This window comes from Amblyomma mixtum, chromosome 1 (assembly GCF_055824585.1).
Source record: "Amblyomma mixtum isolate Tamu chromosome 1, ASM5582458v1, whole genome shotgun sequence".
Taxonomy (NCBI): Eukaryota; Metazoa; Arthropoda; class Arachnida; order Ixodida; family Ixodidae; genus Amblyomma; species Amblyomma mixtum.
In genome coordinates, this window is record NC_143012.1 from 255,371,104 (window position 1) to 255,512,950 (window position 141,847).

Consider the following 141,847-nt stretch of genomic DNA (forward strand, 5'->3'; position numbering starts at 1 on the left):
GACTTTTTCCGGGTATACTAAACCTGCGGCTAAGCACACATAGCTTAGAGCGAGTATCAGCCCAACACTCGCTTGTGCTCGGGCCCGTACGTTGTGTGGCAACATGCCCCACTTCTATGGATGGCCCAACACGGTTGGTCCAACACTGACTAAATTTTAACTTAAATTTTAAGTTAAAGATCCCCATGTGGTCGAAATTATCCGGAGGCCTCCATACGGCACCTCTTCCCCCATTTCTTTTTTTACTCCCAGCTTCTTCCCTCATGGCGCGGTTGAGGTGTCCACCGAGAAGTGAGACAGCTACCGCGCCTTCACTTGCCCCAAACCCCTTTTCTTTTCCAATTTTTGTTATCGTTGCTACATGGTGCGAAAACGAGCTGTTCTCCACCCAGGAAGGAAAGGCCAAAAGACAAGGCACAATTTCAGCAGCAGTATCTACAGGGCAGTCCACTAAAACACATTTATAGTGCGCCTGGGAAGGCTGCGTCAGCTCGCGTAAAACCATGGAATGTTTGAGGAAAACCTTGCAGTGTTTGCATTTGGTTCCCGGTTGTGCTACAACAATTGGATCGCGCCGACAACAGACTGCTTTCATCTTCTGGTTGTACTTGAGCTCGGCTACCACACAAGGCAGTGCAAAGTGAATCTTTCTTAAAAAGGTTGGGTTCTGCTGCTTGAGCGTGCAGGATATAACACTAGACAGAGGGAGTGTGGAGCATGCCAGCTTAACTCTCAGTATCGAAGCGCAGTTTTAGCTGGCCACACCTGATGCCAGTCGTCACCTAGCTATAATGACGCGAAGTGACGCACGCCGCCGAATTTACAGAAAGCCGAAATGGGTAGGAAACTGGTGCGGACAAAGCCTCATCACATGCACTGTTTGGATGTCATATAGGCGTTTTACCTGAGTTCGCAGAATCCGGGCGTGTGCTGGCTCTGAACGTTCCTCTTCTTTTTCCACCAGCGGCTCGTGTACACATACGGCATGCCCTGGCGCTTACTGGCCAACGGGGCTTGGCGAAGATACGTGGATTCAGTAACGTCGGTAGTGACTGCTTGAAAGCGCAGCTGTAGACCTGTACCAACTGACTAAAAAAAATTGGTAGGGGTTTAACGTGCGAAATGTGCGAAAGCAGGTGTTCATTCTTCAGTTGCAGGGGGCACTTAAGCTTTTAAGGGTATGATGCGATAGCTAGCTGTAGTGGGTTAATGTCCATAAATGCAGAATTGCTCATTCTCTACTTAACATTCATAGATGCGGCCAGTCCTCATACCACTACCAGCGCAGTGGCGCAGCAGTTAAATGATGCACCACTGCACTGGCCGGTGGCTGTTTCTATCACAGCCAACGGTAGAGAATGTGCCACCCATGTTGGCCAATTCGTTCTTGAAAGCAGTGGGGTCCACGGGCCACGGACCACGCGACGAGCGGTTAGACCTGGTGTAGTATTGCTTTCGCAATAAAAGAGTAAGGTCGTAAATTGCCGACGTCATCAGTTCACCACCGTCCGCGGTGGCTAGGGTTTAGGGTGCTCGGCTACTGAGCCGGAGATTCCTGGGTTCGAACTAGACCGCGGCGGCCGCGTTGCGCTGGGGGCGAAACGCCAAAGGCACCCGCGTGCTGTGCGATGTAGTTCACGGTAAGATCCCGAGGTGGTAGAAATTATTCCGGAGCCCTCCACTACGGAGCCACTTTCTTCCTTTCTTCTTTCACACCCTCCTTCCTCCCTTCCCTGACTTCGTGGCTGAGGTGTCCACCGAGATATGTGAGACAGAAACTGCGCTATTTCCGTCTCCCCCCCACCCCCAGAAAACAAAATTCAATTTTCGTGCACGACTGCAGAGACGCCCGCGTGGTGTACAGGGTGGGACATAATGTTTCTTACTACTACCGTAATAGTAAGCAACTCTATGCTGTGGAACTGCTGCAGCGCGTTGAATTCACCGATATCGAGGCTACCTCGTGCATGGCTCAAGTTTTGTGACAGGGGGCGAAACTGAAGCGTACAAATCTATGAAAGCGTGCAATATTTTGACGAGCGGCTGGGTATACAAGCCGTGCGTGGGGTACATGCCAACGGCCTCCCCTCCGTTTTCGGAGAGGTGAGCAATTTAACCTGTTCGCTTAAGGGGCTTAAACTGTTCTATGTAGTGACGTGCTACGACTGAATCGTGTGAAATCGCTGCGCATCTCTGTTGCGCCGGACCTTGATTCATGGCCGTGCACATTAGAAGCAACGAACGTTGCAGTGGTTAAAACCGCAAAACGTTCTCGCTATAGGTCTGCCGTTCGTGTTTCCAGCGCATGACAACATTTTCTCGTCCGTTCTGTCGAACAAATAAAGCAGCTAATTAACACTCCCTGCTGTTCTGCTTGAACAGCATCAGTAAAGCTTCAGCAGTTAATCGATTACAACAGCTGAAAATGTACGTTTATGCGGTGCTAGTTTTGGATGGGGCTGTTTCGCCATGTTGTGTCCTACGTGAGCAGTAGACAGTTCTCGATAGAAATTAAGAGGGTGCGAGTTGTGTTCTTTCGTGCAAACTATCCAGCTAATTTTTCTTTTAAGCTGCGCCGCAAGGATGGCCACCTGTATAACCGCGACACTGGAGCACGGTTATGTCATGGCACAAAACAGCACTGCAGCAAACTTCATGAGTACAGAGTGCTGCATAAATTTAAATGGACGTGGAGATATTTAGCAACATTCAAAAAGGTCGTGGGTCGCTTCCACGTGAATACCTTGGGACCAAAATAACACTATGTTAGCCTGCGTGAAGAAATGGGCAATATGGTGAGCTTTCCACGAAACACTTCCATACCTCTCGAGGAAGTACAAAACGAATGAAACAGAGATAAGAAAGAGCCTTGTATTTTATTTGAGTTTCACTTAGAGCATGTACTTTTTTACCCTGTGCACATTCGACGTCGGGACACCGTATGTCGTAAGAAATGGAATCCCGCGTCACTGCAACACAGGAGCATCACAGCCCTGATGGAACGCTTGTAGAAGCACAGCAGCGCGCTTTCCATTTTTTTCTCCGAAATAAATGTTTAATCACGCCATCTGCTTATTTCACAGCTTGTGACAGTGAGATTCAGCATATATACAGGCGCAGCATATTTCAAACGTTCCTTTAGCAGAACCGCGCTTTCTTTTCGATTTGAAATTTGCGCGTTGGCTCGTCATTCAGCCAACTACCGAAAGTGGCTATTAAACTTTATTACTCAAACTTCTCATACTTTAGGTTATGTTTTGATAGTGTATTATATTTATTACTTATTTTACAGTTTATTTGAATTTTTTTTCTCATATGGGACGATTGCGGGGCGCGGCAGCAAAAGCTAGCAGAAAATAGCAGGCATGTTGGCGACTTCGGGATTAGTTTTGTTTTTGATGTTTACAAGCAGCGCATATTTCGAACATTTCCGAGCCACTTTCCAGCGTTTTCAGCAATGTCAACACGTACTGAAGAAAGAGTGCGGTTCTCTTTGTTTGGTAAGTGCTTCTAGGGGGTCAGAACAATGACCTCAACTACCGTTTTCTCAGTAGAGGCTTATACTACGGCGAAAGTGAGTGGCCAGTCCTGCAGAGAACAGTTGTTTGTCGCGTTATTAACTACTATAGTGACATTCAACCTCATTAAACCAAAGCATATATTTACCAAAGGAAGAAATTTCTTCCGTTTACTGTAACTAACTGCTTTGTTGCGAGCGAGGAGAAATTTGTTGCAGAAGTGCGTCCGACCGTTCGTCCGTTACCACCCTGCAGTGTCACTGAAGTTTGGTCCTCATTGCGACGTCCTTTTTGAAGTATTGCGAACCGCAGAGGTATTTCTTGCCACATTCAAGTGAACAGAAACATAAAATAATCATACCCAGCAAGAAAATAAGTAAGCATAATTTGTTTCAGTTGCATTACCAAAACTTCGACGAGTCATTCCTTTAACTAATGTTAAGCTACAAACTGTGTGGACTTTGTGGGCAACGCTTGTTGGCCTTCCACCGCTTCTTGTGTGAAGCTATTGTATTGCATATGGCTATTTTATATGGCTTATTGTCAACTTAAGAGATGTAAAAAGTATTCGCGTTCTCAGCTGTCTTGCTAATCTGACAAAACGCACAGCCCCTTACACAAGTCGAGCTTCCGAGACTTGGTGTGTTCCTCCCCTACGCACTAAGTATGCTCTGCAAATGTTATGCTACCGGCTGCGCTGCTTGCTGGATGATATTTCCAGATGTAATATCAACGTGCTCACTTGTTCCGCAAGGAGTCTGTATGAAGTGTTTTCGCGCTCATGACTGTGCACGGTTGTTGTTGTACTTTTTTCCTTTCCTTTTTGTAGTTTTTTTTATGCATTTCTGCATATTTTAAAATTGTTATATAAATTCGCCTTTGGTCTTTCGTTCTTCTTTTTCGTTTTTGTTTAACAAGTTCCCCTCCTGCCTTGCTGCTGCCATTGTTAACTGAACTTGGAGCGAGTCAAGCTGCCTTCTTTGCAGCTTTTTCCCTTTGTTTTTCAGTACAACCTTGTACCTCCTTGTTTGTGGAAATAAATCAAATCAAATCAAAACGTCACCGTTCCTCATAATAAAAACCTCATAAATAAATACCTCAGCCTTCTTCTCAGGGACGAAAAGGTGGTTGAGGTGTATCAAAAAATGAAGTGAAGCAGTGGGTAAAAATTGAGTTTGTTGAGGAAACATGCTTCCCTTAAAAAGCTAAACTAAACACAAAAGGAATGTCAACAACTGCATCCTCACCTAAGAGTAACACAGGGTGTTAAGGAATGTGTTCATTATAAAACTGAACAAAATACTTTGTCCGTAATTTTTCGACTTTCGTGCATGAAAATAAATTTTGATTTACTGTTAATTCATCTCCACGTTTTTCACAAAGAGGTTTCTCTTATTTTGTCAGTGTAAAGTTATGAGTGAGGTGTGTGTGTCCTATACGAAGACTGCGGAGAATTACTTCCACGGAATGTTCCTGGTGTGTGCAAGACTTCGATTCACCTAAAACTGACTTTATCAAGTGTAATTTGTTATTTACTTCGTTGTTCCAAGCTGACTGCCATTTTTTTCTTAATTTACGACGTATGAAGCTCATGCAATCGTTCCGTAAGATGTGATTGTTTCATCGAACTGTTTATGGGCACGTCCACATCCAATTACCTCATAGTACCAGTGTACCCTTTTTTTCTGTTTTAGATTGTTTAGTGGACCAATTAGTTGTTTGCACTTGTTTTAAAGAGACGCTGTTCACTATTTGTCACACAGGCACACATTGCATGTGTCTGCGTGTGCCGGCATTATACATGCTCTTGTTACATTGCGGTGAAAAATATTTTCGCACTGCAGTGTTACTGTTGCTACTGTGCTTTAGAAAGCAGGGAGATTATTCGCTACTCGGGGCGTCTTGATCATCAAGCAATGAGTGCATTTTACTTCTGTGCAAGACTGTAAAGAAATTCCTGTTGTTGTGAACTTTACTTGGTACGAGTTTCATTTGTGGGCCAACTTAAATACAACTGCTCCAGCGTACTGACATTTGAGGTAACAGCTAAATATGCAGCCTGAAGAAAAAAATTTTTGCTACCCTCGTCTGTCACAAATAATCCTAATGATAAATTTGGTTGCTGATGCGAAACATGGAAAAACTGACAAAAGTAGTGGGGAACGCAGTGAGGGCATATCACGTGTGCCTGTTATGCATTTTACTTTTTCTCGCATTCCAGAGTACCTTCTGATCTGATAGGCAAATGCTGACAGTTTGTTAAAACAACAGTGACACGTGATGCAAGAAGCAAAATGTTTGAGGTTTTATTAACTTGACTGCAGAGAATGTGCGGGAGGAGGATGCAGAATCTGTCAAGGGTGAGATTAAAGTGCTGCGGAGGCGGGCTTTAAGGACTGGTCTCTCGGAGCGCCGCCTGCTACGGCTGAGCCAGATTGTCACTGCCAGTGTCACATGTGAGTCATATTCTTGGGACATTTCTTGTGAAGTGTGCATATTCTTGAGTGTCCCAATTTTGTTGCCACTGTTTTTATTGCCTGCAACTGCGTGGGAGGGTTGTTGAAACATGACAGTGTCTCCCTGGCCATTGTGCACTGCAGGCAAGGTGCACTGAGCAGCTCAACACGGAAGAATGTCTGCCCCAGACAAATTTATTTCCTTAGCTCATACGAGCACATCTGCAGAACTGAGAAGAAAATGGCAATTTTGAATGCAGTGGGCAGTTAAGCTTTTTCGGTTGCAAGTGTGAAGTGGACTAGCTTGTAATTAAAGGGACACTAAGGTGAATTGAAGTTGGCCCTCATTGCCATTTTCATGGATTACCATTCTCATGGATTACCATTTTCATGAATTACCATTTTCATGGATTACCATTTTCATGGATTACTCATTACCATGGATTACCATTTTCAAGAGGGTGCAGAACAAATGAAAGGTATCAGCTGCACCGTCTGTTTCCGCAAGTACACTGCGATGACATTGAGCTTTTTGCTGAATTTAAACACAAACGGCTATGTGGCTGAGAATTAAAGCAACTTTTGCATCACTGCTGCCAGTGCTGCAAATTAAGCAAACCCCCTGCTCTCAACATCACCAATGTCACAAAATTTAATCCACTGTTTGCTCTTGTGTTTAATTGAAGTGGTGGGAAAAACTATTCCAACGATAGCTTTAAATTTCTGAGCCATGAAAGCTCTGCCAAAAAAACACCAACCGAGTAATGACAAGCTCAGCTATAGTATTTTACTTAGCATAAAACCCTGATGAAGTTGAGCTCAGTGTTCCTTTAAAGGGCCACTCGGAGGTATTTTGAAAATTTTGCATTGTTAATCACATCACATTGCCTGGAGTCCCCTCACTCTGGCACAAAAACTGGTTTTATTGCAAAAGCAATACTGCTAACACTTTTCTGCCGTCGGTGGAGGTCGTTCCTTCGCTCCGGCGCAGCTGTGGCGCACGACCACGTGACAGCATGACGTCACGACCAGAGGAGAGCAGGGGCCCCAACTCGTCTCTTCGGCCGTAGTTGTTCCTTCGCTCGGCGCGGCGGCTACCACGTGACTGCCTCCTCGGCCCGCCGCGTGAGGGCGCTCGCTAGGAGATGATTAATTAATTCGATTAATTAACTAAACTAATTAATTAAATTTACTGATCGAATTAATTTTACTTAATGCTAAAGAAGAATCTATGAGTAGTGCGGAACGATATAATTGCAAGAGAAGAAAATGCCGTGCGGAAGAAACGCCGGAACAGAAAGAAGAGCGGCTTACTAAAAGAAGATTGCAGTATACAGCCAAGAAGAAAGAGCAGAGCATTGTGGTGATTCGAGACGGTGACATCGTGGCTCAGCGACGTGAAGAACAAGAGATAAGAGTTGGCGAGTTCGAGTCTGCTACGCGTGAATTCGAGAAACGAAACTACCAGCAGAACCAAGCGCTGCCAGGTGTTATTGCTTTCGCAATCAGCCAGGCTGAACCAAGCTAAGCTTTCAGCCAATTTTTGATACTCTGAGAAGAAGCGTTTTAGAACAGCTAAAGCCTGGAAACGGAAATCGAAACCAGGTTTTGACTAAAGTACATCATGATAGACAAAGCTATTATGTCAAGGTTGCTGTTACAAAACCTATCGTGTGTGTGGGACTGTCTAAACTTGTGAGTTTAGATGAGAGCCTGGATCATTAACCAAAAGCAAGCCCGAAATTTTGTCCTTCAGGAAATGCAGAACGAATATCTACCAGTGTCTGGCTTATGACATCACACGCGCAAGGTTGCCCATATAAGTTTCCCCTGTTAAAGCCACAAAATGAGAAAAATCGAGATTAATTTCTCCGAAGCAAATTATGACCTGGCTACGAAATCTGGCGCCAGAGACCAGAAGACTGTGGGAAATGTACCATGAAAGTTTCAGTAGAATCCATGGAGGCCGAAAAAAACTCCGAAGTTGCCCTTTCATGAGGAAAGTCACGTGGGGGAAGTTTTTTAAGGATGTTTAGTACAGCAAATGCGGTGACTGTTTTTTGTTGTATTTTTTTTATTAGCTAGAGCATGTATTGCAATGATACTCGTTAGAGTAAAACAGCTCGGTGAAAGAACATCTATACGTAAATTTTAATGAGGACAAGGAAAGTCAGGGCTTGTTAAAATATATTTACAAAGGAAGCCAAACGTCTTTGAAACCAAGGAAAGCCCACGGGAATATTACTAATATCTTTATTGCGTACCTGATAAGAGGAGAAAATTGAGTGACCATTTTAGGTTGAAAGCAATTTTACAGGAAGCAGAAGAAAAGACAACCTTGTGCTGGTGAGTGCGGCATCCATGGTCTCAGCGTGAACACTGTTTGTGACATGCAAAGTTCATGAGTTCGGATCCCATCAGTGGCATATTCTTGTTGTTTATTCAACTTTCTTCCTAATTGCCTGATACGAAAAAATGATTACTCACTTAATTTCCCTCTGTAATCAATATTACCATGGAAACATAGCATGCTCCTTTGCTTTCTATTTTTTCAAAGACTGCAAACTTTATATGTCATTTTCACCAAATTACCTCCACCAGGGAGTCACCCAAAAATGGCTTCCTTTTTTAACCCTTTAATGCTGAGTGCTGCTACGGTGGCTCAGTGGTTATGGCACTCGGCTGCTGACCTGAAAGTCTCAAGTTCGATCCCAGCCTGCGGCGGTCGAATTTCGATGGAGGCGAAATTCTAGAGGCCCGTGTACTGTGCGATGTCAGCTCAAGTTAAGGAACGCCAGGTGGTCGAAATTTCCTGAGCTTTTCACTACGGCATCCCTCATAACCTGTGTCGCTTTGGGATGTAAAACCTACATAAGCCATAAACCAGACCTTCCATGTTTTAGTTATGAAGGAATCAAAGAAAACAATCACAGCTTCCATATTATGCTAGCTAATGTACCCACATTCTAAAGCCGATATCATTTCTCTCATTTGCTCTATGCATTTCTTGGACTTTATATGCGTAAAATAAGTGGTTCAAACAAATACATGGTTTTCGCGCATCAGATTTCTTGCTGAGGAAGTCACCCTTCCTTTAAGTTTGCCACTGCGTTGCTTGTGTTGTGGACTTGTGTCTCGCCAAAACATTCATTATTACAATTATTCAATACCATACTAGTTTAGATCGGGATGTGTACACTTAATTGGAAGAGGGGTGCGACGACTGGTAAAAAATTTGCTTTTCATTGGTTCTTCTCATTTCCTTCCACTCTGATGTTGCAGTGCTTGGATAACCTCTGTATCCAAGGTAGACCTGCCATGGTGACTTAGTTACTTCGGTGTTTGGCTGCTGAGCCCAGGGTCGTGGAGGCTATCCTGGCCGAGGTGGCCGCATCTCGACAGAGGCAAAATGTGAAAACTCCTGTGTGTTGTGCAATGTCAGTGCACACTAAAGAACCCCAGCTGGTTGAATTTTACCCTGATACAGCCGCTATGGTACCTCTTATGAAACATGAGCTACTTTGGGATGTGAAGCCCCACATACCATACCACGCTGTTACCAAACAAGTGAGTTGAGGAGCAAATGTGTACACCGGCATCGTACATTAATGTCTTGTGAAAGCTTGAGGAGTTGCTGTGTAGCGGTGTGCTTGATTTGAGTCAGTGGGTGGTGGTTCTCAAACCGGTTCCATGGTGTCGAAAAAGTAGTCTCTGTTAAGCACATTGGATGTCGCAGCACCCACCATGGCCAGCTCCATACTTTGGTGCATGGTGCCAGCAGAACAAGTCCCCAAGGATGTTGTCAGTGCCCTGAGCGGTGCCCTGTGTAGCCGGGAGCTGTCTCCTGGAGTAAAGGTATGTGCCTTGCACCTCGGTTTGCATTTGGGCCTTTGCATTGCATGGTCAGAAGCTGCGACTTTGTGCCTAAAGGCACACTGAAAACCATGCCTTGCAATTTTCGTTCTCACTAAAAATGGATTGTTTAGATCTTTCTGGCTATGCGGATGTTTTTATTGCAGTAAAAGTTGCATAGTTGCATAATTGCTCAGAAATTTGAGTTTGACAATGGATATTATTCTTCCTGCCACATGACTCAAAATTGCAGTGCTATGACTGAAAAGGACTCCGGGGATTTAAAAGCAAATGACGGTGTTGTCTAGGCTCAGAGGTCTGCGTTAAATATCGATGTTGACGTCGTCACAGTAATTTGTTATGAAAATGGCTAGTGGGGGGGGGGGGGGAGGGGGGTACATGTATTCCATTATTTGGCCTTTTCTAGCTTATGAAAACTTCATTTTCAGTTAAAGGAGCCTCCTTGTCATAAGTGTGGTAATCTGTTGACTCTGGCCAACTTCAACTTTCCTCAGTGTCTCTTTAAATGGAAGCACTCTTGTTCTTGGCATGCATTCTTTTAAATTCCTTACTGTCTCCTCTTGCTTTTGTTGCATCACCAAAAATTAAATGCTGCCATTGGTTGGATTTCTGGTAAAAGAGTTCAGGAGAGCACATTCATGAGTGTTTTGTTGAAAAACATGATCATCCTTAGGCTGCTTGATGGTACAAGAGTTCAGGAGAGCACATTCATGAGTGTTTTGTTGAAATACATGATCATCCTTAGGCTGCTTGATGGTACAAGAGTTCAGGAGAGCACATTCATGAGTGTTTTGTTGAAAAAGATGATCATCCTTAGGCTGCTTGATGGTGTCTGTATGAGAATGCAACACGCTAAACTTGGTGAAAGCAATGCGCCTCTGCATCCGCACTTCTAATTGGTAAAACTACAAGTCTCCTCACTGAAGCCGGAAGAAGTCAGAACAGGCGAATGGAGGTTTGCGGGGCACAGTGGATGCCACCACCCACATGACCATCACCGGTCTCATGACTGTGCACGATGACGTCACCACAAGCATGCAGCCACCATTGACGTAGCCTAGCTGGCAAAGTGGATATGGGGCTATACCAGACTTTCACAATAAAGTGGTGCAAAGTGACTATGGGGCTGTGGAAATGCAGGACGGCATGAGGTGCTGCTTCAGTGGAGCTCCTAACCGCAGCTTTCGCTGAAAAAAAAAAAAAATTGTTGAAAGGAAACAAAGCTTAAACAGCAGCTCAGGTATGATGCAACGGAGACAATATAAATTATAATCTTAATGATACGAATTTCACGGGGTCGCAAAAATATTCATGAAATCTATACAAACCAAATCCGCATGCAGAAGCACTGCAAATGCATTTGAGCAGACCTGTTTATGACCAACAGGATTTGTTTATGATCTCACGCCACTGCTTACTGCTAGCAGTGTGTTCCGTATGACAGGCGATTGTGATATATCGACAGAGCTTACTGCTTGAGGGTGCGGTCAAGACTCGCGTGTTCGTATAATCCTTAGGTGCGTGGGAGATTATAACTCTTCATGTTGTACATAATGCACTTCGGCCAAGGAATTTTGCAAATTCATATCAACCATGATTTTAGCATTGAGATTCTGGTGTACAATGCTTATGTTACTAAGAGCAAGAGAAAACTTATAGAAAGGGACTCATAAAGTTACAAAAAGAAAGTTACAAAGAAATTTAGTGTGTAACCTTTTCAAAGAAACAGGAAGGTGCACTTCAAAAAGATGGGAATAAAGAGGAAAGAATAACGTCATCAAAGGCCTTGGATGCTGTGGGACGACTGCAACAATAATTTTCTGTGCTAGAAACGAAAGAAATACACTCGACATAAAGCAATTGGTGCCGTCAGTAGAGGACGTGCTTTCATTTTGGGTGGGATTATTGGCAAAGCAGTATAGAAGGCTTTTCTGCGGGTTGCAGTTTTGATGAAGAATGACAGGCAGGTCGCACATTTAGTATGATGTACGGTGGCTGCAGTTTTAATGAACATTAATTGGAGAGACATGGGAGAGGCCTTTGCCCTGCAGTGGACATAGTCAGGCTGATGATGATGATGACCATTAGTGTTTTCGTAAGCTGAAGTTAACGCTTATTGTTGCGTGCAGCACTAGTGAAGGCTGTTAAAATTTTCTCGTAGACTTGCTGCACCTTGTAGCAGCCCACTGTGTATGCATCATATTAGCCCTAGCATGTATATACAGCCCGATATACAGTGATAAGTATGATTAAGGTTGTTTGTTTTCAAAGCGAAGAAATGGAATGCTGTCCATTCAGCTTTGGCATAACAGGCGGCACTGTCCTCTGTTCCTTCTTTTCTTTCGTGTGGGCTTGTTCCATTGGGCTGTTAGAAACAAAAATGAGCTTTCTGTTCAGTGGTGTAAGAAAGTTTCACTGTGTTCGGAAACAGATTTTTTTTTCAAAGGAATTTGCCTATAGCTGCGATGTGGTTCGAAATAAAAAGGTATACTGCAAATGGTCCACCACCAGTGTCAGTGGTTCCTGTGTAAAACCACCTGTGAAGCAAAGGCATCCTACCATAACCATTGTCTGGGGCTATTGCACGAAGCTTGTGTGTGCTTCTTGGTGTTTGGCTACTACGTGGTACTGATAAGCATGGGTTTGCAGTGACCTCTAGTCTTGTTTACAGAGAGACATCCTGAGGTGGTTGGGAGCAGTGTTTCACACCCTGGACACCAGTTGCAACCGAGTGGTTCTCACCAGGGTGCTTCTCGGCTTTCTTGACACACCTCTGGTATGCCACCAGCCTTGCGCTTTTTTTATTCTTTGTTAAACACAAAATGCTTTCAACCTCTCATTATCACCATGTGGAGATTGTCCATTACCATTGGACTTGATCCACTCCAGTGATGGGTCCAACCAACGTCTAGTCCAATCCAATCACGAACAGTGCCACCTGTGGCAACTAGAGAGCCGTCATGCTACAGAGCACACGACTCGACCATGGCATTGTTTCCGCTGTTTGATTCTTGGAAGCCGCCAAAAGGACCATGCGGTACATTTCATATGATTTAATAGCTGCAATGGTCACAAAAAGCCATTATGGGGAATTGAGAGGAATTGCTCAGGCTACAAAAACCAGAAACAGTCACTGACATTAGCATAGGTCAGTGATGGCTTTCAAAGAAAGTGTCCTCTTTAAAGGAGGTGATTTTTGAGAAGTTATGCTTGTTATGTTTTTATTTAGCACTTATCCATTTCAAAACGTCAGTTTGCACAGTTTAGGGCAGTTGTCGAAACCTTGTCATAAACTGAACTGTTTTGTTTTTTGTGGCGTGGTTTTCTCCACCTAAGAATCTGATGTCAGCTTGAAATGAATGGTCAAAAAATATAAATTTAATATATATAAAATATATAAGCTGCCACACACTCTGTACTGAGTTACCACTGGTGGCTGACATAAATAATAAATGAAAAATGCCATAATAAAACAGATGTGTCGTTATTTGCAAAAAGAATCTAATCTACTGCCAGCTCTGCAGTAAATACCCCAGCTGTGATTTCCGACTATGCTTGAGCAGTCGCTGTTGTTATTGAGAATGCACAAGTTTGTTTACTTTTCCAGCCATCTGTGCCTGTGCTAAGATGTGTTTTATCTTTCTTACGAGGATGTGTGCAAAGTTTAACTCTTTCTGGGCCCTTCTGCAGTGTCCAGATGCAGTCAGCTTGCTCGTGTTGATGGCCTCAAAAAAGACTGCAACATCTTTCACAATGTCCTGCATTTCCAAGGCCTCTCAAAGAAAGGTGATGTGGATTGACGCATTTTGAAACCTCAGCGAATTAGTAGCTTGGAAATAATTTGATTTTGCATTTAGTGATATTTTTGTGCATGATCGGAGTATCTATTGAAATCTGCAAGATTTTGTTGTTGCATGCATTCTGCAGTTATGCCAAGGAAGGAATTGTGTGGATGTTGTGACCCGATTTTGCAGCTATCTAGCCTTTAAATCCAATGTTGCCTTATCCAGTACCTAATCTTTCATTGAACAATTAGAGAAGCTTAAGGTGGGGCCTTTCTGCAGCAATGCTTCGTGTAGTTTTTCACCAAATAAATTTACCGTGATGCAAGCAGTTCCTGACTGTTTATTTATGGTCGTTCGTGAGTCAAACTTTCGGATAATTCGAATGTATTTCCTGTTCCTCGTAGTTCAAATTAGCAAGCTTTTCATGCACCTCTATTTCTTTTTTCTGTCTTTGTTTTTTTTTTTTTTACAGCTTATGCAAGCTCATTTTTCAGTGATGGTAGCCTCTCTACCATTATAGTGCGCAAATATATAGAAGCAGATGAACTGCAGTTTGTGCTCAGTGTCTGCTATGTGTAATGTGTCCAGCCCTTCTATCATGCATTGATGGCTGTGTTGCCAGAAACTTACTTTATTCATATGTTAAAGGTTGCCAGGTTGGCAAACCTTAAGGTACAGCACTTCAACAGCACTTCAGAGTGCCTACAGAATTCAGAGTACTGTTGGCTTCAAGGTATTTACTAAGGTAATCGCTAATAGTCGGGTCAGCCTAGATTTCAATCAACCAAATGATCAGGCAGGCATTTGTAAAGGCTACTCGACAATGGACCATATTCATGCTGTTAGTCATGTAGTAGAGGAATGTACAGAATAAAATGAACCCCTATAGCCTTCATAGATTACGAGAAAGCGTTATACTCGGTTGAAACCTCGGCAGTCATGCAGGCATTACGGAATCAAGGTGTCCATGAGCCTTTTGCAAAAATACTGGAAGATATCTGTAACAGCTGCACAGCTGCCATAGCTCTTCATAAAGTCAGCAATAAAATTCCAATAAGCTAAGGTGTCAAGCAGGGAGACACGATTTTGCCAATGCCATTCATCACCTGCCTACAGGAAGTATTCAGAGGCCTAGATTGGAAACAGTTGAAAATGCGAGATAATAAAGAATACCTTAGTAAAGTAACAAGGAGAGAAGTTTGTATCCCTGTTTCTCAGGTGATACTAAACTTCTATGACAGGCAGGATGATAATGTTACCCTTATTGCATAGCTTGATATCAAGAAAAGCCAATGGCATGCAATCTAGCAAGGTCCCTGGAGCAAAGTTTATTTGAAGCCCTCGGCAAAAAGTTACGTAACATAATGCATAAATGCACAAGGACTAGTTGTGCATAAAACTAAATGAATATTTAAAATCAGCATGAAAAATACATATATACCCTGAAAATTTAATAACTGTGACTTCATTCATAAAGTTTTTTTTCTCAGATAGATTTCTTCCCCTCTTAAGCTCCAAAATCCCAATCTCATCCATTTGTGCACTGCTGGAAGTGTTACATTATTTTGATGCTTTGAAATCCTTTGTACTCTCAGCGAGAAGGGGGACAGATTAAAATGAAAGAGTTTGGCTTGCTGATTGGGTACATCTATGTTGCAGTACTTTTCAACAGGTTGCACCACAACACTTTACCACCCCTTATGTTAGATGGTTCCCTCAAGACATACATGATCTGTTCTGAAAGTAGTAGGACTGATTTTTTCAAACAAAATTTATTCAAGAGAATAGTACAAATGATTACAATTTTTCAAGGTAGCATCCTTCCGCACCTACACGCTGCTGCCTATGAGTTTTACATTTTTTGTACGCCTCCAGGAACGCCTGGACCGGAATGCTGTTTAGCTCCCTCGTCACGGCCTCTTGAACCACCTCTACCAATCCGTGATGTTTCCCCTCGAGCGTCGATTTTGTTCTCGGGAATAGAAAAAACTCTGGCGGGGCCAAGTCGAGGCTGTAGGGGGGCTGAGGCAGCGTTGCCGCCTTGTGCTGGGCAAAAAATCGGGGTCCTCATTCACATGATGAAGAAGATCCTACCGGTTGGCCTTTTCCTCCTCTGACAACACTCCCGGCACCAACTTCGCGCACGCTTTCCTCATGGATAAGTTTTCTGTCACGATCTCAAAAACTTGGGTTTGAGGAATGCTGAAGTCATCAGCAATTCTCTGATACTCATTTTACAATCACTGTTAAGTAAATGTTTCACTCGCTACACATTTTCGTTGGTCTTGCTGGTTGAAGGGCGTCCGGAGCGGTCGACGTCTTCCACTCTTTCCTGACCTTCTCGGAACAGCTTGTGCCACTCAAAAAACACCTGATCTACCCATGGAAGCGTCACCGTAGGCCTCCTTAATCATGTTGTGAGTCTCTTTGCCCGTTTTACTAAGATTTACTCAAAATTTGATCGCGTATCGTTGATCGAGCAAACGCTCGACTATTCTGCGTGACAAGACGTTTCGACAGGGGTTCACAGTACCAGCGACCTCCTCTCTTCAGCGGCCGAGAGCCTACTGCCGATTTTCCCCAGCATTCCCAATATCCCCCTTCAACGATCCTGCAGGCGCAGACCAGCTCTCGTCCGCCCGTTCGCCCAGGAAAAAACCAGTCCTACTACTTTCAGAACAGATCCTGTATACCAGCGTCACCGTTTTTGGCCGGAGTGTGAATGGCCTTGAGAGCTTGTGCTTTCAAAGCTTCTGTGCGGAAGAGCTTCATGCAGTATGACTAGGTGGCATGCGAAGAAAGCAACACTTTGCATTCCCAACAGCACTCGATGCGCTCCTTTGTTCTTATTTTGGATGCCTTTGTTGTTGAAATAGTGTTGCACGTGAAAGGGACAAACCAGCGGTGGCTGCCAGAGAATTGCCCCGACTGGGGGCTACTGCTTGGATTCTTGAAAGGCACTGCTACATGACTTTCGTTCTTGTATTTTTTTTGGCCTGTCCAGGTTCCGTTCTCAGTAAAGATATGCCTTCAGTCTTGGGTCAGGGGTCTCGCTAATCAAGTGGGACTTTGGCTTTGCGTTTTGGGCCCCTTTAATTTCACAGCTGAGGGACAAATGCTAGGGATGCCTAATTTAGGTGGAAAATAAGTTTAGTTGCAGCTCTTGTCTTCAGGTTCATTTTTCTGGAGCATGTTTTTATCTCATGCGGTGACATAGGAGTTGGTACAAACTTCAAGTGCAGGGTGTGGTGCTAGAGGAGCACATTTCTCTCATGATGAGTTCTGACTGCTGTTTTTTACGACTCTTGCAGCCTTCTGATGAGCTTTTCTACCTGGCCAATGTGTTCGAGAGGTGCCGATCTGGTTCTGCAGCGTGTAACGCTGCCGAAGAAGAGGTGTGTGCATATGCATGCTTGTGTGTATGTCTAGTCACGTGTATTTTTTTTTACTTCGTTTATTTGTTGTTGATCAGGTACTTCTAGAATAATTGTTTTGTCCTGGAGCAGACACAGGCAGTACAGGAATTCAAGAAGAAAGTAAGTTATGGAAGAGAAGTACCGCATTGGGGGCAAGCAATGCAGTGCATGCAAGACTCGAAATGTGCGCCTCACAAAGCAGACAAGGCGGAATACAAAGCTCCGAAAACGTTGCTGCAAGTGCAAAACGCGAGAATGCCTCGAAAGAAATGGGGGGGGGGGGGGGCAAGCATTTTCTGCAAAGGTAGGGAGAAATAACATGGACCAAGTGCAGCATGAAAAGAAATATTTGAAATATGATGTTGGCAGTTAGTTGTCGGCTGGCGGAACTGTGAATCAAATTTCGATTTGTATACATGCAGGCTTCGGAAGCATCGCACATATTGTGCATTTGAAAGTGATTTACACTCTGGTCGATGCAAAGCGGTCATGTCCATGTATCCGTCTTATGCGTGCTGTCAGTACCAAGGGACCTTTTGACTCTGTTTTAACAATATCTCTGCAATGTTATTTTAAGTGATTCATCAATAAAGCAACTTCATTGTCTGAAGTTAGTGTGCTCAGTTTTAAACAGTACGAAGTGCTGCTGTTGTTCCTGGTCGGAGTGCAACCTGTTGTGCACCTCTCCATTCGCAGAAGCTGGAAGTCCTCGGCTTGGCTTGGCAGACACACATGAGCCAGCTGCAGCGCGATTTCTTTGGCGACATCGTGTACGAGCATCGTCCAGAGGTAGTGGCTAACCTCACGCACAATTCACCTAGGCACATGTATGTCAGTGACGTTTCATTCGGGGAATTTTCCTTTTTTCAAGGAATTCGAGAAGTAAGACATGGCAAAAAGAGAATTTTTAGTTTCACGGAGTTACAAGAACCAGATTGTCTCACTCTTTTCAGAGTGCCAGATTTCTGGGTTCAACTGAATTAATTTCTGGCTACAGTGTGAAAAATCACCCACATGTATGTAACTTTAATTAAAAATAAGGATAATGAAAGCATCGGAGTGAAGAAGAAGACATTATTAATAAAGTAAAGTCATTGTGAGATACTCTGTATTAAGGGGAGATACAGATCTTGAAATGATAAAAATTTTAGGTTTTCAAAAATGTCATATTCGGATTCAGTATACTCTAAAGTACCTACTTACAAAGGTTCATGGTCTCGTTCGACCTCCAACTACTAAAAAATCAATATAATTTGATGCCTCCGAATTGCTGAAGTGGTGAGTTCAGAGCAACATGCAGCAGCCCTTCGTGCCCTTTGCTTCCTGCAACCACGTCCCCGATGGCCGCCACCTTGGTGTTGTCCGCGCCCTTTCCTACACACCGGTTCTACTCACTATTGTGAAATTCTCCTCAAACATTTGCATTTCACCATTTTCTGAGGCCTCTTCAGCAACCTCCTAATGGCTGACACGCGCACTTCAAATTCCTTTTTCTCAGCTTAACATTTTTTGCCAATATGACTAGCCTTACAGGAGCTTTCGTTATGTTTTTGTGGTGCAATCTGAATTATATTTATTTCTTTTAATTCAGAAAGAATCAATCTATGGAGCTATGCTACTTTTTTATGGCTGAGTTGAACGTATCATATTTTCTGAAAAATGATGTCTCCTAATTACGTTAAAAAAAGTATACAACAGCTGTATCTTACAGGTACTCACCTATGGGGCAGAAACGTGGAGGCTAACAAAGAGGTTTCAGCTTAAGTTAAGGACAACGCAGTGAGCTATGGAAAGTAAAATGATAGGTGTAATGTTAAGAGATTGGCAACGGGCGGAGTGGGTGAGGGAACAAACACGGGTTAATGACATCCTAGTTGAAATCACGAGGAAGAAATAGGCTTGGGCAGGGCATGGAATGCGAAGGCAAGATAACCGCCGGTCCTTAAGGGTAACGGAGTGGATTCCAAGAGAAGGCAAACGTAGCAGGGGGCGGTAGAAAGTTAGGTGGGCGGATGAGATTAAGAAGTTTGTGGGGAAGCGGTGGCCGCAACTGGCAAAGGACAGCGTTAATTGTAGAGACATGGGAGAGGCCTTTGCCCTGCAGTGGGCGTAGTCAGGCAGATGATGATGGTAAATTACATTTGGCAATTATGGAGATTCGACATAACTGAGCATTTTTATCTGATGACATATCTCAGTAACAATATAAATAGCGCAGCTCTGCATGGCAGGCATTTTGGCTACAGCTTCATTTCAATCGGAACGAAAAATATTGAGGGAAAGTGTCTTAATGTCCCGTAAGTTATCACCTAATTGAGCTTCAGTTGCTTTCCTATAATATGAGGACTTGTCGAGATGTACCAAAACTTATTTTGTTTTTGAAAACAAGAGGAAAAGTTACATATACACGCCTAAATTCATCAAGATATCATTTTAAGACCGATGTCTTCTCTTAAAAGGGTCTTTTTTCTCTAGGTTGTAATATTGTATTGCAGCAGATAATGGGAAGGGTAAGGTGCTGTGGAAGTTGCCGTGATCCTTGTTATAGCTTATTGTGAGCTGTGGTAAAACATTGTGATCTTCTTGAGAATTCACTTTTCTGAATTGAAGAAATTTAGCCAAATGTGCTGTATGTACTCTGTGGTGGGGTATTATGTGGTATTTATTGATTTCGATTGCATGTCTTCCAGTTTTCTCTGCCCTAGGAATGTGGCTGTGGCAATTTTTAATGTTTAAAATTGGCAGAGCAGCCCCTTAAGGCTAATGGTGTTACTGCCATGAGCTGTGACACGCTCAGTGCAAAATACAGAGCTAGAAAAAACCATTATGCAATTGCCCGTTCTTGCAATTGTTGTCTGACCTGAGGAACACTCATGCATGGCATGCTAGACTGTGTTGAGTGCGAGGCTGAAGGTTTTGGTGTAGGGGCAGGATTAATTTGCACTACACCTTATCAAGATCGTTGCAGTGAATGTATGCAGTTGGAATGTTTTGCTATTCTTTCTTTTCATTGTGAACTTTGACGTAATTCTGGCAGTTAGAAGTTTTTATCCACATGAATGACTTGCCCCTGTGGTGGCTCAGTGGTTATGGCGCTCGGCTGCTGACCCGAAAGACGCGAGTTCGATCCCAGCCTTGGTGGTCGAATTTCGATAGAAGCGAAATTCTAGACGCCCGTGTACTGTGCAATGTCAGTGCAGGTTAAAGAACCCCAGGTGGTCGAAACTTCCGAAACCCTTCACTATGGCGTCCCTCATAGCCTGCGTCGTTTGGGACACTAAACCCCATAAACCATAACCACCACATGACTGTGTTGCTGCAATATTTGTAACAGTCTGAAGCTGTGGATGGTCATACCTGCTGTGGTTTAGAAATGCAAAAGAAGATGGGTGTATAAGGGATTCCTTTTTTTTTCTATGCAGAGCTTGGGTCTGTGGTGCATTGACTCAAGTACTGGCGGCGAGCAGGTTGCAGAAGCCATGCAGGTGCGTTGATCGTGTCTCGCATTTTCTGGATGTGTGATTATAACGCTGTTTTGAATTTTGTTTTAAGTCTCTTTAATGTCCTTTGCCATTGACGTTTCTTGGTGGTCCAGGGACTGCTTTTCATGCTATTGTAACAAATGTTTATGTGTCCTGGTTTTTCAAGAGGGGTACGCTCACCTTGAAGACATTCCTCCGGAATCCCGAAATACAACGAGTCCTTGCCAACAAGTCCAGTGGTCGTCAGCTGCAAGCCCACTTCGACTGCAGGTTGTTTGCGGCTCTCATGGACAGTAAGTGAGCTCTAACAACTGTTGCCGCTTACAGTCTAAGCTGGGTCCCAGTAGCGTGCAAACATTGCATTGCTGTTGTGTGTAGACTGATCATTTGCTTACCACTGTTAATTGCACTGAGCTAGAGAATTTTTCAAAATTTTTTTTATTAATGCAATCGATCCTTGATGTGTCAAGTCATACCTATGCCACATGGTCAAATTTAGTGCCACAAAGTGCTTACTGCCCCAAGTTTTATGGCATTGGACTTGGATTTATCAGAATACTCGATGTATCAAATTACAAGCCGCACCCCTGTAAGTGATGATTTTATCTGATGGCACTCCTGTGAGCACTTTTCGCACGTGGTGGCAGGTACTAGTCCCCACAGCCTTGGACACCCGGTGTGATATTCTGCGGGTGTCACCTTTTAAACATGTCTGGTTTGGTCCGGGCTGATTGCAGCCCCAGAAGCCACAAGCTCGTGCAGTTGGAGAGGACCAAAGTAGCTGGACGTGTCTTAAGAGGTGACACCAGCAGAATACCATCCCTGGTGGCAGCACTCACACTATGAAAGTGCTTAGAGGGGTAAACGTGGGATGCACCTATGAGTAGCATTTGGTCCCTAATACTATTTTTTCACGCGACATCATTGTGAAGCAGAAAGGGAAACATTCAGTGCACAGCTTGTTATGAATCCAAACACAACCCTTGCCCAAGGTGCCTTACTGCTGAAGGCAAAGCGGACACCCGATGTTCTGTAATTTTAACATTACTCCCTTCATAGTGTAGTGGTAACAGAATTGGACCTCTTATGATAGGCAATGTTTACATCATGCCAAAATACATGCGCTTTCGAGAAGCTCGAAAGAAAAGCAACCTCTCCCATGCACGTAACTAGTTGAAATAGCCAAAATTTGTTGGGCCGCAGCGCCTAGGGTAAACCGCATTTTACGCAGTTCTAGAAACTGATGCTGTTATTAATTACGGTGGGCTACACGCCTCTCAATAATTAAGGAGTCTTAACAGTAATAGTTCAAAAGTTAACTAATCAGTATTAGTTAACCAGCCTGCTGTTAGCATGTCTTAGCTGTATTCTGATCTGATGTAGCACACTGCTCAAAGTGCTATGTCAAAAAACACTCTTCTAACTCAAAAAGCCTATTTTTAAAACTTGTTTAAAGACTTAGGTGAAGCACCCTGTATAGTTAATACTACTAGACTAGATTTGCTTTATTTCAGGGCCTGAATACAATAACTCAAGGGTTCATGGCAGTATAAGCAACATGATGCTGCCAATAATTGGGCAAACTTACGATAAGCACTGAAAAACTTAAAGCAGATTCAAATCTTTGGTCTATTCTTGCTGGCATTACAACCTAGATTACACACAGTAATCTCCTGTTACCAAAAGGTCTACTGTTGGCTTAAAGGTGCACTGAAGAGGATTCTGAACATGTCTTTTTGCTGCGGGAACTGTATCCACATGTTCCTAGCATTCTTAGAAACAGTGACTTATTGTCCTGTGTGGCCGATTTCCCCAATTAAAACGAATTAACGTCCGACTCCCGCCCTTTTTTTTTTTAATTCTGCCTTGTACGGTGGGCGGAGTCAACCAACACGTGGAGCGCCTTTCACCCAGTCCCGTGGAGGCTTTGCTTTCGCTTTATTTTGTTTTTTAGGTTTCCATGAATAAATAGTTTCATTCGCAGATAATATAGCCGCAAAATAAGCCCGAAGAAATAAAAATACGCGCGGACTATTTGCTACTACGGACTACTACGTATTACTCCACCGATGGCAGAGCGGCAAGCTGCCGCGGGACTGGATGAAAGGCGCTCCACGCGTTGGTCGACTCCGCCCATCTTATGAGGCAGAATTAAAAAAAAAAAGGCGGGAGCCGGATGTTAATTCGATTTAATTGGGGAAATCGGCCACACAGGGCAGTAAATCGCAGTTTCTAAGAAAGCTCGGAACGTGTAGATCGAGTTCCCGCGGCAAAAAGACAAGTTCAGATTCCTCTTCAGTGCACCTTTAATGCTGAGAGAGCAAAACGATCTGGTGGCATGAGGCCACATCTTAGTTTACCAGAACAGGGTATTTCCATCAGTGGATTTTCCTGAAGATTGTTTAACACAGATTAACAAGCCTTATGCGGCCTATACTTCATGTGGACTAATAGTAGTGTCAGTGTAAGCAATCTTGTCTGAAGTTTCAGTTGTGACAGCAGCCTAGCAAGCAGACCAAGCAGCGTTGAAGAGTGCGCAGTGCGAGTTTTTTTTGTCGTGGAGCTTCAGGCATGAGAGTCTGTGCCCAGCTGAAGCCGCATGTGTCACACATCTTTCTGAATGGGCCAGGATGCATCATACATGGAACACTATAAATTAGGCACGCATCTCTCTTAGAGTTGTAGAATGCTGGCTCGCTTTTATTTTCTCACCCAAGGGGCTCTGGGTGACAACTCTGAGGGAAATGATTGAGTGACCGAGGAAGCAGTGGTGATCATGATGATTGTCATGCCAACTGGGCATTCCAGACTTCCTGTGTGCGGGCTGATGTTAAATGCATCATAGCGATTGGCTGTTACCTAATCTGTATGAAGAGTAATCAGGGGTGATAATCAAATATGACTAGCGGCCTGGCAATTTTGGTTTGGTTTTTCACATTTGTAGCATTTGGGCTTGCATTATTTGGGCTTTTAAGGGCTGTATTCGTTAAAAAATAAGAATAGACATTTGTTTTATTTCATTCAGGCAAGCTGCAGGTATCAATTGGGTTATGCTGTAATCATAGCCCTACTGTTTTTTAAAGGTGCACTGAAGAGGAATTTGAACTTGTCTTTTTGCCGCGGGAACTCGATCTACACGTTCCGAGCTTTCTTAGGAACTTTGATTTATTGCCCTCTGTGGCCGATTTCCCTAATTAAATCGAATTAACGTCCGGCTCCCGCCTTTTTTCTTTAATTCTCCCTCGTACGGTGGGCGGAGTCGACCAACGCGTGGAGCGCCTTTCACCCAGTCCCGTGGCGGCTTGCCGCTGTGCCATCGGCGGAGTAATACGTAGTAGTCCGTCGTAGCAAATAGTTCGCGCGTATTTTTATTTCTTCGGGCTTATTTTGCGGCTATATTATCTGCAAATTAAACTATTTATTCATGGAAACCTAAAAAACAAAATAAAGCGAAAGCAAAGCCTCCACGAGACTGGGTGAAAGGCGCTCCACGCGTTGGTCGACTCCACCCACCGTACGAGGGAGAATTAAAAAAAAAAGGCGGGAGCCGGACGTTAATTCGATTTAATTGGGGAAATCGGCCACACAGGGCAATAAGTCACTGTTTCTAAGAATGCTAGGAACGTGTAGATCGAGTTCCCACGGCAAAAAGACAAGTTCAGAATCCTCTTCAGTGCACCTTTAAGCTTTTAACATGGATATACTGAAAAAAATTAGCAGGAATTCTTTTGAGGGCGGCATGAACTTTTTTAACACTTTCTCAACTGCGCCCATGGGCTAATGATGGTTTGCGAATGCCAGCTTTAATTCCGTCTGTGCCATTCTTGAACATGATGTCCCATTCGCCTTGAAGCTAGTTGCCTACAGTTTATTTTTCCCTTTAATCTGTCTTTTTTTTATGTGGCAGTGATTTTTGAACTGCTCGTAAAAACAGTGCAGCACAGAGGTTGAGAATGGCCGCCTCCACCAGTGTGGCACGTGCCCTGAAATGCGGCAAATCTTGCGATTCAGCTGTGTCCATGGTTGATTTTGTCAGCGATCTACGCAGCAGTGACTCTGACGATGCTTCCTCATCATCTGAATTTAGTTCAGAGAGCAAAGAAGACCTGAACAACCTGCCGAGAACATTGGTGGCCATGCCTCTGTTAGTTTCTTGTTTGTGCTAGCCTTGCTCGATTGAGCAGCCATTTTGAAAAGGGCATTGGCATTACCGATGTTATTTGTCTCGTCTGTAGGTTTTTAACATTTGATAGCACTTACTCTGCGAGGGGTTCGCTCAACTTTTTTGCCCAATGGCATGCCCAACTACATAGGGCCTAAAGTGATTGTTTTGTAGTGGAAAAACTGGATGTGCTAGAACTTCGATGTTTTGAAATATTTGCTGTTGAATAGGCAGACAATTTGAATATTCCAAAGTTTCTTTAAATTTTTTTCTTTTTGGGTACAAGCATATCTTTGCAGGTTTTGTCCAAATTTGACCTGAGAACCTTGATTTTGCTAATAAAATTTGATGAGACTTGAAACACTTTAAGAAGGTCATATTATTAAAAAGTGTTTAATTGGCTTCATATTGGTATATTGCTCTAAAATTTAAACCCTGTAATTCTTAGGCTAATGTACTGAAAACTCATGAAATGTGGCCATTTTTCCCACATTTAGGGGAAGAGATAAGTAATCTTACTCTAAATGTCACATATTTTTGTGTGTAATACTTATTGTCTGGTCAATGCATCTTTTGTTACCTTTGATCCTTTACTTTGAGATAAGCTTGGATTGAAAGTTTTCATCATTTGCACATGTGTCATTAGCTATGCCTGTTTCAGTTTCCCTGTGAAAATATTTTGGAATTATTTTGCTTGTTTTTGAAAACACTCTAACGGCACGATTTTGCAGCATAAAATGTGGTTAAACAGAATAGCCATTACAGGTTTTGTGATTCCCCCTGTAGCTGGATAGCTGATGTCAAGACCGAACTAACCATTAATTTACTTTCATAGTATTAGCCCTTCAGTGTAATTTTTCTCAGCTTCCTGCTTTGCTTAGCTCAATTCAATTCAATTCATTTATTTTTCAACTCGAGATTGAAGGCCATGCCTAGCTCTAGCTTTCAAGTTCTCAGGTGCGGATATAGCATGTATTTCAAGTACTCTTGTCTTTCGTACGAAATGTCACAATGAAAAGAAGAAAGGACGAATATGTTTATTTCATAGAAAAATTGAGTAGAAGAGAAGGGGTGAATAATGCGTCTGGGTTCTGAGCCCGTGCACTAGCTATGAATCCATTCTATTAATATATTGCTTAATGCGGTCTACTGTATGATTAATCTACATTAATCTACTGTATGTCTAATCTACATAGTATTTTATTTATATACAAACAGGGTGTAGCATACAGATTAAACAGCAGGTATTTTTTAAATAAAGAATGGAAAGTTTAACATTAATTGCCTCAGGTACTACTTCATTCCATATTTTTGTTTCTTTAGATGATATTTTTACAGCTTGTCTTATTTCACACTGCACTGGCTCTGACAGCATTTCTGGAATGTTTATGATTATTATTGTTTGTTTGTTTTTCCATTTCATGTGACTTCCTTACATTTACTCACTAGACTTGAACATTTGTGACGGGGTTGCTTACTGCTCTCTTGTCTGCATTGCAATCGTCCAGTGTTCTGGAACCGAGAGACTGATGACGGCAATGACTTCCTCAAGATGCTAATCAGCGCAGTTAACACATGGCAGGTGAGAGTTGTCTTGGTATCTTTGGAGGTGGTTCTGGACCCACGTTAGTGGCTTTGCAAGTGCCTTATGCGGTGTGAGGAGCCATGCCTTGGTCCGTGTATTAACCAACCATCAAAAAAATGTTGCCTCTTCAGTGGCCAGCGGGAACAGAACTGTAGAATGTCTGGTATCTCAGTTTCAAAAGTCCAGAAATCTGTAGGGTAGACAGTGCATTCCCTGACAATGTGCTGTGCAATTAGCATGCCAGGCAGACTGGAAGTGGCACAGATTTGAGACCTCTCAATCAGCTTGTATGCTCTCTGCACACAGGAAGTCACAGCTTTTTGCATCAAAATAAGAGGTGAGGGTAGGCAGAGAGAGGAAAAGATTTCTTCTTTTTGTGTAAAAAATGCATCAAATTAATTGCATATGCACACACGGTATTGTTCTGCAGGCCTGCTTGTAAAAATGGTCATTTGATAATGGAAATTGCTCCTACTTTAGCTTGTTTTTTGTCTGTGTGTAGTGTGTGGAGTTCTCCTCCACTGTAGTTGAATACTGCCATGATTATGGCTCCTCTTTTTTCTAGTTTCAGCATAAAAGGGACAATGAGGGCAACTTTGTTCAGTTTCTGTTCTCAGTAAAAATCGGTTCTGTGGCTCTTGCTGGACATTCATTGCCAAGAAAATTGCATTTAAAAGTTGGTCCCACCTCTCGATTCAAGCATGTGGCGTGACTACAGTTTTCAGTTTTTACTCAATGTCTATTTGAACTCCTGTGTGTTGTTTGTGGCTCATATGCTACAATATGCAGCACAATATCTTGTTTGTAGTATACTCTTGATATGTACCACGGAAGAACCACCTTTTCATCATGTGCAGTGTCTTGTTTAGGCTTGCCATTAAGCATGGCATAGGTTTCTCATGAGAAGTTTTGCCTGCAGGTTATTAAGAGTGGATTTAATGAAATGGGTTCTGTGTTTGCACTGGAAATCAGAAGGTCTGTCCACACCTCCCCCGACTATGACAGTTGGGCTGAAGGGGTGGCGTTTTAGTAAGTGGTCGTCGAAAGGAAAGGGTAATTCATTAGCATGTTTGTGTCAAATATAATAGGAGGAACAGCATCACATATATAACGCAGCGGATTGTTTGTCCGCCGTACTAAATAGTGCCAAAGTAACCCCGGACACATTACTTCATGCTGATGCCTTCTGTTAGCAACAAGACAGAGTGGCACATTTCTTCAGTGCTGCTTAATTCTAGCTCACTGTTCTCAGCCAGTTTGGGGGGGGGGGGGCAATCTGTCTGGCAATGGAGCTTTGCACTTGATGCAGGATATGCTCCTGACACCCTGATTGTAAACTACGTCACTGATTTTCCCCCAAAAGCTGAGATAGCCTTATTTTGGGTACAGAGCGTGGTTGAAATATCTTTTCTTGCATTTCGAGAATTTGCCTGTGTGTTGGACAATGTCCACCATGCAGAGAATTGTGACATTTCTGGCACACATGGGAAAATTAGAGCCCTCATCTTCTCTGACATGTCTGTGTGTTGGTAGCACTGTTGCTACCGTTAAGAGATGCTTAAAAGTGCTTTGTAGCATACTTTGAAATGCATGTGAATCTGCTCACTTTTTTTCATACTGCCATTGTAAAACATGCTTACACTTCTCTCTCTTTGGTGTTCATAATAGCCTGAGTAACTTTGGGACGTTAAGCCGCGTAAACCATCCTCCCTCTTTGAAAGCTCAAGAGGCATGAAACAATGCGACTTCAACCACAGTTCCTTGGTGACAGCACTGGTTCTAAAACTAGCTGAGAAACAACTTTCTGTAGGACCAGCCCTCTTTCTGCATCACCTGCGATTTTGTTGTGCAATATATTTTTAGAGTTCTCTATTTATGGACTCAAGATGATATCATGGCCATCCGCATGGTCTGGCTCGCTTTTTGCTGGGCTCTGCCAGAGCTTGATGCTCATGCTTTGTCCAGGAAATCCCACCGGTCGTGGAGCAGTGGCTCATGGAGGTGGTGGGCTTGTGGGACGGTGACCACTACTGGGAGCCGATCCTGGCACTCATCTCTTCTTTCTCGCTCTCATCACCCGGCGACTTCTTTATGTGCATCATGGAGCCATTGCTCGGGTTGCTGTTCTTCCTGGAACTGGAGAAGCAGGTGAGGGGGAGAGAGAAAAAAGCACATCTTTATTCAACAACCGCAAGTCCAGCGTGTCATTGAAAAGATGGTGAGGACAAATTGAAAAGGGCTTGTATTGACGGATTGCCGCATCGCTAGTAAAACCAGGGGAGCTTTCACTGAAAACCAAGCTTTTCTAAGCCATAAAAGGCCAAGAAATGAAACCTCTGCTGTTTTTGCAAGCAAATTTCAGTGACATCAAAGCAGAAATTTGTAGTGCACATACCAGAGTGTAGGCCACACCGGCATTCGCTTCTAAATGGGGATCATGAACCTATTTTCATCACTGACGTCTACAAGTTTGATTTACCGTATTTACTCGCGTAATAGGCGCACTCGCATAATAGGCGCACCCCTAGTTAGGGCGCGAAAAATCAGATTTTTTTATTTCCGCGCATAATAGGCGCACCCCGAACTTGGCACTGTGATCAATACTGTATTTACACGATTGCAAGACGACGCCTCGCACCCCCCGCTTCCTAATCTTTATTTTAACAAAGTTTTTGCTGAACTGACTACTAGTCCCTACTAGTGCCGCTGCCATCGCAGCTGCTGCGGACCCACAGCACGTACAACAACATCGCGTAGAACAGCCGCACACAGTTTTCAGGGATGCTCACTTTAAACGTCTGTTTGGAAAGCTTCATCTCCAGCCGGAAACGTTCCCGACTTAGGCCCACGAAAACTTCGGCGCTTGGAGTCGCGTACGAAAATTTAGGGACGCCACAGTCGCACCTGCCGCACTTCTCGGCCACGTCGTATTTTCTGACCTGCCGCACGCTTGCCGTCTTCGAGAGCAAACTCCCAGTCGTGTAGCTGTTAAGGTGCTTGCCCGTGGAGCTAAAACAGCAACACTCCGCGGCAAAGCCATAAACCACGGTGAACTATTGCGCTATCGCTAATCCCGGCACTTGACAGCAACAACAACAAAAAAAAACGAGCTGGAGATAGCGAAAGCTCGCGGCGGAGGAAAACGATGATGATAGATGATGAGCATGGCCTTGGGCGCCCTCCGTGGGCGGCGTCTGGAAGCTCCTGTGCGCATGTGTGGCCACCGCGATCAAGTGCCCGTTGCGCGCAGCTGGAGCCGATCGCGGAGGCCTCGGCGCGTGCATTCCGAAGGCTATTCCCGCGTGTGTCGTGGAAAGTTTCGGTGCGGCCCTTACACGGATCTTTTTTTTTTACATTTTCTTCGCGAGAACGGGGTGCGGCCCGTACACGAGTGGGTTTACGCGGTGTGTTCAATTTTGCGAGTCGAAAAATTTCCGGAAATTTTACCCCGCGTAATAGGCGCACCCTGAACTTTGAGCCGGATTTTCTGGAAAAAAAGTGCGCCTATTATGCGAGTAAATACGGTAAATGACTGGAAAAGAGTGCTGCGATTTAATTCAATCTTCTCACCTATAATAAATACATCTCTTGTTGCCAAACAAACGTCAACATACCCAGAAAAAAATCATAATCGATTTTTACTCAAAGAAAAAATTGAATTAAGTTATCCTCAGTGTCCTGTTAAGTACTAAAGGCAAAATTTGCGAGTAACAGGGGCGTCCTGGAGCCTTCATCTTTTTGAGATGATTAGCTTGATGAAGCGCACTGCAGGCAGCTTTGCATTGAAGGCCCCCACACTCCCCATAAAAAACTGCAGGCCCAACACCTTCAAGATCCTCTGTACTCTCGGTGAACGTTCTCTCATATCACAAGGGTGATTCATAGTCATGTAACAGTGATCTCACTGGGAGAGCAGGTCTTCAAAAGGCCTGCGAGCAACTTGTATCAGGAAAACCTGCTTCCATGGAGCTAGGAGCAAACCCAAAGGTGGTGCAGGTCATGAGAGCAATCTGCACTTGTTGCAGCGAACATTGCATTTGGAAAAATGCCATGCTGTTGTTGCCTGTGAATATGGCTAAAAAATAGGGACGTGTGAGTATTCTGTGGGAGACATGGGAGAGGCCTTTGCCCTGAAGTGGATGTAGTCAGGCTGATTATGATGATGATGATGAATATTCGAAATTTCGAATACGAAGCGAATATGTTCAGTGATCAGTTAATATCCGTATTCATGAAATTGATTTAAAGAATTTTCGAATATTCTAAAATTCCTGAATGTCTGCCAGCAATCGTATACCACGCAGACTTTCATAAATTCAACTGTGGCAAAAGCACAGTGTCTGGGCAGATATGATTTGATGATAGAGTTTAAAATGCCAGGAGAACAATACTGAAGGTCCGCTTTCTTCTCCATCGTTTCTTTTGGAGACCAGTCACATTCGGACGCTGCATGGCTCGACCTCGTGCTAAATCCCACAAGTGGGCTTTTCCACATGTGACACATGATGAGAGCAAGATGGCCGACCACCCGCTTGGAACAGTCACAGTGGGAAAGTGCACTGCTTTTTTTTTATTTCTCCTTAGCATCCATACCTTTTGCATTCGTCCAGTCACTTTCATAACTATCCTAGCAGGACGTAAGCCTTCTCGTTTTGATTAATTGAGGTCAAAGCCCACTTGCAGAATTTTGCATGAGGCTCCTTAAGGGTCAAGTAGAGATGCCACGACAGGGCAAGCGATTGTGTAAAAATCCCTCCTATTGCATGTTGCGTTGTAAGTCACACACCTCTCAAGTGTGTGTAACTGCAGCCGTGACGATGGTTGGAGGGCCTTTGTTGCTAGGCCAAAAAATAGCCTGGCCGCATAGTTTCGGCTTCTGAGGTTCAGCGCTCGCCTGCTGTGATGTGGCAGCTGTCAGCCCCGTGCATTCGCTGGTCATCTGAAACCAGCTCCGCACGTCGCATTGCTGCTCGTCTCTTTTTTATTTTTAGAAGCAATCTCTCTCTTCTGTTACGGGCTTTTCCGTGCTTGTGCAGTGGAGTTTCCTCATAAGGCTTCACTGCATTTTAGGCAGTTTTCTTTTTCTTTCTTTTTTCCGCGGAATGCAGGGTATTTTATAAATCGACCTTTGGATAATCCAAGCATTTGTTCTCATCCCTTGAATCCCGAATTAATGAGGCTTTACTGGCCATTATGTTATTTTTATTTATGGATTTCATTTTGCGGGACCACATCGCAGGTTAGATACTGTTATGGTGTCTAATCAAGTAGTATACTTTTCTGCAGACATCATGCTTTTTATATGGTGCTGGGTCAGTCTAATTTTATTTGTTTCAGCTGCAAAGATGATAGACTATATTAAAAAAGAAACGGCAACAGCTTTTGCATGTTTATAATTTTCTGAAATAGTTTTTCATACTGAACAGATATTCAACATTCGAGGCAATATTCGAACCATTTTTTCTTCATATTCGTATTCAATTCATATTTTCGGCCCCACCACGGTGGCTCAGTGGTTACGGCGCTCAGCTGCTGACCATAAAGGCGCAGGGTTCGATCCCGGCCGCGGTGGCGGAATTTCAATGGAGGTGAAATTCTAGAGGCCCGTGTACTGTGCGATGTCAGTGCACGTTAAAGAACCCCAGGTGGTCCAAAATTTCCGGAGCCCTTCACTACGGCGTCCCTCATAGCCTGGTTCTCTTTAGGGCATTAAACCCCAATAAACCAAACCAATTCATATTCAAAAATTTGAACAATCACACACCCCTACAGAGCAATAAAGCCTCCTTTGTGTTCAGTGACTGTTTCGTTTCGTTTTGATTGCTGAAAGGATCGGACGCAATTTTTGCATAATGAGCACTTGTTGAATAGAGGAACTTGGGGCTCAGTTCAAGGTGGAAAGGCACTTTTAGCAACACTTTTCGTTAGGCTAGTTGGTAATCCATGATCTGAGAAGAACCAGTGCAAAAGGACAACAGTCCCCCTTCAATCTTGTCCGCTGTCCTTTTGCGCTGGTTCTCTTACTTGGAAGCTATAGAAGGCATCTTTTCATCTCTGTGTGCCTCTGTGAAGCAGAGTTCTTAAGAGTAAGCCAGTGTCAAGCTGCTTTTCTGCTAGATTACAGACTTGCTCTCTGGCATAATACATCTCATGAGCCGACTTGCAGTCCTCTTATGTGCATTTTGCATTGTCTTTTGCAGATAAAGATATTCCGGTGCCTCTGCAACCTGTGTCGCTTCTGGGGGCTGGTGGAAGTTCCTCGTGCAAGGGGACAAAGGTCTGTACTTTTCTGCGTTCCCAAGTGCAACATGGGGTGGCTGATTGAATAAATTAGTGGCTGCTCTCATTTAGGAACTCAGATATGAGGACTTTAAAAAATAAGCTTGCATGGTTTGCAAATGCTGTGGTGTCCATGTTTAACAAGAGATGTCATGCTGGGAGTGCACAGCGTGCAGGTATTGCACGAATATTTTCGCACGAAAGTGTCAGTTCTCCTGCATCTCGTAATACCATAGTGCCTAGTCTCATGCAGATGCATATTGAATCTCCCAAGAAATCTGTGAAGTTTGAGTTCCAGAGTGCAGCCACATTGATGTGGCTGACCCGGTAGTAAAACACTGTGAGCAACTTGCAAAACGTGTCAGTTTTGTCTTGCCAGGTAGCACTCTGCTTGTCCTTTAGTTTTTTTGTTTCTTCATGACGTGCCTTAAAGGTTATAATTTGATTGTCCTTCAGTTTTTTTGTTTCTTCATGACGTGCCTTAAAAGTTATAATTTGATAGTCCCTCAGTTTTTTTGTTTCATCATTTTTTGTTTCATCATTTGTTTCATCAGTTTTTGCAAATGCTAATTCTGTTGTGCATATTTTGGTTGCAGTCTCTCTTGGCATTCTACCTGACATGCTTAGCAAGCCCTGCACTTTGCACTTTACCTGTTGCTCTGAGCCCCTCTTGTAAAATCTTTGGATATCTCCTGTGAGCCGTCGTTCTCTGGTCACCAGATGGCATCTCCTCTAAAAAGAGTTGTAGACCCTCAAATGTCTGCACGGCTGCTTAAAATCAGCCAGGAAGCAGCCATGGCCGCTCTTTGGGAAAGAGAACAGGGCTCTGTCCTCCAGGATCATGTTGTGTGCCAGAGTGCAGGGTGTGTCCCCCGCATTGCAGGGAGCCGTCCCTCTTTGGCAGGATGCCTGGAGGGGAACCCATGGGTGCCGTGCAGCAGTTGAGCCGCCAGGTGGGCCGCATTAGTGTGGCCCTGCTGCAACTCCATCCCAGCCACGTTGTGGAAGTCATGGATGCCATCTTCGACTACCACCACATGGTGAGCGACCATTGAGTTGGGCATGATAGAATGTATGGCCAAAAAATTGAGAAAACAAGGGACAAAATACAGAATGGTTGGCTGTGTGTTTGGTTTGAACTCTTCAGAATGCTATGCGAATGCTGTGAACATTTGTGAAGGCTTACACAGGTTTGTCTGTGACATTACAGCAGTTTGACATGCAGCGAGTGAAAATGTAGTGAGGTCATTGTCCTGAAGTTGGCTTTGTGAGCCTCTTGTCATGTGTTCGATCTCCGTGGTGGCAATCAGTTTGCAGAAAATATTGAATGACATGTTATGATGCCTGAAATCGTCTACTGTCACCTGTTGTGGTACTACACCTCCTCATTCTGTTATTTTAATTGTCTTTGGAGCATGCATTGTGATCCATTGGATTTTTGTCGCCACTGTCATCCTGCTTCATCATCAGCCCTGTGGTGGTGGAGGCATGACTGATTCTAATACTTGTAACATTGCAGCATCGTCCCCTATTCAGTGGTACTCGCTTTTATTTGGGTAACAGGGGCTTTCTTCTCTCTTTCCTGTTCCATTGAGATACAGCCAATGCCCTCGTCACCACATTTAGGCACTCTTCGGCTATCTGCTGCATATGCCGACACGGACATCACCTTGTCTTAGCCCCATAGCAGCAGTGAAGAGAATGGCGCTTTGGGTCGTCAAGGAAAGCACTGACAGAAAAGCAGCAGGATTCCAAACTTGCACATTCCTAGTGCACTTATTGATTTGTGCCGTATTTCAATTCTCTTTCACTCTGCATGAATTCTTAATTCATGTAGTATCAGCAGGATCCGTTGAGTGCACTTTATGTACGAGCACGCCCCCTCCTGTGCTTTCCTTGAAAGTGGAATTCCGAGGGACACCAATCAGCAAGTCTCAAGAAGCAAGAAATACTTTGGAACTGGAGTGATCTTCCCTGTGATCACTGCGGCTGTCCAAGCAACAGTAAACTAGCACTTAGGTTAAAGGAATGGATACCAAAACTTGGATGCGTATTTTTTTTCTGTAGAGTGATGCTCTGGACAGTGGTATACATGAAACATGACATGGAATTCACGTACGGCAGCTGAATGATTTATAATTGAATTTTCGTCTCATGTTGTTTTGGTTTCAAAAGCTGAACGACGGCTGTGACGTACAAGGCGTGTTCAAGAGGCATGCAGAGAACTGTAATATAATCGTTCCTTGTTCTTTTTTTGTCTTTCAGCTCTTGAGCAGGCTTGCATATGAGTTGATGCGAATTAAAATGAAGAAAGTAGCGACCATACCGGAGTTTTTGTATGTCATCACATGACCTGATTGTGCCTTGTACGTGAAAGCCATCGTTTGGCTGTGGAAGCTGAAATAGCTTGAGAGAAAAAAAATTCAATTATAAATTATCTACTGCTTGCTGACACAATCGACATGGCTTTCTATGTTTTCTAGTATGCTGCGCTTCATTCTAAAGGAAGAAAACACAAATAAAGTTTGGTGTCTGTACTTCTTTAACTTATGAATTTTTTTTTGTGAAAATTGATCGCGTGGCACTTTTAATCTACGTTGTTTGTTCAGCATTAGAAGACACATTTATTCCCGAGAAAATTGGATTTAAAAATGAAAATTTTTTTGTTGCAGAGTTCAAACTTGTGATATTAAGACCAAGAACTCCGTGATCACTGTTTTAAATAGAGTGGCAGCATAGCCTAGCCTTAGGGATCTGCGCGAAAAATACTGTGTTGATGTCACCGCAGTCTTCTTTCGAGAACAGCCTGTGGCAGAGGCAGTACCAGTATTTTAACATTTTTTTAGCCTTTTCCATCTCATAAAAGCTTCGTTTTCAGTCAGAGCACCCATCACTCGGACACGGTTATCTGTCGTTAAAGGCCGACTTCAATTTGTCCTCAGTGTTCCTTTAAACAGAAGTTTCGAGCATCGCCCTAGCCCTTGTACATTCCAATGCAAACTACATCTTTAGCGACTCCAAAACGGCTCTGTTCAACTTCGCGAGAGGCAGGATTCACGCCCCTGCTTGGGAGTTGTTGAACACCCCCTCCAAAAACTTACCACGAAGGGTAGAGCTCCAGTGGGTGCCGGCTCACTCTGGGAATCCAGGAAACGAGGCTGCTGATAAATTGGCCCGAGGTTTGATTTGCCGGGCTCAGGACGGCCTCGGTCCAGGTTTCTCGAGAGAACGGGTGCACACCTTTGCAGAGCTCACGCAAATGCCCCGCTTGGACCGTCAGACTTACCCTCCTCCACACCCTCCCTTACCCATTCCCAACAGATCCTCTGGAGACGCCTCCAGACCCACTCTCTCTCGTCCCCTCAGCTGCTATCTCTCTACTGTGGCACCTCCCCTGCATGCACCTTGTGCGGCGACCCTCACGCCACACTCTCCCACATCCTTTTCGGCTGCCCTGCTAATCCTCCCCCGCAGGGACAGCCCGCGTTATCAAGTTGGGAGGACTGGGAGGTCGTGCTCTTGTCTCCGGACCCGTCATCGCAGCTTGCTGCGGTGCTTCGGGGTGCCGATGTCATGAACAAACACCACATGAACGTTCCGACGTAGAGTGGGACTGTGCGGTGGTCCAAGGACCCAAGGGGGGTCTAAACACACTTGCCATAATAAAGTTTTTCTCTCTCTCTCTCGAGTGGCAGAGCCGAGCCAGTCGCTGTCTGCCGCCGAGAGCTTCATGTTTACGCTGCCCTTCAGCTGTGGCCTGCTCTTCTCTCCCTTGTGATCCAGAGGCTGGACGTGTTCGGCAAAACAGGTGTCACACTGCTGTCAGCACTTCCGTGGCCTGTGCTGGTGTACTCAGTGCACTCGCGAAACCCCCTGCTCCTGGACGGAATCAGCAAAGCCTGTCTGAGGTAAGGGTGTGTTGCCAATACAAGAAAGAAAAAAAAAGCCTTCGACTGTCACTTTTCTACCACAAATAAATAATCGCCACATGTTGCACCACTAAGCAAGAGCAACGGAAGGTACTTGCACTGTAGAACAGCACAGAGCAGTGCACTTTGTTAGTTATTAGTACTGCTTTAACAATGTCAGAAACTTGTTTGAAGAACTGTGCAGCCAAGCTGCTTCTTTCTCTTTGCTTCAGCGAAGGAAGTGTGGTATTTACGGTTTTTTCCTTGGGATGTTTTGTGTGAGTCGACCCTCATGTGGTCTTCTAACTGTAAAGCCCAGAGGTGCCAGCTGTCTCGAAACACTTGTCTCTCAATCACAAGAAATTCCTTGATATCAGTTCAATGATCTTACGGGCAATGCCATCCCGAAATAATTGTTTTGCTAAAGGTTGCAACCAATGCGGATGGCTTAAAAGGCACGACAGTGCCTCAGCCCACTGAGTGTGTTGACTTGTCATGCTCAAGGTGTGAAATAAATTGAAAATTTGAGTGACGGAAATTGTGTAGAAGAGCTGCCATTTTTTACTTTCACTATGGTAAATGCACCTTCGTTGATTTCAAAGGCACCAAGCAAACAGGATGGACCACAAAGTCCACACACAATTTGGTCTGCATTCTCGACCCTATATTCTCACCATGTCCACATGAGGCTGGGTACTAGTGCGACAAAAAAAAAACACACTCTGTTTGGCAATGAAGGCAATAAATAGATTTTGGAAGTGGATAGCGCCTTACTCTTTTACTGGTTTCCATTTTAGCAAATTTAAACTTCACATTCTCCCATGTCTTGGATTTTTGAACTGAAGGTTAGGGAGTGCCAGCCGTTCAGGCTTTTTTTGTTTTTATTTTGAAACACATTTTTTAATTGAAGGTTCAAGTGGAGTGCATGATACTTATGTATTTTTAGGTTTGTGTTGAGGCGGTAGGTGCTGTTGCATCTAAGGTGCACCGAGAATGCTGCAAATGGATGCATTGAAATGCATGAAGCGCATAAATGGATAAGTTGGATAAGTAGACTGATATGTGCAACACTTGGAGCAGTAGAATTCATATTGCATCTGTGCTAGCAAACAAGTGTACGTAGACAAAAGGGAAAGATAATGGCAAGGTTGAGCTAATGTTTACTTTGCAGATGCATATAATACGTGCATAGTAATGCCAGCAGGTGCAAACAATAAATAAGCAAATACAATATAAAGTCAAGTATGGGCCACACTTTTTTTAATTCAGGTGCGAATTCTGAAGGTATGGCCTATACACAAATGAAAGAAAAAACATAAAACCGCATTTTTTTTTCTCGGTTATCTTGTCCAAAGCAAGAGATGCGGCCCATGCACAGGTGCAGCCCTTACACGTGGTTGTACGGTAGTGATTACGATAGTGTGATATACTTAAGTGTGATGTGCATTCTGTTGTCAGGATATAAGAGCTCTTTTTTTAGAGTGATTTGCTGATTCATTTAGTCCTCTCACTCTCGACCATCCATCTCATTCTAGAAAAATAAAGTTCCAGTGTCTCAATAACAAAATGTACAACACTCCTAGCACATCACGACAATTTGGTTTGGTTTGGTTTGCACTTGGTTGTGTGGCTATGTACGTGGTATTTGATGCATCTGTGTGGTAAACCTCTCCGTAAGGTACTGAGGAAGCGCCCACCGAAAATTTGAGGATAATCGTGAAATATTTGTGGTGGGCACTCGTTAGGTGCAGGCACGAAAATCTAGGACGGTGGTACGGAGCAGTGTGCCCTTGCTTGTTCAGATGCCTGACCATTAAATTCAAGGTGGCAATACCGGAGAGGGGGAGCTCGGCACCGCGTAAACAGAAAAAATGCCAAAGGAAGAACTTGAAGTGTTTATTTAAAGACACGACAAACCAGATGAATAAAACTTGGAAGTTTTATCATCTGAATGTTCTGATTGATGCATTCACCCCCCTTCTCCACGATAAGCGTCGTGGAGACACCGACAAATGTGCACTTGATGTGTTTTTGCCATGTTGTTGAACTTCTGCCAGACATGCCACATAATCGCATGGACACTTGCTTAGTTTTTAGGAAAATTCCAGATCTCAACGGGGATGGGCACTTATTCGAGCATAGGCGGATGCTTGGTATTCTATGGCATTTGAAGTCCACTCCTTGTTTTGTTTCTTCTTGTCTGCGTCCTTGTTTGCTTGCGTGGTTGCAATATGACTTCTACTACGAGTTGCCAACTGGCCAGCCTGCCTGTGTCAACTTAGAGGAGGTCAGGGCTTAAATGGTGTCTGAAGTGCAAGAGAACTATAGCGTAATAAGGGAGTAATTACTCATTGGCATCCACCCAAGCGCAGCCATACGGCTACAAAGGAAAGCTATACAGCTTTCTCAGAAACTTCGTAGTTAAAGAAAAATTCGTCCTCGTCCGGGGTTCGAACCCGGGACCACCGCTACACCGGAGCAGTCGCTCTACCAACTCCACCTTGGGGGATTCCCCTAAATATTTGACCAACACTGTTCCCACTTTGAGTTATTGATCAATTCGCTCTCGCCCTACCATAAGCTTGCCGTCCCGGTTAGCTCAGTTGGTAGAGCGACTGCTCCGGTGTAGCGGTGGTCCCAGGTTCGAACCCCGGACCAGGACGAATTTTTCTTTAACTACGAAGTTTCTGAGAAAGCTGTATAGCTTTCCTTTGTAGCCGTATGGCTGCGCTTGGGTGGATGCCAATGAGTAATTACTCATTATTACAAATTTACTCCACCTTGGGGAATTCCCCTAAATATTTGACCAACACTGTTCCCACTTCGAGTTGTTGATCAATTCGCTCTCGCCCTACCATAAGCTTGCCGTCCCGGTTAGCTCAGTTGGTAGAGCGACTGCTCCGGTGTAGCGGTGGTCCCGGATTCGAACCCCGGACCAGGACGAATTTTTCTTTAACTACGAAGTTTCTGAGAAAGCGGTATAGCTTTCCTTTGTAGCCGTATGGCTGCGCTTGGGTGGATGCCAATGAGTAATTACTCCCTTACTACAAATTTACTCCACCTTGGGGGATTCCCCTAAATATTTGACCAGAACTATAGCGATTACATTTAATTTACTACTTTTGTCTGGGAAAGGTGATGACCATGCATTGTGCATGGTGAAATATGATAATAAGAATAGAAGATGTTCTTGTTATGGGACATGTTTTATTCAGTTTTGCAGGGTTCGTAGCGGTCCTTGAAACCCTTGAAAACCCTTGATTTCTAAAGCTCCATATTCAAGGCCTTGAAAACCCTTGAATCTTGTAAAGGTGCTGGAAAGTCCTTGAATTTTGCACTGGACTAGGCTTAGCGGGTTCTAGTGAACGTCTCGCCACATCTGGCAAGTCCTAATCCAAGTCAGTCCAATGTCGCGTGTATTGCTTGTGTCTGCTCTCTAGCCCTGACCATGCCCTGATTGTGCTGCACGCCGCTCAGCCTCCTGGCAACGCCGCTTTGCTAGGTGTTCCTCTCGTTGCTCTGGAGTCTCCGCTGCACGCTTGGTCTTAGCCTGTTCGTTCTTCCTCTGGTTAACCGCTAACTAACGTTTCTAGATAAAGACAGTTGGCAAACTGCGCCGGCGAGCCAGGGAGCAGAGCGGCCCCATGCGATCGCTGTCTAGGCGGTGACGCTGTGGTCGCTTTAGGATGAGCGCGTCGTCTACTACTCCCAGCTCAACGTTTTTAGATAATATTATCAACATAAACTACGAGGAGGCAAGCAGTAAGTCATGTTTCTCTAAACCGCGGAAAGAAGGGCTTCCAGTTTTTTCCGATATTTACAGCCAAAAGCTCAACCTCGAGCATCCTGCACTCACGTACCCCAGACGTAGCTAGATCGCACGCGGACTTCGCAATTCGTAGATGAGCGCGGCTAGAAGCAGCCGCCCCCGGCGCAGACGATGCGAGGCGCGAGCTAACGTTAATCATTCGCGCAGCAAACTGTGACCAAGCACAGCCGATGGGCGCCGCGGCGGTGAAGAAAAATTGTGGCCTCTGAGATCAAGCGCGTTGTTAAAGTACTGATGCCTGAGCTAGTCACGGAGGCCATGGGAAAACAAACACGGTACTCCCACCACCCGAGAGATGGCGCTCGCATCTCTTTGAGATGAAATCGGCGACAGAAAGGGGCCGCATACCCGGAGCAAGTTTTCCAACTGTCTTTATCTAGAAACGTTGCCGCTAACTGCCAGGCAACCACTTCGCTTGTCTGTCGTTCCTCATCATCCTCTCCTTCTTCTTGTCGGCTCCGGCGCACCAGCCGCGCACTCGCTCCTCGCGCAGGCGCAACTTGGCTCATCCTAGCTCACGCGAAACTGCTCATCCACGGCCAGTGTAGCTCACGCTACAAAAACTGTTGCGGACTTGTTGGCAGCTGCAGACAGTTATGCCATAAAAGCTGAGGCGGCTAATGACATCACATATATTGTGAAATCAAGCAGTCTCAGAAAAACTGCAAAAGAAAAGATTCAGGAGGTTCAAGCAATTTATTGTGCAATTGCTGAAAAACTTCAAGTACATTCTTGTTAATCTTAACCAGTGTGCACTTCAAGGCTGTTTATGTGTTTATGTATTAATGTGTGTTTCAAGGCAGTGTATGCCTATTTTTTTCTTTTTCAATAAAATGAATGATTTTTGCCGCCGCGGTGGCTCAGTGGTTATGGCGCTCGACTTCTGACCCGAAAGACGCGGGTTTGATCCCGGCCGCGGCGGTTGAATTTCTTTGGAGGAGAAATTCTAGAGGCCCGTGTACTGTGCGATGTCAGTGCATGTTAAAGAACCCCAGGTGGTCGAAATTTCCGGAGCCCTCCACTATGGCGTCTCTCATAGCCTTAGTCGCTTTGGGACGTTAAACCCCACAAACCAAACGAAACTGAATGATTTTGTTCGTAAATTTATTTTCTGTCCAAGCTACTAAACATTAATTTGGATCCTTGAAATTGCTGTGCCAGGGCCTTTAAAGTCCTTGAAAACCCTTGAATTTTTTCGACTAAAACTGCTACGAACCCTGGTTTTGTATATTTCAGATGACAGAAAAATACTAGTTGCGTCCCTGATTAAATGAATGCACGTTGCCTGTGTACCCTTCCTCTCTCTCTCTCACTCCATCAGCCAGCAGACGCTGCTTGGGAAGCTGAGACAGACGGTGCTTCCACAGCCGTGGCTGCAGACCAGGATCAGCCTGAGCAATCATCGGGTGATCTGGCTGGGCCGGCTGCTCACTGGTGATTGGAAGGAGGCCCGCGATTTTGGTCCCCACCTGCCATCCACGACGCTCAGGGCGGTGGACCTTCTCCCGAAAGAAAGCGGTGACTGGCCCTTGGCACTGTGGTGGCAGCCCAAACTTCACGAGCAGGTGTCCGAACTCTGCCTCAAGGGTCGTGTTCAGCGCCACGAGCTTATCCTGGTGAGTGGCATTGGTGTGGGAATCCATGCGCTGTTCTTCTGTTCTTGTAGTTTGAGTTGTGGTTATTGGCCGCATGATTTCTTCGGGGAGACTGAGAAGAATCCATACAGTTTTTTTTTTTTTTTCTGGGTAAAAAACAAGTTCTTAGCCACTTTGTGACTGTATGTTGATGTTTGTTCAGGAACAAAATACGCATTTATTGCTGCTGAGAATATTGGATTTAAAAGTAGAGCATTTCTTTTTCCTCCACTCGATACAAACTCACAACATCAAGACTACAAAGGGCTCTGTGATCACCATTTGGAACTGAATTGCAGTGTAGCCTATCCTAGAGAAGTCCACACACAAAAAAGGGCCTTGACATCATTGCAGTTTGCTTATGCTAACGGCTGGTGGCAGCGATATCCGAGTTTCATTTGCTGGTCTTTTGTAAGTTATAAGAACTCTCTGTTAATTAAGAGTAGCCTACTTATAATTAGAACGTGGCAATCCGTCTGCGCAGGTTAAGTTTAGTTTCTCCTCAATGACTCTTAGGTCTTATCCAAAAGTCATGAAAGACACGCTGCCACATACCGTATTGATACTTATTAAAACGGGAGTTTTCTTCCTTGATCAGCTGCTTAAGAACTTAACACATACTGTATTCGGAAACAAAGTATGAACATAACATGCTTTTTTTTTTCTTTGCTGCTTTTCAAGATAGCTGCTGCAACCTTCACCGCATCATTCGCCAGTTGGTAGGAGAAGTCACCTTTTCAATGACCTTGGGGCACGTGGAACTCGAGGCAAAAGAGAAGGGTTGCTGTGGGCACGTAATGAAAACGGCACAGGCCGTTTAGGGAAAGAAAGCATGACAGCAGTCTCTGCTTCCTGGGGGGCTTTGCTGCACTCGATGGTGTCGCGCTCATTTCTGAAGTCTTGCCTCTCAGATAACGTCGATGTATCCGTTGCTTCCGTAATTTTGCGCGCAGCTCGATTCCTTTTTCTAAGCACTCGGCTGTGGTTGGCTCAAACAGGTTGAGATCGCACAATCTGATTTTTTTTTAAATATTGTCGTGAGGTCTTTAATTTCCTCCCTCGCATTGTATTTGTGGTTGCTTTACATTCGTGCAAATACTGTGCATATGCTTAGATTACCTCCTAGGAGTCGGGAGCTTTGGACTGAGAAAATCTGTCCGATGTGGTAATTTTTTGCCGCTTTTTTTTTCTCCAACGCAGAATGGAAAACTGTGGCACACTCTTCTGACCACCTTGTCATCCAGCCAGCCTTATACGGCGAAACTGATGGCGGAAGTAACGAAGGTTCCTGAAGTGTAGCTGGCTTCGTGCTGCTTTTGTGCTGCTTTCTGTACATACTGTATATAGTTTGATTTCAAATAATATTGTTTTGCATTGTCCAGTTGCCAAGTGTGTGTGTTCTTTATTACCACCGGCATGAGCAAGTACAGTGGTGAGCAGCCTTGTCTAGAGCGCTTGACCAGTGCGCACTTGGTAACAAAAACCGAAATTAGAGAGCAGCCCCTCATTACAGGGCAAAGTTTTCGTGCCTGCTTTGTTTACGAGGCTATCTGGCGCTACTTCCGTGCAAGCGTTGCAGCTGAACCCTAGAGGCTGCCACAAAATCTGGATTTGTTTGCAAGGAAGTGCACCGCCCGAGCGCTCTAGACAAGGCTGCTCACCACTGTACATTATGGCTACGGCATCCTGCTTTGTTACTAAACCCCTTTTTTGTCCCAAGCACGCGCTACAGCCCGGATACTTTGCTGTGTTACTTGTTTCCACGCTGCCTCTTGCTGGTTGTCTCGGTCTGTGCTTTAGCTGCCGGGCACACTAGGGACATTGAGATGCTATAGCAGCCTCCTCACTTTCCCATAAAAAGCAAAGGCATCCACTGTGCATTGGAGTGGAGACGTTTCTCTCTGCACCTCTCCTTTCCTAACCACCCCACACCAGTTGTAGTTATGCTGTCAGCTCCTACAATAGGGAGTTTGCATATGGGGTGCACCGACCTGTGTCAGCCTGTGAGGAGCAGAGGTTTCATCATTTAAAATCGCTACAGAAAGATTCTCAAATCAAAACTGCGTATGGCTTTTGTATTGTCATGGTTGTTTCCTGTGCGCTCTTTCCTGTGCTTTTCTCTAACATGTGGTGTGACATGTGGCCTTTTTCCAGTAGCGGCCGGGCACTTCCAGTGGCTGCCCTTCTCAACTACGATTGGCCACTGCAGTAAAAGGATGCAGGAGGGTGTAGCTATTTTAAATCCCCTTACAATAACCACTTCGATGCATGTTACGACATAGTCAGGAGCAGCGCTGGCTTTGTCCAGTGAAATCAGATTTGTGTGACCCATCTGCGGACACGCCTGCCCCGCACTTGTACGTGCACAAGCGGCTAGAGGGGATAGTAGTATGCATGCGCAGCATGCAAGCGTGAGACCTGCATTTAAAATACGTACACAAGCCAGCGCAGTTGGTGTTGCAGCTTTGGTGAGGCTTGCGTGTAGCCGTTGGGCGTGGGGTACTACTGGCAGGCAGCATGGCGGTGCCGTGCCCTCCCACTTCGGAAGGAACACGTACAGCATCATCACAGCATTCTTCGACGAGGTAGCTTGCTCTGAATGGCTGCATTTGGTATTTGTGTGGAACCCCTATGAAATGGTTTAGGTGGCCACTAGGCTTTGTTTTTCAGATAAATTGCAGTTTTCTTCTCATTAAGCCTGACTACAGTGATCATTATCGTCATAGCAGCAAAGCTGTGCACTTCGACTTTATGTCAGCATTCACATATCTTCATCTAATTTTTTAGTGCACTCCTCGTTGCCATTATGAATACACAAAAAGATTTCTCAGGCCATAGCTGAGTAGTTATGACTTACTGTCACTAGAAAATGATAGACAACCTTGAAACAGAAGGTTCTTCCTCAGAAAATGCTCACTGGCAGAAGAAAATTATGCATAAGACGACGTTGAGCTCTGTAAATCTAAGATTAAAAGAGAAAACATTTTTGACAATTCCAAAATATGTGGTTGTATGAGGTTAGGGCTGGGTTCTTGAGGACGAAGTGTTACCGGTAAAAATTTGACACCATGGATGACGTTTGCTTTGTTGCATGCAAGACAGGGACATGACAGAACATATTCTTATCCAGTGTAAAACCCTCCAACTCTCAGTGCATGATGCTGTCGCAGGAATCCGCAAAGCACGAGGGTTTCGGAATAGCTAAGGCATGTTCAATTTTGAAAAAAGTAGAAGTTAGTGAGAGACGACTGGAGGATTGGCTGAGAAGGTCAAAAGAGTAGTTTAGAAATGGGAGGAAAAAATTGGCAGTTAATCTGAAGATATGAGGACATTTGGAAGTAATGGCTAGGTGACACTAGTCACCATCCTGATACAAAGGCGATGCTAACAGTTGCCTGCCTGCCTGTTTATAACCTTACGTACCTACCTTACCTACCCATGTAATCTAATCTAATCTCAAAATAGATATATGCAGTAGTCTGCGTGCAGAATTTTTGTTGTGGCAAGCAAAGCAGCAGATTTTACAGGCTGCGGCACCTGGGGTACTGAGAGACCTACCCCAGCTCTTAGCAAGGACAGTGGATGCCTCTTTGTTCACCAGATGGCGCAGTCTCTCAAATCTGCTACAAAATTTCGGAGAATCCAGGCAAAAAAGATCACAGACTATCATAAGCTACCTAGAGGTTGTTGGTTGAGCCCAAATGGCAAGTAGTTTGCGCAGAAGTACTTTTTTACAACCTGGACAGATAAATACGGAACACCCTGTACATCGCGCTTCACCACTATGCCTGCCAGGCTCACCTAAAGCTGTCGTTGACAGGATGCGCAGCAGCGCCGTGGCGTGCGACCGTTGCGTGCGCATAGCTACTGCATTACTTTCTGTCAACGACAGTATTAGTTGAGCTTGGCAAATGCATTGCCCAAGAAGCATATTAGTGTTCCTTTATATATATGCTCCTTACTCCATACTAGAGTTACTGCATTTGGTAGCATATACAGTAACTCTACTCCATACCATCGTGTTGCGCCATCTAGTGGCAAAACGTCGATGAGCTTCAACGCGGTTCTGAGAACTCGTTCGGTGGAAAAGCCGTCGTAGTTGTAGTTGTCGTCGCGCGTCGGAAAAAACCGTATCGTGCCAGTTGTTTCTTGCCGAATGTTCCGGGTGGTGACATATGACAGCGTTTCGTGCAGCATAAAGTTACTAGTTAAGTTAGAGCCTAGCTCATGGCAGGGATTCGAACCGGCGATCTGTAATAAGGTGAACCGGTGACCTATAATCGTATCATGCGCGGTTCGGGAGTCCATAGACAACTGAGACTGTCACTGCGTCATTTCTTTTCCTCAAAACAATCTTCGATTTGTCCAACGGGCAAGGCGTCACGCCGAACGGGCGATGGCGTTCCGTGGACTACCTGGCAGCGCAGCTTAATAGGCCTACTTGACCGAAATTTTTCAAACCGTAAAAAGGTTGTTTTTTCATAGTATACCCCCGTATTATGCTACCCACCAAACATTACGCTCCAGTTTCAAGTAGTTACCGTGAAAAAGGCACGCAAAAATCGGAGTTTTCAATACCGAAACTGGAAAAACGGGCGCCATTGCCGCCCGCCGGAAGTGACGCATGTTTGAGACTGAAGTCCGGACGGGTTCGGAGCGTCTGCTCGTTGCGGCTCGAGCAAAGCGCTGGAAGCGGTAGCGCGTGCAGCACTTTGTGCGATAAATACTGGTTATATGTGAAAACACACATCTTAAAACGGATGAAACGCCCTGGAAAAAGTTTTAAACGTGTTTTATTTGCTGTAGTAGACTGGAAAAGTCCTGGCTCAACCTCAGCGAAGATGATCGCGCCGCAATGCTAGTGAGCGCTGTTTGCCTGGCAGTATTCGATTACAGCTAGTGCAAAGTTCGGATATAGCGGAGAAAGGAAGCATATTCAAATGGAGGCCAAGCAGAAGTGCTTGGATTATAAAGTCGGCTTTTTTGAGCGGGCACGCGTGTGCCAACAGCACATGTGCGCTCTGCTGTGCGTGCAATATGGTTGTTGTCTTGATAAAAAAAAATGACCAGCTTTCTCCTTCTCATTTCTCTCCCTCGTCGAAAGGTATTCCTGCCTGTGCACAGAAATTTGGAACAGGTGCTGTGAACGCCAGTTAAATCAATAAAAACAGATAGATGTGTAGAAAGAGAGCTCAAGAGAATTAAGTGCTGCGTTAAGCGAAAGAATATGCAAGAAGCAAAATTTGTGTTGCAAAACAAATATATATTTTTCTCTTCGAGGACCGTGGCATCAGTGCGGTGCCGATGGTGGGCTGGTTCATCTTTGCGCGCCTCGGTCGGGCAAGCCACTGCGCGTTGCGAAATACATGCCAATTGAAATGAACAAAAACTTATGCGTTGCATTCATTACAGTATTTACCTAGAACCACTTAAAGCCCGTGTACTGAAGAGACGGAAAGGTTTTTCTAATCTTTTCAAACCACACAGCTGGGCAGAACGACGTGGTTGCCGAACCGGAGTCGACCGTATACGCCCACCGCGCAGATTGCCGTAGGCAGTGTATCTCTATCGACTGAGTAATAATGAAGAACATAAAATCAAAATTCTTTGAAAATATCATTCAAATAACACGCGTTCAGTTCTCTGGAGTCTTGGAGACGTGCCTCGAATGGTAACGCTGAAGCTTCCTGTAATCGACTTCAAGTATGAATGGCGTGAGGCAGTAAAAAATACGCCGTTCGCAGTAACGCTTGTATGGCCTTCCAGGATTCTCAGCCCGGCCTGCAAATCTTCGAGGCAGCAGATACACTCGGCGCACGACGGCATTATTGCGCATTGGGCAGAGCTGTACCTGCAATAAACGGGTGTGCATATGTTGCTTCCTTTTCAGACGAAGCAGACCTCTCCTTAGACTTCTGCCTCGTGTAAACAACGTGCCGTCAAAAGGGCGTTGCTCCATGAGCAAAGCCGTCCACTTTAACTTCTGGACCGGCTTAGCTAGCTTGTGACAAGCGGTCCCGCCTCCTCTTTATTCTCCCGATTAGAGACGCCTCGAAGCCTTTCTTCTCCGAATTATAACCCGGTTCGTGGCATGCTTTGCCGATCGGGCCAGAAACACGTACGTGCTCTGTTGCATCCCAAGCAACCACAGATATCCGTCGGACGTACGAGCTAGATCCGAACGTCCTTTGCCGAGATCGGACGTCCATCGGACGTACGAACACAATCCGATTTCGGATATCCGTATTCGTACATCCGCCGGACGTACGGACAGTGTCCACTTTTGTATATCCGCATGAGAGACGAGGTGGACGTCCGAAGGATGTAAGGTCGAGTATTTTCCCAGGCCATGAGTATGGACGTTTTTTATTTCACAGAAAATTCGAGTCTTTCGTGTATGTATACTGTTTTATTTGCATCAGTTGGAGGGTTTGACGCGAAGACGTTTGTAAATTGGTACGATTCCACTCCTACCTGCAGTGCAAGAGCCGCCAACGAGCTAAATTTATATAAGAGGAGAAGCAGGTGTTGCAGAATTTTGCAAGAACTCAATGACTAGTTTTATATTTATAAAACTTCTCCAAATCAGAGGAGTTGCGCGACATGTCCACTGTTTTGCTAGCTAAACTTGCCATTGAAACCATTCGTACGCATCAAAACTCCCGTGCATTCTGCTATCACCATCATCATAGATGTCAGTTCGCGGTCAGACCAATCCAATCCATCAGTACGGCTCCGTAGCGCTGTTGTTGATATGTCGCGTAGTGTTGTCGCGCAGATCTTTATAGCTCTGTTTTTATAATGTGTGGCTTTGTTCGGTCTGCGGACGAAAGTTGTATGTAACTTAAGCAATTCGAAAGATACGGGAAGCGCCTGAAGCTCTTCTGGAACACCGCAATCCCGTACTGCGTCGACCTTGGTGTAAAGAAGGCTTAGTGCACATGTGATTGCCTACGAAGGTATGTATCCAGTACACTTCTTGGAACTTTGCTTCTAGGACAATGCAGCATGCTCATATAACATTCGTTCACAGGACAGTGGGAGCAGTAAGCGCGAGGAGATGGCTTCCCAAAGTGTGTGCTGTTCTCACACTTCCGGGAGCTGCGGCAGCCCTCAACTCGCGCGACTAATTCCCACTCCTCTTCAAAGTTGCGGGACGGAGTGTTTTCGCATCTTGTTAATTTTTAAGGCATCGCTATGTTCACTGTGCCTATATAAAGAGTGACAACGCGCGAAAGGCAGACCATAGGAAGCACGTGAGGTCGCAGTGGTTCGCAACGGAAGCTTTGCGGCTTTCTGTGAACAGTCGCGTACAGTGCTGCGCAGGTTAGTGCCCTAAGGCCCATGAAAATAAATAAAGAACAGATACATTGTCAAATATGGTGTGGAAAAGTGAGAGCTGTTATTGCCTTTGAGGTGTTAAAGTGCATTGTCTGTTATACTTGCAGCATTAAACACTTCTGTTAATTGGTTCCAATGTTTTTACTTGGGCTACTGCATTGTGCCATTTGTTTCACATGACTGATGTTTGCCGCGTTCTTTTTTATTTCAGAAATCCTGTGGGTGGGAAGATTACGGATGTGTATCCCAAGCTTGCCACATTTGAAGAGTCACATTTAAGAAATTATCCGAATGTAACCCATTGCTCTGCTGACGTATCATCAACCACAATAAAATATGCGTGCTATGCATCAAATTGTTTTTGGTTTTATTGCATTGCGCGGAGTGAAAAAAGCACACATGCACCATATATGCGAATATTCGAGAAAGATCCGCCAATGGACGTACTCAACTGGACGTCCGTCGGCGGGCGAACCGTATACCTTTGGCCACCTTTTGGACAGCCGACGGACGTCTACCGGCTGTTTGCGGATGTTCAGCGGACGTACAGAACATCCGAAATAGACCTCTGTCGGCCGTCCGAAGGATATCTGTGGTTGCTTGGGATGATGTAGACCGGGACAGGTCTATTGACAAAGCCCAACACACAAAAGGGGTTAGCGCGAGGCAGAAGCGTCAGTCACCCACCATTATCTTTTTTGGAAAAGAGAGGGGAATTCATGTTAAAACCTGAGCTCCGGACAGCTGACACCGGCTTTCGAGATCGGGGGTGAAGGGCAGCATTCCTCGCATTCCCTTCCGCGGCCATGCACTTCGTCGACATGATGCCAGCAGTTTATTTTTCTCGAAGACCATCGAGCTTCGCTGTGAAAACAGCCAGAAACGCGCCAGAAGAGCTTACATGGGGCGCGCACTAACTTCAGAACGCCTGAAACTGGCGAGCCCACGATGCCGGTGTCTCAATTGTGCGTCATTTCCGGTCAGGTTTGTTAGTTGTCCAGCATACCGCTAGGGGACTGCGTCGTCTGCTACAGAGGTTTTTGAACGCTTCTAATTAAAATTCTAGACGATTCACAGCTCTAATATTAAATATAAATATTGTTAATAACATGCACACTATATCGAGCGCTAAATTAGCCAAAGTAAAGTTTCGGTCAAGTAGGCCTTTAAAAACTTCTTTCTCAGTGCTGTTATCGGTAGCGCGTAGTAAGTGAATTAACAGCCTTTGTTTTTGCTTGGAGTAAAACCGTGAAAATAATACAAAAGAGATGACGTAAAGTTTTACGACCGGTTACGACAGCGTGCACCATACAACGGTACCGTGATTTCCATGACCTAGAGGAGGCGCCTCGATCGGTCCAACATGGCAGAGTAACGGAGGGCTGCTGCTGGTTTCTTCTGGGCGCAGCCTGGGTAGAATGGCGCTAATTATTTTAAAACTTGGCCATGAACTCCCGTTTGTTTCAATGGTATTCGCTACCGGGAGACAAAGACCACCTCATCACCTACAAGAAGCTCTCTGAAATTCCCAGGCTAGGCAGAAGGATCTATCCACCACCAGATAGGTCCCTAACACCCTCGGAATGAAGGGCCTGGCGAAAAATCCAGGCCAATCGCTTATTCCCTTTAATGAGCTCACAGGCGACCCAGATGCTTGCAATCTCTGCAAGATACCTCTGAGTCAAAATCATCTAATCTGGCAATGTCCCGAATCTTCGGGAGCTAACCAGATCCTGATCCCCTTGATCGAGTTGCCTGGGAGTCCTACATCCGCAGCCCAAATGCGGAACAAGAGATCGTCCTACGCCTGGCGGAGGAGGCTTACGCCAAGACTTTCTCTGCGGTCACGGCGCTGGAGAGCCGGCAAGGAAAAGACCCTTAGGCACATGGAAATTCATTTATTAGTAGCTCACTGCTACAGCTTGCAGTGCATTGTATGATATGTATATGGGAGCTAGGTACCTCCACGCGAAATTTGACAATATATGTTCGGCGGAATACGGTACAGGGATAGGATTATTGAACGGCCCTGCAGCAATTAAACTCAAAACACGTCTTATTGTTGTTGTTGTTGTTCTCAAGGTAATGGCGTCTTGTCTCTAGCTGCGAGAAGGAAAAAGCGAACGCGCGGCGCGCGGCAGCGCGCGCCATCCCTTGAATCGAAGAAGGAAGCGCAGCTCCATGGATCCAGACAAGGATACTAATAGCAGTCCTGTTCGGACTTTGTCGAGGTCGCAGAAGTCGTCCACATGGCGGACGTCGTCCAAACAACGGGTGCGACATGAGCTGCCGCGACAACACGCACATCCGCCTAGGCCTCAAGTTCCCAGTTTGCCTTCACCGCTGAAGTCACCGTCGTCCACTGAGCCGATTCAGTCGGTAGACCCGGACCTAGTTCGGGCGCATGAAAGCGACCAATGTGATCCAGTCAAGAGTGAACCGCGGAAGTCGACCCAGCCCCTGAATTCGGCTTCGCTGCCTGAGCTCCCTGAACCCCCCTCGTTGTCTTCGCCGGCGATGTTTCCCGGCTCGCCGTCTTCTCCAGAAGCGGCGCAGCCGCTGGGGTCAGACGTGGATCGTCCCTTCAGCCCAAGGTAATGAGTGCGCTGAGCTGAAGGCTGCCGTTAAGAGACGTGCGTGTTGTGTTAGTGGCTACGAATGTTGCCGTTGTAAAGGTGATGTTTTGACTAGAAATTCAACGTTATCACGCGCAGCAGTTTACAGCACAGTCTTTACTTATTCTAGACGTGTTAACCATGGCATCCGTGAAGATTTTGTCCGCGGCTATTTTTGTGTCGTAGTCAGCTTGCCGCGTTCCACTGTGGCTCTTTATAATACGTGTTGAATTCGCGTTAAAGGACCCTTTCACCAGAAAATCTGGTCCCGGCGTTATCGGCGTCGGAGTTGTGAACGAAAATTCCCGGCATGGGTCTGGCAGTGGTCGCCAGTGAACAACCTACGAGGCAGGTGGGCCACCTAGGTCACGTGACCTTGAGGCGTCATCACAACTTGTCCATAGGATAGTGAGCAAACTGGCCTCCGTGGCAAGTGGCAGTTAACTTGATTGGTCGCTCGAGAAGAGCAACCTGGGCCACACAAGGCTCACCGCTGGGCGCATTTACCATCGCAGGGCTGTGGCGCATCGCTGAATTGCTGCACCTGTGCGCCAGGAGGGGTATGAGGACTCCCAGGGATCTACGTATGAAAAGTAGAGAGTGACTTTCTGCATATATATAGAAATTAACTCATTTCGCTATCGCGTCATATCCTTGAGGCAGAGCCTAGGTGTCCCCTCCAATTTTTAACGCCATCGTGTTAAAGGCCCCGTTAATCGGAATATCCGGCGTCGCTGTTGTCGACGTTGTCGGCGTCGGCGTTGTAAGCGAAAAAATTCGCTGTGGCTTAGCTTGGTCGTACCTACGTCATGGTTCAGCTGGTAGTGTAGCTGGTGGTGGTGCTTGTGGTTAGACTTGTGGTGATGCATCGGTTATACAATCCAATTAAATCCAATCCACTCCTATCCAATCTAATCCAATGTAATCTAATCCAATCCAATCTAATGAAATCAAGGTCAAATGAAGGTCAATGGTGGTCACCGCCGCGGCACGGCAAAGGCGTGAAAGTGCAAGTAGTATTGCTTTCGCAATAAAACAGGCTGGCGTAGGGTCGCCTAGGTGGCCACCCGCCGGAGAGGCAACCTAGGTGAGCCACCTAAGTAACCTTACCTTGTGGCACCATCACAACCTGCCCAACGGATTGTGAGCAAACTGACCGCTGTGGCAGGTGGCGGTTAAATTGATGACTGATCGCAACAGGTTGCTCGCGAAGAGCAACTTGGGTCGCACAAGCCCCACCGGTGGCAGCAGCTCTCATCGCAGGGCAGTGCCGCATCCCTTAACCGTTGCACCATTGCGGAAGGAGTGGTGTGAGGACTCCCAGGTACCTATGAATATAAAGTTGCGAATCAACAGTTCCGCATATATGGACATTAAATCCTTGACGTGGAGCTTGTGTGTCCTCTCCAGTTCTTTTTTTTTGTTGCATTTTAGTGCACTGCTATTAATAAACCGCGACACATTCCCAACGCGGTTTATGCTCTTACATGCTGGTTGCTTTAGCTGACGAAAAACTAGACTAGATTCGAACTTTGCAAGCCGAAGTTGTTTCCGGAGGACAGTACGGACGACTGCGAAGAGTTCGCGGTACGTGTTGCATGGACTAACGTCCTTTTTCTTTTTCTGTATAGTCTGTAGTTTCTTCACGAAATATCATTTCCGGAGAGTATGACGCGGGAGGTTATGGCCATTTGGTGTAAAGCAGCGATGACCGCCCTTATGAACTAGACAAAATTTCGGAGGAGCAGCATGTTTTCAGGTGTTATATGGCTATGATAGGTTTCAGGTGATATATGGCTATGTTATACGTGGTTTTACAAGCATGACAATGATTATTTTGTTGCCATCAGTGAACAGCGGATTAACGAATAATGCTAGTGCTGCGCTCTGCATACCGAATAAAAAGAAAACAAAGGTATGTTTAACATGAGTTTTTGGAGGGATAATGACATGAATATCCTGAGTATCACGAATCAGTACGCGCAGCGTTCTACCCATTCAGTCAAAAGGTAACCACTGTAAAGGTGATAGTACTGCAACTTGTTTACGTGTGAATGCTGCTTCCGAGATGCTATGAACAAGCAGTCTTAATAGGCGACATTCCTTAGTCTAGAGCGATAGCTGTTGCTGGAGCCCATTCGACGCTGTGTAGTCAGGACCCAGTTACGTCACTTGTGACAACATAACTGCTATCCCTCGTAAGCCCCCCCCCCCCCCCCCCCTCCCACTGCTGCGACGACCTTCCAAAACATGCATGTATAGATCTTTCATTTCAGAATCGGGTATTGATCCAATGCCTGTAAAACATCTGCTGCCACTCTTAAGATCTTAAGGCTTTCTTCATGGCAATAAAGGACTGGGAGAGAAGAGAAGAGCGAGTGTGTATGAAAAGTAATGACTGGTCTATAAACTCATGTCGCTGTCGTTTTTTATCTCAATATAGCGCGACATGAAAATACTTCAACAGCTGTCGCTGAATCTCGCATTACATAGTGGTTACCGTCCTGTGAGTATTTTTTTTAGTGCCCGTTCACAACGCAGGCTATTTATCGAAAGCTCGCAGATATGGGTGAACACGTTTCCAGCTTGCATTTGCTACCTCGCCTTCGCAGTTCCATGATGTCACCCGACGTAGCCATGCCTTTCTCCAGCACTGGCTCAGGCGGGACGGAGCGGAGCCCTGAAGCTGGTGGCGGGGCGGGCCGTGTCATCAAGCTAACTGGAGGCGGTCTTACTACCATCTTGTGCTCACAATCTCCACCGTTGACTGTAAGCGCTGTTATTCAATCCCTCGTTGCAATTGAGATAACTCGAGCGTGAAAACCACGGTATGTGCTTCACAGCTCAAGGAATCAACCAGGAAGCAACTATTGGGCGTTTCGCGTGGCTAAGCCGCCGCGGTGGCTCTGTGGTTACGGCGCTCGGCTGCTGTACCGAAAGACATGGGTTCGATCCCGGTCGCGGCGTTCGAATTTCGATGGAGGCGAAATTCTATGGGCCCATGTACTGTGCGATGTCAGTGCATATTAAAGAACGCCAGGTGGTCGAAATTTCCGGAGCTCTTCACTACGGCGTCCCTCATAGCCTGACTTGCTTTGGGACGTTAAACCGCCATAAACAATCAAGTTAGCGCGTTTCTCGGCTTTTTAGATGGCTCTCCTTTGTAATGCGGGCACCTGTACTCTCTTAGCGGCTTCCGTTATCGCCGCTCGCAGAAAGGAAAAGTACAGTTTATTTAATGATACTTATGTCCACCACAGAGCAGACACTACAGCTAAAACCTCTTAAAACCCCACGTTCATTGTAATGCGCATTTATCTTTTGCGGCATTCTTAAAAATACCATCCCTTCCGCAGCCAAAGTGACATTGGAAGGCGGAGAGCACTCGCCGTGCCCCCACGAAGCCAGGTCTGCAAGAAGTGCGAAACAATAGAGGCTCTCTGAGCAGCCTTCCAAGTTAGTTCATTTGTCTAAACCAGATTTATGCTCCCAGCGGCCAAACAGTTCCCAAATATTTCGTGCATTTTTATGACAATTTTTGTAATTTTGATTTAAACACTCGGTACGTTGTGCATGTATTTAACTAAATATACGCCATAAAACTTCACTGCATCTTTATGTAGGCCCAGAAGCCCGTTGCGGAGAGCAGAGAAAACTCTTAAGCTAAGAACTGTTAGAACTGTTGGAGTTAAGGCTGCCAGATTTTGTGTGTACATACATGGGACAACCGAGGCTTGAGATATGTATTTCAATTAATGCTGACAGGCCGAACTTTTGCTCAGGCCTGACGAGGGTAGAGTAAACATCAGCAAATTTCTGAAAATTTTCCAGTACAGTTGCGGGACCACCTCTAGACTAGCACGGGAACATCGCCAACTAAACTATAACTGCCATGACGGCAGGCAAGAGGAAATTGGTATGCAGGCTGAAGCGGGAACCTTAGGCAGGCTGGACAGAGAACGGAGTCTGTTCGATAAATTGCTGCTTATGATTTCGTTCCCAGCGTTTATGAGCGATTCCGTGCGTTTCTAATCTGATCGGCCACCTTGACATGTATGGCAGCTAATCACTAGCCCTGGTATCGCTATTCTGCGGTGGAAGGGAGCTCGCTCCGCACGCTCTCCTGTGCTCTGGTTTTGGAGGTCGTGAACGCTTTCACAATACGACGAACATACATTAAGCTACGCTTCGAGGATTCTTACCGCTACAAAGTTGTGATTGCGTAAAGTCGCTTTAAAATGCCTAATGCCTCTTGAAACGCGGCTACCTTTAGCAAGTTTACTAAATGCGGTGAGTTAACTGAAAATCATTATTTCGTGTTCCCAGTAACTGTGGTGTAGCAACTAGAAACCGCCGAGAACATGAGGGAACTCGCACCACTTGTCATAGGGTGCTCAAAGGTAATGTTAGGTACATTCAAGGCACGACTGCCACCTTGAAATTGGTTCGAGCTGTGCCGTTCTACCCGTGGCCAAGTCAGTGTGTACTCAGACAATGGTCAGTTGTTGTTTGAGGTGAAGGAGTGGCCGTATTTTTGAATCTTTAGCATTACAAGGTCTCACCGGGAAGGGAACGCGGCGTCCGGCTTTGTAGTGTTCTGCACACCACCTACCACCTGTCACGGTTGGGAAGTGACGAAGCAGAGTGGAGAGAAGAAAATCACCCTCTCCACTTGTAATGGGGAGGAGGGGCCACCTTGCTGCCAGAAGCCCTACCGTTCAGAAAAGGTGGTGTCCGGCGTTACGTTGTTTAGACCACCTGCTAGCTCCGGTGGCAGGTTGAGAAGTCGAGAGAGGGAAATCCCCCTCTTCACCTGTAGGGGAGAGGAGGCAGAGGACAGAAGGTGGCTGCCACGGGAAGGACCCAGAAGGTAACTACCGTGGACGCAGGATATGCAACCTGAGGCTAGTTGCCGCGGGAACAACGCGGCGGGTGGCTGCCGTGGAAGGTGGACGGTCAATCAGCAAATGCCATTCAGATTTCGCTGATTAATGTGATAATCCGGTAACCTTAGCACTGCAAGCAAAGAGAAGACCTAATGCTAACGCAAATAGTTATCGCGTAATGATAATTAAGTGTCTTGTAATTTTTTGTCTGCTTGTTTCTCTACGCCCGTAAACCAGTTGCAGACAGTTCCTGACCTTCCTTCAGTGTCCGCCGACGCCAAGATAGGAGCGGTGCTGCTGGTTGGGAGTGTGCTGGGGGTCATCCTGTACGCGGTCGTTAGGGTGCGCCGACTCAAGCCCAGCGCCTTCACTGCCGATGCGTGTGTGAGTCCCTCGTGTCTGCGCTATCAGTCGCTGCTCGCGAAAGCCGTCGACACAAGCATAGGGGCGTGCGACGACTTCTACGCTCACGTCTGTCGCCTGTGGACGAGAGATCACGAGGAATCTGTGCAACACGAAGCCTGGAACAGGTTCATTGACGGAGCAGTCAGAGATCTGCACGAGACCTCCAGGACTGGGACAATCACTCAGGAGAGCACGAAGTTCTTCGTGACATGCCTTAGCGTCTGCAACGTCTCCAACGTCCGCAGTGTGAAGAAAGTCCTCACCGAAGGCGGCATCGTCTGGCCCGACCGGAATGCGAGACCGGACTTTCTCAACGCCCTCTTCTACATGTCGCGACGCGTCTTCATGCCTGTCTTCTTTGATTTCAGTATTCAGAACGGCTCGCTACTTGTTGCCAGCCCTGACGAAGAGTTCCAGAGGCGGCTCCGGACGCTAAGGAAGCACATAAAGAGCCGCCACTTGCGCGACCACTTGCGTACCACTTACGAAGAGTTTGGCGGGCTGAACATATCCCGGCTTGAGGAAATCGTCGAACGCTTGGACAGCGCTGAAATATTCGTGGACTTCTGCTCGAACGTAACCATATCGCGTGACAACACACCCGAAGCATTCATGGAATATGACACGGCGTCGTTTTTCAGCTTGTCTCCATCCGTTCCCGTCGAAAGGTGGAACACTATGCTGAGGCGCTACTTCAACATCTCAGTCACTGACGTGCACGGTGTGGCCGTCTGGAACGTCGACTACTTCAGAGCCGTGTTCAAATCCCACGAGCAGAACGGCGAAGGTGCCATGAACGACGTCGTAGAAACGCTGTGCGTCCAGAACCTTGTGCAATACACGAGTTACGAGATTATTGCCAGTTTCCACGAGCGCGGGGCTATTCAGTCGCTGCGGGAGGACTGCTTCATTTCAACTTTGGTGTTTTTTGGCTACGACGTGAATCGTTTCCTTCTCAAGTCCAGAAGCAGTGCGTTAAGCAGCGTGATTCAGCTCGCCGAACGTGTGCGTGAAGCGTTTTTTGTCTTCATTCGCGAGGGCGACAATCGATCTCACCCACTAATACACAAATACACCCAGTCGGACGGTGCTAATAGCTCCAATTTCCGCAACGCATTTACCGTGCTGAAGAATTCCGAACCCACGGCTTATCCCTTTGCACAGGGTGGCTATCCGGCGGTGACCAGTGACCCCCTACACAACTGGATACTCCTCTATGAGTCATACCTCCGGCTATCGCGCGGACTAACTGTCTCGCCTTTAACCCAGTACAGAGAACGGGACTTCGCAAAGTTCAAAGGCTTCGCTCTCATGACTGAGCATCTGGACTTTCCGTACTACACCCCGGACGCGCACCGCGGCGTATTGCTTGGAGGCTTGGGCTCGCGGATCGCAGCCACGGTCTTCTACGACTACGTCGAAAGTCAGCGCGACGCCAGTGAGATCTATCAGCGCAACCAGGACTGTCTGGCGAGGAGCTCTGGTGACGAGCAAGACCTTGACCTCCAAGGCGCTGTTGCTTCAGTCCCCGTGGTGCTGTCTGCGTTCCAGCAATCTCTGGAGGCGACAGGTGACCACCTGGTTGGAGACCTGCCGCCTTTTCCCGCGATCAGCATTCCTTTTCTGTTCGGATGCTACGTGCTGTGCGGAGAGCCCAATGGCGAGAGGTTGTGCAACGTCCCACTGATGCACAGCACGGACTTCTCCCGCGTGTACAGCTGTGCCGAGGGTTCCTTCATGAACCCTAGCAACAAGTGTACTTTGGTGCCTTAGAATGATTTGAACTCGTGTGATTCTCGGTCACATTAGACATTATACGTGAGATTTATCAGTGCTTGAACTTGGGGATGGAATGTACGAGGAATTGAGTGAGACAGGCTTAATATGGAGGCGTGCTATAGTCACCGAACTAAAAAGTTTAGTCTCATATTTCACTTTTTCGGGACTGCGATTTTGTGCATTTTCATACGCATACATTAGAACTGTCTAGTTATTAATTTATTGAGCCTCAGATGTTGAGGAACCTTTTTTATCAGACAGATGTGGAGTGCAGACCGGAAGGTTGCCACGGTTTATGAATCCACACTTAAAAGCGCTTTTGAAGGCGGCGTTTCGCGTCCGCGTTGTTTTAAATCTGGCAACGATTCTTAACGCCAATATTTTTGTCTAACGTAGAAATGGCGGAGAAATATGCCTGATCGTTTTCTTATGCATGTCGGCCACTTATTGCCGACATGCTCTGCCAACTTTTCCGTCATGTCTTCGCGTGCTCTCATCTCAAACAACCTCACAAGGGTATCATTTCTTGATAAAATTGTTAAAATACTATAGTTGTCTCAATGAACGGCATATTTTTCATTCTTAGAGTGGCGATGCTGCTGACGTTCTCCGCCTGGATTATAGTCTATATTTTTGTTTTAGTTCTTGCAGATAGGTCTCCCAAAGACTAAATAAACAAGCATGCAAGCCTCGCCTGCTCCTTTAGCGGTTTTTGTTCTCTTTTCTGGTCCAGCTCCATTTACAGGTCCTTTTGTACATGCGCAGATGGTGCTTAGTGCGCCGACGTTACTGGTCGACTGACAGGGTAGAATTGTTTTCTTTTTTTTTTCAGGAAAAGAAAAATGACAAGCAGCACCACCTCACGGAGCAGCCGAATAAAATAATACGTTTCCACATTGCTTTCGTGGTACATTTTTCTACACGCTTAAACTAAGATGCAGAAGGATTATTTATTATTCAATCGAAACAGCACAGGTCAGTGACGTAATTTACGGCTAACGTTAGAACTTTAAGTAGAATTGAGTGGTGCCTACAGTGCAGTTTTGTCCCTAGACATTTTCGATATCTTGCTGGCCCCTTGGGGACTCAGCCCTGCCTAGGGCTCTGGTTATGATTCGGTTTAGGACATAATTCAGCCTCAACCGCTGCTGAGCTTGTGGTCTTAAGGGGAGCGATTTGGTACATTTGTCGAGAAGTACGACAGAAGCAGTGCTAATGCATTTGTCACCCGTGTTAGTAATGTGGAAGGCTTCAACTGCTCGCCCGAAACCTGACTGTAACATCGTGGTCTGCCCCTGGAGGTTGGACACCCCGCTCGCATCACTTCAACCTCTTGCTCCAACATCATATACCATTCGGCCTCCCTCGCAGTGATACTACGCTGTTGTGCCGCCTGTGGCTGGGAGTGGCGTTCACAAACGCCTATTCCCATCTCATCTCAATGGCTGACTCTCCTGCGTGTGGCCAGTGTGGTTGTGACGAGACGATCAGCCACCTCCTCTGCGACTGCCCTCGTTTTGAGCGAGAGCGCGGTTGCCTAGTTGCTTCTCTGCTCCGCTTGGACTCGCGTCCTTTAACAGAGTCTAACGTTCTGGGGCCTTGGACGCAACCTTCCAGACAACGGAAAGCGGTGAAAGCGCTCCTGAATTTCCTAAGGGACTCAGGGTTGCATTCCCGCCTATAATCTAAGTTTTCTGTGCGCGCCCGCTGTCCCTGTGACATAGTGGTCGATGGACACTTGACAGACTCATTTCTTTGCCGCTCTTTTTCCTTTTTTCCCCTTTTTTCCCTCCCCAAGTGTAGGGTAGCCAACTGGGCATCGCCTGGTTAACCTCCCTGCCTTTCCGTCCTTTTTCTCTCTCTCTCTTCTATTATTTCCCTCCTAAGTTTAGTTTATGCATGTGCCAGGATCGAGGTACTGCTGAACAAAGGCTTGCATTTATGATTCGCGACATGCTGTGTTTCACTCTATCTCTTGTGGCAGTGCACTTTAAGTGCAATAATTCTTTTGTTATCTCTCTCAAGTGTAACTTTACTGTTAGTGGAGTGTTTCTTGAAGAAGGAATATGTCTGAAAAATAAAAAGCTGTCTGTAATTGTATATATACATGCCTTCCTCGCATTCTTTGCCTCACTCTATCGAAAAGCTGGAACAGCTGATGAGCTGCGCTCAAATTTCGCATTAGAGAATAACGTAATCGTCGGCAATTTTTTATTTTTGCGGATTTAGATACACACTCAATAATTGTCCCGCGTCCACATGTAGCGGTTAACATTAAACTATCTGCAATGGACACCACAAAAATGTTAAAGAGTTGTGCAATATCTTAAGTGGGGAATTCGGACCGCAACTTTAAGTAATGCGCCTTAGCACATTCACTGCTCGGAGACAAGTAGTAGCGTAGCAGCAAGGAAAGAACCTGTCGTAGCATGCCGAGGCTTTTAAACCTTTGCCTGAGGATACTTTGAAAGAAAAACAAAATTTTGGCAGTTTAGCATTGATAACCACGAAAAAATTCAGAAGGGCACTTTGCTGACCTTAAGTGCGGTGAGGCGAAAACCTTAAAGGTGCACTGAAGAGGATTCTGAACTTGTCTTTTTGCCGCGGGAACTCGATCTACACGTTCCTAGCATTCTTAGAAACTGCGGCTTACTGCCCTGTGTGGCCGATTTCCCTAATTAAATCGAATTAACGCCCGGCTACCGCCTTTTTTTTTAATTCTGCCTCGTACGGTGGGCGGAGTCGACCAACGCAGGGAGTGCAAAGCCAGCTCCGTGGAGGCTTTGCTTTCGCTTCATTTTGTTTTTTAGGTTTCCGTGAATAAATAGTTTCATTTGCAGATAATATAACCGCAAAATAAGCCCGCAGAAATAAATATACGCGCGGAGTACTATTTGCTTCTACGGACTACTACGTATTACTCCGCCGATGGCAGACCGGCAAGCCGCCACGGGACTGGGTGAAAGGCACTCCCCGCGTTGGTCGACTCCGCCCACCGTACGAGGGAGAATTAAAAAGAAAAAGGCGGGAGCCGGGCGTTAATTCGATTTAATTAGGGAAATCGGCCACACAGGGCAATAAATCGGAGTTTCTGAGAATGCTCGGAACGTGTAGATTGAGTTCCCGCGGCAAAAAGACGAGTTCAGATTCCTCTTCAGTGCACCTTTAAAAAGTCGTTAATTTGACCACCATTAATTTGGAAGTCGGGGTAATTTTGTACTGTTGGATTGATCCCGGCGTTTGGGAAGCATCCGTCTGATTCGACGCCTTTCTGCAAACACTCTCCAGCATCCTAGCCGAGGAGAATTACATACGCGTTGGCGGGAAGTAGCTTAAGTTAAGGACAACGCAGCGCGCTATGGAAAGAAAAATGATAGGTGTAATGTTAAGAGATCGGAAGAGGGCGGAGTGGGTGAGGGAACAAACGCGGGTTAATGATATCCTGGTTGAAATCAAAAGGAAGAAATGGGCTTGGGCAGGGCATGTAATGCGAATTAACGGAGTGGATTCCAAAAGAAGGCAAACGTAGCAGGGGACAGCAGAAAGTTAGGTGGGCGGATGAGATTGAGAAGTTAGCGGGGATACAGTGGTGGCAACTGACAAAGGACAGGGTTAATTGGAGAGACATGGGAGAGGCCTTTGCCCTGCAGTGGGTGTAGTCAGGCTGATGATGATGAGCTTAGCCATTAGCACGCTCTACTGCGGAACGGAGGTATGGTGGTTCGAATCCCATCGTGCGCAAAGATTTTTTTTTATGGTCTGACTAGAAAAGCGTGGCACCTCTGCTGACAACGTTCTGACGACAACGATGAGGCATTAAAGGCTTTCGCTTTAATACTGTGCGAAAGCAGGTTTTTGCAGGTCGACAACAACGCCGTGTACCTGAGGGCACGACTAAAAACCCGTTTCCTTTCCTTTCGTGACTTGCGCACAGATGGAAGTTGAAGACGACGATGTGCAGTGGACAGTGCGAGAGTGTATTGCAGTTCAGGAGGTGTGATCGCCTACGGCGATAGCATAGCTTATAAACTATACTGCCCTCGTGCAGTGGCCAGCGAAGCTCCTCTGTTTGCGCCGGCGCGTATTAGAAACCCATTCGCGGCAGCATTTGTTTTATTTCTGCAGGTTCGCCAAGGTCTCCCTCATTCAAAGTCTCGATTATTTCTCAACATTTCTTGCACCACGTGACTAATTTCAGAGGCCTCACCACACACCGGCATATTCCTGGTTAGAAGTCCAGCAGTGCTTTCGCACTAAAACAGCTAGTATAGAAAAAGTTGCCAACGCTGGCAACGTGAAAAACAAGCCTGCCAATATTCGTGTTTCTGCATATGGAAATGACATAGCGGTTTGAAAAGCGAGATGAGCTTAGATGTGCAATTCTATGTTCCACTGACTGACACGCATGAAAATCCCAAGGCATAATTCTAGGATCTCCTTAGAAAATCAAATACCGGGACAGCACGGAAAAATTATCGGAAGTTGAGAAAAAAGCTCATGGGAAGGCTTTGAAGTCCGCTTTGGGAACATTTCACCGACGTAATTTTTTCCCGGTGTATTGGGATTCCCACTCGCGGGACGAAGGCGTGATGTGGACTGACAGAAAAAAAAAAGTTCTTAAAACACTTCTGGGAACGCACAGTGCAAAATTAAGACGTTTGCTTTTATCGGAAGCCTCTCAACGTACAAGAAGACGAGAAAATCAAAACGTTAGGCAAGATGTTGCGTCCTACGCTGTTGGAGATGCGCACTAGCTAAAGGTAGGTGACCTCACCACACCAAGTTCGTCTGTGTGAATCATCCACCTGCGAACCGTGGTAGGTGGCGTACGGGAAGATCATCACTGGGAAAGAGCAAACTTGGTCTCACAAGAGCCACCAGTCACTTCCGGACTTCCGGCAAAGACATCAACAGCTTCGAATGCGACCGCATTTGGCCAGCACGGTATAGAATTAGGTGCCTCTGTGGTTTTTTTTTCCTTTCACATAAACAAAATCTGCGATTCGCTGATTTCAGTACCAATTGCTGTCACTCAGGGGATGAACTGCAAAGCATGATCATAACTTCATCAGGCAAAGTTTAGAATTGATTGCGAGGCGCTGGAAGCGGTAAGGAGATGCGTGCAGAAGGTATATATTGACCGCAGACCCGAACCACGAGAGTGAAAGAACTAGAAAAATAAGAATGGGGTGCAGCGCATATGGCAGGTACTGTCCGGTCACGGATGGATGTTTCCCAGTATCCGTCAGGAGGAAAGTATGTAACAATGATATCTTACCGGTACCCACCAATGGGGCATAAATGTGAAGGCTAACGAAACGGGTTCTACTTAGATCGAGGACAACGCAGCGAGCTATGAAAAAACAAAAAAATAGTAGTGACATCAAGAGACAGGAAGAGAGGAAGGTAGCTGAGGGATCAAACGCGGGTTGATGACATCCTATTTGTAATAAAGAAGAAGAAATTGGCTTGGGCAAAGCATGTAATGCCAAGGCAAGATAACCGATTGTCGTTAAATGTCACGGACTGGATTAGAGGAGAAGGTAGGCGTAGCAGGGGGCGGCAGAAAGCTAGGTGGGCGGGTGAGACTGTGAAGTTTTCGGGGATAAGGTGGCCGCAGCTGTAGGAGAGGGTGAATTGGAGAGATAAAAATGAGGCGTTTGTCCTGCAGTGGGCGTGGTCAGGCTGATGACGGTGGTGGCGATGATGATGAAACTAAATTTTCTGTCACGTACTTTCTTTGTGCGGAGAGCTATTAGCGCACTTCAGAATAGCAGTCTTAAAACTATTCTCTTACATGGCTTTTTATTTTTCGTTTAATGATTTTTTGTTTCTACTTTCTATCGTTACCAAAACCATTTCTGTCTCCAGGTATATCCTAGGATTTTTCTTTTGTTCTTTAGAGCACATAATCTATCACCTCGCAAGATTTCGCCAGTCCTGTGCCCTACGCACGCTCCGGGGAGGCAGACGACGAAGGAAGGAGGGAGGCTCGTGCAGCGCAGAGCACCTGCGAGAAACAGAGGAAGAAGAAAGTGACCTTCGTGAAGCCTCGCAAGCTCATCGGCGCGCCCATTACTCGATCTCGAAAGCGCCTAATAGAGCTTTGCGAATTGCCAAACAGACCGAGGACAGCTTGACGTCATGCCCGGACATCGCAAGAAGAAGGGCAGTTCCCACCACTCCCGTTCTGGCCAGTCGGAGACGGCGCTGCCAGAACAACCAGCGCAGCCGGAAGGCCAGGAAAGCGAAACGACAGCCTCTCGACGGAAGAAGCATTCGAGGAGAAGGCCGTCAGTCATGACTCGAACGGAAGACGGCACGGAACCGACGACCACAATCAAGACAGTGGACGGCCCAGAGCCAGCTACAGCTCCTTCTCTGGAGGTCACCGATGCACCAGTCGAGGAGAGTCGTCAGGCGCCGCCACCCGCCATTCTTGCAGCTGCTGCCAAGTTCAAGGCCCTGAAAGACAAGCAGAAAGATTCGCAGCAGCCATCGCTATCCAAGCCAAGCAGCAACAGCAGCCAAGAACCATCACCATCGTTGGCCAGTTTGCCGTCAACGGCAAAGGGCCCTGCGCGTTTGGACGCTGGATTAGGAAGAGATACACGGCGCCCTATCCCCGAGCCTGAACACGACGCTTTGGTGCCGCCCCCAACCAATTTCCTCCAACCAGAGATGGGCATTGGAGCTGGGCCGGCTGTTGTGTGCTTTGCCGGCACCATCATCCTAGCGTTTGTGGCCCTCCTGATCTTCAAGCAGACTCTCCACCCCGGCAACGAGGAGCACCGCTTCGTCTTCTGCTGCGCCAACGATGTGCAAGCACTCTCGGGCTACGTCAACGCCAGCGTCGACCCTTGCGACAGCTTCTACGAATACGTCTGCTCTAAGCTTGTCTCTGAGCGCAACGCGAGAAGAAGGTCGACTGTCTTCTACTCTTCCGCTCTGCCGACGCGACTGAATCCGCGGTTCGAGCTCGATGTCCTGATGGCGATCAACGGCACCAGGAGCGAGGTGAGCACGTTCCTGAGATCACTCTTCGATTCCTGTCTGAATGCGGATACGAACAAGAGCAACATTCTCGACGAAATCGGAACCCTGCTTGTCAACATAGCGGGAGATCACCTGCGGGACTCGAGTCCTGCAAGTGCCTTCGCTTATCTGCTTCTCACCAACATCAAGTACGGTATACCATCAATTATACTGGCCGCTTTCAAAGGAATTGATGCTATTTTGTTGGCATATAACCAGCGCGAAGGATGTCGAGTTGCCGATAGAAGGCTCCAAATGTGCCTAAACTTCTCCACAACGAAGCTCAACAACATTTTAAATAAACAGACAACGCTGAATGACGTCATTGATTACGTTTCTTCCTTAGAGACCTCAAAGCAGGAAGACGTTGTTTTAAAAACATACGAACGAGAAGGTGCCGCCGAGCTTTTGAAGCGGTGGCACATGACGGCGGCAATGCAGGCAATCTCTATCGGCCTTGATAACATCACGCATCTTCATGTCAGCGGTGAAGACCACATCGAGTCTCTAGTGACATCCCTTAACGCATCCGACAGGAAACGAAAGGACGCGGCGGCCGTATACCTTCTCGCTTCCAGCGCCTGCAACGCACTGGTGGACCTCGAGTGGACACCAACGCCTCCCTCGCAGAGCAGGACGGCATTCTGCTTGCACCAGATCGACCTGATGCCAAACGTGCGGAACGCAATGTACTTTGTGGAATTCGTCACGCCGGAACGAAGCCTCCAGGTAACCCGCGTTGTAAATTTTGTCATCGAAGCAATCAAGTTGGACAGCTTGTCAAGCGCTATTTTCAGCCCTGAAGACAATTCGCTTTTGAAGACTCTGTTCGCCAGCCTGACCCTTCTTGTTCCGCAACCACTGAGCCTATCAAGCATCCAGGACAACCACTTCACGCAGACGTTCCTGGAGAAACTGCTGCAAGGCCACTCTTCGGAGCACGAGACGCGCTTAGCGCTGGCACGACACCGCCTCCCCTTCGAAAGCCGTCTCGTTTCCGGACGAATATACGACTACATTAAGCTGCAGAGGGGAGACAGGATCCTGGTCTCGCCAGCGCTGTATTCCCTCATACGGATGGACCCAGTGCATTCCGACGTCTTCAATACGCCGGTCATCGCTGTAGCTTTGGCGCAGTCTATCTGGCGCTTTATTCTAACGGAAACTAAGCTCTGGTCTACTGCTGCACGAGACCACATTAGCGAGCTGGTGGACTGCTTCCGGAAGCATTACTTTACGGCGGGTAAAAATCTTCAGAGTGTCGATGACCAGGTCAACACAGTCGCAGCCTCGCTGGCTGTTTCCTCCGTGCTCGCCAGGCTTACGGAGCCCGACTGGTACAAAGTGGAGAGGGCCTGGCGCCACTGGAGCCTCTCCCACAGCCGGTTCTTCTACATGCGCGAGGCCTTCTATCGGTGCCCCACGTCCCTGAGTCCCGCCAGCAAAGAAAACGTGGACGTCCCCCTGATGTACGTCGAGGCTTTCTCCAGGGCGTTTCAGTGCCAGTCCACTGATCGAATGGCCAAGGAGCGAGCCTGTGCGCTTGCCAAACAATGAGGCCAGCGCCGGAACTTCATCGCTTCGCTGTTTTTGTGCGTGTGGTGACGAACCTTAAGTGGAGAAGTATCGACGCCAAGTTTAATCTGTACGCTGGTTTGTATTGGGATGCAGTCATAACTGCAAGTTGACTGGTTTAAATATTGTAAATAATTTCCCGGCGTTCTCCGCGTTGTCTCTATAGCTGATGCGGATTCGAAAACGGTGATCGGAAACTGATTGAATGCGATAAAATAAATCGCCCCTTTATTTTTAATTTTAGCAAGAATAACACTACTTTAAATACAAGGCAGCACTGGAAACATTCAATGTTCAACACTTTCGTATATTTTGCCATCAAAGCTTAGTCATAGTTTACTCCTATGTAACAGAATAAGGCCTACCTGAATTTCGAATTTCAGAGTGTTACTCAGAAGGCTAATAATACACAGATCAGTTACATCCTGCTGTAATACCGTACGCTTACAAGTCACGTTAGTCGATCGTGCGAAGTGCATGCATAGGACTGAGGTCACCAAGTTTTATGGTAAGGTCAAGGCGTTTGAGGTGAAATGCCCACTTCTGGTAAAGTTGCAGGTTCTCTTCACGTCACATGTTGATGTTTTTTTTCGTGATTTGACGAAGGACGACATCACAGAGCCTCTGGTTGGAGGGCGTGAATGGAAGGCTTAAGGAGAACAGATAATCTAATACATGTTGCAGAACTTGCAAGGACGGTACAGCGAACATGTTCCCACTAATTTAATTAGCAACTTTCACGTACGGTGTTGCAGTCACGCGGCTGCCTTTGGTACCACGCGAGAGGTGAAACCGGCGAATGGCGTCCGCCATAGTCCGCCGTCTCCTGCCAAGCCTCTGTATGTACAGTTAGTAAGTAGCGCCACGCTTTTTAAGTATTATTGCATTTCAGGTTGCATTTTGCGCACAACCACAGCCACATGTTAATATAGTATCCATTTTCATGCGTGAAGTACACAAGTATAGAACATAAAAGCAATCACATTTTCTGTCTGCAATAGTGTTCTGAATGTTCAAAGGCGAGATAAACCTGCTGTTGGGAACGGGGCCACACAACCCCTCCGCTGGAACCAGTGTTAGAGATGGGGCTTCTATCCCACCGCTGGAACCAGAGTTGAAGACGGAGGGGTCCTGGAGATGACTAACTCGTTTAGCCTCACAGGTACCGGCTCCGAATGACGATGTCGGACTGGGTTATCGAGGAAACTGTACAGAAGGGTTTATTCTACATATTTCCAGATGAGAATCGAATCGAATGCAATGCAATGCAATGCTGCGATCACACAACAACATCCCGTTAAATCCGGTTCGCGTTCCCCAAATCCCTGACTAGGGAACTTAGGTCGAATAACGTTGTCCAATCGGATGGGCCATTGATGACGCTGGCGGTACCACCCCCGGCACGGGGCGGTGCTGAAGCTCTCTCGCTCTCTCACAGCTTGGGGGATGAGAAGGGGAAGACAGTCATCAAACACAGATGCGTCACCTTGACCACTGCCGCAAGTGTTCTGTGCGTTGCCTCCGTGGGAAAGCAGAATCCCGCAGTCTCCTCGCAGGTGGTTTAACCTTCTCGAACTCCCCCGCCGGATGGCCGAAGCACGAGACCCCTTCGACACAGCGTCTTTCAATTAGCAGCCTCGCTCAGCGTGACCTTGCTTAGCATCATCCCGTTCGGTGAGCCGAAGGCCGACTCGGCCAACGTATACCGCTGTCCGCCGTGCTTCATGTGCATCTCTGCTTCCAGCGTTGCTGCTGCTGTCCCAAGTTCTCGCCACATCGTTGCCTAACGACGACACTCGTTTGAAAGTAATTTCTCCCAGGCCCGTGGGAGACAGCGTCCTTCGATCGGTTCGGAGGTTCGGTGATTTGGAGAGCAACAACCCCCGTCCGTCGTCGTCTATTCTTCTGCCGCCGGCGCCAGGTCTCGTTGTCCACTCTTAACAGCTCGTCCGCGGCCCGAAAAATCTCGAATGGCCAGCGTTCACGACCGCTGGGCAGGAAGAGATGAGGCCGGAGTCGGGTGGAAGGGCTGGTTTCCAGAAATGGCATCCAAGCACGAACATTCAACAAAGAATGGCATCAGTGGACTGTTCCACAAGACAGGGCACTGACCCACAAGCAAGCGCTCGGAATTTGCCAAAGACCCACCAGGCTTCCCACAATGACAATAAATGTTTACTAAAACATTACTGAATTTTGGCGTAATTTTGGTGCCAAGAAAGCGCAAAATATCCCCTTTGAAATCGCCAAAGACGGACTGCTTGGACCAAGGTTAAAACAAAAACCCACACACAGTAGGTGGTCCTACCAAGTACTCCTGTCTACAACAATCGGCTGAATCCATCAGCATTTCCGTGCGGTTTTCCGTTCCTGAAACGCATCGAGAAATTCTGTTTTTGGAGAGCAGGACTCCGTCTAAGCAAGCGACCATCTTTGGGGGGACAAAACTGTCATAAGCATGTTTGAGACGATGATCAGTGTCAAATATGAACTTTGCGCCGCTCAAGTAGCTCTGGTAACCCGACAACATCTGTGCCGTCTAAACCAAACGCGCGCTCTTTCTCTAAAGCGCTTAACGCTTCTCTACATGTCAGCCTGCGGCTGACGTACTGAACATGGTGCTCTTCGTGGCCGTCGCCAACTTGACTTAAAATAGCACCCAGTCCTCTATCACTGGCGTCACACTGAACTTCTTTAACAAAATAAGTGGCCCGAATCAAAGGTCTGGACACGAGCGCTTCCCCCAGACGAGTTTTCTCTTCGGTCATTTCAGTGTATGTCAGTGAGGCTCCCTTAGGTAAGGTGTCAGACAATTAAGGGATCAAATCTCCGTTTACGCGACTCTAAGCGTAGTTCTACGCGAGCTGCACTCCTGTGAGTGCCGTTATCAGTTGGTAGCATGGGAAATCGACACCTGTGATTTCTAACTCAGTGACACCATAGCCTTTGTCTAAGGTAAGGAAAAAAAAACTAACTTCCGATCAACTCGTTTTACCTCAAAAGTAGCCCTTCCCTGCCTGATTTCATAAACACACAAAAAAAAAAGAGGAATAAAAAAAAGCTACTTCAAATCGCCACGCGGGGGGGGGAAAGCTGACTCCCCGCCGCCGAGTTGAAAGGATTAGTCTTTCAGACGCGCCCGCCGGGGTCGCGCTTTGACTGATTGTACTGCGGTCAACTCGTGACAAAAGGCTGCAGAAAAAAACGATCCCCGACTCTCCCTGCCGTTTCCGCGCCCCCTCGAGGCTCTCCGAAAACCTTGATCGTGCCTACAATGTCGATAACCGACTCTGGCTCTGGACGAGGAGCAGTGACCAGCGCGAGAAGGTACCTCTTTCTCTCGCCCCAAGCAGGAAGCTCGGCTACCCTTTCGGCATGCGCGCTTCCTAGAATGCGGTGCCAAATGTGAAGGACGTATCCTTTCTAAGTGCGCCCGCCGAACACGCCCGCATGTGTCGTCTCGATTGTTCAACGCCTGCGTTCGCATGCGCTGAGTGCCGCGCAACCTTTCGCCTTCTGATCTCTTGGGCCGCTTTGCCTTTTTCCTAACTGGCTGTTTGTCCGGACGGCGCGGTTTATTCTTTCTTACAGGCCGATGCCCCTTGAAGCACTCCGCGCCTGTTCTGGTTGGAAAACGCATACTTCCTTTTCCGTTGCTGCAGTCAGCCTTCGAACGAGCTGCACGTGTCGCGAGATCATTAAGTGCAGCTGCAAGTCTGCGAGGTGCAACGCGGGAAGGCCTCGCCTTTCCTTCTACCGCATTTCTTTCTTTCGCACCTGTCCGCGCAACCGAATTTAGGGCTTTGAATTTGATTCGTTTCCTCTTGGTTCTTGCCCTTTTTCTTTTTCTGCGCCTAGTCTGTACCGTGTGCGTTTCTTGATTACAACTAGCTATCTCTAGTTTTTCCGTCGCACTTTGGAAATTTTCCTCAAATTCCAAACTGGCCTCTCCGGCTTTGCAGCAGAGTGCCAGCTCCACGCAGCTGACAGACGGACATGAAACTGCCCCTGAGATCCCCAGCTCATTCCTTTGGGGTTTGTCCTCTCCAGCTTGTCTGTCGTTTTGCGCTCCATTCTCTGCATTGCAGTGCTCAGCTACAACTGAGCCCGCCTGGCTGTCGCTCTGCGCGCCATTGTCTACATTGCAGTGCTCAGCTACAACTGAGCCCGCCTGGCTGTCGCTCTGCGCGCCATTCTCTCTACTGCAGTGCTCAGCTACAACTGAGCCCGCTTGGCTGTCGCTCTGCGCGCCATTCTCTCTACTGCAGTGCTCAGCTACAACTGAGCCCGCCTGGCTCTTATGGCTATCCTTTTCCTCGGCAGCCTCGCACTCTTCTTGTGCCAGTATTACCAAGGTAGCCTCTCCGGAGCCTTTGCCACTGAAGCCACTGTGACATCCCAACCCGCTCTTACCGCGGTTGTTACTCTCAAAAGGGGTTTCCGCTGTTTCAACTTCGAAACCTTTCTCGCTGGGAAAATCTCCCTTTTCGCGGTTCTGCCGGTTTGACGCCTGTATCGACTCTACTGAAAGGGTCGCGCTCGTAACAGTCCCGACAAAGTTGTCCGTTGCCACTCCTGCCTCACTCGGAGGAGAATCCTCGCACTCGTGTCGTTGAGACGCTATCTCGGAATGCTCTTTCTTAGCATTACGTCCAACTACACTGGACACGGTCTCGGATTCTGCGGCTTCCCTTGGACCACCGCACCGGTTGAACGCGTTCTCTGCCACTTCCCTCGTGGTGTCGCGATTTACCAAAGCGGCTACGGTCACAGACTTTTCGGGTCTTATCTGCGGACCTATTTCATAAGCATCGCTTGCTCTTTCAGGACTTCCGGCTCTCACATTACCGCCCTTTCTTCGCATTTCGTTTTGAAGTTCTAATATCTTTAGTTTCCTTGTTTCAATTTCAACCTTCCACTGTTGCCGTTGCCGTTCCTTCTCTTTTTCCCACTCTCGATCAGCTTGCTCCTTACGTGCTTTTTTCTCCCGATCCTCCTGGTCGGCTTTCTCTTTAGCCTCCTGGTCGGCTTTTACTTTGCGGGCTTTTTCCCCTTGTACCAAATTCCACGTATCCACCAGCAACTGATCGTTATGCTTGACTTGTTTAAGAATGAATTCGCCCAATTCAATTTTGGTTAGTTTGCTAGGCACTTCAACCGACAGTTCCTCGCATATCAACAGCAAGTCCGACTTGTACAACCTCATTAGGTCCATGACAACGCTTTCTCCGCTTTGGCTCTGCTAACACAACAATGCCTTGAGAATAACCCCTCTCAAACGACAAAGCCCTGATTCCCAGTCAAGATTATTCTCTGAATCTTAAAGCCTGGCGAATCCCATAGCAAAACCAAAACGCTCACCCGTGGAGAAAGCACGATGTCGCACGGTCCATCCCAGCTGCTGCCAACCAGTGTTAGGAACGGGCCCACAAGCCCACCGCTGGAACCAGTGTTAAAGATGGGGCTTCTATCCCACCGCTGGAACCAGAGTTGAAGACGGAGGGGTCCTGGAGATGACTAACTCGTTTAGCCTCACAGGTACCGGCTCCGAATGACGATGTCGGACTGGGTTATCGAGGAAACTGTACAGAAGGGTTTATTCTACATATTTACAGATGAGAATCGAATCGAATGCAATGCAATGCAATGCTGCGATCACACAACAACATCCCGTTAAATCCGGTTCGCGTTCCCCAAATCCCTGACTAGGGAACTTAGGTCGAATAACGTTGTCCAATCGGATGGGCCATTGATGACGCTGGCGGTACCACCCCCGGCACGGGGCGGTGCTGAAGCTCTCTCGCTCTCTCACAGCTTGGGGGATGAGAAGGGGAAGACAGTCATCAAACACAGATGCGTCACCTTGACCACTGCCGCAAGTGTTCTGTGCGTTGCCTCCGTGGGAAAGCAGAATCCCGCAGTCTCCTCGCAGGTGGTTTAACCTTCTCGAACTCCCCCGCCGGATGGCCGAAGCACGAGACCCCTTCGACACAGCGTCTTTCAATTAGCAGCCTCGCTCAGCGTGACCTTGCGTAGCATCATCCCGTTCGGTGAGCCGAAGGCCGACTCGGCCAACGTATACCGCTGTCCGCCGTGCTTCATGTGCATCTCTGCTTCCAGCGTTGCTGCTGCTGTCCCAAGTTCTCGCCACATCGTTGCCTAACGACGACACTCGTTTGAAAGTAATTTCTCCCAGGCCCGTGGGAGACAGCGTCCTTCGATCGGTTCGGAGGTTCGGTGATTTGGAGAGCAACAACCCCCGTCCGTCGTCGTCTATGCTTCTGCCGCCGGCGCCAGGTCTCGTTGTCCACTCTTAACACTGCATAAGTGTGGATTCACAGCTGAAGAAGGAGTGAATGATCAAGTTAAATAAAATCGCGGTGTGGGATACTCCGTTACTCATAAAAACTTGCAGCTGTTGTGGGAATGTTGAAAGACGCATATGAACCATTCTGTCCTGTTGTTTTTTGTAGCGAAAGCTCAGATGCGCATTTCGCGGAGGAGGGCAAAAGCCACTACTGCGCATGCGGCGTTGCCATGGCAACCAGTTGCGCTGGTGCCACACGTGTGCGCCGCGCGCCGTCGCTCCGCCGCAGCCGCTGCGGGCGGCCGAGACGCCTGAAGAACGAGAGGAACGTCTCGCGAATAGACGCCGCCCAGCTGCTGAACCACAGCGACGGCGTGTCGCTGCCGAAATGTCAGTAGACGAAACTGCTTTCGCTACGTATACCCTGGCCTACAGCTGAGCTAAGCCACGGCCAATTTTTGTCTGCCTCGCGCGCACCCCGGTGTGAAATTGGCGAGGCTTACGTTTCTTCATCGTCCTCGTCTTTCCCCGCTGCTTTATATTTTCAGCATAATCAAGGCTCGCATTGAAAAGCCTGTGACCAAGACTCTGACGGTCTGCAGTTAGCTTACCTGCATGCCTCAATGATTTCTTCTCGAGCCCCACCAGTGAGCATGCAGTAATTCTGACTGACATAAATTGTGAGCCTCCCTCGAGAGTCCCATTATTACGTGTCGACCACTTGAACGTACGGGCACTTTCTGAGAAGTTAAGAACAGCTGTGTTCTGCATTGCTCAACGTGGGCAATGCTTGCAAATGGATCGGTAGTCATCGGATGCTCACTGCAATCGCCGCCGCGGTGGCTCAGCGGTTATGGTGCTCGGCTGCTGACCCGAAAGACGCGGGTTCGATCCCGGCCGCGGCGGCTGGAATTTCTTTGGAGGAGAAATTCTAGAGGCCAGTGTGCTGTGCGATGTCAGAGCACGTTAAAGAACCCCAGGTGGTCGAAATTTCCGGAGCCCTCCACTACGGCGTCTCTCATAGCCTTAGTCGCTTTGGGACGTTAAACCCCATAAACTAAACCAAACCAAACCACTGCAATCGGAGTTAGCGTACTGAACTTTAAGTGGCGCCACATACGCAACCGGACTAGCACCTAGTAGCATTTGTGTAACCGAGCATTTAGGAGCTGTGGCTTCTCTTTAAAACTGAGCTACTTGGTTGAGTTGGTTTCTCAATAAATAGGTGCCGAAAAATATTAGCGCGAGAGCGTTAAGGCTCCCCTCCTGCAGAAATGTGGCGCCTCCTACTGCATAGGTCACGTGATCTTATGACGTCACCACAACCTGCCACCCTAATCGTGAGCAAACTGCCCGGCGTGGCAGGTGGCAGTAAATTTAATGACTGGCCGCGAGGGGTTCCTCTTGGAGAACAACACGGGTCTCGCGAGTCCCACCAGTGACGGAAGAAATTGTATTTTTGTTTCATACCCCGCAGAAGTTATCTGGAATATTTGAGACCACTGCTGCTGGTCAACACCGACGCCTGGTTTTGTTGCCGATGAGCATTACACGCAATTTGCGCGGCTGAAATGCTACGCCCTGCAGACCGCCGTTGCTAGGTTATATTCTTGTTGCTCCCATACCACGATTCTTCGTGTTTTGCTTGTTTACAGGCAGCCAGATGAGACGGCCTATGTGCTGAGATGTGGAAAACGGGGCCACTGGCAGCGAACCCGCGTAAATGAATACTGTGACAGCTAAAAGCTCGAGTCCACGAGTACCAGCGAATCGACAAGAGTTCAAATTTTTCTCGGTATCCACCTTGAATCGTAGAGCACGTGTCAGCCATTTTACCGCAGTTTTTCTAGCGGTTATTAGGTACATGTCGCACTTGCCTGTTCAAAGTGCCCACCAACACTAGCTTTCCGTCCGGTAGCCTCTTCCGCCGCGTGTCTAGCCCGGGGGAGAAGCGAGTCATCACTGTGTACAATGAAGCGCTAAGAACCCGCGTGAAATTTCTGGAATCAGGCGGAGTCGTTTAGGGCACTGGTGCCCACGTGAAGCTGCGTCTTTCTCTCCGCTCACCTCACTATCCCATGGCCCCCCTCCACTTACCTGGGTCACCTTGTTGGCGGACCCCAATGGGGACCTACAGTGAGCCGCGGTCCGGCTCACCATTTATATTTTTATTTTATTTTTATTTCAATTACAATACTGCTAAGCCCTTGAAAATACATGCACGCAAAAAGCATTTCCAGCCTCTGCTGCAACATTCCAGCTGAATGGCACCCTGTGAGCACACTGGTAGCGAGTCTGTTCCTGTCAACAACGATTCCAATGAGCATGAACATTTAAATGTATCAACCTTTGACGTACCAAACTTTGGTGCCGTATCGCTTGTGTTGCCAGGAGTGCACGCAGGTAGCTGCGTCGCCTGTCGAAATAAATTTTTCCTTCGGCGGGTGCGACGCAAACGCTTGGCGCTAACAGCAGCGGCCTTAAAGGGCAGATGCTCCATTTTCTTAGAATTCCGCGATATTCAGAGATTCTAGTCTACATAGGTTGCAGGTAAAGCATACAAAGTGTTTTTGGGCTAGGCTATATTAGTGACGTAATCGACGATTAAATTTTAAGCTTCTTACAACAGAGCAATGCGGAAAAGCTCGGAGTGACGTCACGGAAGGTAAGATTTCAAGCTTCCGCTGCCGTCAACAGCACCCTGCGCCGTGCCTCGTTAGATGCAGCCAAACAGTGCTCGGCGGCCTCTGCCTTCGGAGGCGCTCATTTTTTTTTTCCTTCAAAGCAAGCGTTTATGCCTTCGAAATGTACTGGTACCACCGTTGACAGTCATGCGCCACCATTTGGTGCTGTGTGCTGCAGATAAGCTTCGAGACCGCCGCGATATGAGCCGTTATTACGTCAACATTTCAAATGGTAGCCCAAAAGGACTTCGCATGCTTTACCTGCAAGTTTCACAAATTCAAACCCTTTAAGCTCGTAATTTCTAAAACCTCTGCAGTTGCCCTTTAAGTCCTCAAACGTAAGTGCTTTGGATCTTTCCTGAGCATAAAAGGCTCTCGCTCTGTGTCGCCCAAGCGCGTCATCAGGTAAAATCATATCGGGATGACATGTCAGACAACTATAGCTTCGTCTCCACGCAAGGAGACATACTGCAAGCGCAATTAAGAGACTTATCCTCGCTGTGACTCGCCCAACATTGTTTATCATCACTGATGTGGTGGTGAAGGAAATTTACTGCCATTTGCTAATGTGCTGCGACCTCTTAATCTACAAGAGACTGCCATCGACTCTATTCTTATTGTGCGCGCTGTGAGAACTGCAGTATAGTCTTTTACATCTTTTCGAGGCCGGGAGCTCAGTCTCTGTGGGATCTGTCCTTGCTGACGTCCTCTCTGGCGTCCTCCTTTCCCCTGTTGAAGCTGTTGTCGACGCTGGCAGAGCTGCGGGAGATCTGAAGCTGCTGCGGCTGCTCCTGCTTGTTGTCACCGCCGCCGTCGTCGGGCGCCACCGCGGCAGGCGTCCCTCCTTCGGCGCCGGGCGACGAGGAGGCGCTCTGCTCGAACCAATCGACGTGTTTTTGTTAGTCAAGTGCACCTTTCTCAGACGTTACTATTAATTGTGAGGTAACTGTGGAATGTAGTTAGGATGCTGCTATGAATGGAAATACTGAATGTTTCACGCGTAGCAAAATCTTGTTCTTAGAAGTTTGTCCTGCGCTCGCACTTAGTAACTAGAGAGCCATAGCAAAACAATCCGATGCGTTTTTACAGCAAACAGAAAACTTCAAGCGTCTCGCAGCGACACAGTTGAGTTCATGAATAAATTATGTTTACAAAAAATGCGCCTGTACCCTCCGCTGCATCACAGGTCTGACCGAAGCCTTGCTCAATTGCTTCGCAGCCGCTAGAGACTCGGTCCTCAGTCCCCAGTGGCTGCGAAGCAACGGACCAATGCGGCAGAGGCCGCCATTGGAAACAACCTGGCAACGTGGCAATATCATGCGTGGCGTTACTGCATGCGAATAGTGTAGCTGGCTGCTGTGACGTCATGCGGGACATCATTGCATGGCGACCAATCAGTGTGGTGCAGTGCTACACCGATGACGCCAACGACGGCGCAGATTCGGGAAACGCGTCCGTAACAGCTGTCGCTGTAAAGCCGAGGCGAGCTGGCGGGAGCTGTGGCTCTCATAGCGGTTCGTTCTTTTTTTTTTTTTATACGTGCGCCCACGCGTCTCTTGGTCGGGCTGCATCGAGCGGGCGAGTCTGCTCCGACAGGGCTTCTGTCGTTAAGTATCACTGCGCTTGTGTCATTCATGTGAGAGAACCTGAGTCAGAGCCGGAAGAGAAGTGAGAACAAGGAACATGCCTGGGCCCTGCTGCTGAGCGAGGCGCAGAAGAAGAACAGTATGGAGGCCGACTTGACGCTGATCATGACGCGGAACAGGTTCATGCCCATGGCCGCGTTCTCGTAGACTGCGCACGCGCCCCGGCCGCCGCTGCACGTGCCCTGCCACAGGATGCAGCTGCGGTCGATCAAGTGGCCGAACAGGATCGGGCCAGGGATGGTGCCTGGAGTGGTGTGCGGAAAGCGAAAGACACATCAGCGTTCCTCGAAGGTTCACCCTGGAGTGCACACTGCAGAGTACTGTATGGAATGTCTGCGCCCAACTCTATCATAATTACCGAAAGCAAGCTGTACTTTTCACTGTCGAAGCTTGAATACTGGACCTCATATTCGTATATAGTACAAGCGAACCTTTGTTCTGAAAATGTTAATGGTGATCTTTGAAAGGCAATGAGTGCACTCAGCTAACCCAACACTTGACGTCTGAGCGTGAGTGAGGCAGCTGTTCACCACGCGTCTGTGACTGTGAGCGATACAGCAGTTCTGACAGCCTGCTCGGTGCCGTGTCACGCCCACATCATACCCAGCAGCCTGATGGCCACGTAGTTGACGCCGATGCCGGTGGACTTGAGGTCCTCGTCGATGGACCTCAGCAGCGCCGTGAGCGCGGGCACAATGAGCAGGAAGGTGAAGAAGAGGGCGATGAAGATGGCCCCCGCGTAGACGAACACGAGGGAGCACTCGGAGACGCACGGGTCCCGCTTGGCCATGTAGTCGAAGACAGTGTCGTTATCGAGCTCCTTGTGCAGCGTGGGCCCGTTCACGCACGTGCACTGCGTGTAGAGCTGAGCGCAGACCACGCATGCTGCAGAAAGGCTGCTCTAAAAGCAACTCTAAAAGATAAAAGCATTCACGCATGCTTTCACGCTCGTCTAGAGAAACAACAGTAAATTAAGAGCTAATATACATGAGCCTTCTCATAGTGATCACCGACCCATTGTATTCACAGTCATGGACAGCCCTATCCTGGAATAGCACTCTCGGTAGGACTCGGTAATTCAGTCTGTGCCAGACAGCGGTGGCAGGACGGGTCGGGCGAGAGCCAGCTATATTTGATCGATCGGGCGACTCGTACAGCACAAGCCGTAGAGTCCTGGACTGAGGGCTTCACCCGGTGCTGCAGCAAAGCCCACCCCTCCAATCAATAAACGATTTCCTCACTCGACTCACCTTGGTCTTGTGGAATCGTTTCTCGTCCGCGCAGCCTGCGATGCAGGGCGAGTAGTAGGTGAAGTTGTCGCTTCCGCAGACGGGGTCGTACATGACGCTCGTGCAGTTGCAGTGTGCATTGCAGCCATGCTCCAGGTCGGCAAAGGTGAGTCGTTCGCTGCACGCACGCACGAACCGCGCCGGAGGCGTAAGTTCTCGCACTCCGATGACGCAGAAAAGGTGCATGTGCACGTGATGAGGGACTCTCCTCATTAAGTTCATTTTAGCATCGCTCAACGGAGATATCGATCTTGGGTTACTAACCTTTCATAGCATGGATTTAAGTATACCGGCCGAAAAGAGTTCCTCACCTTCTCGTGGAGCGAAGGAAGGACAGCAATGCTTCTATAACTGCATCCAGTCCGAAAGATCCAATGACGACAGATAAAACATTTTCAAGGCTGATCGCTCATTCGCCTATATGGCCATAGTGCTCGCGGGACTAACATGCGCACTTGACGCTACCACTTCCAAAGCATGCTTCGTTTCTACTGCGCGAGAAGGACGAGGTCCAAGTAATGGAAACCTTACCACACGCATTGTGCTCGTCGCATGCGCATGTGTGTGGTATGTGTTTCTTCATACCCCGTCATCGCCCGTTTCGCGAGGTAGCAATGAAGCAACTAGATCGACAAGTTTTATTGAAGCACGCAGCAGACTAGCGAGCAATAAGGCGATGCCATATGTTGGAAAACTCTCTTGTCTCCTGTGACTCTGGACCACTGCAGGTGAGGGTGAGAGTTTTCAGTTACCGCACAGAACGACCTTGATGCAGACAGCCTTTTGCCTGGAGAAAACCACTCTAAAAGCTACTGCTGTAAAAAAAAGCAAATTCCAACTGTATCTACTGGTTAGCCTATTATACAAACGGCAAAGGATTTAGGGCAGAGGTACTAGACTATAGATAGCGAATTTCCGGAGTCCTGCTGCGCACGCGCAGTGACAGGTGCGTGACCAGGTGAGGCGCACCTGGTCGCGATGCTCCGCTAACGTACAGTTGTGACGGAGCACCTGACATACGAGGTCTGTTAGAAAAGTATCCGACTTTTTTTTTTTTTTGCGAACACCTGGTGGATATGAAACAAGCGCGCTTGCATCAGCCGACTTTGAACCTTCGTGTGCATGCACGAATTTTTTCCCGCCTGCCGATAGTGTCAGGCGCTGGGACGCAGCGTTTGAGTGAGGCAGTGCGCAGTGCTCTCGTGGGTTTTTTGTTGCAAGGAAAATGGCGGAGCGACAGGAACAGCGCTACTGCATCAAATTTTGCCAGAAACGGCGACAGCCAAGTGGAAACCATTCGGAATATTCACAAGGCTTTCGGTGACGATGCTATGAGCAGCACACAGATTAAGCAGTGGTAAAATTGGTTTAAAGACGGCCGTACATCGGTGGAGAGAGAGCCATGCTCCGGTCGGCCATCAACATGCCGAAATGACCAGGTCACTGCCGAAGTGAACGCTGTGGTGATGCGGTACCGTCGTGTGACTATCCGAGAAATTGCGGAAGAGGTGGACATCAGCAATTTTTCTGCACATTCATTTATCACCGAAGATTTGGCCATGTAGAGAGTTGCGGCGAATTTCGTGCCGAAGCTGCTCACGGTGGAGCAAAAGCAGCTTCGTGTTGAAGTCTCACAAGAAATGCTGGATTCCGCAAACAGTGACCCCGACTTCATCAACACCATAATCACTGGTGACGAGTCTTCGGTGTATGGGTACGACCCGAAACCAAATCCCAGCCGTCACAGTGGAAGCATTCCACGTCACCAAGACCAAAGAAGGCCCGCCAAGTGCGCAGCATTGTCAAAGTGATGCTGAAAGCTTTCTTTGACTCCTTCGGTGTGGCGCACCATGAGTACGCACCCCACAGGGTCAAACAATGACCAAAGAGTACTACAGGGATGTCCTCCGTCACCTACGTGGTGCTGTGCGACTCAGGAGGCCGAAGTTGAGGTCAACAGTAAATTGGCGCATCCATCACGACTATGCTGCTGCACGTTCCTCGCACTTGATTCAGACTTTTTGGGCGAAAAACCAGACTCCTGTAGTTCAACAGACTCCTTACTCTCCTGATATGGCCCCCTGCGACTTCTGGCTGTTTCCCAAAATCAAGAGGCCATTGAAAGGAGCGCGATTTCAAACAAGAGAGGACATTATGGCTGCAACGACAGCTGAGCTAAACTCCATTCCGAAAGGGGCTTTTTCGGAATACTTCCACCAATGGCAGCACCTCTGGGACAAGTGAGTGGAGTCCCAAGGAGACTACTTCGAAGGTGATTAGGTTTTCAACGCTCCAGTTACGCCAGTTTTTTTTCTTCGGCCAAAAGTCGGATACTTTTCTAACAGACCTCGTATAAACGTCATGGTTGCGCCGTTTTCAGTAGTCGCGTTCTCGTGTTGTCTCCCTTCCTCTTTTGCGTGTTTGTTTGCCCTCATGTTCTGATCATAGGGTAAGTGACTGCAACTGCAAGTGGAAGGATTAGAATCTGCCCTCCCCAATGAATATTGGCATGCGTAGGCAGCTTTAACGCTTTCAGAATGTAAGCTGGCAAAACGATTGAAAAGGAACCCAACAAGGGAACGTCATTGGTACCTTTATTAATGCGTTAGAACACTAATCAGGGATAAAACCCAACAAGGTAACGTCATTGACACCTTCATTAATGCGTTAGAACCCTAATCGGGGTAAAATATGTCGTCGGTCACATAATTCCCAGGAAAAGAAGTGACGTAACAAGACCAGAAGTGACAACTGTACGTTTCGATGTATCTCCTTCACGTCCGTGCCGCCCCCTCGTGGCACCTTTAGGGAAACATCTAACCACCATATGGAGGACCTGAAGATATGTGTGGTTGCGTGCAGACAGACATGTAGGTGCCCGCGAACAGAGCCACGAAAGAATGTCACAAAACTCTATGTAAAGGCGTCAACAGGTTCTAATGCTAACGCATTATGAACACAGTCTAATTAGGTGTCCCTGTGAATATTTTTATTTCGGGTTCTTTCTACGCTCTGACTCCGCTGGAAACGAATATGTGCCAACATATGGTGCAAATACTGTGACTCGGCCTATAATTGCCTAGCGCAGCACATATAAGCATTAAAATAGGAGAGAAAACATGTAATATCGGGATCTATAAAATGCGACACGGAGCAGTTAACGTCCTTCCTGAGAATCCACGAAGCCCATAATGATAATCCTCAACACAATATCGAAATAATTTACGATGATCCCTCCAACCGACAATTGTGTGCGCATATATTGTGCAGCGCTGTCTGAATAAAAACCGCTTCAGAACTGACCCCGTGTTGCACATGTTACTAATGAAACGCACGTAACCAACATGTCGCAGCACAAGGAGGCACGTATAGTACGCATCCGGGGGCAAGGCCGAGCTTACGCGTGCCCCGGGGCGCTGGTGCGGTTGGCGAGCGCGCTCTGGTTGTTGTCGCAGGAGTGCATGAAGACGAAGAGCGTGAACCAGGGCACGAACGAGAGGATGACGCAGTAGCGCACGATGGTCGACGACTTGACGTTCAGCTTGGTGATGACGTAGCCGCCCAGCAGGGTGCCGCCGCAGGCACTGGGCACGGCCACGGCGCCTGCATGCGCACGGGGGCCGGGGTCCAGTCTCTCTTCGCCAGAAATGCGCAGGCGATCGCCGCACACACTCTAAGCCGTACAGAACTAAAAGGAGTACAATATTTAGTCCCTTGGGGAGTATAGATGAGTTGTCATCGCCACCGGTACTTTTTTGAGGTAATGGTGCTGTTATCTGGTAAAAACGCTGCAACAGTCCCCAAAAGACTAATGGCTGCACTCCTTTTAGTTTTCATGGACAACCTTAGTGTATCCCACCCCAACGGCATAGCGCTGATCAGTTATTTCCCCATCGGACTAACCCTTCGTCTGGAGGGCTACGTATTCCAGTTAGTTCCAATCTGGTGATATCTGCCTCGGAGTGACGCTTGGCACTATTTGTTCCATTTGTTTGACACTATAATACATCGCTTAGCAGTCTCAATTATATATATCAACTCACATCACGCGACAAGAGGCCCCCATTCAGTGTTTTGCTCACTATGGCAGTACCTCTCACAATGCGCGTAAAGAGGGCGCTTCAAGTACCCTTTTATCGCATGTTGTAAGGGTGTCAAATATTTCGAACTTTTCGAATTGCGAATTGAATATACTCTTATTCCATTCGTCGACAATGAGATATTGCATGTGCAAAATTAGAGGAATCCAATACGTCCTCAATTATCGAATTACTTTCGATTTTCGATTAACTGGCCACGAAGTCCTAATAAAGCACGCTATAGTTTCTTTAGACGACTGTTTCGGAATCGCAGCTCCTGCAGACGCCGCATATATAGCATGCTCCTGTGATCGGTCTGAGCGGGATGAAGCTTTCAGCGACGCGGTCCATTCGTGTGGCGGCGGTCATAATGCTCATGCATAGCCTTCAACTTTGGTAAATGAGGCAGTGTGCAGGCAGCCTAGCTCTTGACCCTCCCATCTACTGAAATAAAAGCCCCCCCCCCCCCCCCCCCCCCTCCTACTTCCCGAATAAAGACCGATATCGTTCCCGAAAAGTACGACTTTCGTGGAAAAGTGTCAAAGAGCGCATCAGAACAAGATAGCGCTTTGTGTGAAGTGGCGAAAATCGACCGTACGCATACACTTGTAGATCGGCGCCTTTTCGTTGTCAGAAGAGATTTTTGAGCTATACGCCGCAAACATACCTAAGAGGCCGGAGGCCTGTGAAGAGGATATGCCGAACATGGCGATGAAGATCTTCGTCGCAAATCCAGTCAGCCCTGACGCTACCATGGCTGAAATGAAGACAGGGAATCAAATTTTTATCCAAGGGAATGGAGGTGTTTTGGCTCTGAAAAAGTTCTACAACATCAAAGAATGTATAGCCGTACAGTAAAGTGCACTAGAGTACTGAGAAGTGTGCCGTTCGCCAATGCAAAGTGGATCGTTTCAGCGCTGACCGCTTCCGAATGGCGCGAGATGACACTGCGTGAAAGAAGAATGGTTGTCGATGCAGGCACAGTCACTCTTTCTGAGGCCCTAGGGTTTAAAGATAACAATGGTCAGGTGAATAAATCTGCAGTGGAAGCTAGCAAAAAGCGATTGGTGGCTGAAAAGCAGAGATGTGGCATAAGGGTAGAATTGTAGGAAACCGTAGGTAAAGATGATGGCGAATCTTAATGAGAATTGCCAACACAGTAAACAAAAAAATAGTAAAGAAAGAAAAGCTGAGCATGGTGGCAATTGCCACCACCCTGTTTCAAAGGGGGCACTCCTCTCCATCCATCCATCCATCCATGCATCCATCCATCCATGCATCCATGCATCCATACGTCCATACGTCCGTCCGTCCATACGTCCGTCCGTCCATACGTCCGTCCGTCCGTCCGTCCGTCCGTCCGTCCGTCCGTCCGTCCGTCCATCCATCCATCCATCCATCCATCCATCCATCCATCCATCCATGGTATATAGGCTTGGTCCCCGTCTGTTTGTTCTACGCGCCAAGGCAGGCGAGCATATACACACAGTATCGGCCGTGCAGACTCCTCTTTCTCGCGCCGGGCGCGCGTCCCTGATTTCCAGGAGCATCTGGAAATTTCTGTCCTGGCGCCGCCGCCGACATGCGAGTGAAGAGGATGAGGGCATGTCTTAGCACACGCAAGGCTACGCCCTCTCCGCCGGTTTCGAGTAGAAGCATCTCCGACGTTCTAGAAAAATCGACGTCAAGGCTGACGCATTCCTTCCCCGCGTGCTGTGTCGGCGAACGGTTATGGAGGGGCAGTCACACACACATGGCTAGCTCTCCGGGGTTTCCTTCTCCCCGTTTTACGAAGCGCGCCGGCGAGAGCCGTCCGCGTGGCGCTGTTTTTTTTTCTTTTTTTTTTTTCAAAATTGCTCCGTATTTTGTGACAGTCTTTTAGGTGCACCGCCTCGTTTTGGACTGGTTGCTGCTCGTTGGAAAGCATTAAGGGAGTTATGGAGATAGTTCCTATCAATTAGGGTGTTTTTAACAAATGGAGATTTTTCAGGTAGTGCTCGTCGTCGCGACCTATTCTTCTGAGGAGCATTGTCTATCCTACAAATATGCTTTGCCTGCAGGGTCTTGTTTGATGGGTAGTGAAATCTAATTGTTGTTGTCGGTCTGTAGGCTTCCAGTGTATAGGCTTTCTACAGGTTAGCTAATGAACCGAATTCATTTGCATTAGGAATGTTCAGGATTGTTCTTGCATTAGGGTGAACCGCAGTGGTGGCCTAATGGCTGAGCATCCGCCTAACATGCAGGAGGTGCAGGGTTCGATCCCCATTGCCGTCGGGTACCCAGTACAAGCTTCCTCTGGCCAGGAAATGCTTGGGAAATAGGTATTTGACCCCACCGAGAAAACGAAAAGAACCTTGTGCCATGGCACATTTTGGCCACAGATGCTCTTGCGCCATAAAAATTAATCTTCATCAGGTTTTTCAGCCCCGCAACGGCTGATAAACTAACTGCGCTATTGGCCTGCCAACGTTTTCTCTACCCATGGTCCACATTTTCGTTAAACCTGCTTTCGGCCAAATGATTCAGGGGCATCCCACGGTGTGGAGTAGGATTACAAATTCTGCTCGAAGATTCGCCTAAAACATTTCGCCAGCACTGTTCTCACTACGAATTATTGATCACTTCGCTCTCGCCTTACCACATGCTAGCCGTCCCGTTAGCTGAGTTGGTAGAGCGACTGCTCCGGTGAAGCAGGCGGTCCGCGTTCGAACCCCGGACCAGGACAAATTTTTCTTTGACTACGAAGTTTCCGTGGAAGCTGTAAAGCTTTCGATTGTGGCCGTATAGCTGCACTTTGATGGATGCCAATAAGCAATTTCCCCCTTATTCCTAAATCTGCTGCCCTGTATGCGACAGTGGGCGATGCTGGTTTTTAAGCTCCGCCACGCCCGATGTGGGACCAACTGCTGTATTTCGTGGGCAGTCCCATTTTTTCTTGCTGAGGTTTTGCATGGAACGCACGTCTGCGTCTAGTCTGCCCTTACGAAGCCGAAGGGAGAGGCCGCCGCAGGCTGGATGCGGGGAAGGGGGCTCGGTTAGCCATTCCAATACCGATTTTAGCCTCTATGAGAGATCAACAGGGGTAAACCCGAAGTGGAGTTACCCAGTCATTCCGGGGTCGCCCGCAGTGGGCTCGTCGCGGGTATTTTAGAGGCCACTCTTGTCCCAACTGCACACGTATGAACCACCGAGGGTCACGATCAGTCTGTTATGCTAAATGAGGTCTTCTGTATAAGCGACTAGCTACTAATAATGCGTTACTAATCAGAACTGTGACTGCCTGCGAGTATGAATGACTCTCGGTGACTTTCCTGAAATCAGGGGTGGGATACTCAAGCATGTTCGAACGCAGGTTCGGTTAATGATTGGCTATAGTAAGGTGCGGTGCCTGCCGATCACGAACGGAACATCAACGTGTAGCCAGGTTCCTCAATCGAGGATTACTATTTTTCCGAGAGCACGCACTGACTGCTGTCAAGTGGACTCACTTTCGGCAGCCGCCGCCAGCGTCAGGCAGCAGAAGGTGGGATTGCAGACCAGCCTTTGGACGTGGTTGACGAAGCTTCGCTCTGCGATCTCCGGAGTCTGTCCTGTCTGCGGGCTCTGCACGACGTCCTTTGGCGCCTCCTTCTCTTGGCTCGGTGCGTCCTTCTGCTCCTGCTGCCCCCCATCGTCCCCCGCTTCCGGTGCCTCCTTCGGTCCCTCGGCAGCCTTCTGCTCTTGTGCATCGGGCGAGCTCCGGGATTGCTTCGACTGCTGCATTTCCTTCTCCTTTTTCTTCTGGGCCACTTCTATCGCCTTCAGCTTGGCAGCTGCGCGAAGAACACGAACGCTCGTCAGGTGGAGCTTCACCTTACATCTATTTTTTACTAATGGCACTTCTCCCCTAGGGCTCTGAGTGATGATGCTGGTGGCAGGGTAAAAAACCTGAGCGATGTCTGGCCGTTGACAAGTGAACCTAACAAGGGGGCGCACTATTCAGAGCTAATCTTCCAACAGAATGCTGCGGGGCTTGTGAGATACTATTCAATCGGTCATTCCTCCTGAGCCGCCGCGGTGGCTCAGTGGTTACTGTGCTCGGTTGCTCAACCGAAGAACGCGGGTTCGATCCCGGCCGCGGTGGTCGCATTTCGATGCAGGGGAAATGCTAGAGGCCAGCGTACTGTGCGATGTCAGTGCAGGTTAAAAAATCCTAACGAGGCCGAAATTTCCGGAGCCCTCCAATACAGCGTCCCTCATAGCCTGAGTCGCTTCGGGACGTTAAACCGCGTAAACCAAACCATTCCTCCCGAAATGCTTTCTTTGTCTACTCTGTGCACCTTAAGAAAGCAAGAAACCAGGTTTGAAATTTTGCATAAATAACATTACTAATTTTCTGAAATGTGTAACTCCTGAACACGCTTCAGATTTTATTTTTCATGTTTAGGTTTTTTATTTGTGGGCGCTAAACAGTTGGGATGGCGTCATAATAGCTTGAGCAGCGTGCGCGCAAATTGTGTCTTCTGTTAAATTAACAGCAGGAAACAGTGGCGCCTGAATTCGGGTCACGTGTCAAACACTGCACGCATTTTGTAAATATCAAACTCAAAACCCAGCGCAACTAAGGGTTTCGAGAGTGGTTAAATTGCGGCCGTCAACACGGGAAATTTTGATCTGCAGATCAGACTGAGGCTCGACAAGTGACCAACCCCGAGATGACCGTCTGGGGGTCTGTCTCAAGCAACAGTAGTAAGCCCTCAGGGAACCAACCCAGGAGGTTCCCATGCCTATCCCAGCACCGTCAACCCCGAGTAATGACTGGAATTAGGAGCTTTGGTCTAGACACACAGTGCTGTCGCGACGTAAAATGCCTCACAATATCTCGAACCACGCGTATCCGCACTGTGCTGAAGACATCTGCATATCCACTCCATCTCACTCCTACTTTCACTCGAAGTGAAGAACGGAGTGGAGGGGTTGCGAACACCACGGCTTGCACAACTCATAGATCCACAATGCGCGCCCGCGAACCAGCCACTCAAAAATCTAAGCCATCGCGCCTAGTTGAACTTCCGCTCCACTGTAGCAAGTTGAGAGATACAATACCGTGCGCTGCGACAGCAGTTTTATCGGTCGCACCTACGCAAGGAACGCCCGGTCAGCAGCGTATATCTATCATAGGTTACGATGTGGTCTCGCTTCTGTCGCGACCAAAGTGGCTGTCGACACTAGGTTTTGGACTGCCGACTATGCAGCGCAGCGTCGCCAAACGTCATGTGGGTACGAGAAGATGAGTTCTACTGCCTTCAGTCTGCATGCTAAATTGTGCAAATTTCCTGTGACGAACGCGTTGCCTCTCATTGAAGGATGTGATGGCAGTGAGCCGATGGTGCAAAGGATCGATCCTCTTGTATACGTACTTGGTAGCTCCCTGGGAAAGCTGGCGACGGGAAATGCGGCGAGGAACATGACGATCGAAGCCCCGAAGAAGCCTAGCCACCAGGCGCCCACCCAGTTGGTGCTCGAAGAGTCCATCCCAAGTCTGCGTGGCGTTGTTATTGCATTACTCCGCATTAGAACGATGATGCAATCGTACAAGAGACATACGAACGTTGATACACCCGTTAAGTATGGTCGTTATAACGTACCATAAGGTCTGTGGGTTAAGTTCGCTTGTCTACAAACTCAGGGTGGTCTATAAGAACAAGTGTTTCAAAATGAACTAAACGCATCAACTCACAAAATTAGGTGCAAAGGGTCTCGAAAATCATGCTAGAAAGCATCCGCTGAGCCAATTGCTTATTGCTTTATTAAGAACAAAGCTTATACGTACGAATAATATAGTAATATAATATGCATGGAAGAATAAGGGGGTTTTATTTGAGCATACGTCCTTGAGGTGATAATTATCAATTTTTTTTTTTATTCGGGCCCAAAAAGCCACCAAAAGGCACAACATGAAGTCTCATTGCGTTTGCATGCAATCCGAGCATAAGAGACATTTTGGCTGCAATTATCGTTCATTATACCGTGTTTTCCCGTAAATGCTTAGCTTGATCGAAATGTTTGATTATTACATTTCTCCTGTTTCATTGCTGCGGGTTTTGTTGAATCACTGACTACTAAAGAGCCATCGAGAATGACTACTGGCGACTTCCTTGACGAAAGGAGTGTTCATAAGCGCGTTGCAAAAGTAAATCTAAAAAAAGATACATCTTGATGCTCGGTCTGTAGCGTCTGAGGAATGCAGGCCTTGTTTTGCCTAAACATATACGACAAGCTGCAGCGGGCCTAAGGCCGAATGCTTCAACCCTGTATAACGGCGATGAAAGATAGCACGCTGATGAAAGGTGAGTTTAGGACACTTCTCAAACGCTAGCTGTGCACACGCTACACAACTCTGTCCTTGCTGTCCTTGATGACGTTTCTCGGCTCCAATAAGTAAGAATATAAAGCGATAACGTGGTCATACTCACTGTGAAGAATCGACGGTTATGTCCGTGTATTTTGAGAGGAAGAATCCTCCCAGGAGGAAGCCCATAGCGGGTCCCAGGACGGACGTGGCATAAAAAATACCTGCGAGACGAGTCAGCCGCTCATGTATACTTTAAATCTATTTAGCCACTTTTCTTGCCCGCGCAAGAAATACACTACACATTTTCTGCAGGCACTGCTATATATGCACAACACAAAGTGTCTTAATCGTAGTGAATTTAAAGGTTAGAATCCTATTTTTCTGAACATTTTTTTTTTCGCTTGTTTCGTTTCGGTTGGTCGCTACATGAGCACAGGAGATTGCATAGCTTACCCATGTAGACGGATGCGCTGGAGGTCGGCACATTCTGGTCGAGGTAGGCCACGCCTAGGGTGAAAAAGGGCGACGAGCCGACGCCGTGCAGCGCATGGCCGAGCTGCGCGAGAAGGAAGGAAAACATTTCGGGGGCTGTGGTAGGCCGCGTTTTGATGGAGCCAGAATGCAGGGACGTCGGGTGTGCCGTGTGAAGTTATGCCAGAGAATGCCAGCGGATGTCAGAGAACATATACTAGTCAAATTAGTTCGAAGTGCTTCACTCTTCAGTGTAACTGTTCGTTTATTAATTTGAAAATACTGCTGATTTGTTCAGGGGCTATAGCATGAGTGGATTACACGAAAATACAATACAGGAGAATACACAGTACCTCAGTAACAACAATAAAATACAAACTAAATTGCAGATCACAAAGGTTCATCAAAAAATTATAAACCTTGCCCTAAATATAGCTATGGGACGCCAAGCTCCCCATACCCAGGCATACTTCAAAAATATCGAGTGAAATATATTTGTAATGTGATAGAATGCCAATTTAGCGCGAAAAGTGTCCGGCGCTGGAGTGTGAAACCACGGTAGGCATAAGGCAAAGTGCAGAGAGGAAATCCACCTTTCCACTTTCAAAGGAGAAGAGAGAGCAAATCGGAAGGGTGGTTGAGAAGTGACGTGTGGCGAGAGGGACACCGCGGTTGCCAATCAGAGTCGAGAGGTGAGAGAGTGGAGAGGGTGTAGGGTATGTCACACTGCGATTGCTGGATTCGATCAGGAGAGTGGAGTTGGGGTACGCCATGTCACATAGTAACTTATGTACTGGATCAGGCTACCGCTCGCAAGGTAAGAACCCGTCAGCGGCAGCGGCTGCTCCGTCCGGGGTGGGCACTAATGCTAATGCACACCCTGCCACATGAATCGCATTGATCGCTTGTGAAATTTTTTTGCTGACAACATTATGTGCGCAGCAATTGTCTGTCACGCGTCGTTGACGTCGAAGTAGTAACCCTTCTAAGGCTGCTCACCGCCTCCTCTGTTTCAATGCCAGCTGCACCGTTCACTTCACAGTGGGACCAGTGTGGAGGCCCCGGTTCGTTTATCAGTGGCGATGTGGCGCAACTTATGTGGAGTCTTGTCTCTACGTCATAGGTCGAGCTGCTGGAATAGCTCCTGAATGTTCTAAATCCCCTGGATTCTCCTCTATAGTGCGCCGCTTCGCGGACAAAGAGAGAACGTAAATTCGGTCGCTCGCTTTTCTTTTATGTCACTCGTTATGGAGCGCTCCGTCCCTATATAGTTGCATGTGCAGAGCAGGGAGGAAGGCTAGCGAATGGAAGAGCGCAAGAAATGGTGAGAGAAGGCTTCGATCTGCGAAAGCGGCTTATATAGCTGCCAATAAAATCAAAGGAGGTGTCGGACTCCTGAAGTACCAAACGTTTTTCCAAACGCAAGAGTATAAAGGTGCAATGAATTACGTATTTTAATTAAATCCCCTTAGTAATCTTCGCTTAATGTCGCTGGCATTCACGCCCCGCCATATGCATGGTGTTCATTTTTAAAAGGAGATGAAGTATACAGCTAACATTTGGCATTGCGTGCAACGGCGCTCAAAGCACCTAATTAGAATATTAACAAGGCAGTCCCTTGCGTCCAAATCAAACCAATTCAATATGCAGACCACGGCTCCAGCCTATCCGAAGGTTCGCCAAGCTCTGACAGCCGGAGGATGTATTTTGGTAACCGTTGTGCGCACCCCAAAGTGTTCATTGAACCGCTTCTAGTTGATAACTTAAATTTTTTCGAATTTTTTTTTTAAAAAGCGATTACCGAACCTGCCTCGTACAAATGCCTCCGAAGGGCCTTGCGGGAGCTTTGCTGTTGAGTTATAAAAGCTGCTCAGGCATAAAAAAAGCACCTGATTCCGTTCTATGCGAATACATATGAGCAAAGCTGCGACTTTTCTGCATATGGCAAGACCAGCTCTCATCCGAGCAACTCAAAAACCTATGTGGCAACGCAAAAAACAAGACAGACAGGGATAGAGGTCAACAAGGTGGCAGGTAAAATAGAGGAACGACGATAGAACTGGGGAGACGACACGCTACAGAACGACGTCACAGCAGGCGTAGCGGACTGGATCGAGAGGAGCAGCTGCAAAACTCTTCGAAGTGAGGAGACCTTTTGAGAAGGCGTTTGAAAGGGAAATGCACGTCAGTGCTGTTTAAAGGGAATAGTTCGTCCGTGATAACTATAGGCGACTTATCATTTCCACTGTCGAACCCACATCAAGAACTGACTGCGCAGACATTATGCCGCCTGCCCAACACGGCAGGATGAAAGTCCTCAACCGTCTCTTGGAGAGCGGACAACAGCGTATCAAGAGGTTTTTCTCAGACAAAGGGTAACCATACCAGCCGCTGTCTTCACACACATGTGGTCCAGCGCCTTGAGACATAAAGTCCAGACTTTAATTCGCAGAAATCAACACCGCAACCACTCCAAAGAATAGCCTTATATGTACAAAAGACGTGCACGGCCTACATGACCAGGCATAAGCTACCCGCAGTGCTTCCAGGCATTACTGCAGAAGATATGGGAAAACTACGAAGGTTGTATGGCAGAACAGATGAGTCCGGAAGACGGCGTTAAGTGAGAATGGCACACCACTGCACTCAAATCGAGGGTTGGCGAAGCCCTTACCATGAAAAAGTATTTGAAAGCGTTGGCATTGGTGACTCTTCCGGTGAGGGAGCACTTCCCGGGGCCGCGTTCAGGGCAGACGTTGGCGGTGCCGCTCTCCAGCACCAGGTACTGCGGCGCGATGAAGTGGGGCGAGGCGAATATCATGGCGCCGACGGCCATGACCAGGGCACCAATGCCTAGTATGACCGGCTTGTGGCCCACGCCACCGTGGTAGCTCACCGGCGTCACCATGATGCATGACGCCACGTTGAACATGCTCTGGATCACCTGCACGTCGTCCACCAGCCCCGCTCCCTTCACAAGTCGAGAGACCACCCGAGTACACCCCAGAGTCACCGGTTCCTGCCATGAACTTTATAGCATTGCGATCGGTTATCAATTGCACATGTTGCGCGCTAGGATATTGTCGGATATGGGGGGAGTTGGGGCTTCTATCCCACCGCTGCCACCAGTTGTTGACGCTGCCACCAGTTGTTGGCGATGATGGGTCGGTTCGGGGTCGTTGCTAGCTCGCTGCTGCTGCTGCTCGCTTGACGGAACCGTGGTCAAGCTTCGACACCCGTTCCCACCACCACCAGGACATGAGTGCCCTCAAGTCGAAGAGTTAAGGTGATGGGAGGAAGATTACAAGAGTGTTTATTTACATCTTTTTACAAGCATAAGAAACTGAAGTGAGGCTCCAAAAGAGGCTTGAAGTGAGCTCAAAATGAGGCGAAGTGAGCTGCTCTGCCGCATTCGTTCTCGACATTTATACTGTTCGCCTTCCCTAAATTCCCTAGGTTGAGGACGCCCACGCCGGGGTGGGAGGGGCCCAGATCACAAACAACACAAACTTGTGCGCACAAACACACCACTGCACTTAGGGCCACGCCCCCGTCACATGTGGAGTCTGAGGGAAAGAAGGTCGTCGTCGAGGTAGCTGACTGCGGTAGGTGATGGCCTCCGGCCAGTCGAAGGTTTCTGCGGGTCACCGACATCTGCTGATAATCAAAGACACCCGCCGCTCGAGGCCGGAACAAAGAGGTCACGAAAAGGCCAGAAAGTGGTTCCTTGTCCCTTGTCGAACGATGCCCGCCAGCTCGTCGCGGTGCTTGGCACGCCTAAGAGCCACAGCAAACGAAGCCCTTTGTTCCCCCGGCACGCTCACAGCAATTGGGGAAGATAACGTCGGTCTCCCCGCGGCGGCGGCGGCGGCGACACTTGAAGAGACTTCGGAAAGGCGGTCTGTTTTTGCTAAAACTTCAACCCCTTCTTTATGGTTCTGTACTCCGACCAGGAAGGGCTCGGTAAATGGAATCAGCTGTCACCTGGGTCCCCTGTGTGGTCCATGACGGCAGGCTTGGGGCAACGGTCGCCGAGTAGAAAGCAGGTACTCTCAGCCACCCAGGAGACATATGTGTGCTGGCTGCTTCCGCCGCTGCTTAGCCTTCGCCGTACCTTGCTTAACGACGACCCACGTCTGATGGTAATTCTTTCCAGGCCCGTGTACTACGATCTTTACAATATGTCCAGTGCCAGCGCTGCTTGCTGGCTTCTACCCTGGTTTACACGAAGCAAACTTAATCGAAATTCATGCGTACACAAACGCTCCATTGGGACCCAAAAACGGTGACAATGGTGCGTGTCGCCAAACATGGAGGTTCCGTCCAGATCTACGAGCATGACAGGTTTTTCTAGAAAACGCATTCGCTATGGAAGGCACGTCCGTAGGTCTCGCAACAAAATCCAATGTTAGCTAGTTCGTGTTGGAGGGAAAACACGAGCGCTTAGAGCCTTTAATATAGGCGATACGTTATAACACCTCACTATAGTGACATCTTACCAGAAAGTGAATGTGGTTGCAAAGAACCTACAGGTTTCCTGCTCATGGCAACGGGGCAAACCGATTTTTTTAAGTACATGGATATACGCAGAGGACCGTTTTGTCACACTGACATGAATGGCGAGTAGACAGCCGTTCCAAAGAGCGAGCGCTAACAGTGATAGAAAGGGTGGCTTGCCCCGACTTCGACGCCGAGCAGCTGGAAGCGCTTCTCGATGGTGGGTGCCACCACGGAGACGAGCCCGTTGACGACGAAGCCCTGCGTCATGCCCAGGATGCACAGGAAGAAGAGGTAGCACCGGGGCGTGCGGTAGCTCTGCAGGAACGAAGGGAAGACGCCCAGCAGGCCGCAGTGGACGTCGTGGTTGGCGCCAGAGGTCCCCTCGGCCCGCTTCAGGTCCGAGCCCTGCACCAGCTGCGGCACCGACATGCCGAACGACGAGACGGAGAACTCCGAGGAAGCCTCCTTGTGTTCGCCGGACCACATGGCTGGATACGGAGAAACTTCTACAGGGGAAACTGCAGAGCGCGCGATGGCACTTCGTGAGATTAGCCGCTGCTCTAGTGACGCGGAAAAGACTGCGTTTTCGGCTGTACAGCCATAAAATTTATGAGCGTGAACACGGGAGCGCGTGCCTGATAGCCTCGAACCCTACTCGTGGCGATACGCGGCGGCCGCTTTCATAAACAAGGTGGAAAGGAAAGCGTGTTCTTCCCCTTGCCGAAAGCCGGCAAAGCGGTGTAACCCTTTCCACCGCATTTCGGAAAGCAGCCGCCGCGTGTCGCCACTAGTAGGGTTCGATGCTATCTGCCACGCGCTTCCGTGTTCACGCTCATAAATTTCATGACTGTACGTGTGCTTGCAGGACATGCCCCGCAGTAGTGAGGACGCTTCTGAGATATACGCTCGCTTAGTTTTCAACACCTGGCCGACGGTGAAGCCTTCATGCTATAGGGAAGCTACGCCGCTATGGGCAAGACGAAGGCAACGTCCAGTAATACTCACGTCGGGAGAAAGCAGGAAGAAGGAGCCAGAGGCGAAGACGGCGGTTGAAACGTTCGCTGGAGCTGACGCGTGCACCGCGCGCCGTTCAGATTTCTTCTTCTTCTGTTCTTTCTTTTCGTCTAGCGAGATCTTGATAATAATCGAGTGTCGGAATATTCAAATGCTATAGTGTCTCAAAGTTTAAATACGTGTGAAGTGGTACCATTTTGCTTGTAAATGTTCACAAACTCTTCAGCGTATTATGGGAAACAAATTAATGGACGCTCGGACACCTGAAGCGACAAGAAGCTCTCCAGTGCGGAGAAGGTTAGATGGCAACGCCTCCAGACTTGGAGTGACAGCACATCCAACCGTCTCAACCTAACAAGCACCAGGTCTTACGACCCAAGTGCAAATTGTGCGGGGTGAAGCAGAAGCCGGAGAGAAGCTGTGGGCCTGCTCAAACAATTGGTCTGAGTATCCAAATGCAGTATCAACTATCGAGCGGTAGGAGGCTGCCCTGTCCAGCTCTGAACCCGGGGTCCCTAAAGGCCCTTGTAGCACGAGCACGGAAAGCAGAGGTATTCGCTGTAGTCCTGGACTATAGAGCCCCGTCCCTCCCAAATCTCCCAATACAGTTTTTCATTCATTCCGGTTGCCTTGATACAGCTTCCAAAGGAAGCAGTATCGAGGTGCCCTAATCATTTTCTGTTATAAAAGGCTGCCGGCACGACAGTAGCATTTCGCCTTGACAGCAATGCGCTTGTCGAGACTGGAGTGCTCGACTAAGGCTACTGGCCGCCGTTGCGACGCTATTAAACGCGTTCGGCCTATTAATCACCCTGTCATCACATTGCTCAGCAATATCGTCAGTGGGCACTTCGATTTTATCTTGAGTCCGAGGAAGATGTTGAAAAGGGGGTATGCGTATTGGCATTTGTGCTTTAGCGAGGGAGCCCAGGAATGCGTCGAGCGCGTAATGTGCGCCTGTCATAACTGGCCTGGGTCGAATGCACTGTGTTCTGCTCGAATCGGCGCTGCTGTCTCTCGCCGTGCCCTACACCGGCGGCGCTTCCAGACATTGCTTCTAGGAGGGGCGGAGGGACTTCCGTATAACTAAAAATAAAAAAAAACAGAAACAACGACTTTTTATTTACATTTCATTTCTACAATTTTTGTGCGCCTTGTTGTTGAACGAGGGGAGAACAGTTTGTCGGCTGAAATATCCCTCCACGGCGTGTCCAGGAAGGTCAAAACAGCTGTACGGGAATTTCATGAGCGCGATTAGCGGCCTTCATTACTTAGTTCGGGGAAGAGGGTTTGTTCCGCCCTCGGTCCCCTCCGACAAGCCGGCTGATCGGCGCTCCTTGTCTAGCCGATGGATGGGATTCCCTCAGTGGACAGATGGATTCCCTCGCTGCTTTCGCTGATGTCCCATAGTGGGATAAAGACATGAAGGGGTGGCTCCTTGCCGCCCCGACGGGGTTGCTGGCCACCGCAACTGCAGTGAATAGCACCGGTGTCGTCGCCGCGCCGGCACCAAGGCAAGAACACAGTGGGGGCACGGTAGAACCATGATGCACCTAGAATCACTGCGAATTGTACTCGTACAACTAAGAACCTGTAGGACGTAGAGTTGTGTGAAATAAGATAATCGCTAACACGGTGAGCGTACAAAGTAGGGGACTACTTGGCACATCACAGACGAAAAAGCTTTCCAGTTCTACGTCAAAAATCACATCTCGCCCTATGAGAGCCCCAAAATGGGCGTTCGGGAAGATGTTCAAAGCGCCCGCCCCTCTCCCCCCTTGGGACTGCCACTGCCCTACACCTTGTGCGGCATCTACCACGGCCCACTTCGTCGCTTGTTGTCCTCTCTTTCAAATCATTCATCCCAACAAATTACACTATCTGGCAGTGGACTGCCAGGGATTTGGCAGCAAAGGAGCTGCACTCCAACAACAATTCCTCCACAAAAGGGAGGGACCGGACTTAACTGCATCACAAGAGACGCAAACCAATATGTAGCAAGCTAGCTGGATATCACTCCTTCTCATCGGGGGGTGAAACACTCGGGATCACGACTTTAGTCAAAAGAAACATTACGGTTGTGCAGCACGATACGTCCCGATCACAAATGTCACACTCGTGCTAGTCGAATTAATTCCACCTAAGAAACCCGACTACAGACTGCCAGTAGCAGCCGAAAGTTTCGGAAAGCAAGCTTTGGCCCACTCTTTCAGGCGACCCTGAAGCTTCCATGCAATCACCCCATCATTTTTGCTGGAGACTTTAATGACCAACACCCGGCTTGGGGGTACGCACAGGAGGACATTAAAGGCCGCAAATTGCGGCTCACCGCAAAACTGTGGATTGACCCTTCTTATAGACCCAGTAGTCCCCACTAGAGATGTGAAGGCCTGAAAAAAACACTGCAATTTTGAAAAAAAAAAAAACGGTTTTTTTTTTCGGTTTTTTCAGACGACAAAAAATGGAAATAAACATCGAAAATTTCACAATGCAATTTCAAGGTTCTATGATTTCTTGCTTTCGGTTTAGGTTTTTGTTTTTGCTTTGAAAACCATAACAGTTTGCATTGTTGAACGATTGGAGAGCAGTCGTCATCGCCGGCGCCAGGTAGTGCTTTTAAAACGTTCGTGCTGCGAGTACGCGGGTTGGAGGCCAGGTGACATATGAGATCCAGGCTTGACTTAAAAACACACTAATACTTGAATTCACGGCTGAAGTAGAACAAAATGACTGCAAAAATTCTACAGCGCGACACACACGGCATAAATAACATAGGCTGCTGTGCACGTAAGCGGTTCTAGCCAAATACAAGCCTGGCTTCTTGATTTCCAACGTAGCAGAGTACAGGGCATGCGCAGGAATTTTATTCAGGACAGGGGTCTGGGACTCGGCGAAGCACGTGGCCCAAGGACGTGGCCCCATCTACCTGGTGGCAAGGCCTTCGCACCAACCAGCCGCTAACTCCTCTGGCTTGCCGACTGCTGCAGATACCACCATCATCTGTCAGCTGCGAACGAAACTGGTCGCGTTTCGGAAACGTCCATACAAGGATTCGCAACAGGCTTTCAGGGGAGCGCGTTCGAAAGCTCGTGTATGTGCAGTCGAACCTTACTGTGGGCACAACTTCAATCCATGCTGCTGCGCGTAGTGACGCATCCAGCATCAGTGACCCTGAATCCAATATGGAGTGACTTATAGATCAGTTTTCATGTTCTCTTTGTCGGTGCAATAGAACAAGAAGTTCGTTCCACAAATACGATATTTATATCTCCATACTCGCCTGGAGTGCAAATCATTATTTATCTTCTCGGTGCAATAGACGTTTCAGAATATGACATCTATAACTGCATATTCGACTGAACTTCGGAGCATTATTATTGATCGTTGTGCTGTCGCAAATAAATCTGTTTTTAACACGTTTTGCAAAATTTCCAATTTTTCATGAAAAAAACCCTGAAAAGAATGGTTTTTTTCATGCCATTCAAAATTTCTTGAAATTTTACATCTCTAGTCCCCACCCGCTGGGTAGCGGTGTTTCCAGGGGCACGTCTCCCGATCTGACTTTTGCCAAAAATGCGGGCGTTCCAACATGGATAAACACTCAACAAAATTTCGGCAGTGAAAACTACATATTGAAAATATCAACCGGCTCCAAACGCCGTAGCGCTCGAGCCCCACCCTTGTAGATTGGGACACATTCTGCACTAAAAGAGCCGCCAGAGAAGCTGAAGCTGATGCCCCCGACATACTAGAATACGTAGATGTCTGGGCACAGGATCTTTGTAAAGATGTCAAGGCAGTCACTCGTACGTTAGAGAAGGCCGACCTCCTGGCGATTTCGGACAGCCGCCTTCTTCACCTATGGGAGTCAAAGAGAGGACCCGAGAAACGACTCAAACGACATTGATCGAACGTCAATCTGCGCAGAAGAATAGTGAGGCTGAACAAGGAGATCGAGGACCATGCAGCTAAACTTGCACAGCAAACCTTGGAGGACATATGAAGCTACATGGATTGCAATATAGGAGTCTCTAAGAGTTGGAACTTGCTGCGTCACCTACTCGACCCTACAGGTAGCTGGACAACCACTCAGAGGCAGAACCTGCGAAAGCTTGTGCATGCATATGCAGGTACACCAGAGGACGTTTTCCTTGAACTTATGCCGGTCCAGAAAATACGCAGCTCGACTCCCCCATTACTGTGGATGAGGTTAGGTCAGAAATTGTAAGGTTAAACTGCAAATCCGCCTCTGGCCCAGATGCGGTAACCAACAAGATCCTCCGTAACCTGGATGCAGAGTCTCTACACTCCCTAACTGAGTACATGCAGAAATGCTGGTCAGAGGGCTCAATCCCGCAAACATGGAATACGGCAGAGATCATTCTCATTCCAAAAAAAGGCAAGGCCTTCAGCCTTGAGAACCTCAGGTCAATTTCGCTCACGTCGTGTAAGCCCATGGAGCACGTAGTTCAGAACCGCCTCAACCGGTTTGTGGAGGAGAACGAGGTGTAACCCCACACCATGATTAGATTCCGACCAAAACTTTCTACACATGATGTAATGCTTCAGCTCACACATCCGATTATTGAGGCGGAAACGCGAAACACGGGAATAATTATCGGACTCGACCTGGAGAAGGCCTTTGATAATGTCAGACATGATACGATCTTGAAGAATCTTTACGAACTCAGGGTGGGAGCCTGCATATATCCGCGACTTTGTCGCCGGTATAGAAATGCCTATTTTCAGGTAGGAGGTCTCCACTCAGATGACTTCACCCTCAGCAACAAGGGCACCCCGCAAAAATCGGTCCTCTCAACCTTTTTCTTAAAAGTTGAAATGCTGAAACTTCCACACCAATTAGCGCAGATCTCGCAACTCCACCACAGTCTCTATGCGGACGATATCACCTTGTGATATACGGACCAACAAGTGACCTTACCAAGCATATGCGACAGCTTTTGGTCATCCCACCGATACCTCGCAACATGCACCCAGATTTCCACGCTGGACGCCGTGCTCAGAGAGCCAAATCATTGAGGAAACATTTTCTTAATGATACCTCTGTAGTATATACAGATGCAGCAGATTCGTCGGCTGAAAAGATGGTAGCTGTGGTCAGCACAGAATATGGTACACTCATAACTGGGGGCACTATACGCCCTCAGCACCCATATATTCCCGAAGAAACAGACATTGCTCTAGCCATTCCTCAGCACAAACCACCGACAGCGACTCAAAATTGGCAGACGTAACTACACGTTGGGAAGAATCTCCCCACAAGCAGCACGGATTCTGCAAAATTCTCAGCCCACACGGCGCATTCGCCTAATCTGTACGCCTGCTCATGCCTCCCTTGCTTGTGATGAGGCAGCTCATAACCTAGCTCGAGAACTGTCCCGCCGAGCTGGGTCGTGCAACCCGCCCGCCCTATACCCCGGCAAGGACAAGTTGTTTTCTTGCAGAGAAATCTTCCAGAAATACAGGCTTGCAAGACTCAGGTTTGCCCCAGAAGATAAAACGCTCTCCAAACGACAGGCCAAATCCTGGCGCGAACTTCAAACAAACACCTATCCATATCCCCAGTTGTGTAGCTTCTATTCGGAAGGACTCTACTCAGAGAAATGCAAAAATTGTGATAGCAAATTCGATCTAAATCCTATGATCCGGAGCTGCCCGCAGCCCCTACCCGCGGGTCACTTCATTACCGACTCTGATCATTGGGAGGCCCTATTGCTCAGCCCCGACCCGGGGACACAGATCAAGCTCCTCCAGTTGGCTGAATACGCCGCCACTGCCCAAGGGATAGTGGCCGTCGTTTAAGCCGTGGGCGGCTTAAACGACGCCTTTCCATTCTCTTGCTTTCGCACAGTACTGACATAGTGTGCTTGACAATGCTAGTACACGTTTAAAAACTGAGTGGTCGAAATTGTTAATGCGAAACATTATATATCTCATCGGCAACGAAATCCAGCGTTGGCGCTCACCAGCAGCAGTGGTCCCAAAAATCTCAGATGGCATCACCATGGTACCAAAGAAAAAATGGCTAGCGTTTTAGCTTTGCAAAGCCGGAAATATTATGCGTTTGCACAATTTTTTGGACCTCGGATAAAACGATAGTTGCTGCTAAGAAAAGGTTTGCTTTTTCGACACATTGAGGACGCACTACAAGGCAGAGCGTACCCCATAAAAATCTCTTAGGCGATTCGCGTTGGAGCGATTGAATGCATTAGAATGTTTCGTTCATACGTCATTATTTGCATGTTTACAGCGCAGCACATCGCTTTTTTTCGACCAAACGCACACACACTGGCTGCTCCTTTTCTAATTGTGGTATACACTGAGGGTCGTTATACGTGAGGTTGACGCAATGAAGTTTCTTATATCCGAGATGCTGCACGTAGGTTCTTCATATACGAGGTCAACAAACAAAAGTTTATTATATTCGAGGCGCAATTCTTAGGTCCCTTATAAACGATGAGGCATACTTAGATTCGTAATATCCGAGGTTCACACACAAAAGTGTTATATTCGAGGCAGTATACTCAAATTCGTTGTATCCGCGGTGGCAACGTTTGACGGCGGTCGCCGTTCCCCTTGGGTGATCGAGTAGGCGCACTGGGGTAGTCCAGTGGAGCTTTAGGTAAAAGGCAAAAGGCGAAGATATCCTGTATTTGTTCATAGTTTATATTGCCGCCCTACCCCTGTCCTTTCTTCTCTCGCTACCCAATTTCTTTCCCTGTCCTGTCTTTGTTCTTTTACTCCCGCTAGCCTCAGCTCAGGTGCTTCTGGTTTCGATGGCAGATGCCGTGGCTAGCAAAATCTTTTCCTTTCATTTTTATTTTTATGATTAAATAGGCGCTAACAACAACAACAAGTCGAAGCAGCGCCCTCGCGCGCTGCTCGACATTTCCGCGCTTTCGGCCTCGCTGGCCCAGCTACGCGGAATGTATTGTTGTTGTTTAAGCATACCTAGCACAGATCCATACTCAGGATCCGCCAAGGATGCATTTTTCGAAAATAAAATATAAGGGAATGGAACTGAATAAAAAAACATAAAGAACTAAAATATCGTCGGTTTAGAGAAAAAATCCCGCGACAGGTTGAGCATAGACCGATTTGCATTGTATAAATATGAACGAGCGGATAAATGTACAATCTACATAGCTGTCTTCTTCTTCGCAGCGAAAGCGCCCATCGTTACCAGCTTTCAGCTCGTGCGACGGGCTCTCGCTCGGAACGCTCTCGAAAAGCACCCGTTGAGGCATTGAAACGTTACTTGGCCTCAACGCTTCAGGAATCCCTGGATTCGCTCCGTACATGCAGCGCAACGATGTGGCCTCTCCGCAGTCGAGCGCGGAGGAGCAGCTGGCCAAAGCGGGGAAAGAGAGGAAGGCGAGTGACAAAGGCACCAAGCCTACTGCGCCACCGTCATCGCCTTGGAAGCTCGAGCGCGATCCCACCGTCAAAGAAACCGTCGACGGCAAGTCTCCTGGCCGATCAGGGAAAGCGGCCCGCTCCTCGCCAAGGCACCGGGGAGCCAAGGGCAGTCCCAGAACACGGAAATCCAGCACCGCCAGATCCCGTTCGCCGCGTTTAGGGGGGAGCGAATGGAGACGGACCCCTTCTTCGGCTGAGCAGCAGACGCCCTCACCGCTGCCTCATCGGATAATGCAAGGTACTGCTTGGGTCAGCTCATGCGGATTCAAGCTCTTCCTCGAACTGATGCGGGGGCTGAAGGAGTTCTGCTACTAAAATGTAAGGTCAGGCATGAGAGGCAGTGTGAATGCGGAGAATTTTGCGCGGGAAAAACACGTTGGAATCCATTGTTTTCGAAGAAAGATCATGAAGGAAATTGCTTGAACTGAGAGGCACACAGTTGGACGAACGTATGAAGCAAGCCCTCAGTCACCGAAACCAATGAGCTACGTTTCTGTCATTTTTTTGTTTTTGTAATTGTGGTTTTTACCCATTGGGAAATAAATAGTGTAATTATTTCATCGCTTAAAGATAATTTATTAGAAAGCAGAAGAAATAAAAAGAAGTGATGGTCGATTTGTGTAGTTGGGCTAAATGCGAATTAGGTGCGCTAGCAGATCGGTTTTCCCTTCGGTTCCGGTCTTCAGATCCGGTGTTCACGGATGGCAGTTGTTCGGATAGTGACAATGGGTTAATGTTCATATTGCGGAATCCGTCATTTTCTCCATTCATAGATGCCTGGGAGTCTTCCTACTACTCCTGGTGCAGCGGTGCAGCGGTCAAGCGATGCGCCACTGCCCTTTTGTGGCAGGTGCTACCTACTTGGGTTGTTTGCGTTGGGTTGCGACCCAGGTTTCTCTTCTCGAGCAGCCTCTCACCATTAAATGAGCTGCCTCCTGACACGATGTGCAGGCTGCTAGTTATATATACCTGGGCAGATTGCCTACGTCCAGTGGGCAGGTGAGCAGCCTGCCATAAAACCGGCTTCATACATACATACATACATACATACATACATACATACATACATACATACATACATACATACATACATACATACATACATACATACATACATACATACATACATGCATACATAGCCTTAGTCGCTTCGGGACGTTAAACCCCGTAAACCAAACATACATACATACATACATACATACATACATACATACATACATACATACATACATACATACATACATACATACATACATACATACATACATACATACATACATACATACGCAGACAGACACAAACAACGGCTAAATGCGGGGAATAGCCACTATAAGTGCACTAAAACAACCGCATGCCACAGGTAGGATCCTAACCACGATCTCCGAATTTCCCGTACGATGCTCTGCCAACTTAGCTACAGCGACTGCTGCAAAATCTTCTTTCGAGGGTATTTATGTTGCTTGTAATAAGACATTTAGAGCTTTCACCAGCGCCACCATCGTCCATTGCGGGGGTAATAAAAGACATACTACGTCCGCCGCTATACACCGCCGACGGAGAATAAGCTGATCACTGTTTGTAATATTTTAACTCCTTGACGTCTCCTTCCTTATGGATTAAGGTGATGTTAGAGAACTTCGAAGCTTCCGGTACGCTCGAATTTATAAGCAACTGCATATAACTGCTGGGGTTTCGACTGAGTCAAATGCTTTCTCTTAATCTATGAAGGCTACATACAGGGGTTCGTTATATTGGCTTTACAAAAGTCTGCCTCATCATTTGGTTCATTAAATTCTAAGGTTGTCCTGACTGTATTAACGATTACCTTTGTAAATACCTTGTAGGCAACAAATAGTAAGCTGGTTCCATTTCTGATAGATGAAGATAATGCTAGCCTTCTTGCAAGCTTGCAATACGCTCGAGGGCATAAGACATTACGGGTGCATAGCATCGTACAGCTGTGCCAGAAGGGACAGAAAGGGCTGCAGTGGTTAGTCCTTTCCTGACTGCCGCAACAACACCTATTGGCCTCAAAAAGGGCAACTGCTGCTTCCTAGAATATTACTTGCAAAAGGACTTGGTTTTGTCCCTCCTCGGACAAATCGTTCCTCACGATGACTAAAGGGGTTTTTCAAAAAGTTCTATCTTTCCTATTTTGTGGCTTAGGGAGTAGGACGCAGCGATCAAGCATTCCTCACATTCACATGCTGGAACCCCATGTGAATCTTAGCGATAGGCTCCGTGAGGCTGAGAATGGGGTCCCTGAGCACAGATGGTGCCGCCTGATTAAGAGAAGGAGGTGACACGGCATAGCTGTTTTCCCTTTTTGCAAGGCCAGCTGTTGAAGTCTTGTGTGCTCTTCCACCTTGAAGACTTGTGCAGTCTTCCACACACACTGATAGCGCACTAGAACGGCACGCTCTGTAGTGCTTATGTGACATTCGTTATGTCTTCCGGGGCTCGATATAGTCTTTTCAGTCACGAGAAATAAGCAATGATCCGTGCGAATGTGCATGTCTGGTGAGATGTTTTGAGCCATAAAGTCACGCTTAAATGACGCCAGTGTACTCCGCAGTTCTTTGTTCGAGCCCTCTAAGTCGGTTACAACTCAAAAAGGCAGAGGCGAATGCCCCTGAAAGGACGTCCTCTAGCCAATGGCGTCGACTGGTATCCATGACGAAGCGGTTGGAATGCAGATCAGGCTAGGCAAGAAAAGGAAAGAGGCGCTCTTTTGTCCCCGTGCCGTGGGGTGTGGGGTGTTAGTTGTTCGGGCTCTGGGTGCGGAGGGTGGAAGTGGGGAAGCTGGCGATGATGCCGGGTTGCTACGCCTGAGTAGCCCCACCCCACGGTAGGGGGACAAAGGACCGTCTGCTTCCCCTTCCTGTCTATAGCCTCTGTTGCATTGTTGTAATAAGCTGTCCGGGAGGATAGCGCGAAATCCAGGGTCACTTGAAATGCCTCCGGGAAATGGGATGAACCACAACGTCATGACACTGGCTCGACGCCAGTGGCTGCAGGGACTCATTTAAGGGGCATTTGCGGCTGCCTTCTGGAATTGTATACATGTGTGTGTTTACATATGTGCGTGATGTAAGACCCGCGACATCACGAGTCACGTGACCAAGATAATGCCCCCTAATACGACATGACTCCTTTAACTGCCTTCGCTTGCGGTTTTTCACATCTCATGAACGCATCTTTACCTTGCCGGAACGCGGTTACAATACTCAATATTGCAATGATTCGGATGCATGTGAGTGGACGGCCTTCCGTCAGCAAATGCCGCAGATTTTTGTCGCCTCGGCGTCTGTCCAACAGGAACTGATGTCATGCGGACGTCAGCAGTGGCGGCCACAAATACAGCCGGTCAGACTGCGGCGAATGCGGGAGGCGCCGATGGTTTCCGCCCATCCTTTCCAACGAGCCTCAGTACGAGCCCCGGAAGCCCCTTTCCAGAAGCCAGCGTCCACTCTCCCATGGTGACGGGCAACCCTAGCAACCCTAGCAACCCTACGGCCTACAAGCGCTCTGGCGGCACTTACTTGGTGAGTGTCTAGCGCCAAGCAGCGGAAGTCTAATTGCTAGCCGTGGTGGCAGCCATTATGATAACACTTCTTGTAAACCTTCCACTCTATGCGCAGCAAACGCATGCCTTAGTAATGTATGTGGTAACAGCGATCTTTTCAGGCCTGATGACTTCAGCCTGTGCTCCTACGGCCGCTAGATATAGGCCTTCTGCAACGGTTTTAAGGTCAATGTGCGGAGGTACACAGGTGAAAAGTTGAAATTTAAATTGAGGACAACACAGCAAAATATGGAAAAGGAAATGGCGAGAAGAGACAGGAAGAAAGCAGAGTGGATCATCGAATGAACACCCGGGCGACAACTGGACGCGGCCAGGGGAATGTAATGGCAAGGGAAGATAAGCGATGGAAATAAACGGCGCATTAACTGCTAACTAAAACTGCGGAGTTTATTGACGGTCACGACAAAAGCACGACAGCCCCCCCCCCCCCCCCCCTTTCACTCTTCAACTCACCTACGCCCACCTTCACCCTCGAGAATAATTCTGTCGTGTTATAAATAAAAGCTTTAGAATAAAAGCTTTCAGCGCCTTAGAATAAAAGTTTTCAGCGCAGTAAAAGTAATCTTTGAGAGTAAATTCAACTGCTTCCGCACTATTGTCGCGTCAGATCTGTGATAATCCTGTAATTTTTCTTGAAATATTTTTAGCAGTCGACGATGAACATGCCAGATTTTTAAACAAGATTTAAGATGTGGCTGCGAACAGGAGCAGGTCATCTCCGGCGAATTAATTTTTCCGTGGATGCTATCAATGCCGGGACCACTAAATCTTAAAATCTGAAGTCACAAACTCAATTTCTTGGTAGCAAGTAAGGCTAAGAAAGAAGCAATGAGGGAAGCGTTCAAGAGAAGGTGTGTGAGAGGAAGCAGAAAAATAAAAAAAGAGCTACTATGTTCGATATGCCCTGAGGACAGGTTCCAAAAACGTCTTCGTGAAGAATATTCACATCTTCGGTGACGTCAATGTTGAGGAATTTATCTGGGTGGTGCCATTAGCGTCTAGTGTTATTTGTACTTCTTGATAATCGGTTTCCGTAATACATTTGCTGAGTTCTCTTCAGGAGTGATGTTAGTGTATTTATTTATTATTTATTTACTGCAATTACCTACAACACCCGTTGGGCATTATGGTTACCAGTGTACCACAACACTTGATGTACCAGGCAAGCATTGAGGTCCCGGTTATCGCGTGGTTTTTCCTGCAATGACATAGCTTCTCTTGTCTCGTTCAAGTTTCTTCCCATGCCCCTTAATCATTTTGCTACTTTCAGGCATGCTCCGTAGTTGTTGCTTACTTAAATGCCACGTTATTCTTCATTATGCCCTAGCTTACGTTTACTTATTTTACGGTTCTTATAAATCTATCATATCTCTGGAGTACGAAGCTTTCATATTCAGGCGTTTCTTCATACCCTGTCTTCCGTGATATTTTGCCAATAGAGTAGCTAGCTATCGTACTAACCACTTGAATTACCGATTCTGTTATTATACCAGTTGAGGCTGTCATTTCAAATCTAAGGAAACGTTAGATCTTATGATCCGACAGCCGCTACTCCTCCTGTTGCCTGACAACTGTACATCTTTACTCGTAGCAGGACTGGCACATATTCTAAACAATATCTGATTCTTAGTATCTGCATTACGACTCATCTAGACCCACTTATGGCTCTCCCACTTGTTGGAAGAGTTCAATATAGATGATTTATATTTATACGTGAACATTTATACGTCCGTCCCTTGAAATCAATTCTGCAGCTACTTACCGCTGTCTCTGTACATTCTTCAGCACGCGCTCTTCTCTAATTAGAAAGTCAAAATATGCTTTCGAAAAAGAAATCACGCGCATACAAAAGGAGAAGAAAGTAGTAGTGACCACCTGTTGTTCAGTCTATACCTTGTTAAGAGTGGACAACGTGGTCCTGAGAGCCGGGTGTGTCTCATCGCAAAGCAAGGGATATGACGAGGCCTGGCGCCGGCGGCAGAAGCATAGACGACGACGGCCGGGGCTGTTGCACTCCAAATCACCGAACCTCCGACCCGATCGAAGGACGCTGTCTCCCACGGACCTGGGATAAATTACTGTCAGACGAGTGTCGTCGTTAGGCAAAGATGCGGCGACAGCTTGCGACAGCAGCGGCAACGATGAAAGCAGAGATGCACAGCAGCACGGCGGAAACACCGGTATACGTTGGCCGAGTCGACCTTCGGGTCACCGGACTGGATGATGCTACGCAAGGTCACGCTGAGCGAGGCTGCTAATTGAAAGACGCTGTGTCGAATGGGTCTCGTGCTTCGGCCACACGGCGGGGGAGTTCGAGAAGGTTCAACCACCTGCGAGGAGGCTGCGGGATTCTGCTTTCCCACGGAGGCAACGTACAGAAAACTTGCGGCAGTGGTCAAGGTGACGCATCTGTGTTTGATGACTGTCTTCCCCTTCTCATCCCCCAAGCTGTGAGAGAGCGAGAGCTTCAGCACCGCCCCGTGCCGTGGGTGGTACCGCCAGCGTCATCAATGGCCCATCCGATTGGACAACGTGATTCGAACTAAGTTCCCCAGTCAGGGATCTGGGGAACGCGAACCGTATTTAACGGGATGTTGTTGTGTGATCGGAGGATTGCATTGGATTCGCATTGCATTCGATTCTCATCTGTAAAAATGTAGAATAAACCCTGTTGTACAGTTTCCTCGATAACGCAGTCCGACATCGTCATTCGGAGCCGGTACCTGCGAGGCTAAACGAGTTAGTCATCTCCAGGACCGCCTCCGTCTTCAACTCTGGTTCCAGCGGTGGGATAGAAGCCCCATCTTTAACACTGGTTCCAGCGGTGGGCTTGTGTGGCCCCGTTCTCAACACTGGCGGCAGCGGTGGGATTGTGGCCCCGTTCTCAACAACCTGCACCTGTTGTGCCTTTTGTTTTCGTCAGTAATACACCATCATTCCTTGTTTTACGTGTTACCCGGTGTCGGATATCCCTCGCAATAATTCGTGGCTGCTTATCGCTATTTCTTTCTTTCTACAGGTCCCTGTGGGGCCCGTGACCAGGCTCGAGATCATCGTGGCCGTTTCCGCTTTTGCTGCCCTCTTGACCGTAGCGGTAATTGGGATCTTCAGAATCGCTTGGCCCCGGTCACCACCCGTCTCCAACGTGTGCATAAGCCACGCCTGCCGCGCCTACGCCGACAGGCTCCTATTCTCCGTCAACAAGTCGGTGAACCCTTGTCAAGATTTCGCGCGATTTGTCTGCGATCGCTGGCAGCGGGAACACTTCCTGGACGTCTGGCAGGACCAGTTCGGGCGCATCCTGTCTAAGCTAGACCCCTACCTGAAATCCATCGAGTGGCGAGTGGTCGGGCAGAACGAGGAGCAGTGGTCTGCCGCCGTGTACCGCAGCTGCGAGTCTGTGCTACGAGGCCGCAGAGACGAACTCCCTGCTGTCAAGGCGGCGCTCGCCGACGCAGGCATCGTGTGGCCGCAGCCTTCCGTAAGAGCGGACGCATTGCGTACGCTGCTCTACAGCTCCCTCAAACTCGGTTGGGACACGCTGCTTCATTTCCTCGTCGATGAAACGCAGGAGCTGATTGTGTCGCCCGGAAGGTCCCTGCATTTCGTGTTATTCAAGCACTTTTCCAGGGAGAGGACAGAATCGAAAGAGGCCTACTTCAGATTCCTCAAGAGCAGCTTCAGGTCTGAGGGTGCGCCCTCCGTAGACTACGAAGATATGTCATCCTTGGTAGGGCCGGCGCTTAACGAGCTCTCAACAGTCCACGAAAGGCGAGACGGACTACGTCATCCGGCTGACTGGTTTGCGAGCGCGCCTGTCGCAGACCTCACAGAGGCTCGCTGGATGAAAGCCCTCGGTACTTTCAACCTGAGCTTGCCGCACGGGCTGCGGATTTCAACCACGCACCCCGAGTTCCTCCGGACGATGCTGAGCATCTGGGAGAAGAACGGCGAAGACAGCTTCCATCTGTTTGTCTCTTGGTGCACGGTTCAGGTTGCCGCCCTCTACGCGAACAGGCCACTGATAATGAACTATTACGACCACCACTCCGAAACAGCGCACGTTTATCACACAGCGTTCTGCGTCAGCAGAGCTGCGTTCTTCTCAATGCAGGCGACATTCGAGAGATACAACGCCGACGTTCTTCGTGGAAACGCGGCCACCGTCGCTAGAGAAATAACGCTCGCAGTCCGGGCGGCTTTTAACGACCGCCTTTCCAAGTGGGCCCACTACGAGGAAAACGTGACAGTGGTCGGCAACTGGGCCTCCCTGGATACAGTGTTCCGCTGCTTCGAGCAGGTTCAATCACACGAACTTGGTGCGGCTCAGGTACCGGACATGACAGAGTCATTTGTGGAAAACTGGCAGAAATCAGTGTTCGTAAAGAACACTGAGGCTGTCACAAAATTTGTACAATCTATCTGCCAACTATGGTACGAAGTTGTTCTCTGGAGGGAGAGGGATTTTCAACTTATGCCGTACTCTCTGTCCTTCCCGCTGTTCGACGTAGAACTGCCCGCCTCTATCAACTACGGGGGCCTAGGATTGGAGGTTGCCGGCGCCCTTGGAGTCCTCCTTCTTGACTCTTACTACGAAGTGAATGTGTCGCAAGTTCTCACCGAATGCATGGCACCGGCAGGCAGCGTCGAAGACATTCGATTCTACGCGGCTTACGCTAGCGGCTATGGTGCCCTCGTTGACGCGTACAAGAGCAGGGGCCTTTCTCTGTCGCCGTCCATCCCTTCGTTTGGCGAATACACCGATCTGCAACTGCTGTTCATCGCCTCGTGCTACAACATGTGTCTCGGCAGCGGCAAGGCAAGCCAGCCGCAGTGCAACATGGTAGTGCAGCACGTTCCCGAGTTCTCGGAGGCCTTTCACTGTGCCTCAGGTGAACCAATGAACCGCGCCTACGAGTGCCCATTGCCATGAAGACCGCTTGCACCAGCAAGCGATGAATAATGCTCCGTTGCAACATTTTTTTTTTTGTTTCGTACCCAGATGTCATCGGGTTAGGGTGAATATTCGTTGCTATGTTACTGGTGTTTTTCTGTGTTGACACCGCTACAGTAGCACATTTCCAGATTTGAACAAATGCTGCTCATAATTCGTTGTGCATTGTATTATTATATTCCTATTTCTACTTGCGCTACTATGCAACATTTCTGGGACCATTATTATTTGTATCCATTATTTTTCGTGCTTGCCTTTCAATCTTCGTTTAAATGTTTTCGTTATTTGCGTTTGCTATTTTGTAATATTCAACTTTTTGTATGATTTGCCTGTTTTATTGTGTTATTTTGTGTTCTGCCCCTCCTCTCTATAATGTACTATGTACCCTGAGGTTGAAATAAATAAATTAGGTTACCATTATCGCTTGCCACGTTCTGCATCAAGCTGCTTTGCACAGTGGGTATAAATAACATCCCTAGCGTCTTGCTACTGTGTTAAGAATTATTTCGTGATTATTTTTTCCGTTTGCTCTCCATACGGCGATTTCGGAAAAAAGATTCAGGGGCCTTCTTTCGAATTAGGACGAGGTCATGCGTGCCAATTCTTTTTAAGAACTAGTCGAGAGATTTTTTTTTGTTTGTACGGGCATTTCTAGTCATTTCTTGGTAAAAGCCGCAACTTCAAACATCCCTAAATGCATCGCTGAAGTGAACACAACGAAATCATCGACAGGACAGTTGTATGCACTTCGTTGTCTCGTATTCAACAGAGTGGTTGTTCACTTCGCAGAGTTCTGTGAATTGTTTGCGACTGCAGACTTCCCTCAAACACTTGCCATACATTGCATAACTTTTGATTTAAAAGTGCACTAAAACAGGAGGCACTCGCGGAATTTTCTAGTAAAGAATGTTCCACCGATATACCGGTGATAAGGTCGCCGACAATGCTCCCGGATTGTCTTCGGATGCAGAGCCGTAGAGCTCCTACGCCTCTTCAGGGCACTTTTTGCTGGACATCGGACGTTTTGCGAGGCGTGTGCGTTAGGGAACCCATGTGACGCTTCACAGTGCTTCCAGAACGCTTGCAGATTTTTCCCCGCAGAAGGCGAGTCGCACACGTTAAAAACGCTTCCATGCGTGCGACCGCGGACGAAGCATAGCGAAAAATTTGGGACGCTCACTCTACTGTGAACTACTGCTCAGTGGTAGAACTACAGTCTAAGGAATCTGTGGATGAGCGTGGCGTCGTTAGCACCATTCGTTTTTTTTTTCTAAATTCGACATATTCGATCATTCGTGAATTTTCGGTGATGGTGCGGTTGGGTGGGAAACACTGAACATCAACATTTCTCGGGAAACGGACTCTTATAGGGAAATTCCGCTGTGCAGAACCGACGCAGCCACTTGATCGAAGAAAGTAACGGTCTGTTTCAATTCAACTAACCGGATTCAGGGAGAGGCTTAGCTAGATCAGCGGCCTTCGGAAAAAGGGCTCACACGTGGAAGCGATGCAGTGCTTGCGGTTGTTCACGGCGGCTCATTTGAGTCTGATAACTGCCGTAATTAAGGGAGATGCCAAGGTCACAGTTATCTGGGAAACGGACGCACCTTGGATGTGATTCGATATTTTAATTTCTTTTCTTTTTTTCCTTCGTAGTGCAGAGGCTTTGTAACACGCTGGAAGTAGTTGGTCGTGGCACGTAACCCGCTGGGCCAATCATGTCGTGGCCCCTTCTCTTAAAGTCGGATTTTTGAATGCAGTTAAATGTTAAATTTGCACCATGTAGTTTACGGGGAAGGTTTTGAATCTTTATTTATTTATTTATTTATTTATTTATTTATTTATTTATTTATTTATTTATTTATTTATTTATTTATTTATTTATTTATTTATTTATTTATTTATTACCTGAATCGCCTGTTTACGTATTACAGCAGGGGGGGGGGGGACATCTTCGTAACAAGAAATCACATCGAAATCACACACAATTTTCCGTGGTGCCATGAAAAACCTACACTGTATCACATAACATGGGCATGTCAAAAAGTCGACGTCGTTCCAGTTATACAAAACCCAGGTGTGGAGCAATGGGAGGGTCTGCTCTCCAGCGACTGCCGCGATGACCAGATCGGTCTGATACGGCGAGCTCAGCTGACGGCAGCATCCAGCGGAGCCCTATAATAGGGGAAACCGACCGTTGCGGATGGACTCATCTGACCGCATAAAAGCACTTGTGCTAGAGCTAAATAAAGTTGTCCCATCCTATCGAAATCACATGCGCAAGACGTGGTAAAAAGCATCATTTGCTAGCACTGAAACAACAAGCGGTGGCAAAGCATTTCAGTCTCTAATGGTACGTGCAAAAAAAGAATAACGGAAGACATCACTTCTAAAAGAAAGTTCACGAACTTTCAGAGAGGACGTGCAATGCGGTTTGAGAACCGATCATGTGGAGAGTTTACCGTGATTGTGTGATACAGAATGTGAGTGGGGCTACTAGACATTTACCCGCCGCGGTGGCTCAGTGGTTAACGTCTACCGAGCCGGAGTACCCGGGTGCGAACCCGACTGCGGCGGCCGCGTTTCGATGGAGGCGGAGCGCAAGAGGCGCCCGTGTGCTGTGCGATGTCAGTGCACGTTAAAGGTCCCCAGGTGGTCTAAATTATTCCGGAGACCTCCACTGCGGCACCTATCTCTCTCTTCTTTCAATCCCACTTTCCTCCCTTCCCTTATGAGACGGTTCAGGTGTCCGCCGATGAATGTGAGACAGATCCTGTACCATTTCTTCCCTCAAAAAAAAAAAAAAAGTTTACAAGTTACATTTACTAGACATTTGAAAACGGGCCCCGGAGCAGCATGGAAAAGTCTTCTGAGCTGGGTTTAGACGCTCTGCATCTTTGGGTATGCCAAGGAGGGACGAGATATTCCCTATAACCAGTTACATGTTGTAGTGCTCGCTGCTCAAACTGCTGCAAATATGAGTTCGTGTACGTAGAACTTCAGCGCACTTCCCCTCAAGTCCTGTTGTTGCAAGTCGTCGCATTCCGATACATAGGCACAAGCGCGCCAGACTTAGGCTTGTTGGGCCTGTAAGTAGTAGCAGCCGATCAGGGTCGCCTCCCAGTCCCCCGGGTTGGGTTCGGGATGGGGGGAATAGCCGGATTGGAGGGGCAGGCCCACACCATGTGATAGGTGTCAGAAGACTCCGCACTACAGTGCGGGCAGCTGCCGTTAAAGGAGGGGTCAAAGTGTTTTAGTGCTGCCGGGCACAGCAGTGTATTGGTGAAAAGGCGGAGAAGGTGCCGCTTATCCGCCCTCTTCAGGCCTTTACATGGGTGAGGGTAAATGCGATGACCATCTTGATACTAGGTTATATTGAAGGTATAGATCGGATTAGGATCGGGCTCCTGATCGGGTGGGGAGGAGAAAACAGCCCGGTGAGAGAGCGCGCGGGCGGCTGCGTCTGCTGCCTCGTTTCCTGCCAACCCCTGATGAGCAGGGGCCCTTATATGGTAACGGTGTGCGGGGTCCGTATCCCGTATGCAATTTTGATAGATTCGATAGGCTAGGAAGGGAGTGCAGCCTTGTTCGACACTCAGACAGGCCCCTGGCGAGTCGGTGATTGTGTATTTTGAATCGTAATGTGAGGCCGCGAGAGCAATCACGACCTCTTCTGCTTGTGTTGCACTGCGGGCTCAGAAGGTGAGACCGTTAACTGTGTTGCTGTTGTGAACTACCGCGACTGTGTACATCCCCCATGGTGAGGACCGAAGGCGTCCACGTCGTATACACCTGATTTGTTGCCATAATGCCGGGCTAGGGCTTCCGCTCGTGCCAGGCGCCAACCATTATGGTCTTCGTGTGACATGTTGGCTGGAAGAGGTCGCACGTGGAGGGCACGTCTCCACAGTTCTGGGATGTGAAACCTGTCTTCCATGGGAGTGGTATGTTGGATATGAAGTCGAGAACGAAGGCGGCGACCCGACTCCGTTAGTGACAAGCGCGTGTACTGGTTTGTAAGGTGCCCCTCCCGGAGCTCCGGAAACTATTCCCCACCACAAGAGCCATAAGCCGGCTGTTTGAAGTAGTGATGGGAAGGTCAAGGGCACGCTTAATTATTTTTGCGAAGGATGACCGTAAGCGCATCCTAATCTTGTTTCCGTAGGTGGAGATAAGGAGTCGAGTAGAAAATTCGACTGGATACAAAGGTGTTTGCCAGCCGCAAGGCATCCTTACTTCGTAACCCCCCGCGTTTGTTGGAAACCCGGCGGATCACGCAGCCCACCTGGTCCCCCACCTTACGGAGTTTGGCCTATGTAGTGTCTGGCCGTCTGGGTTTGTGGATGTAGAGTCCGAGTACCCGTATCTCATCACTTTCGCGTATGGGAACACTTTCAAGAGAAAGATATTTTAGTTGTGCACTTTTGTGAGGGGCGGAGGTGCACAAATTCCGATTTTTGAGGGGAACATTGAAGACCGCAGCGGTGGGCTTAGCGGTCTACTATCGTCGCCGCTGTTTGCAGGCTGGTTTCAATGTCCCCTGTGCTGCCCTGCGTGGCTCAGAGTGATGTCATCGGCGTACAGGGCGTGCTGCACGCCGGCGGCACCATTGAGCTGCAGGGGCCGGTAGGTGCGTCATGGCCAGATTGAAGAGCAGCGGGGAAAGTGCCGCGCCTTGGAGGGTTCCCCGCGTGCCGAGTATCTTGTATTCGAATGTAGGATTGTCGATCCATTAGAAATTGGCATATCAAACTAGGGACCTCCACCTAGTTCTTGTAAGGATCGGTCCCTTACGGGCTGATCCAAACATACCTCCTGTTCCTTCCAAATAAATGTTTTCACCACCACCTCCGTACCTTACGGTGTACTTCTGGTACAGAAGATCCCAACGAACCTTTAATTACAAAAAAAAACAGCAACGGATTTAAGGGTGTAATCTGGGGTTATAATGAATAAATCCAATCTGCTGCTTCGGAATAAATCCCAACAGCCGCCTTTTCGTTTTGGCATCTTTGAATACTGCATTAAGGTTAGGCAAATTGCCCGAAAACACGTTTAGCAGCCCATTTAACACACTGGCAAGCAAATTCTTTGTACTGCTTAGGAAGGTGAAGTCAGAGCAGACGATAGCGTCAGTCTGCAGGTTGCTAAGCTGTATTAAAGAAAGAAGTGATTGTGAATGAAATTGCGACAGTAGAGAATTGGTGAACGTAGACTGCAGGGGCTTATACCTATAGCCAAAATATTAACGAGGAAGAGAGCTGGGTTTGCAATGAATATAAATCGTAAGTGAATACTGCGATGATGCTAGTTATGGTAATGAAACCAAATGGTAAAAAAAAGTCTGGTGCTCGTTCAAACGCATTTTCTGCCGTTGCAAATTACTCTTATCTATGATCATGTGTAACCTGCTCTCGTTCCAAGATACTACGAAAAGTTTCATTAAAAGGTAGGACTGCGCATGAAACAGTTGCAAGTCTGCGCTAGTGGTGTCGTTTTTGTTTCTATGTCTCCTGTCCTTGTCTTATTCAGGCACTCCTACCTTTCAATGAAACGAACCAACTAGCCCGCAAAAAAGTTATTCTGCGAAAATCCATTACACTAAACTGGACGTCTTTACGTGACTCAAACATTACTTTTAATTACTACCGCAAATGCGCACTCAGGTAATGTTATATTACGGCTTTCTCTCGACCCGCAAAAAAGCGCGGGCACTGACTTCTGGGATGCATAGGGGAGTCCTGAATGCAGGAAAACACTGCGGCGAAATTTGGGTCGTGTCTGAGAGGTAGGTTGCACTGAGCCTCGGCCACGTCTCTCGCCTCTCCACAAGTCAGCAGGCAGCCCACAATGAAGAACAGCGCTGACTGAGAAAGACGAGGAAAGTACTCGAGCACCGTCACGTTGTCCTTCGACTCCGGGAAAGCTCTGAACGAAGCCCAGAGCACGCTCCACGAAAGCATGGCATCCCAAATGTCCGCCTTGATCGCCTCAAAGTTTTGGATCTGGTCCTTGCGCGTACTTGCAAGGCAGTCAAGGGTGTCATCGGACAGCTCAACAACAGCATTGCGGCAGGCCCGCTTAGTTAAGAGCAGCTTTTTAAAAAGGCGGGACCCAATTCCAGCGAACTTGATAGCGCTGGGAACACGCAGTGAGTACCATGGGACATCCAGGTAACTTGCTTCCATGGGTTTACTCCATGCGCGCATGTAGTTCGCTTCCATGGTGTTTCCCGCGCTGCCTAACCAGCCGCCACTCAGCACGGAAGTGGGAATAAATTCTGCCATGCGCAGCCAGTTCGTCATGGCACTCAGCGTCATGTCGGGGTAATGTGCGTAAACGTCTTCGAAGTAGTTAGGAGTCGACCGCCTGAAGAGCTCCGCGTGCACATCCGCCAAACTATCTTCGGAATAGGCGGCACATTTATTAGCCAGTGCCTGTGATCCTGTTTGCTGAAGAACCTGGACAAAAGATTGGCTTATCTGTTTTATAAGCTTGGCCACATCCTCTTGTACCTCTGTATTGGCGACGTCGCTGATGTAAGGGTGCTCTAGCGCATAGTGGAAGACATTGTCGGTGGTAGTGAAGCAGAGCAACCGGTGTGTTTCTAGCGCAGAGACAAGCGATCCCACGTCCCTAGCAGCTAAGATGCGTCCGCTTGTGAATGGGACGAGGGCTTGAACGCACAGCCAAGAGTAAAGCTCTGCAAAGTCGGCTTCGCCAAGCTTTTCGTGGACCGAAAATAGCCTCTGCATGTAAACGCCGTCATGTACGACGACTTCAACGCTGCGCTTTTCGGGTATGGTCATGAAAACGTGGAACGCGTTGAGCCAGCGCTCTTTCGAGATAGCCCGTGAGAGGTGGTGGACGTTGGCTGTATTTGTAAGCCAGGTATCGTTATTTTCGTACTGCTTACTACGTTCTGGAGATCTGAGGAATGATATCAACGCGTGCTCAAGGCGGACTATGTTTCTGAACCGTTCTTCGGCGTTTGTGGAATCGTCGCTCCTAGAGAAGTTGTTATAAACGATACGGAAGTACCGCTCGTACTTTCCCAACGCCGTGAACTTCACGCGCCGTTTCACGTCCTCCAACAGTATGGTTGCGCTTTCCGGTCTCCGGATCACTACGTGCGGCTTGGTGCCGTGCTCCATGGAGACGTCTAGAAGCACAGGAATCTTGATGACATGAGACATGTAAAACATGGCGTTTAGGACATGCGGTGCAGATTTCCCAGGAGCACGGCTCGGCCATGTGATGCCGCCTTTCCTTAGAACCTGTCTGACGTCTGCAGACTGGTCTTCCGAAGCCGCGACGATGTTGTCACAAGCGACGAAGTGTCTTGCAGCCTTCTGTACAGCCGTCTGGTGCGCGGACGCGTTCGGAAAACGTACGTGGATGTCTTTGGCACGTCGGGTGACATTCGCAAGGAAAGTCGACGCGATGGCCTGAGCGATGGTCTGTCCCGGGTGCGTTCGGGACCATGAGCCGCACACGTACGCGTGGAAGTCATCGCAGGGTTGCACTCGACTGTCTATGGCATCCTTGAGCAGCTCCCCGATCCGGCGGCAGGCCTCATTGCGGCAGCGGGTGGCTTGGGCTGAGACGGCGGCTGCCTGTGCTTGCATGCGCCGCTTGTTGTAGTAGTCATTTCGAGCGTTGCTAAATGTGATAAGGCCGATGAAGAGAGCTGCCAAGGTCGCGGCGACCAGGGACGTGAAGGAGGTGTGCAGAAGGCAGGTCTTGCCTGGACTGCGCTGAGCTGACCGATGTAGAGACGTGGTGGCCTCAGTCCGCCGCACTCCTCCGTCGCTTGTATCAGGTGTTGGCTTTTCTTCCGCAGGCGTCTGTACGTAATAAAAAGTCATATTGATAGATGGTGATCACTGTGTACATAATATCGTACGTCAAAGAACTTTATTCAGAGCTCAGATTTGTAGCTGGAAACTATTGTGTAAAGCGTAATCCGACATCTTGAAACGGGTGCGTCGGATGTGATTTTCAGCAGAGTAAAGATAATGAAAAGAGACAACAAGATGCACTTGAATATAGCTGTTTGATACTTTGATTCAAGACACCAGAATCGATGTTTGAATTGATTTTGACGTCCAGCATGCAAAGAACAACACTACAAACAGTGCTTCAGCACGGATAACTACGAAAGCAAATTAAAGGTTTTCACAAAATTCGGTACTATTACAGCTTCGAAAAATTCTGGGGTACTAAGAATCCTTAAGAGTGCAATGGGATAGCGTTGCTAGCTATAAGCGGTATGAGGTGATCGCATAAAGCCCCTAAGCTATAGCAATGACTGGACGTTCCTCAATGTTCGATGAGTAACGCGCCCGGCTCACGACCTAAGATGCAGCGGTTCTAGTCCCGGCAAGAGCATTTTTCTTTTCAGAGTATTTGCTTTTCGATGGGAAAGCCTTACTAGTGCCATTACGCGAAATGCCGGCGTCGTGTGTTAATGTGTGTGCTCACAGATGGTACAAAGAATCCCAGTTATGCAAAAAAAGTAAGGTGTCGTCATCAAGCGGTCACATGACGCACACAGCAAGAAGAGCACTGCCACTTCAGTCAATCCTATACATGTCGTTCTCCGTAGCCCGACCGCCATGTGGTGCCAGCTTTCCCGTTTACATCCCTACCAAAACTGTGACGCGACCCTTTGTCGTACAGCGTTCCAGGTGGTGTCATCCGATTTCTTATTGCACATAGCTTACATGTGCTAGTCAAGTTGGAAGCTAGCCTGCGATAGGGATTCGAACGGGCGACATATACACCGTCAAAAGTATGCCTTCCCAGACTCTCTACCCCTTCCTTTAATGCGTGGTTGAGGATTGTCAATCCACCCAGGGACAGTAATGTTTTCGCGTAAGCAGTCTTAAGTGTCTCTGCCGAACTTTTTTTTCTTCAGAAGCCCTAAGTAATGGTGATGGAATGACGTCATGGCTTTGTCAACCAAGGAGGAATTGTGTAGTGATGTCATCACTGTTGTACTGTGTAATCGTTGCAGGGTGTTTAAATTACCAGCGCGAACTCATATGGTAGTGATGTCACGGTCCTCCCGATCAATTCGGATTTTCTACACACGCTAACTGCAGCGCCGAATACTGCGCTGAATAAGGCCCTTAACGCTATCGCCTTAAAATACGTGTCCGGTACTTACTCTTCACAGACGCAGAAATAAATACGTTAAAAAACAATATTTCAGATATAAACAGGATTTTTCTAAAGATTGTAAGTGCTCTAGTATTCTATCAGCACAGCTGTGCTGATACAAAGAAAGGCTGCACACCTTTAACGTGATCTTCGCAATTTGAACATCATCCATTGGTGAGCATGACACGAACAAATGTTTCCTGACCTGCGGAAATTGTGAAAAAGCTACGCCCTTTTCCTTTGTAGCGGTATAGTTGCGCTAAGTGGATGCTGACAACTGATTACTTCCTTAATTCATGTCACATGAAGAATTTCTTTTAATATTTCGAACTTAGCTAGATTTCTGTGGCACAGTAGTACTGATGTGCCACATTTAATAAACATCTACAGCAGGGACCGCATTAAATGCCGCTATTTCAGCCCACGCTGCAGTTGCCGAGGACTAGGGCAGACTTGCAAGTAAAGCATTGCAAATTTATTTTATTTTATTTTACACACTGCAGCACCAATTGGGGCTACTGCAGGAGTGGGGTTAACAATTTGTGTAAAAACGTCAATGTACAACAAACAAGCACAAAAAGATTACATCTAACATGCTTGAATACATTGCGCGAACAATGTGACAGGCAGTAACTAATAAATTGAAGCGGTGGACAATGAACACTTCACAAATAGGACATCATGTGGCACCGATAGCGGTTAAAATTAGTTTAATGGAAGGGACCACGTTATGCCAGGAATTAAGTTCTAATGATTACTCCAAAAGTTACAAATGATTACCAGTAATAAGTTATATTTTCTTCGAATTCTGTAATATACTGTTTACCTTTTCCAAGGTGTAACGTTCTCCGTAATCCTATTATTTTGTTCAGTAACCGACTGCTGGTAATCTATCATTTCTCCAAAAGAAATTGTAACGAGTGGCATAACTTCGACAGCCTGAACTCGGTGGCAAACACTGGTGTAGCACGGAATTCTCTAGAGCAACACAGGTCAAGCTGTGGAGAAGCCGCGCTCACGAGGAGATCCGCACATGAAGACTCAACGGCCTGCATTTCAATCGCCCCGTTTTCCGCGCTTCTCAGTCCATGACTGTGGACGCGTAGTCCACGCAGTCCACGAGCTTACTCTTTGTCCCCTCCGAGCGCTAACAGCGAAACGCGGCGCTACGCGTAATGCACAGGATGGTGTGCAATGTCTTCTACGTCAAAGCAATGCCCTTCCTTCTGACGGGTTGATCGAGATTCTCTTGAGTGTCGCTATTAAATTGTACAAAAGTGTACAGATCAAGAAAGCCACTCCAGCTCATTTTCGTTCGCGTATATTTTTCCTATACTGTCAAATGATAAGTGAAAATTGGCGTAATAGTAGTCGATTACGTCTCTGTAATTTTCACCTACTTTTCAGGGGCTGTAATTTATCACTGAAATAAGTTAGATTTCAGGTAAAGTAACTGTAAGTGCAAATGGGTTCCTCATTTTTTGCGAAGTGTACAAGACTGCTCCAGGGGCGACTCGGCAAACATCCAGGCAGACAGCTAGTCAGCCTAGGCAAAGGCGAAGGATTCTGGGCGATTTTGTACCTCGTGTCCATGAACCTGTTGCTAAAGGCATCCCGCATGAATATAGCTTAGGCGAGCAGTTCAAAGAGGCTAACGACGAAATTCTCACGTTCTCTGAGTTGGTTCCAAATTAAACCAACCAAGAGCAGGTTGTTGGTGTCGTCAAAATTGTTTATGGCTTAATTTCTTGTCGGTCCCAGTTCCAGGCTTGTACTACCACCAGCCAATTCGGACCCACTGGGAACCAGCTGGGAACAACTAGCATTTGCGGAGTGGTTTACACGGTGAAATCGCCAGTTGGTCCGTGTCGATTCTCGACCGGGACCAGCTGGGGAATTTCGTCATAGAACGCTGAAAACAGCACCAACTTGGACTGATTAGGAGCAACTGACAATTTCGCCCAAAATCCCCTGGCTGCTGCTGATCTTACTTAGTCTCTTCTTATAACTAATAGGAGCCTGCACAGACCAGCTAGATGGAAACGCCGAAGTATAAGCGCTGCGTTCAAGCACGCCTCTGCAACCTCACCGGCTTCTGGCCGACGTCTGTCTCCTCAGGCTCGTCATGACGCTCGCCACTGACACCTTGCAAAGACCGACGCCGTTCCTTGGAGCGTGAGGTAGCCAGTAGCATTCTGGCGGCCGCTTCTGGGCCGCGGGGGGCATCCCTCAGTGAGATCGACCGCTGTTGCCGAGGGACCCGGTGCGGCGACCCTTGCGACAGGGAACTCCTGCGCGAGGCACTCTTCCGCAGCGGCTCGGTCATGGCGGAGTTCGGCAACTGCACACTCAGCTACAGCGGTAGCAGCAGCAGAACATGGGAGGGACGTCATTTATGTACGGAATGTGCCCAGAGCGGTCTTTATTAAGATGTGAGCCTTGTGTGTGTGTGCAAGGGCGTCCGCAGAATTTTTTGCAGGGGGGGGGGGCCCATTGGTTGTTGGCGCCGGAGGGGGGGGGGGGGGTATATTCGTAGCGAAAAGGCTCTATTTGCGGAGTAAATTTATTTATTTATATATAAATAAAAAATAAGTAAAATACACACATGAAAGAAAATTACAAGCAGCAAATTAAAGCGTGGATTGTAGAGATACATTGGAGTTTATCAACAAAGAAACAATTAAAATTAATAAAAATGCAAAAAGATACTATCAATACTCGAAGTGCTCAGTCTTACTGCATACGGGTTCTCGACTCACCCGAATTGACGACCAGCACACAGCGCAATATGTTCACAAACACGCAACTACAGTCACTCAGTCAGTCTTCCTTGAACAGCAACTGTAGGCGCCTCGGATTTTTCTGGGCGAATTGCGTAGTTACACGGGTGATAAATTCATTTCTGTGCTTCATTACACGCTCTCAGTGCACAGTCATCATATATATTGATTGGAAAAATGGTTGAACGAGTACGTTGAAAACAAAAGATGACTATATATACAACGAAAACTTATTTACAAGATAAATGCACGCTCGCAGCTTCATACACCTCGCTCCATCTTGCTCGCGCATCCGCACAGTCGAGCAACAGCACACACACTGCTCGCCGCTCGTCGTTTTCTCGTCCGCTGTCTTGGTTGTTCTCACCTTCGTTGACAACCCGCCACTAAAAACACCGAAGCACAGACACAGAGGCGCGCACACGTGCAAGGGCTTACTTGCCACAATATCCACGAATGCGCACTTTTGGGGTGTAAGGAACGCCGCGCGACTTCCGAGGGGAAGGGACACCCGCAACTAATTCGGTCGGAAAATTTGTTTTTGTGCTTTTATGGGGTTCAGTACAGAGTTTCGGATAATGTCGACCACCTGGGTCTCTTTACCATGCACTGACACGCACAGTACATGGGCGCTGTTGTGATTTGAGGCCCAGCCAGAGGTGACAGGCGAGCCAGGCAGGCGCCATCGGGCTGCGTTGACCAAAGGCGCTGGTTTTCGGAGAAGACGCAAGGAGCGCTGGTGTGGGGGCGCCTCTGGAGACTGCGTCGCCGTGAAAAGCAGCTAATCCCCTTTGCCGAAGGTTCTGAAAGCGGCGCTTCTACCGCACTGAGCTCTCCCGTGGATCGGAGGAGACAGCTAGCGGCGGCGGCGCCAACTCGTCGCCCGCTTGCCCCTGAGCAGCCCGACAAAGCGGGGGTGGACACGGCTGATTTGTCCTTCCCCCCTCAAGAATTCATCGGTGGCCGGCGTACGAACGTATCATGATTATAGCGAGCGACCTGTGCCCTGTGCACTGTCTGCCTCCGTGTCGCTATCTCTCTAGAGATCAAAGAAACAGACACCCATCTCGAAACACATGCTCGCCGGTGCCGCTGCATGTCTGCAACAGGTCGTCCTTCAGCAGAGCTGGCGGTGGCGTGGTTTGAAAACGGCGGAACGACGCGCGCCCGGACGCGGCATTTCGCAGATGTGACCAAGCGTCGAAGCGGGGCTGCTTTTACCCTTTTGGCTGAGCGCACCACCGCCCCTGGCGTGCGGCCATCACTCACGGTTCGAGTGAGTGATTTTCCAGGGGGGTGCAGCCGCCCCCCCTTGCCCCCCCTCCGGACGCCCGTGTGTGTGTGTGTGTGTGTGTGTGTGTGTGTGTGTGTGTGTGTGTGTGTGTGTGTGTGTGTGTGTGTGTGTGTGTGTGTGTGTGTGTGTGTGTGTGTGTGTGTGTGTGTGTGTGTGTGTGTGTGTGTGTGTGTGTGTGTGTGTGTGTGTGTGTGTGTGTGTGTGTGTGTGTGTGTGTGTGTGTGTGTGTGTGTGTGTGTGTGTGTGTGTGTGTGTGTGTGTGTGTGTGTGTGTGTGTGTGTGTGTGTGTGTGTGTGTGTGTGTGTGTGTGTGTGTGTGTGTGTGTGTGTGTGTGTGTGTGTGTGTGTGTGTGTGTGTGTGTGTGTGTGTGTGTGTGTGTGTGTGTGTGTGTGTGTGTGTGTGTGTGTGTGTGTGTGTGTGTGTGTGTGTGTGTGTGTGTGTGTGTGTGTGTGTGTGTGTGTGTGTGTGTGTGTGTGTGTGTGTGTGTGTGTGTGTGTGTGTGTGTGTGTGTGTGTGTGTGTGTGTGTGTGTGTGTGTGTGTGTGTGTGTGTGTGTGTGTGTGTGTGTGTGTGTGTGTGTGTGTGTGTGTGTGTGTGTGTGTGTGTGTGTGTGTGTGTGTGTGTGTGTGTGTGTGTGTGTGTGTGTGTGTGTGTGTGTGTGTGTGTGTGTGTGTGTGTGTGTGTGTGTGTGTGTGTGTGTGTGTGTGTGTGTGTGTGTGTGTGTGTGTGTGTGTGTGTGTGTGTGTGTGTGTGTGTGTGTGTGTGTGTGTGTGTGTGTGTGTGTGTGTGTGTGTGTGTGTGTGTGTGTGTGTGTGTGTGTGTGTGTGTGTGTGTGTGTGTGTGTGTGTGTGTGTGTGTGTGTGTGTGTGTGTGTGTGTGTGTGTGTGTGTGTGTGTGTGTGTGTGTGTGTGTGTGTGTGTGTGTGTGTGTGTGTGTGTGTGTGTGTGTGTGTGTGTGTGTGTGTGTGTGTGTGTGTGTGTGTGTGTGTGTGTGTGTGTGTGTGTGTGTGTGTGTGTGTGTGTGTGTGTGTGTGTGTGTGTGTGTGTGTGTGTGTGTGTGTGTGTGTGTGTGTGTGTGTGTGTGTGTGTGTGTGTGTGTGTGTGTGTGTGTGTGTGTGTGTGTGTGTGTGTGTGTGTGTGTGTGTGTGTGTGTGTGTGTGTGTGTGTGTGTGTGTGTGTGTGTGTGTGTGTGTGTGTGTGTGTGTGTGTGTGTGTGTGTGTGTGTGTGTGTGTGTGTGTGTGTGTGTGTGTGTGTGTGTGTGTGTGTGTGTGTGTGTGTGTGTGTGTGTGTGTGTGTGTGTGTGTGTGTGTGTGTGTGTGTGTGTGTGTGTGAGTGAGTGAGTGAGTGAGTGAGTGAGTGAGTGAGTGAGTGAGTGAGTGAGTGAGTGAGTGAGTGAGTGAGTGAGTGAGTGAGTGAGTGAGTGAGTGAGTGTGTGAGTGAGTGAGTGAGTGGAGGGAAGGAGAGGGAGGGAGGGAAGAATAGAGATCGACGCCTGTTACTCTGTGTGTGATAAGTACCGACAAAAGATATCGTCCTCATGCAACCTGGCAGGTGGCAGTTAAATTAATTGGTCGCGCGAGGTCGCCATGGAGGAGCATCCTGGATCGCACAAATCCCACCGCTGGGAGCACCTGCCACCCCAGGGCAGTGGTGCACCGCTTAACCGATGAGGACTCACAGGGATCTATGAATGTAAATTTGAGAATGACCTCATGCAGACGGTCGGCTCATCCGAACGCAACCTGTCGCCACAGATAGTGGCGCAGGGGGCGCGGGCCGCGGTAGGATGGCGACTCCTTCGAAGTAACGCGCAGATCAGAAGAGGTGCGGTGGCGTCGCAGCGGCGGCTACGTAACGCCATGCAGAGGTAGAATTGCCAGCTGCATGGCAGCGGGTTACATCACGTAGCAGCGCGCAGCGACTGCGTTCACGAAGTGAGCGGGCGGGCTTACGTCTTCTCACGCGTAAGCAGTCTCAAGTGTCGCTGCCGACTTTCTTTTTCAGCAGGCAAAAACTCCTTGTCTAGACAAACCTCGGCGCCAGCAAACTCTGACATAACAGACTGCACAGACGCGATAACATGGCAGGATGTAGCGGTAATAATAGTGACATTAAATGAGGTGCATACGATTGATTAAAACTACAATTGAGAGCACTAAGAGGATTTAAAATAAATTTTTAAAATTGGAGTAAGACTGACGGTATGTATCACATATGCCAGAATTTGTTTTTCCCTGTAGCAGCCCTGCCGATGGCAGAGCCGCTATCACCGCAGTCGCAGTCTGCCTTTTAAATATACTTTGAGAGATGATCAGAAAGTAGGGTTAAACAGTGCAAGAAACGGTGACTACCTTTAAAAGACAATATAAAACATCTAATTTTTTTGCCTCTAAAACGGCACCCTGGTCGACTCTGGCCTGATTGTCTTTGCCAGGGAGGAAAGAGGGAATAGGAAAAAGCAAACTTTTTACTGCAGGATTGTAGGATATTCCCCAAAACCCAAGATTTCGCTGGTTTCATCAACTATCTGCGTTGACTCATTGAGTGAAAGCAACCGGATCGTGTACTGACCGAATGTTTTCCTCTACAATCTTTAGTCGAGGTCAGCAATTTTGTGGCGCCCGCACACGTTATGCAAGCAACACATCGATTCTAAAGCTTGAGCATGCAGAGTCAAGCCAAAGCTGTAAGCGGGACGGGGCAAAATAGTTTCAGACAGCAGCACTAAGCGTTGCCTCCCTACGCTCCTCACATAGCTATGGCGGCGCAAAGAGGCAGGTACAGTCAGGGACAAAAGTCTCCGGACCACGTGTTCCTCAAACGAAGCTTACAGCTCTACAATCAGACAGCGGCTGGAGACCGCACTTGTGGAGATGAAAGAACAAAAATTTAACTTTTACCTCCACAAGTGTTGTCTCCAGCCGCCGACTAATAGCAGAGCTATCGGATTCGTTAGAGGAACACGTGGTCCGGAGACTTTTGTCCCCGATTGTACGTAGCTAGACTAGCAGCGTACAAAAGGGGGCTGGGAGGTGTGACGGGCGAAGCCTTGGCGCCCGCTTTTATGCACGGCTTTTAAAGCGCCCCGTCTAGGCCATGGTGCTAGAAGTACTAGTGCTTCTAGCGTAATGTTCTAGGCTACGAAAAGAGCGCTACCTTGGTTCAATTCACTGGAGGAGACCGGACGAAAGCTGGTGGCGACGGGTTGCTCCTGCCGTTACACTTCTTCTTCCACTGACCCTCGCGTATTTGCTGGGGCCTACTGTGAACGGCTTATTTTCGCGAACTCAATTTCGCGAATTCAGTGGAAGTCGCAGTTCAAGTATATTTCGTCGGCACAAAAGCGAGCGAAACAGAAGTCGCAGCTTTCTGATAAATAAATTGGTAAATTGGTTTTTGAGGAAAGGAAATGGAGCAGTATCTGTCACATATCTCGGCGGACACCTGAGCCGCGCCGTAAGGGAAGGTTCAGGTGTCCGCCGCTCCCTTCTGAATCCTTCTGAAACACGCTTCCTTCTGAATCCGGCAGTGCTTGCCCTCATGTGCCCTGTCCAGGACGACCCAAACCGCCATAAATGTGTTGAAAGGGCCACATACGACCACATTCTGTGGAACTGCGGAAATTATCCGCCTCCGGCGGAGTTGACACAACTCCCCATTCCCGAGCAGTGGGAGGCCGTGCTAGTTAGCTCGGACCCCAAGATGCAAGTACGGGCAATCGAGCGGGCCAATCAGGTCGCCGCCAGCCATGGGCTTGCGGCCATCTAGTACATGTCTCTTGCAACCTGCTCTCGACGAAATAAATGTTTTACAATCCATTCCAATCCAGGTTTGGCTCGACATTCCGGAAAAAGGGATTGCCACTACTGTGCCAGGAGTGCGTAGGGATGATTCGGTCCCAAAGGGTGGAGCTAGCCAGCTCTCCGAGGCCTCATGGGGCGCGTACCTTGGTTTAAATTTTTACTGTATTATTTTCATGAGAGAAGTTTATTTGGACTCACGATCAAAAAGGGACATCGGTCCCTCTACAAAAACAAAGATACATTGCGGCAACTGATGTCGCCCTATGCACACACACTCACAGGGAACGTATTATTCTTGAATAAAGAAAGGCCGCCTATCCCACTCCCAACAAATCCTCTGGAGGCGACTCCAGACCCGAACTCTTCCTACCCCTCAGCGTCTGTCCTACTTCCGCCATGTTTCCCCAGAGTGCACTCTCTGCGAAGAATCGCACGCCACCCTGGACCACATCCTCTTCGGCTGCCCTGCCGATCCTCCCCCGCAGGGACAGCCCGCCATCGGTACATGGGAGGAATGGGAGGCCCTCCTTGGGTCGCAGGACCCGGACACGCAACTTCGCTGTGTGAACCGGGGTGCCAGTGCCATGGCTCTACGTGGCCTGGACACATGCGCGTAATATGAGGGCTGTGCGGAGGCCCTGAGACCTTGCACGGCCCAAACTCGCTTGCTTAATAAAGTTTTCCATCCATCTTGAATAAAGTCCGTGGAAGAGTGTGCAAGTTGGTCGTCCTGGTACACCACAAATGTAGTCTCAATAGTCTTGTGCCATCAGTATGTGTGTCTGGGTGCGGCGGAAAACGCAGCCCTCCTCATTGCTATGTTTGGGTAGGCAGAGGAATGATTTTAGTTGTTTCTTAGTTCTTCGAGTGTTTGCGAGCTTTCTTTATGAAGTTGTTTCCTACGATGCCATGGGTCATACTCCTGTGCGAAGAGCGAGGGAGGTCCCGGATTTACATCAGCGCGAGACAGCGCATGTGCTCTTATACTCTCTCTCCCCTTGGATCAGTGGACACCTAAATCGTGCTTTAAGCTACGTGGCGGTAGTGACAGACATGCGCTGCATGCGTTCGCATTGACAACGTTGTGCCAGAAACGCGTGCTGAAGCCCGTGTGCTGTGCGATGTCAGTGCACTTTAAAGACCCCCATGTGGTCGAAATTATTCCGGAGACCTCCACTACGGGACCTCCTTCTCTCTTTCTTCTTTCGCTCCTACCTACCCCCCTTCCCTTACGGCGCGGTTCAGGTGTCTGCCGAGATATGTGAGACAGATACTGCGCCATTTCCTTTCCTCAAAAACCGATTAATTAAAGCCGTAGGCCGTCGGCGTTCATTGGTTTCATTGGCGTTGGCGTTGACAGTTTACACACCTATCATTTTAAGGAAAGGAGTGCGCATAACTGGCTCCGTGGATCAGTGGACGTGGGGTGATGAGAGATATAGAGATGTGGGCTGCAGGCATTGACAACGTTGTGCCAGAAACGTGGCGCTGAACTCATAGGCCTTTGGCGTTCAGTATGTTCATTGGCGTTGACAACGTTTTGCACTCAGATCATTTTACGGAAAGGAAGTGCGCATAACTGGCTTCCTGGGTCAGTGGACGCTTGAATCGCGCCTCATTGATCCGACCCAAACCCTCACCGAAACACAAAAACATCTTCAACGAGCAATTCACACCTTCAACGGAGACACAGCCAAACTGGCTGACGCGCTCCGAGACAAATATCTGTACACAGACCAGGATTCGCGTGGTCCGGCGTACTCGTATGCAGGTTCTGAGAACGCAGAGCTGGATCGAACGTTCCAGCTTCACGACCTCAAAGCGGCCCTGGCAAAAATGAAACGAGGGACAGCCCCGGGCAGGGACAAGGTAACGGTGAAACTTCTCGCTAACCTACCCGAACCGGCCTACGAGCGGCTGCTCGAATACTTCAATGCCATCTGGACGGTAGGTACGCCTCTCCTAGTGGATTGGAAGACGGCTCTCGTCACATTCATACCCAAACCAGGCAAACCTCTCAACACCGATAACCTCCGGCCCAAATCTCTCACTTCTTGTGTGGGGAAGTTGATGGAGGCTATGGTCCGTGACAGACTGTCCATCGACCTAGAAACGCACAACGCCTTTGCAGACACCATGTACGGGTTCCGCCCACACCGGTCCGCACAAGATGTGCTGCTGCAACTTCATAGAGAGATTCTTGATCCCGTCGAGCACCCTAGCGACGACAAGGTGGTCCTCGCATTGGGCTTGCGTTGTGTTTTCGACAATGTGACGCATGATATTATCCCCTCCCACCTGTCCCAAGTGAACTGTGGGTACCACACATTCCAATACATTAAGCAATTCCTCACAGATCGGCAATGATATATCCGACTCCAAGACAGTGAACATGGCCCGTACCAACTTGGTACGCGAGGGACTCCACAGGGAGCAGTCCTCTCGCCTCTTCTCTTCAATCTGGCCATGATGAAGCTCCCTACCCTGCTGGGTGAGGTCCCGGGTGTGCAGCATACCCTGTACGCGAACAACATCACCCTCTGGGTAACACACGGTTCGATTGGAGAAATCGAGGCCAACCTGCAGCAAGCGGCGGCTATTGTGGACGATTATGCACACCGCTGCGGCCTTGAGTGCTCCCCGAGCGAATCGGAATTCGTGCACATACGTCCCAATCCAAGGTGCACAACCAAAATTGCCCTCTCCCTGCTTAGTGGCCCGATACCTGAACACGATGAAATCAGAGTATTGGGACTCTACATACAAAGGAACCGCAAGATTGACACCACGCTGAAGAAGCTCTGCAAGGTGGGGGATCAGGTGGGCCGTATGGTCCGCCGGGTATCAAAAAAGCGAGGGGGGTTGCGATGCAAAGACGCCCTGCGGCTGGCCAGTACACTCGTAACCAGCCGAATCCTGCATTCGGCACCGTACCTCCACCTGCGCAAATGCGATGAGAACGCTCTCGAAGTGATTCTCCGCAAAATCTATAAGAGAGCTCTCGGCCTCCCAATTGCAACATCCAGCCAACATCTGCTCGACTTGGGGATGGCGAACACCTTTGGGGAGCTGCTCGAGGCTCATCCCAGCAATCAATACTTGCGGTTAAGCAAAACACGTGCGGGTAGCCGCCTACTGACCCGCCTCCACATCAATTACACAACCCAAGAAGAGAAGTGGGTATCCATGCCCGAGGCCCGGCGCTTCGCCGTACAGGTTCGCCCCCTCCCCAATAATATGACAAAGGACGCCCATGATGGCCGCCTCCTCGCGCGAGCGGAGGCCATTTCCGAGCAGTATGGTGCTCGACCAGGGGTATTTTACACGGACGCGGCCGGTCCATACCATGGGGGTTGGTACACGGCTGCCGTTCTCCGCCAAAACAACCCAGTTCAGGGCCTCACCTTCCGTGCCCCCAACATTACATTCGCGGAGGAAGTTGCTATCGCACTTGGAGCTGCGGATCCAACGTCCCGAGTCATTATCACCGACTCAAGGGGAGCTTGCCGCAAGTTTGAACAGGGCCAAATTCCAGATCGTGCCTTCCAAATTTTACACAGATGTGAGTACCGGGATTTCCCAACCCGGCGCACCATCATCTGGGCCCCAGCACATGCGCGGATAGAGGGAAATAAGGTAGCGGACGCTACCGCCCGCGCGCTTAACCACCGGGCATCGCCTCTATCACCGCCTGATCGGGCTACTGATTTTAATCCGGCAGTTACTTTTCGGGAGATATCTCTCCTGTATCAAAACGCTCACGGCCGATACCCACCCCCCTGTAAAAGCCTCAAGAAGGCAGAGGAGCGTTGGCTTCTTCGCCTCTACACCAACCCGATTCTGTGCCCGGCAGTGCTCAAACATTCGGCCTTTTCGGGCGAGTGTCAACACTGTGGGGAAGTGTTTGCGGACACGTATCACATGGTGTGGGCATGCCCTGCCAATCCTGCTTTCCCACCCCACCCCCACCCCACCCGAGAGGACTGGGAGGCTGTCCTACTCGGCTGCTCAACTCTTTAGGACCAACGAGCCCCGATGACAAGAGCCCAGACCGCCGCGGAGGCCACAGGGGTCCCTGACTAGGGATCCCTCCTAGTTATTGTGAGGGCCGGGCCCTTCAGGCACGGTCCAAGCAATACCTCTCTTGTACATAGTATAAATAAATGATTTCACCACCACCAATAAGTACGTGGGGTGTTGAGAGAGAGAGAGAGAGAGAATAAACTTTACTTATAGAGTCTTTGAAGAGGAAGGCTCCCTTCTGGCACAGGTGGGCTACTCTCGCTTGGTGGCCTTGATCTCTTGGATCTCAGCGGCCTGGGCAGCTCTCTCTGTGTGCAGCTTTTGCTGCCACAGGTCCGAGCTGCGCAGCGCGGTCTTCCACTGCTCCTGTGTGGTTATTCGGCTGAAAGGGTTCTTCCGAATGCAGGCACAAAGAGGCATATGGTGTGGCTATAGCTGACCACAAAGGAGAATGCATAGCAGCTGCCACCATACTATCGAAATGTCCGGAAGAAGCAGAAGCAGCAGCAATAGCGTACGCTATGTGCATAAAAGTTTCGCAGGAAAAGACCGCAATGAGAGAGAGAAGTGGTCTGCATGAGTTAGCGCTGACAACGGTGAGCGAACTCTCGCAATCAACCATTAACTGCCACCTGCCAGGGTGGGTGGGGACTTTAATATGGATATAAAGACAAACAGGAATTTCATACCTATCATGAGGGAGAACATCCCGTTCCTCTCACTCGTAACGCTTCCCCGCGGCTGTGACAACCTCGCGAAATATTTGCACAGACCTCGCCTTTGAGAACCAGGCATTGGTGCAGCAAGTCGAGCGTATATCCATCTATTTCTCCGACCACAAAGCTTCCTTCCTTACAGTCAAGAACAGTTAGTGGGGTGTTTCTTGAAGAAGGAATATCTGTGAAAAATAACAAGTTGTCTGCAATTGTAAATACATGTCTTGCTCGAATTCTTTGCCTCAATCGAAAAGCTGAAACAGCTGATGAGCTGCGCTCAAGTTTCGCATTAGGAAGTAACGTAATCGTCATCAATTTTTTTTCTTTTTTTTTTGTAGTAGTTGTCATAGCCGGACGATCATTAATGTTCGTTGATTCACAACGCGCAAGGCTGCGGTAGTTTTGCGGGAACTCTTTGAATATGTGACAAGGGAAAAATCGATTTAATCACAGAGTCTGGGACGCGCAATAATCAGACGGAATTTATATTTGCTCAAAAGTAAGCAGACTAATGCAAACATACCCTAATGCAATATCAGAGTACAGAGGTCAAAACGCTTGTCTAGAGCACGTTCTGGCGTGATTCGGTATGAATACGCGGTATCTAGCGATAACATTTGGTTAAAAATGCTCTGGATGCAGGCATGTGCAGTTAAACTTATAACATTTAATCGTCATTTTTTGCCTTCCTGGTCGCAGCTGCTTTGGGATCTGATGAACACACAGTCCGGTCTTTCTAGAGATGTGTTTTGCCCTCCGTACTTGAACGGCGCTATGCTATGCCACGAATTAATAACTCCACTATTACTGTCTTCGAGGTATATCTCACCTTTCGTAAGCCAGTAATGCTACGCAGGCCTAACCAGTGCTGCGTCCAAAATGGTTTGAAAGTTACTACCGTTCACGAAGGATGCCAGAGAGAGTCGCTTTGCTACACCGGACTGGATTTCGTCGCTATTCATCAGTGAAGTATAAAACCTAGACGCCTCAAGTTAAGTATTTGGGTATAGTAGGGTATCACCGTCCTCAAGTCTCTCGCAGCGCACATCCGGTCCAGGACCAAGAAAAGCCGCACACCACCGAACGAGATCAGGAGAGAGCTTCTCCTACAACTTACCTCGAATAAAAAAGAGGTGCCACTATCTATGCGAGTTTAATAAATTACGCTTTACCTAGCGCGGGAATTATCTGACGTGAAAAGTACTTGCCTAGGCTTGGGCCGAAAATGTGTCGTCTGCCTGGAAACCGTAGCCAAGCCTGCAATTTAGGCGTACATGAAAATTACCTTTGACTTTCTGGAAAGGTTCGTCTCCACAAATGGCCTTATTCATACAGCTGAATCCGCGTGCTCGGTCAAGCGGCAGCCAAGCCGAATACAAAGTTTCCATCTCCCGGAAACCCTGCGAAGGATGAACGTTTGCAATGGTTTTTTTTTCTTTCTCTCTGGTAAATATTGAGAAACTTTATAACAGAAAGAATCTAGTCCGTCCCACGATCGGCACGCTGCAGCGTGGTGCCCCACAGCCCACTGAAGCCGGCATTCCATCGAGCAGAGTCACCGGTGGTCAAGGCGAAGGACATTCTTGAACTTCGGAAAACTAAATCAGTGATGGTGGCGACTACCACGGCCCCTCTACCCAGCAGCAGGTGCATGTCAGCGATTTTGAGGCTGTAGGTTGTAGCAGTCATTGAGTATCTAGCTGTTTGCTGCGTAGTTTCGCCTCCGGGTACAGCAACATGTCCAGACTTGCATAAAAGTTCGCTTGACATTCACTCATGAGAGTGCTGCATTTCTGAACGTACTTTCGCAGCGCAATTCTTGGAGCGAGCACTTGTGTGTTTGCTTTCTCCCACAAAAGGCGCTCATGCTCATTGAAAGAAAGTTTGGAAGCACCGCCCGCGCTCGCTCGAACAGAGGCTCACGCACGCTTCTTTGCCACATACTCCGCGTAGAGAGAGCCGCGGCGGAAGCGACAAGGCATAGAGAAAAGCACCGTGCGGGCGCCCACAGAACCCACACCCTGTTTCCTAATAGAGTACCATTCTTTGTTTGAACATAATGACGCTCAGGAAGGGAGCAGTGATGAAATGCTAAGCGAAATGTGGGAAGGGAGAAATCGTGCGTCCAGAGCCTCTCGTTCTAACGAACGACGGAATATCGTTCTTTCATAGGTCCTCGAACAAAGAACGCCCGTCGTCGAGCGCCAAGAAGTGGTGCGCGCAGTAGCACGCGTCTTGCGCCTCCGGAAGGATGGAAGAGCAGCAGGCGGGGGCTGAAAGGCGGTGTCGGAGGTTGCTCCCCTTTCCGCCAGTACGGAAAGTGTGCACGAATGTGCACGCAGAGTGAACGCCGAGCGTAATTACGACCACAAGAAGAAAGCAGCGCAGGTTTCCAGGTCCGGCACGCAAGATAAGCATACGACAGAGGGCTCACGAAGTCTACACCCTTGCGACAGTTTCGGCATGCCTGCCAGCGAAAAGCTTCGTGTTATTTCACCATGATGTTTCCATAAAAAGGAAACTTCTTGTCGTCATTTAAACCGTACTTTGCAAGTTTGCATAGATTTCTCACGTGCCATTTCCACACCAAATCCTGTTAAGGCTGTAGAGAAACAAACGAGAACAACAAGTTGTACGTGATAAGCCTGCGCTTGAAGGAGCTGAACCAAAAATTTTTTGTCTTTTTTAGAGCGCAGCTGTTAAGCGCCAAATCATGCGTCGCCGCCGTCGGTGCAACCGAGCGAAACAATAAATAAATAAAAATGAACATTGACGCGACTGGAATTACAGGTCAGCTTCGCTGGCCACTGCACGAGAACACTAGGTTATCGCCGCAGCTGATCACGCCTCCTGTTGAACTGCAACAAGCTCTCGCGCCGTGCACCGCACATCTCCGTCTTCTTTTATAATTTGCTAGCGAACTAATATGCACATTCTCGAACACTGCGCATTGCACATCGTCGTCTTCTTCCACTAAAATTACTATCGAGCTAATATCGTCACCAGACGTGCTGACGACCTCGCAAAGCAGAACAATTGAGCCAATACAGCCTGAGACACCGACAGAGCTGCGCTCATATTTTGAATCAGGGAGAATCGTAATCGTCCTTAGAATTTTTTTGTACCTTAACTTAGTTGCTGGCCCCAAACAAGAGTCTTGGTAGTAATATGAAGCAATGATTCGTAGTTAGGCTAGTTAGTGGAAGCTGTTGGGAAGAGTAGCGGTGCTGTCAATACATTTACGCCCTACGCCTGTGTTATTAGTGTAGGAATGCTTCCAACTGTTACATTTTCCCCCTCACCTTGCCCGTAAAAATATTTTGTCCTTCCGTCCACAGCAAAAAAAAAAAAAACTCGAGAAAAACAAGGACACGCTGAAAAGCACGGCTTTAGGTGGGATTAGAAACCATGCCATACAGGCGGCAATGAAAGCCACTAACCATTTCGCGATAGTCACAAAGCCGCCTGTCATGTTTCTAGTTCGTATTTCTGCTTATCTAAACCATTTGAGGTTCATCGTGCGTTGTACATTTCATTGAAAAGTGCATTTGATTTTTCGTCGCTGTTCACCCGTCCTTTAAAGAACCGCAGGTGATTTAAATGAGTCCGGAGCATTCCCCATACGGTGCCCCTCATAGCCAATACAATGTAGGCAATGGTAAAGAATTTAAGAGAAACATGCATACATCTAGTCATAAGTGGTTATAGGCCACTCTCATTTTCTACACAGGATCGTTCTTCGACTAGCACACCTTTCCCGCTCGAATGTCCCTGCAAGACCCCGCCGTCCCGGCCGAGCCCTTCTTCGGGCTGCGGGTTTCGCAGCAGCCGCCTCAGCCGAAGCGTGCCACATTTCTCCGCTCTTGCCGGACCCTTCTCCATCGACGGGAAGCGTGGCAAACCACGCCTTGGCTCGCTCTGCCGGCTACGTCGACGGCCTACTACACCGACACCGACGCACAACCCAAGGAACGGGCGCGAAGCAGGTGCGCTCTAAATAATCAAAAGTTGGTGGTATACCGAAGGTATAAGGGATATTCAAAATTCCGCAAGTGGGCTTTCCCGCATAACAATGTTGCCCCCAACAAGATGGCGGACCATGCGTTTCCAGCTGAAACAAAGCAAGAAAGACTGGTTTTTTGTTTGATTCTTCCAAAATACGTTTCTTACATTCTATCCACACCTTTAGCGCCTGTCCTGAAGCCCATGTAGTTCCTTTATAGCGAAGTCGGCCATCTTGTTAGGGGCAACATTGTTATGCGGGAAAGCGCACTTGCGGAATTTTGAATATCCCCTATTGTTGTGCCATAGATGTGGTCCCGTAGTGCTCGCCACCCGTTTCGTGACTGAGCGCTGCCAGCTCTCTTGGCGGTTGCGAAGACTCCGAGTCAGGCGTCGGTGAGACTAAGAAAACGCTTTATACACTATGTACTATCGCGCTCAATATGAGTTGCAACGCGCGGTCATCGACCGGGGCTCGTTCCGTGGTGTGCCTCCTCCAAACAGTCGCTCGGAATTCTGGGAGAAACTTTTTCCTGAGCGGGGGTGCTGTTGTTTCCTGGAACAGCAGTTTCCCCCAGAATTCCGAGCGACTGTTTGGAGGAGGCACACCACGGAACGAACCCCGGTCGATGACTACGCGTTGCAACTCATATTGAGCGCGATAGTACAGGGCGTAATATAGTACAACATCGGCACGGGGGCTGAGAGCTACACAACGCGACTGTTCTCGCACAGCGACGACCAGCGAGACACCAACGCGTCACACCATCCGACTCCACAAGTGCGCAGCACTCGACTCACGGTGGGTCGGTCTCTTCTCTCCAAGCTGCAGCGGTGGGGCTTATAAAGCCTGAGGAACGGTGGTCACTCAAAACTGGCCAATCCAAAGGCAGCACTCGACGGCAGTCCGAGAAGTCCAACCAGCGACCGCGCGGGGCACCCGCTTCAAATTTTGCCGCGAGCGGTGGAACCCGGGGGAGAGGGAAACCGGCGCCTCGCTGTCTGGCACCTTGCGACATGTCCAGGCATGTTGCTCGCCGATGCTTCTCCTTAAGACCCTACTGCTTTACGGCGCAGCACCATGGCTTCTCAAGGGAGAGTTAGGGCGCGTTGCTTTGCGGCGCAGCACCAGGGCTTGTCAAAAGGACGCTCGCAGGAGAAAGTTTGTGTCCTGCAGAATTGGAATCCGGGCGGGTTTCCCGGCATGACAGTATACACTACAAAGCATAAAGTCGAAGTCAGTTACTTAGCCAGGATCGACTTCGCTGTAGAGGTGGAGGCGGTGTCAAAGCGTCTTTCGATGCCTGACAAGGCCGCATCGACAATGAAAAAAAAAAAAATTTTAAAAACACACCGAAACAATGCCCTAGTTTCAACACGCGCCTCATTGGCACTCCTCTGGTCGTACCTTGCGGGCCGTAGTCGAGGTCAAGGAGCTTCCGCTGAATGCACTCTTTCATCCTCGACAGCTTTCGCAGTCTTCTCCAACAGTTGGAACATTTTTTCGAAGTGCAATTGCCGTAACTCTCCCTTGTCTCCCTCAATCATTCTAGTACGTTTTTTTTTTGCATACTTTAGAATTCTCACGATCTGGACGTGTGTTTCCAAAATAAAAGCGTTGGAGTTCAGCGCTATGTGTGTTACCTTTCCTGTTTATGCCACCTGTAGCACAATAAGTGCATCTGCGAAGCCTCTCTTTCTTTCTTCGTATGTCTTTTCTGGCCTATAGTTGCGCACGCAGCGCACACCGTAACTGTGGCGGGCAACCAGATGAAGGCTCGTGCCTAACTGCCACGCGTCTGCTCGAAGAAGAAGACGCAGACCCGCGCACCGCTACGCCTGCAGCCACCGATCGGTCCACCCGGTACTAAAATGCAGGACGACGGGACTAACTGTGATGCGTGGGAGAGGCAGCTGGACTTCGAAAGGGCGTGCGGCGCGGTGGACCCCCGGCAGCGGTGTTGGCTCAGCAGCGACCTCACAGCGTGGAACCAGGTGATGCACGGCTTCGCGTTCGAGCTTGTCGAAGCGAAGCCCGGCAGTCTTCGCCTGCAGTCGATACCGCGCGGCAAGGCGGAACGGGACACGGCAGCCGCCGCCCGCGAAGCGTCCTCTCTGCTCTCCTGGCTCATCGGGCACCACCGCTGCGTCGAAGAACTGGCCGTGACGTGCGCCGTCCGCACCGGCGACAGGTCGGAAGAAGCGCCCTACTTCATCCGCTTGCGCCCCCTTCCGGTGCGGGACGCCTGGCGCAGCATCCGCCGGCTGGAGATCGAAGAGCGGCCGTCTGCCGCCCTCGTGCTGAGGGACATCGACGTCGTCATCGGCGTTGAAACGCTGAAAATCAACGCTCGCGCCATCAAACCCGAGTTTGCAGCCGAAATTGAGGCACTTCTGCGGCGTAACTCAAGTTCCATCAAAGCAGTCGATATCTCCGACATGAACCGATTACCGCGAAGTGTCATTAGGGCCCTCGAATGCCTCGCTAACTGCGAGTCGCTGGCGGTCTCCTCGCTCATAGACTTTGTCCGAGGCCTGCCGGACATGAACTCGGTTGCGCAGCTTGTTCAGACATCGAAAGTTCTCAAGGAGCTCAGCGTCGACCCGGTCATGGAGGAGCAGATCTCTGTCACAGCGAAGGCCCTCAAAACCAATCCGGCCCTGACCAAGCTCACTCTGTTTATACCGGACTCAACGGTCCCGCCTAGGGCATTGTTCCCCGCTCTCGAGATCAATACTACCTTGAAGGAACTGAGGCTGACAGGCTGCTGCTGCATGGACGCCGCAAGTGGACAAGCTTTGGCGTCCGCATTGCGAAAGAACACGTGCCTTCGGGAGCTGTACATAGAGGACGTTGACATCGACGCCTCTAGCATGAAAGACTGGCCGGATGCGCTGTCAGAAAACACAGCGCTGGAATGTTTCCAGTTATCAAGCGAACAGCTACCGATCAGCGGAATATCAGCGTTATGTGAGCTTCTTCCCGCAAACAAGACACTAAAGAAGCTAGTTTTTGCTGGATTCCGGGCTTCCCAAGAAGAAAGGTAGGGGTCTGGCTCTTCTACATGACGTGTTCTACATCAGTGTCATGGGGCAAACGCTCGGCATTTCAAGACGATGTCTCCCTCAGGAAAATCTTGTTTGGCGCGAAAATGTTCTGAAAATAACTATCGGCTCTCACGTTCTTATTACATTATTTAAACGCAACAGCGAATGTGTACCAATATAGCACTACTCATTAGATGGACATTATATAGAAGGGCATTAGTCAGATTCTTCGTTCAGGCAAGCAAAGTTTACAGATTCTGAGAGATACTTTTTTGAAGTACTATTCTTTCTACCATAATGCTGACACCGTTTCCTCCGTACCAGCAAAAACTATGCCTGACAATCGGCAGGAGTTATTCGGCCAAGATAATCTGCAATAAGCGGCAGATAACCTTTTTTGCGTTTTATGCGCCGTAGATACAAATACAAATTGGGTGGATACAAATGAGTGATTTGCTCTCTTATTATTACGCTCTATTCCAGGGCGGCTCTGGCAGAGCAGCTGCGCAAGGACGAGTGCTACGGCCGCGTGCAGCTGCCCTGGGCCGATCCCGACCTGCCGGGCCTGTTGTCGGCCCTAGCCACTCCTTCGGCGTGTCCCGGGGAGCTGCACCTGCCGGACATCTGTCAGCTCTCGGAGGGTGGCCTGAGGCTCCTCTGCGACGCCCTGACGACCAGCAGATGCGTCCGCACCCTAAGCGCAATGGTGATGGGGGAGCCTTTGGCCAGAGGAACAGCCCTCTGCCAACTGCTGAGAGCCAATCGGTTCATCAGGTGTCTGCAGCTCAGTATGGCGGACGACAGAGCGGCCGACTTCGTCCGAGATGTCTTTCACGCGCTGGCCGCCAACACAGCCATTACCGAGATCAGCATCCACCTGGATAAAATCGATAGACTGGAAACGGCGACCGCATTTTCCTACATGCTGTCTATGAACACCGCAGCTACAAATATTTCGCTCTGGTTCTCGACCACTTTTCCCAGGCAGTTTATTAGAGAGATATCCCGCGGAATGACGCAGAACAAGCTCGTCGTGGACTTCAAATTCATCACGGAGAAGCTCTGCTGCGACCCCTCGAGCCTCGCCGTCTTCGAGGCGCTGCGGAGGAACCGGGCCGCCCTGAACCGCGCCGTCGACTTCGTCCTGCGG

At 48.2% G+C, this 141,847-nt stretch overlaps 6 protein-coding genes, 2 long non-coding RNA genes and 1 pseudogene across 9 annotated transcripts in view; 7 read left to right on the forward strand and 2 right to left on the reverse strand.

Moving 5' to 3' along the window:
* The first annotated feature begins 3,373 nt into the window (after positions 1-3,373).
* On the forward strand, positions 3,374-43,306 carry LOC149371504 (uncharacterized). 2 transcript variants are annotated; one of them, XM_089565748.1, is made up of 16 exons: positions 3,374-3,500; positions 5,843-5,974; positions 9,711-9,829; positions 12,519-12,623; positions 13,538-13,633; positions 16,944-17,027; positions 17,745-17,837; positions 20,471-20,533; positions 20,697-20,823; positions 26,201-26,274; positions 28,243-28,425; positions 32,478-32,554; positions 33,440-33,596; positions 36,340-36,464; positions 41,615-41,909; positions 43,128-43,306. In XM_089565748.1, exons 1-16 carry the CDS (start codon positions 3,458-3,460, stop codon positions 43,224-43,226), a joined length of 1,872 nt encoding a protein of 623 aa, XP_089421874.1. In that variant the 5' UTR covers positions 3,374-3,457; the 3' UTR covers positions 43,227-43,306. The 2 variants fall into 2 exon arrangements, with proteins under 2 accessions (XP_089421874.1, XP_089421875.1); XM_089565749.1 differs by lacking the exon at positions 3,374-3,500 and adding an exon at positions 3,587-3,832.
* A 4,784-nt stretch (positions 43,307-48,090) lies between these two features.
* Positions 48,091-49,623, forward strand: LOC149371505 (uncharacterized). Its single transcript, XR_016292002.1, has 2 exons — positions 48,091-48,886; positions 49,480-49,623. It is a non-coding gene; the product is annotated as an uncharacterized LOC149371505 (long non-coding RNA).
* A 2,128-nt stretch (positions 49,624-51,751) lies between these two features.
* On the forward strand, positions 51,752-54,656 carry LOC149371506 (uncharacterized). The gene is made up of 2 exons (XR_016292003.1): positions 51,752-51,862; positions 54,496-54,656. It is a non-coding gene; the product is annotated as an uncharacterized LOC149371506 (long non-coding RNA).
* A 1,588-nt stretch (positions 54,657-56,244) lies between these two features.
* On the forward strand, positions 56,245-58,947 carry LOC149371507 (uncharacterized). The gene is made up of 2 exons (XM_089580368.1): positions 56,245-56,283; positions 57,007-58,947. The coding sequence occupies exons 1-2, from the start codon at positions 56,245-56,247 to the stop codon at positions 58,945-58,947; spliced, it is 1,980 nt and encodes a 659-aa protein (XP_089436494.1).
* Positions 58,948-77,228: 18,281 nt separating this feature from the next.
* Positions 77,229-95,359, reverse strand: LOC149371508 (solute carrier organic anion transporter family member 4A1-like). The gene is made up of 12 exons (XM_089585192.1): positions 95,051-95,359; positions 93,048-93,317; positions 90,356-90,458; positions 90,024-90,123; positions 88,968-89,089; positions 87,057-87,380; positions 84,236-84,325; positions 82,891-83,092; positions 79,451-79,607; positions 78,804-79,065; positions 78,242-78,444; positions 77,229-77,426 (listed from the first exon to the last, which is right to left on the reverse strand). The coding sequence occupies exons 1-12, from the start codon at positions 95,357-95,359 to the stop codon at positions 77,229-77,231; spliced, it is 2,340 nt and encodes a 779-aa protein (XP_089441318.1).
* Positions 95,360-103,207: 7,848 nt separating this feature from the next.
* Positions 103,208-111,846, forward strand: LOC149371509 (uncharacterized). The gene is made up of 3 exons (XM_089580376.1): positions 103,208-103,370; positions 106,646-106,872; positions 109,933-111,846. The coding sequence occupies exons 1-3, from the start codon at positions 103,208-103,210 to the stop codon at positions 111,844-111,846; spliced, it is 2,304 nt and encodes a 767-aa protein (XP_089436502.1).
* Positions 111,847-117,539: 5,693 nt separating this feature from the next.
* Positions 117,540-123,358, reverse strand: LOC149371510 (neprilysin-1-like). Its single transcript, XM_089580403.1, has 2 exons — positions 123,122-123,358; positions 117,540-119,714 (listed from the first exon to the last, which is right to left on the reverse strand). The coding sequence occupies exons 1-2, from the start codon at positions 123,356-123,358 to the stop codon at positions 117,540-117,542; spliced, it is 2,412 nt and encodes an 803-aa protein (XP_089436529.1).
* A 7,953-nt stretch (positions 123,359-131,311) lies between these two features.
* On the forward strand, positions 131,312-132,991 carry LOC149371511 (uncharacterized; annotated as a pseudogene).
* A 6,515-nt stretch (positions 132,992-139,506) lies between these two features.
* Positions 139,507-141,847, forward strand: part of LOC149371512 (uncharacterized) — a 2,623-nt gene continuing 282 nt past the window's right edge. Inside the window, exons 1-2 of the mRNA XM_089585193.1 lie at positions 139,507-140,693; positions 141,181-141,847. The exon at positions 141,181-141,847 is cut by the window's right edge and continues 282 nt beyond it. Of these exons, the coding sequence (XP_089441319.1) occupies positions 139,522-140,693; positions 141,181-141,847 (1,839 nt within the window). The 5' untranslated portion in view covers positions 139,507-139,521. The remainder of the gene's footprint in view (positions 140,694-141,180) is intronic.

Bases quoted from the DNA above. Each gene is read 5' to 3' on its own strand.
- LOC149371504 (XM_089565748.1), top strand. From the start codon at position 3,458: ATGTCAACACGTACTGAAGAAAGAGTGCGGTTCTCTTTGTTTG. The intron at 13,634-16,943 runs GTGATGTGGATT...CGACTCTTGCAG, and splicing joins CCAAGGCCTCTCAAAGAAAG to CCTTCTGATGAGCTTTTCTA. The intron at 41,910-43,127 runs GTGAGTGGCATT...TCTCCAACGCAG, and splicing joins AGCGCCACGAGCTTATCCTG to AATGGAAAACTGTGGCACAC.
- LOC149371507 (XM_089580368.1), top strand. From the start codon at position 56,245: ATGAGGGAACTCGCACCACTTGTCATAGGGTGCTCAAAG. The intron at 56,284-57,006 runs GTAATGTTAGGT...CCCGTAAACCAG, and splicing joins TTGTCATAGGGTGCTCAAAG to TTGCAGACAGTTCCTGACCT.
- LOC149371508 (XM_089585192.1), bottom strand. From the start codon at position 95,359: ATGTGGTCCGGCGAACACAAGGAGGCTTCCTCGGAGTTCTCCGTCTCG. The intron at 84,326-87,056 runs GTGAGTCCACTT...TCTTCATTTCAG, and splicing joins GCTGGCGGCGGCTGCCGAAA to CCATGGTAGCGTCAGGGCTG. The intron at 77,427-78,241 runs GCATGTTCCTTG...TGGTTCGAGCAG, and splicing joins CGCTCAGCAGCAGGGCCCAG to AGCGCCTCCTCGTCGCCCGG.
- LOC149371509 (XM_089580376.1), top strand. From the start codon at position 103,208: ATGCAGCGCAACGATGTGGCCTCTCCGCAGTCGAGCGCGGAGGAGCAG. The intron at 103,371-106,645 runs GCAAGTCTCCTG...TCTGTCCAACAG, and splicing joins CGTCAAAGAAACCGTCGACG to GAACTGATGTCATGCGGACG. The intron at 106,873-109,932 runs GTGAGTGTCTAG...TTCTTTCTACAG, and splicing joins GCTCTGGCGGCACTTACTTG to GTCCCTGTGGGGCCCGTGAC.
- LOC149371510 (XM_089580403.1), bottom strand. From the start codon at position 123,358: ATGACCGAGCCGCTGCGGAAGAGTGCCTCGCGCAGGAGTTCCCTGTCG. The intron at 119,715-123,121 runs GTGAGGTTGCAG...TATTACGTACAG, and splicing joins CAGACGTCGGCCAGAAGCCG to ACGCCTGCGGAAGAAAAGCC.